General features: G+C 36.8%; 4 protein-coding genes across 6 annotated transcripts; 1 reads left to right on the forward strand and 3 right to left on the reverse strand.

Moving 5' to 3' along the window:
* The first annotated feature begins 27,290 nt into the window (after nt 1-27,290).
* Nucleotides 27,291-31,509, forward strand: LOC127513187 (uncharacterized). 2 transcript variants are annotated; one of them, XM_051894931.1, is made up of 5 exons: nt 27,291-27,574; nt 27,732-29,093; nt 29,182-29,285; nt 30,019-30,122; nt 30,214-31,509. In XM_051894931.1, the coding sequence occupies exons 1-5, from the start codon at nt 27,433-27,435 to the stop codon at nt 30,347-30,349; spliced, it is 1,848 nt and encodes a 615-aa protein (XP_051750891.1). In that variant the 5' UTR covers nt 27,291-27,432; the 3' UTR covers nt 30,350-31,509. The 2 variants fall into 2 exon arrangements, with proteins under 2 accessions (XP_051750891.1, XP_051750814.1); XM_051894854.1 differs by having other exon boundaries at nt 27,292-27,574; nt 27,657-29,093.
* Nucleotides 31,510-34,252: 2,743 nt separating this feature from the next.
* LOC127512341 (complement C3) lies at nt 34,253-54,845 on the reverse strand. The gene is made up of 41 exons (XM_051893185.1): nt 54,660-54,845; nt 53,801-53,993; nt 53,438-53,600; nt 53,258-53,331; nt 53,013-53,101; nt 52,486-52,568; nt 52,284-52,371; nt 52,046-52,151; nt 51,618-51,738; nt 51,392-51,507; nt 50,662-50,808; nt 50,344-50,547; nt 50,069-50,260; nt 49,837-49,992; nt 48,841-48,970; nt 48,654-48,725; nt 46,778-46,978; nt 46,449-46,563; nt 46,276-46,367; nt 45,892-46,031; nt 45,571-45,780; nt 45,228-45,285; nt 44,833-44,919; nt 44,550-44,753; nt 44,374-44,449; nt 44,120-44,279; nt 42,207-42,302; nt 41,932-42,082; nt 41,355-41,518; nt 40,728-40,886; nt 40,412-40,471; nt 40,229-40,319; nt 39,782-39,830; nt 39,365-39,455; nt 37,878-37,967; nt 37,282-37,387; nt 36,732-36,821; nt 36,067-36,147; nt 35,803-35,886; nt 35,372-35,507; nt 34,253-34,631 (listed from the first exon to the last, which is right to left on the reverse strand). The coding sequence occupies exons 1-41, from the start codon at nt 54,728-54,730 to the stop codon at nt 34,493-34,495; spliced, it is 4,935 nt and encodes a 1,644-aa protein (XP_051749145.1). The 5' UTR covers nt 54,731-54,845; the 3' UTR covers nt 34,253-34,492.
* A 2,329-nt stretch (nt 54,846-57,174) lies between these two features.
* On the reverse strand, nt 57,175-90,920 carry LOC127512407 (complement C3). Its single transcript, XM_051893314.1, has 41 exons — nt 90,825-90,920; nt 89,959-90,151; nt 89,601-89,763; nt 89,421-89,494; nt 89,176-89,264; nt 88,702-88,784; nt 88,500-88,587; nt 88,257-88,362; nt 87,824-87,944; nt 87,618-87,733; nt 87,365-87,511; nt 87,057-87,260; nt 86,780-86,971; nt 86,548-86,703; nt 86,312-86,441; nt 86,122-86,193; nt 84,237-84,437; nt 83,907-84,021; nt 83,734-83,825; nt 81,963-82,102; nt 81,623-81,832; nt 79,591-79,648; nt 77,032-77,118; nt 76,708-76,911; nt 76,518-76,593; nt 75,397-75,556; nt 71,720-71,815; nt 71,438-71,588; nt 67,891-68,054; nt 67,607-67,765; nt 67,228-67,287; nt 66,870-66,960; nt 66,495-66,543; nt 66,052-66,142; nt 65,708-65,797; nt 63,434-63,539; nt 60,599-60,688; nt 60,422-60,502; nt 60,149-60,232; nt 59,348-59,483; nt 57,175-58,790 (listed from the first exon to the last, which is right to left on the reverse strand). Exons 1-41 carry the CDS (start codon nt 90,893-90,895, stop codon nt 58,652-58,654), a joined length of 4,935 nt encoding a protein of 1,644 aa, XP_051749274.1. The 5' UTR covers nt 90,896-90,920; the 3' UTR covers nt 57,175-58,651.
* A 617-nt stretch (nt 90,921-91,537) lies between these two features.
* Nucleotides 91,538-116,387, reverse strand: c3a.6 (complement C3a, tandem duplicate 6). 2 transcript variants are annotated; one of them, XM_051893034.1, is made up of 41 exons: nt 116,132-116,343; nt 115,538-115,733; nt 115,225-115,393; nt 115,015-115,088; nt 114,549-114,637; nt 114,329-114,411; nt 113,633-113,720; nt 113,357-113,459; nt 113,160-113,280; nt 112,648-112,763; nt 110,616-110,762; nt 110,164-110,367; nt 109,589-109,780; nt 109,258-109,410; nt 109,053-109,182; nt 108,905-108,976; nt 108,569-108,763; nt 106,897-107,014; nt 106,369-106,460; nt 106,100-106,239; nt 105,508-105,720; nt 105,168-105,228; nt 104,975-105,061; nt 104,693-104,896; nt 103,967-104,042; nt 103,711-103,870; nt 102,925-103,020; nt 102,692-102,848; nt 101,057-101,220; nt 99,142-99,297; nt 98,927-98,986; nt 98,736-98,826; nt 97,286-97,334; nt 97,026-97,116; nt 95,878-95,967; nt 95,424-95,529; nt 94,327-94,416; nt 94,148-94,228; nt 93,976-94,059; nt 92,291-92,426; nt 91,538-92,110 (listed from the first exon to the last, which is right to left on the reverse strand). In XM_051893034.1, exons 1-41 carry the CDS (start codon nt 116,338-116,340, stop codon nt 91,969-91,971), a joined length of 5,085 nt encoding a protein of 1,694 aa, XP_051748994.1. In that variant the 5' UTR covers nt 116,341-116,343; the 3' UTR covers nt 91,538-91,968. The 2 variants fall into 2 exon arrangements, 1 of the variants encoding a protein (XP_051748994.1); XR_007930192.1 differs by lacking the exons at nt 91,538-92,110; nt 92,291-92,426; nt 93,976-94,059; ... (2 more) ...; nt 95,424-95,529; nt 95,878-95,967 and having other exon boundaries at nt 98,927-99,032; nt 116,132-116,387.
* Between the last annotated feature and the right edge of the window lie 1,465 nt (nt 116,388-117,852).

The following is a 117,852-nucleotide window of genomic DNA, read 5'->3' on the forward strand; positions in this document are numbered from 1 at the left end:
ATGCAAAAAAGCGCCAACAAACTGACCTCTCACACTGCATGTAAAATGACTGATCACCTGCTAAATCACGCATGCATTCTAGGTTGCACCAACCAAAAATGCATTTTTCCTCATGTACACTGTTAGACCTTTCCAGGCTTTTTTACAGTACAACACTGTGGCCAGTTATTTACTGTAAACTACAGTATGTTACTGTAACGATACCATGAACTAAATTAAAACTTGTTAACTAATTTAATTTGCAGAAACCGACTGCCTTAAATTGTTCCACTGCCATTTAAATTTATAAACTAATATTTATAATATTTTAATCATGTGAGCATTTCATTGCTGTGAACTTATTCCATTAGAGTCCACAGAAAATATTTTAAACAAAAAGAGATTATCATTGAATCAGCAACTACACAATCATCATCTCTTAAATAAAGCAACACACAGCATATCATCAACATTTCTTGATCTTCTCCTGAACTTAAGCACAGGCTCTACTCTTCAGCACAATGGTGACCCACAAAACTTAATTTTATGGTAAACTTCTGGCAACAGTGTTGCCAGTAAATAACTGTTTTTTTAATGTACAGTTTGTTACTGTTAAAATACATTTTGTGGGTGTTTAACCCTTTAACCCTTTCAACACCACAGGAACATCCTCTAGTATCCACACTACAAAGAGTAAAAGTAACATTGATACTGTGTTTCAGTGAGATAATTAAGTGAATATGTAAGTGATGGTCGAGCATTAATGATGAACACCTGCTGTTAATAAGCAGAATCACTGAAGAGGAACAACGAGAACAGAAAAAAGAGACAAAGAAGCAGAAACACAAGAACTACAACTGACTTCCAGCCATTACACATTATTACACTTATTACTGACCAGTTTCACTTTATTTCTACAGAAGATCTTATTGAGAATTAACAGAAGTTTAGATGTTGATGTTTAATTGAAAATGTTTGGTTTGATGTCACCATTAAGGAGATCAGTGTTTGCTTTAGTTGAGCTTTTGACCTTTGTTTTAACTAGCCATATTTGTTATAGCAGAAACAAATGTGAAAAAAAGTGATCATTGAGTGCTGATAGTTATGTGTTGATGAAGATACACAACCACCACACGGTCTCTTGATTCACTGAACTCATACTGTTTAATATTTTGTGTTACATTATTAATAAAATAAATTTTTATATTAGTTCTAACAACAGTCAGTTATAGTGAAGGATTTTTTTTTAAACACCATGCACAAAAAAGCTACAGTGTTTAGACACACAGATATCAAATAACAGCACATCAATCTCAACAATGGTGGCAATAAAAAAGACCATTCAGCTGCAATGAATGTTGGGAGTTTTGTACTATGCTGGCATCCAGCATGCATTCTGACCTCAAACTTTTAAATGTCACCATTGTTGAGATTCATATGCTGATTGTTGATGTCTGTGTGTGTCTAAAGAATGCAAGATCTTAAATTATTTTTTGCATCATATGATTTTAATATTCTTTCACTGGTCACCATTATGGAGACCAGTGTCTGCTTTAGTTGGGCTCTTAACTCTTTAATGTTAGCTTTCTTTAGCTGCTGTAACTGAGTGTTTATAAAACACGTTTGTTATGGCAGGAAAAAGCTAACATGAAGTTGATCAGGATTTCTGGGTGTTGTGATGATGCAGTAATCATCTTGGACTTGTCTAATTCACTGATTTCTTTGATTTAATGGCAGTTTTATGTGTATTGACTGCACTACATCTATGATTCAACAGTGTAAGAGCCAACAAAGTTCCAGCTAATTAGAAGAATAGTAGTCATATAGTGCATAAAATATTGTGAGATCCTGCATAACTTGGACAGCAGAGACTGTTTTATTTAACAGATGGCAATTGAGTAGTTGATGATGCAGTGAAGATCTCTTTGCTTAAAATGTTTTTAGTGAACTTTAATGAAATAAGTTCATAGTAACAATATGTTCACATTATTAGCATATCATAAATATTAGTTTGTAAATTTAAATGGCCGTGGGACAATTTGAAGTAGTCAGTTTCTGCAAATGAAATGAGTTAACACGAGTTTTAATTTAGTGCATGGCATCTTTACAGTAACATACTGTAGATTACAGTAAATAACTGTACAATCAACAGTAAATTACTGGCAACAGTGTTGCCAGTATTTTACTGTAAAAAAGCCTGGCAAGGTCTAACAGTGTATCTGATCAGAGGAAATGCATGAAGTGAACAGGTGTAAACAGGCCCTTTGTTGCTGCATGGGCAATGTTGTATTTGTCGAACAGCTGTATTTGATTTATGTAGGTTGTGATGATCTATCTTTTAAATTCTATCTTCAAAAAGTGTTTTTGCACTTACCCTTGTTTCTGTGTGAAATATCTACCCATTTCATGTTTGATGCAGTATGATGAAGACCAGCAGAAGAACACAAATGAGCCCGAGACACACTGTCATCAACACCAAACACCTACTTCCTCCTGACATACAGGACAAAAACACACAGATATTAGTGTATACCCTTCATTAGAAATTAAGTTTCACATCAACCTTAGGTAATCTACCTTTGTATTATAGTGTTTTTATATTCTTTATATAAACATTGCTGTATAGCAAAATATCTAAAGATAAACATATTGAAAAAGGTAATTTAAAAATAAAAAAATCCATGTTAACACATTATATAAAAAAGCAGAAATAATTGTACATTGTTATTAAAAAAAATAAATAAATAAATAAAATAGTGACACGATTAACTACACCATCTGACTCATTAGACTCTGAATGAGCTCAGTGATTCAGGCAACTACACGATGATAACGCCATCATCAATTAACAGCCAACATCACCTGACCTCATTTTCTCATGGCTATCCTTGCCATAACAAATGTGCTTTATAAACACAAAGCTACAGCAGCCAGAGAAAATCTAATATCAAAAAGCAAAGAGCCCAACTAAAGCCATTGCTGATAGAAATCCAGACTGGACAATTTTTCATGCCTATGTCTGGGATTGTCACCATATTTACATATAGTTATGGTGATATGAAATGACTTAAACTGTGATATAGGACATATTGTCCATCTCTCATCAAGTCATTCATTCCCTGTGTAACTTGCAAAGGCATGTCATTGCCCTTGCCAAGTTTTGTACTTACTTTGTACATTTTTTGTATATTTATTTATTATAGGTTTTTTTTTTTTTTTTTTTTTTTTTCAACAGCTTTGGCATTCCATACTGCACATTAATTAAGGGAAATTGCTTATCGAACAAAGATCTGTACAAACAGGATTCTGTGTGGGTGGAGTGCATCCGTGTGGGTGGAGTGCATCTGTGTTGTGTGTGAAGGGGTCTATATAAACCCTGATATTTTTACAATAAAGCTGAAGACTTAAATGAACACTTCTCTGTATGATTGTTTTTCTTCCCTTTGGCCAAAGCTGAACTGAGAGAGATTGACTGATAGATTTTATTCATCGTCCATCGATCACCCTAACAGATAACATTATTGTGTCAAGCAGGACGAGGCTGAAGGCCGTGAGACCGCTTTTACTTTTGTTTCGTTTTTACTTTAGGGCTGCCGCTTTTACTTTCATTTTGTGTTTGTTTATTTTATCATTAAATTTGTTGAACATTCACCGTTCCCGCCTAGTTCTTCCCTGAACAACAAACCTTGCTACGTTTATTATAAGCTAGTCGTCTCAAACTCAATTTCTGGAGGGCCACCACTCTTCACAGTTTTGCTCCAACCCTAATCAAACACACCTGATCCAGCTAATCAAGGTCTTTAGGATTACTAGAAAACTTCCAAAGAGGTGTGAGTTCACAGTAAATTCACTGGTGTTAAATCAATACCGGTCAGTGCTCATATGGGAGCCACCAGCAGGGCATTAAAAGTGACACCAAAGCAGTGTTAGAGTTAGTTAGATACTTCAGTGATTAACTGAGTGATGATTGTTTGATTATTGAAGACACCTGATGATAACGAGCAGAATCACTGAAGAAAAGAGAAACACAAGAACTACAACTGACTTCAGCCACAGCCTTAGATGAAATCAACTGAAAAGACATTAAATCTCTCTTATTACTAACCAGACTGACTTTATTTCTGTCATTCATCTACAGTTCTTTTTGAGAATTAACAGGTTTAGATGATGATGTTTTATTAAAAATGTTTTGTCACCATTATGAATGCTGGGAGTCATGAGTTTTATACTATGGTGACTCCCAGCTGCACTGCAGAATGAAACATGTCAACATAATTGTGGTTCATTTGCTGATTCTCAATGTCTGTTTTCTTAAAAAAAAAAAAAAAAAAAAAAGATATATATATAGTTAATTTGGAAACAAAAAATGTAAGAAACGGTGAAACATTCAGACACACAGACATCAAGAATCAGCATATGTTTTTCATCAAACTTATGCTGATTCTTGATGTCTCTGACCGTGTCTATTTTTTTTTTTTTTTTTTTTTTTCTCCACGATGTGTTTAAAACTTCAAAATGTCTGACCTGTGGCATGAAGATACTGTTTGTGAAAATAACTTAATTATATCCAGTCACTTTAACAGTCATTGACAGGCCTGAATAATCAGTTTCTTTCTTGATGGTGAAAACCATATCACCTGACTAACTTTTTTTTTTTTTTTTTTTTTTAATTGACTCTTGTAAACACTGTTACAAAGACCACAAGCTTAACATAAGAACCAAGAGTATCTGCCCAACTACACGAAACACTGATCACAATAACGGTGACCAAACATTTTCAATAACATAATCTAAACCTGTTAATTCTCAAAAATAACTGTGGACAAATGACAGAAATAAAATAATCTGGTTTGTAATAAGAGAGATCCACAGTCCTAGATTAAATCAACTCAAAATAAAAGAAGACATTAAATCTCTCAAGACAACTCCACAAACAACATTACCAGCTTCACTTATTACACTCTTAGAAAGGATGTGTTAAAACTGACTCAGAATGTGTTAAATTCTTCCACATCAATGAGTGAGTTTAGGGACAACGCTTGTTGTGTTAATTCTGACACATTCATTGAGTCAATGATTTTAACACAGTGAATGTGTCAGAAAGGTTAACTAGAGGTGTAGTCAAGACCAGACCCTCCAAGACCGAGACCGAGACCATTCAAGAGGGAAGTTAATGAGATAATTAAGTCATTAATTAAGCACTAGTGATGAACACCTGCTGTTAACAGACAGAATCATTGAAGGAAAGAGGAAAACAATAACAACAACAACAACAAAATAAAACACCTGTGCTGCTTCTGAACATGAAGATCAAATTTGCAATGGTCTCTTTGTCAAGCCCAGTCAAAAAAAGTCTTACACATCAGTGCTTGTGTTTTGGGACAACACTTGTGTTAATTTTGAAATTCACTGTGTCAAACAAAGACATTCAGAATGTGTCAAAAAGCATTTGTTAAAAAACGACTCAAATTGGCTAAATTCTTACACATCAGTGTGTGAGTTTAGAGACAACACTTGTTGTGTTAATTTTGACACATTCTTTGTGTGATGATTTTAACACAGTAAATGTATCAGGAAGGTGATCTGATGTTAACAAGCAGAATCACCAAAGAAAATCACAATTTTTTAAGTCACCATCGTGGAGATCAGGGTTTGCTTTAGTTGAGCTCTTGACCCGTGACTTTTTAATATCATATTTTGTTTGGGCTGTTCTAATTTTAATTATAACAGCTAGACAAACAAAGAGAAAAACAGTTGCCAGCTTCCTAAGCAACATCAATCCATGTAATAAGACAGCTTTCAGACAACAGTTTGGGTACACATACTTATTAATAAGTATTAATACACACAAGTGTTTTTCATTCTTGTATTTGTCACTCTTGTTTTTGTTTTTTTTTTGGTTTTGTTTTTTCTTTCAGTGTTATAGTGTAGTATTCCTGTTGTGGTCTTAATACTTTAATTTGATGTTTTAATTTTTCTCTCCGCAGTGTTTGCAGGTCATCTGGGAGGGGGTCCTCTGACGGGCTGTCATCCAGCATCAGGCATACCTGACTTGAGGTGCTTGAAAGGACATCCAAAGCAGGGGTAGCATACGGAGAACCTATGTTTAGGCTGGCCAGGTCAGGAGAATCCCCTGCGTCTTCATTATAACTGAAAGATAAATGTTGAATATTGTTGTCATTGTTTTAAGTTACCAAAAATTATTTGGGCCGCACCTTTGTGATAGAATTTCGAGCTTCATTGCCACAGGATCCAAGTATGCGCTGCACCACCTCACAAAGGGCGCTCAGTGGTTTGCCTGGGGGGCCTCCAGTTTGAATATCAGTTATAATACCGACTACAAGTAAATCAGGTAGGGCTAATGGCAAAGGACACAGGCACGCAAATGGGAAAGAAATTAACTATACCTGTGCGCAAAATGTTGGATTTGAAGGCGGCTATTTCAGTGCGGCTTTTGCTGAGAATGTTGCATCATGTCTTCACACAGTCAGATGGTGACCGAGTGCATGAGATCTGTGAAGAGTTTAAATGTCTGGAGATGTCCTCCAATGCCTTTTTCTTGTCAGCGCTGGTTAGTGTTGGGCTGAACTTGCCTTTTATAACATGTTTCCGCTGTTCTACTAATTCAGCAAGCAGTAGCGCTTCTTCCTCTTGCCAATTCAGTTTTCTTTTGGAATCCATGTCATTCTGAAGCTTTTGATAGACGCACCACATCTGCTAATTACATCAATCCACATTGCTGCTGAAAGGCTATAACCTGTCTGAGAGTTGCCACAATGGCGAGTGATAAAAATGTATTCCAGTGCTGGAAATTTAAAAATCATTTCATCCAAAATCTGTATTTGTCCTTAGAACGATCTAAAAGTAAAAAGAGTTGCTAAAGTCTGATTTTGTGGTGTGTGTGCTTTAAAATTTAATTATTATAATCTTAATTCAAGTGATGAAGAATTTTGAAAGTCTGACAGTAATCAGTGTTGAGTACTACTGTAAAGTTAACCCTGTCTAGTTTAAATGTTTGAAAAATGATTAACAGTTAAAAACATTTGTTAAAAATTTAGAAAAGTAATCAAAAAGTAATCAAATGTAATCAGTTGCATTACTTTAATAAAGTTGTAAGGAACCCCGCATCGGCCCAAAAACGGAATCTGACGGCCCGGGCGAAGGTTAACGCGTGTATGCCTTTTCAGCACATCTGTGAAGTTCACTTAATTTCACTCGTTTAATCTGACTCCAATTTTAAATGATTATTACTCTTAGGTTGTGTTCCCAATTGGAAATGAATCATTTGTTCATGTATTAATTTAGATTTTTGATTATTCTGGGTATCTCATATTTTCAATTATTCGTTCATTACGGACCCATATCACTTAGAAAAGTCACTTCGGCCGGTGAGTGCCTTTCACGATCACAAATTCGCCAGTTCTGATCTTAGTCAGAGGGTGCAGAGTTTACTAATGCATTTGAGTCGAACCGCCACATGCTTGTTCATACAAAAACACAGTTTTCTTAGTCACGATACTGCAACTTGCTAAGCCAGTTGATAGATAAAATTCAAAAAGTCCCATGATGTGCTCACATGCTCCTTTCATGGGCCTTTAGTTTGAATCTATCCTGACGCAGATTTGCGGAAATATGGACTCCAATATTCTACTGGTCATAATGATTTCAGAAGAATCCAGAATAAATCAAATATAACATTTTATTTGTCAAGTAAAAATGTATCATGTCAATTTCATAGTTGGACAATTAGAAGCCAATTCAGAAATAATAAATGCATAGCATCAATTGAAATGCACATGCACACAGTGGTGGATTAGTGTTTGAAGACACTTGTCCATCACTGTGTGGGAGTCTCTGGCTACAGAAAATCCCCCCTGACTGCTTTGCACTTTACCTTATATACAGACCAGAACAAAAGGGTTGTAAATATTTATTACACCAACACCTGTTTTGGGGGAGAGGAGTGGGTTTTTCAACACCCAAAAGGAGGACAGAATTCTCCTTAGTTTTCAATCTTTTTCATAATACCAGTGACTGCTGTGAAATTGAGACCATTTTACCAATCGCACTGAGACATTTAAAATGACACCAAACATGAAAGGAATAAACAATAGATACACCAGATACATTATACTTCTTGGAGAACTTTCAGTGACTTGAGTCAGGGGGAAAGGAAGGAGGGTGTGTGTGTGTGTGTGTGTTGGGGGGAGGGCTATTGCATCCTGTAGATGTGTGAGGGCAAGGCGTTGTCCTATGCTCTTTCTTTGAGATCTTCTCTCCAGATGAGTTTTATTACTTTATTGAAGGGTGCTTGATCTCAGTTTTTGTCCTAGCAGGAAAATCAAGCCTTACAAAGTAATTGAAATAGTTACACTACTTACTACATTTTCAATAGGGTAACTTGTAATCTGTAACCTATTACATTTCCAAAATAACCTTCCCAACACTTTTTATCAATATAAATTTTATTCACTAAAATTGCAGCTATAAAAAAGGCCCCTTTCAAAGGCTGTGATGATGCGTTTTCACAGTTATCAACATCACAAATCGAGTTTTTTTTTTTTTTTTTTTTTTTTTTTTTTTAATAATATACATTTATAATGCTATATTTTGTGTTATATTACCTTTCCTGAAAATGAAATAAGTAAATAAATAATAAATAACACTGATGCAAGGGTGTTTCTAATCTAGCTGAGGGAGTGACAGCAAATTTGACATCTTTCTCTCTTCTGACTGCTGTTTTCAGTCTCTCTCTATTTTTTCCCCTCTTTTGTAAAGTCATGGAAACACTACCACAAATTTTGTCTTTTGCTATTGGAGCAAATGGAAATACAAAAATTATATTTAATGTCGTCTCATTCACCGCTAGAAGTTTTCCCAACTATGACGACTTCTGCTTCTTAGAACCCAAGAAATGTGAAAGAGTCCATAGCCTGCTGAGACGACTAACTTCTGATAAACCTGCTCTCTGCTGCGCCCTGCTGGACTGAAGGAAATCTCTCCACAGTGCAGCAAAGCAGACACAAGAATGAAACATGAAATAAAAATATGGATTTACAATATTAATAATGTAAAAGTAACCATTTAATTTAAAGGGAACAAATTGAACTGAAAAGCAGTTTCACAGTAATCCAGTATCAGAATAACAGTGTGAATCAGGGAAGCTTTAGACTTCTGTCATTTACTGTGATTGTTTACTAAGAAAAATATGAGGAAACAGAATGTTGTCATTTATTATTCGCAGTTAGAAAAAAATACTTTTCTTTTAACAAATTACATCTTAATAGCTACTCTTTGTTTTGAAAATTATATGAAAAGATTAAAAAATGAAGTCCTAAAGTTAGTTATTTTATTAAATGAACTACTAATGAACTAATGAAGCTGGAAGATATGAGTCAAAGCTATCATGAAGATGAAGGAACAGATGTTAATTTTCACAAACCCATTTTCTTATCACTGAGCATGGGATGTCATTCCAGTTGTTCAGGGCGGGTTTTGCAGGATTTAGTTCAATACAGTCCTCATTTCCACCTGCGTCATTTGGCTCATTTCTTTCCCAAAACCTGGATAACAATCGGATTCAGTTCCTGAAGAGCTCTAAAAGCATTTACTCACTTATGCTATAAAACCAAATGCAAAAAGTATGCAGTAGTTTTCTGTGAGTGTTTTGTCACTTACCCTTGTTTCATTGTTGAAATATCCACCCATTTCATTCTGCCCTCATTCTCAATGTCAGACAAACCAATCCACACTCTCTCCTTGACAAATGAAGATATGCACCTCTGTGTGTGAATAAAACAATTAAAGAGTGAGGATTATCATAACATTTAAGATCTTTATGGTATTATTTGATGGACAGAAAACAGACAATTACCAGCATTAAAAATGAATATTCAAAAGTAAGAGTAAAGCATTTATTTTCCCAGCAGTTTTGAAACACTTTGGTGTGACTGTTTCTTTTAATTACTGTTTGGGTGTTTGTATGTCTGAATTGCTGTAAACTAGATCTATTTGAAACTGAACTCACCTGCTTCTGTTCATTGTTGATAATGACCAGATCAGCTCCTCGATCCCTGCAGTACTTCCTGCTGTCAGACCAGCTCTTCAACTCATTGGATGTGAAAAACCTGCCATTTCCTTTCAATAAACATAAACAATTGTATTTATTAACTGTGTTGTAAAATGCAAATATACATAAATTCATTTGCTCTGACCTTTGCTTTCTAACTCCAGTATCTTCTGATTGAAAGAGTCAACGCTTTTCTGTAACTTGCTTTTTTCAGCAGTGAGATCTTTGATTCTGGTCTCCAGCTCCAGTTTCAAAGAGCTGAAGTTGCTCTTCAGTTGGTCTTTTTCAGTCATTAGATCAGTGTAATTGTCTTGTAATCTGTTGATAGTCTGATTGAGCAGGTCTCTCTCTGCTTTGTTGAAGATGTGCTGCAGTATGATGAAGACCAGCAGAAGAGCACAAATGAGCCCGAGACACACTGTCATCAACACCAAACATCTGCTTCCTCCAGACAAACAGGACAAAAACACACAGATATCAGTGTATACCCTTCATATTATTAGAAATTAGGTTTCAAATCAACCTTTTTGAGTAATCTACCTTTGTCTTTAGATCAGTCCAAACCTGCTTTTGGAGGGCCACTATCCTGAAAAGTTTTGCTCCAACCCTAATTAAACACACATGAACCAGCTAATCAAGGCCTTCAGACTCACTATGCAAAAACCCCAGTGTTACATTAGGCTCGTTTGAGATGAGCAAAATCTGCACAGAATCGATCACCGGTGATCACCGCAAGATGCATGCTGGTTAGAAATGTGTCTGAGGGTGGGCCGCCTTGCTCTGATGTCATGCCAACGTGTGTCAAAAAAGTCTCGCGATGGCCAGGCGGCTTCATCGGATTCTGCAGTCGGGCGCGGTTGCTCTCCACCGACTGCGCTAACCAAAAGCACGAGGGGAAACGACTTTGCTGACAACACAGCTTAATGCTCATTGGTTTAAACAATCGTGATGTATTGATCTCTTTTAAAATGTTTGATTTTAAAACTCTAATATCATGATTTTATGTGTATAAATTATGTGTGAATATTCCCAAACTCTCTGACAGTGCGATCTCTGTGTGGGTTAAGTGATTGTTGTCATATTTATAAAAATATATAAAAACATGTCTGTAATTAAAATAAAAATGACTGATACACACGCCTTTCGAATGGAAATAAATAACAAGTACTTTGGGTGTATTGTTCATTATGTTTATTTTCATATAAAAGCAACAGAACTTAAATGACATCCAGTTTATCAGCAACACAGCGCACGAGTGTGAATCCCGCGATATACGCCTTTGATCTCGTATGTGTCTGATCCACTACAAGAACAGAAAACTGTCCGTCTTGCCTGTGTTTTTCCACTCCTCCCCTCACTGCAGCCGCCTACTCTTGGCTGAATTTCAAGGTGAATCTCAAACAAGCCTATTAACTCTCCTCTCCCAGATAGCAACATTGAGTCGGCCCAGATCTGGCCCACATGCTGCATTTAATCACGGCCTTTGTGTGGCCCACTCCTGTTTGCCAAATCTGAGCCACAAGCAGGCCATAGCAATGCCACATGTCAGCCAAGAGCAAAGAAATAAACCAGAACTGGACCTTCACTTATTACTAACCAGATTGACTTTATTTATGTCAGACGTCTACAGAAGTTCTTATTGAGAATTAACAGAGGTTTAACTCTGTTTCGTTTGAAGTCACCATAGCGGTGGATCTCATACAGTAATGCAGGGTTTGTGACTTAAATATATTAATGATACAACAAAATTGTTAGATTCAAATGACATCATCAGGTTATTTCATGATGATTTTAAAACCATCATCTCCTGATCTTAATTAATTTTAGCTTTCTTGGCTACTGCAAATGTGTTTGACGAACACACTGTCACAGCACGCAAAAAAAGACAAAAGATATAATAAGAGTTAAGAATCCAACTAATGGAAACACTAATCACCATTATGGTGACTTCAAATGAAAAACAGAGTTAAACCTCTGTTAATTCTCAATAAGAACCTCTGTAGATGTCTGACAGAAATAAAGCCAATCTGGTTAGTAATAAGTGAAGAATAACGAACGTGGCGCCAGTTCCGTTTTTTCCGTAAGTTGAATAGGGAAGGCGTAGGACATCTAGCGTAAGCTTTTTGAAGAATACGGAATCCCGTTCTGGTGGAAGCACTTGTGATGCGATCATTTGTGCCTATAAAGCATATACATTTTGATTTTTTTTAGAAAATGACCGATCGTTTCACTAGAGAAGACCCTTATTCCTCGTCTGGTATCGTTTAAAGCCCTTTGAAGCTGCACTGAAACTGTAATTTTGACCTTCAACCGTTTGGAGGCCATTGAAGTCCACTATAAGGTGAATAATCCTGGAATGTTTTCATCAAAAACCTTAATTTCTTTTGGACTGAAGAAAGAAGGACATGGACATCTTGGATGACATGGGGGTGAGTAAATTATCAGGAAATTTTTATTTGAAAGTGAACTATTCCTTTAAGATCTGCTGATCCTATGTCCTGACATAACATTGCATGAGGTGAACTACATTATATTGGGCATTCAGTGTGAACATGATTGATAAAAACAGACGCTGTAAGCAGTACATAAAGTATTGAACGAAAATGTCACTGAAGCATCTGTGTATTAGTCAAATATTGCATTTATTTCACTTCTGCTGTGATAAAGTATGCAAATACAGCGCAAGCGTCACTACTGGAAGCAGAAAGTGTACAACTTCACGTCTCCGTTTTCAGCTCCACCCCGAATGCACGCGGCTACTCTAGCCGATCGGTTGCATCCAGCCACAGCCAATGTCGAACACTGAGATGAGCACTGAGATGTCATTTGAGATGAGCAAAATCGGCGCAGAATCGTTCACCAGTGATCACCGCGAGATGCATGCCGATTAGAAACATGTCCGAGTGTGGTCCGACTTGCTCTGATGTAATGCTGACGTATGCCTATAAACTCTCGCAATAGTGAGACGGCCTCATCTGATTCTGCAGTCAGGCGCAGTTGCTCTCCACAAACTGCACTCATCAAAAGCATGATGGGAAACAGTTCTCATTTCCTTAAAACATCAATGACACCTGTAACAACACCATCTGCTACACCATTTCTACTTTAAAGTAATTTTCTACTTTAAAGTAATTTTCTGCTTACTGCGCTTTTGATCTTTTCCTTCATCCCGGCTGTGATTCAGTGTTTGAGGTCCAGTTGTGGTCTTAATATCTCTGGGTTCATCATTTTCATAAAAGTCCTCTAAATCCATTATTCACTGTGTCAGACAGTATGTCTTCAAAGATTAGTTGTGGTCCTCAGAATAAGTAGTGTTTTATTATTATTATTTTCTTGTAATAGTGCTAACCCTAAACAGGAAGTGGTTTCATTTCCAGTAAACAATTTGAACTCACAGTGATCTCACCATGTGGTCACAATGTGAGCAAAGGAACTTTGTGGAACAATGTGAGTTCAAATTGTTGACTGGAAATTGTCAAACAATCTTAAAGGACTCCAGAAAGAAAATTGTACAGGATTCTAATGAGAATCTATCATATTTTGGAACCATTCCTATAAGATTCCTATAGGACTTGTCTTATAGACATAAATATCATAATTTCTGGAAAGGTGTACAAAGGATTTGGTTCTTATTCTGTTCATTTTCTTTGCAGCATCTTGTTTACTGAGACAATGTTCACTGTTAAAAAAAAAAAAAAAATGTTAAAAAAAAAGGGTGAAATTCATGGCATTAAAGATCATTAAAAAAAAAAAAAAAAAAAAAAAAAAAAAGATAAATGACTGGCATAAGTAGCTACCAAACAACAACTGTAAAATTAAAGTAAAATATCCTAATTTCTAAAAAAAAGTTTAAAGTAAAATTTTCCTAATTTCAAAACACGCTTGTTAGAGCAAAAATTGCAAGAGAAATTCTGATCAGATGAATTTGGTTATTTAATGATGGTGGTTCAATCAGCGTGGAATGTCCTGATTCACTGATCCTCTCCAGAGTCCAAACTCTGAGTGAGTTAACTGTTAGTTTTGCATGATTTGTCTTTTTTATGACAGTCAAATGTTCAGATTTTAAAATCCATTATACAGACAGAGTTTTGAGCAGTGTCTTTTAGACTCACACAGACATTAAGAATGCCATTGAGATAAAGTGTCCCAATCAACCTGAATTCACCCTACTAATAGCTCTTCTGCTTGTCTGTATACTTTATTAATAAGGTGTGAATTAATACATTAATACAGATTGTCTTTCATTCTTAATAATTTGAGTAATGGAGCAAGAATTGCTTTATAAACTTTAATGTTAAATCAGTCATTCATGTTAATGTATGCACCATTATTGATACAGTTAATGAAAGTTACCACATGTGCACCGCAACAAATTACATATATACACATAGGTTTGTTGAAGGACATACACTTGTTAATGCTGATAGTGAGGAATAATGTACCTCAAACTGAGTAGCATATCACTGAGAAACTCATGCTCAAGTCATTCTTGAGATAGAGGTTTGGGTTGAATAACTATTTCTTCTAATGTTTCATCATTGGACTCACGCTCAGATTGATATGGTAAAATCAATGCCATCGTTACTGTCTTTACAGTGTGTACAATCACTGAGCTTTAGGAAGCATATGGAGCTGAATCAGTTATGGTAATGGGCATTTGTTTCCAACTTGCGCTGTACGTGGTAGAAAAAAAAAAAAGTTCTCAAAAAGAACTGTAGATGAATAGACAGAAATAAAGTCAGTCTGGTTTGTAATGAGAGATTTAATGTCTTTTCAGTTGATTTAATCTAAAGCCTGGGATACACTGCACGATTTGTGGTATACATCTTTTTTAATACAATCATGGTATTAATTTTGTATTTTTTTCACTAAAATTGGTGACATAAAAAATGGACCCTTTGGATGCTTGTTTATAGTTATCAACATCGCAAATCTAGTCAAGTTTTTAATATTTCCATTTAAAAAAAATAATAATAATACACATTTATGATGCTATATTTTGTGTTATATTACCTTGGCAGTAAATGACAAAAAAAACTAAACGCTGATGCAAGGGTGTTTCTAATACAGCTGAGGGAGTGACTGCAAATTTGACATCTTTCTCTCTTCTGACTGCTGTTTTCAGTCTCTCTATATTTGGTGTCTCTCTTTTGTAAAGTCATGGAAACGATTTTTGTCTATTGGAGCAAATGGAAATACAAAAATTATATTTCCTGTCGTCTCATTCACCGCTAGAAGTTTTCCTAACTATGATGACTACTGCTTCTAAGAAACCCTAGAAATGTGAAAAGGGTCACTGCTGAGCTCACTGAGACGACTAACCTCTGATAAACCTGCTCTCTGCTGCGCCCTGCTGGACTGAAGGAAATCTCTCCACAGTGCAGCAAAGCAGACACAAGAATGAAATATGAAATAAAAACAATAATGCTGTGGGTTTACAATGCTAATAATGTAAAACTAAAAGTGACCATTTAATTTAAAGGGAACCAATTCAACTGAAAACAGTTTCACAGTCGTTCAGTTTCAGAATAACAGTGTGAATCAGGGAAACTAGACTTCTGTCATTTACTGTGATTGTCTAGTATTTCAGAAAAATATGAGAAACAGAATCTTGTCTTCTAAAAATACATCTTAATAGCTACTCTTTGTTTTCCTATGTGAGGTCATGCGATGATCACAGTAACATCACACCATTCTCATACTGTGACATTCACCGTGTGAGTAATATGTGAGCTCATTGTGAATTCAAAATGTTGAGCAGGTTGAGAGGAGGCGGTTCAAATATCGGTCACCAGGGGGATATTCTACTTCCTGTTTCTCAACACTATCACAGTGATGTCACAGTGGTGTCACGTGGTGAGCTCACAGTATGAGTGCACACCCAGCTAACAGATTTTTGTTATAAGAACGTTCTCCAAACATACACCTGACTTTCAGCCACAGGCTTAGATCAAATCAACTGAAATAAAAGAAGACATTAAATCCCTCAAGAGCAGAGGAGGATTAAACAACTCCACAAACAGCATTACCAGCTTCACTTATTACAGACCAGATTGGCTTTATTTCTGTCACACGTCTATAGAAGCTCTTATTGAGAATTAACAGAGGTTTAGATGTTGATGTTTTATTGTTTTGTTTGACGTTACCATCATGGTGATCAGTGTTTGCTTTAGTTGGGCTCTTGACTTTTTAACGTTAAATTTTCTGTGGCTGCTGTAACTGTGTTTGTAAAACACATTTGTTATGACAAGGAAAGCCAGAAGAGAATGCATCAGGTGATGTTGGTTTGTTATTGATGATAACAACAGAATCATCTACATGATTCAGTATGCAGTCTTTGTGAGGTGTAGTTAATTGTGTATATTTAAAGTAGTTATACAATTTCAGATGCAACAGTATCATAATCATTTATGAAATAATTTAAAAGCATGATAAGACACACAGTTTGAACTATTGTCACTTAGACACAAAGAGACATCAAGAATCAGCGTATGAATATCAACAATGGTGACAATCAAAAGCTTCATGCTGCAGTGCATGCTGGGTACCTAGTCTTTGTCCAGTGAGTGCACATTGTGACCATAGTATGAAGCTGGAAGATATGAGTCAAAACTATCATGAAGATGAAGGAACAGAATTAATTCTCACAAACACATTTTCTCATCGCTAAGCATGGGATGTCATTCCAGTTGCTCAGGACGGGTTTTGCAGGATTCAGTTCAATACAGTTCTCATTTCCACCTGCGTCATTCGGCTCATTTTTTTCCCAAAACCTGAATAACATACAATCAGATTCAGTTCCTGAAGAGCTCTAAAAGTAATTACTCACTAGAACAGAGTATGTGGTTTTCTGTGAGTGTTTTGTCACTTACCCTTGTTTCAGTGGTGAATTATCCACCCATGTCATGTTGCCCTCGTTCTCAACGTCAGACAAACCAATCCACACAAACTCTTTGACTAAAGAAGATATGAACCTCAGTGTGTAAATATAAAAAGAGTGAGAAATATAATTTGCAGTCTTCATCTGGTATTAGTTGACTGTCAGAAGACAAGAACAGTTATATGAAAGATGTTTGTTATACTCTTTGCATTTATTTTCCAAGCAGTGTTAAAACATGAAACTTTGGTGTGATGGTTTCTTTTAATTACTGTTTGGCTGTTTGTAAGTTGTGATTTCATTATGTTCATTCACAACAGAATTGACTTGAAGTGTTTCTATTTGCCACTGAACGCTAAAATTAGTCTCTCTGTTTATCCCGAGGTTTACCGTAGTCAGCCGGATCCGGGCCGTATCCAGGTGAGATTGAGAACCCAGGTGAGATTGACACGACCACAACGCAGCCCTGAAGTGTCAGCAGAGATTGAGTCAACTAGATCATCCACTGTGAAGGCCTCATCGACACAACAGTCAAGTGGCACAGTTCATCAACAAACCGTCCATACCGGTGTGATGAATATGATCCTCAACTGGATGGAACTGGAATAAATACTTTGACTGTTGCGATCCCAATCGGACTTATGATAGCTGCCTGAATCATAATAAAGCACTGTTCGCTGTTGGCCAGAGGAGAACTGGCCCCCCGACTGAGCCTGGTTTCTCCATTTTAACACCTGTTTGCCACCTGATGTCACCTGTTGGAGTTTGGGTTCCTTGACGTTGTCGCCTTTTGGCTTGCTTAGTTAGGGACACTTGACATTTGATATTCAACAATGCGAACTGAACTGAGCTGGATGATGACATCACTGTTTACTCCAGTGCTGATATAGATAAATTAACTAAATTTATAACTATTGATTCTTACAACCGAATTAATCAATACTGAATTTACTTAAGATGGACAATGACACCATTTTCTTTAAGAGCTGCTGTGCAGCCAAAATTATACACCAGTTATCACTGTAAAGCTGCTTTGAAACAATCTGCATAGTAAAAAGCGTTATATAAATAAAGGTGACTTGACTTGAGTTGACTGAACTCACCTGCTTCTCTTCAGTGTTGATAATGACCAGATCAGCTCCTTGATCCCTGCAGTACTGCCTGCTGTCAGACCAGCTCTTCAGCCTCACTGGATATGGAAAACCTGCCTTTGCCTTTTCAATAAACATGAACAATTATATTGTGTGGTAAAGTGCAAATATACATATAAATCCATTTGTACTGACCTTGGTCATATAACTTCCTTAGTTCAGTCACTAACTCCAGTTTCTTCTGACTCAGAGAGTTGAAGTTGTTCTTCAGTTGGTCTTTTTCAGTCATTAGATCAGTATAATTGTGCTGTAATCTGTTGATGGTCTGATTGAACTCTTCAACTGTGTTCTTGTTACTCTTGAACAGAGATTCTCTCTCTGCTGTGATGGAGATGTGCTGCAGTATGATGAAGACCAGCAGAAGAACACAAATGAGCCCGAGACACACGGTCAACATCACCAAACACCTACTTCCTCCTGACAAACAGAGAGAAAACACACAAATATCAATTAAAAAAATTCACTGCATATTTTTTAGAAATAAAGGCTCAAATCCACCTTTATCTTTAGATAATACACAGGCCTTTTTAACAAAATTAATAACGATAGTGGAATTTCTAAAATTAATCTAAATTTCTAAAATCTAAAAATAATTCCATGTTAAAACATATAAAAAGCAGAAACATGGACACAATATTCTTTGAAAAAAGATTGAAATTATGAGTAATATTTTTCATTTCTGCTTCAAATGAAACTTTCTACTTACTGCACTTTTGATCTTTTCCTTCATCCTGGCTGTGATTCTGTGTTCGAGGTTTAGTTGTGTCCTCAATATCATCGTTTTCAGCATTTTCATAAATGTCCTCTAAATCCATTATTCGGTCTTATGCCTGATATCAAGTGTTGACAGATGATCTGTGGTTGAATGATGGGCAAGGTTTCTTTTAAATAGTGCTAACCTTAAACAGGAAGTGTCTTTATTAGTTTAGACAAAGAGCAAAATACTTTCATTCCCACATTGAAACTCTGAAACTCTCTGCATATAGGCTCAAACACTTTTAAACAGGTGTAACTTGGTCTTTATTGATGGAAATTAACTGGAAGGGAACAAATAACATTTTTAAGCTGCGACAGAGAGGATGATGGTACAGTAGGAAAAACAGAAATGTCGATATTTATAGATATAAACACAAGTTGGTGACAACAGGATATTAACATATGCATTTACTCAGTCAGTGTAAGTGTTCTGCCATTTATTCACTAAGATGGTATGAATAAATATAATAGCTTCACCATATGAGAAACTGGATATTGTGCGTTTATGATAGAATAATGTAATTTCTTATATGATGGCTATTTTACATTTCTCTTCTTACAAATTTCATTTGAACATCCACATTTTGTACATTACATACAATTATAAAACAAAATTGATATCATGATGGTGATTTATATACAGTGAAATCAGCTGACAGTGACATGACAGAAACCTCAATCAGGAATGATGTGATTACAACAAAAATGATTCTATAACCCAGATAGCAACTTTGTGTCGGCCCAGATCCGGCCCGCATCTGGCACATGTGGCATGATGATCTGGCCCACATGCTGCAATGAATTACGGTCCTTGTGTGGGCCGCTTCTGTTTGAACATTAAGAGTTGGAGTCTCACAAATCCCTTTTTTCATGTTTGAGCATGGCGGATCGTTCCAGTTGTTCAGGACGGGATTTTCAGGCATCAGTTCAATACAGTCCTCATTTCCACTTTGGTCATTTGGTTCACCTCTGAGCCAAAACCTGAATAATATGCATTAAATTTTCAATTATTAGGATCCCATATTTAAATAACAGCCTCGAAGTTTTATTCAGCAACTAAGCAATAAGAATAATTTACATTTATTAAATTGGCAGAAACTAACAAATGAGAAACATCACAAGCAATATTATGCAAGAGCCAGCAGTACTCACATTACCACAAGAGCAAGTTTCAAGAGTACGCTAAAAGGTACAGAAGTGAGCAGAAGTGAAAGTGCAGAAAAGTGTTATATTTATAGAAGGTGCATTTGTATTTGCAGTTCAAGTTAAGTGGCTGCAGAACAGGTGTGTCTTCAGCTGTGGTGGCCTCACTTTAAAAGAGAGAAAGAGAGAAGCAAAACTCAAAAACAAAGCACAAATAAAATGTTTCAGCATGTACCCTTGATTTATCATTGAATTATCGACCAGTTCTCAATGTCAGGCAAACCAATCCACACTCTATCCTTTATACTTCATTAACTTTAGTGAAGTTACGAACCTCTGTGTGTGAATAAAAACAGAAATAAGTGTGATTGCCCATTTCTTAAACACACAATCAGAAGCAGTGCCTCCTATGATACAATGATGAGAAATGGAAGAAAATGAGAAAATAAAAGTGTGGTGTGACTGTGATGGGGAACAGCGAAATACAAGTAAATAATCACACTGTTAAGTTTATTGTCGTTGCTATTATTCTTCGAAGTTGTAAATAAAACAAAAATTATTGGAGTATGTTTTCAAGAAGATACTATTTCATTTCTTTTACTTCGAAATTTCATTTTTAATTCAGTGTGTTACATGCCATTTTTTTGTAATTGTTTGTAAAATGTTTTAGCAATTTCTAACTTTTTTTTTTTTTTTTTTCATTGTAAAGGGGCACATTTATTGTGATTTGCTGATTTCATTTGGTTAAAACCCTGTTCAGTGTTCAGTCTGAGTGAGTGAATCAGTAAAATCAACTGGTCTAAATATCTCACTCAGTCAGACATCACCCCTTTTATTCAAGTGTATTCAAATATGTTCATTCACAAGAGAATTGCCGTAAACTAGATCTATTTCCCAATGAACTCACCTGCTTCTCTTCAGTGTTTATTATGACTAGATCAACTCCTCAATCCCTGCACTACTACCTGCTGTCAGACCAGCTCACTGGATATGAACAATTTCCTTTCAATAAATACATTTCCTTTCGATAAATACAGTACGAACAATTTTATTTATTATTTGAGTTATAACGTGCAACTATAAATATAAATCTGTTTGAAGAAACCAGATAACTTCCTTATACCAGATAGCAACATTGTGTCGGCCCAGATCCGGCCCACATCTGGCACATGTGGCATGATGATCTGGCCCACATGCTGCAATGAATTACGGTCCTTGTGTGGGCCGCTTCTGTTTGCCAGATCTGAGCCACAAGCAGGCCACAGCAATGGCACATGTCAGCCAAGAGCAAAGAAATAAACCTAAACTGGACCTTATCTGAGCCACAAAATCTGTGTATATTAACTATGGAGTCATCTCAGCCTTAATAAGCCTGTTTAAAAGCAGAATCACTGAAGGAAAGGAGAGAACAGAGAAAGAGACGAGCAGAAACACAAGAACTACAACTGACTTCAGCCACAGCCTTAGATGAAATCAACTAAAGATGAAAGACATTAAATCTCTCAAGATCTCAACAGAGGATGATTAAACAACTCCACAAACAGCATTACCAGCTTCACTTATTACTAACCAGATTGACTTTATTTATGTTAGACATCTACAAAAGTTGTTATTGAGAATTAACAGGGGTTTAACTCTAATGTTTCATTTGAAGTCATCATAATGGTAATTAGTTGTTCCATTAGTTGGGCTCTTAACTCTTATTATGTATTTGTCTTTTCTGGCTGCTGTGACAGTGTGTTTGTTAAACACATTTGCAATAGCAAAGAAAGCTAAAACAAAATTATGTCAAATGGTGATGGAAGCTTCCACACTACACAGCCCGCCAGGGCTTCCACACTACACGGCCCATCTGGGCCTTTACATTTCACAGCCCGTCAGGGCATTCAAACTACATATCAGGGCCATCAGGTAAGACTGACTATTATCTTTTTATGCAATCCGGCCTATCGTGGCCCTCTACATAATTGGCCTATTATGGCCTTTCATTGTTTTATTCACATAATTGGCATATCATGGCCTTTCACATAGCACGGCCTATCGTGGCCCTTCACATAGCACGGCCTATCGTGGCCCTTCACATAGCACGGCCTATCGGGGCCATCAGGTAAGACTGACTATTATCATTTTACGTAACCCAGTCTATCGTGGCCCTTCACATAATTGGCCTATCATGGCCTTTCATCGTTCCATTCATATAATTGGCATATTGTGCCCCTTAGCATAGCACGACCTATCAGGGCCCTTCACATAGCATGGCCTATCGTGGCCCTTTGTATAAAGCGGCCTTTCATGTAACATGACCTGTGTGGTCTCTCTGTGTTAACTGGCTTAGCATAGCCTGTCATGCTCTTAGCTTTTACAGTCATTTATCACACAGCCTATCGGGGCCATCAGGTAAGACTGATTATTGTTGTTTATGTAAACCGGCTTATTGTGGGCTTTCAAGTTACATGACCTACATGGTCTTTCTGTGTTAATCGGCCTAATGTGGCTTCTCATGCCCATAGCTTACACAGTTATTTGTTCATAAATATTTACTGTTTATTCCTTCATTTGTCACAAAATGTAATACTAATTTTTATTGTTCTTTTAGGAATTCCACTTCAGAAAAGCCTCAACTGGTGGGTATCAATTTGAATTTCTTTTTGGGGGTAGGCTCCGCCCCTGCCTTAATCTTCAGGCAGGATCAGCCGAATCTGAATACCCAAGATTTGGACTAAGGACGGGGCCTATGCCAAATAACTTTTCTATACAACTAAACATGAAACATTGTAGCTCACTATCATCTGTTAATACCTTATTGTAATTGAAACTACAGTTTGTCGAAAAGGCAACAAATACATTTCTGTCACGACAACTCTCGGGAGATTGGTATTTTTTGGGTATGAGATTGGCATGGTAATGGATGTGACAATGTTAATGTATTTGGTCTTGGCGGAATAGATCTGCTACGCTGCTGCTGCAGAGCAAGTACCAAGACTTGCTACTGCCAATACATTCACAGACATTGCTGTGAGCATGTAAGACATGCTGCTGCTGCACATGTAACATACATGAATTAACCCCCGTAGCAGATCTACACAGGTGGGGCTGGGGAAGGATGAGGGTTCTAAAAGTGCGCTGCAGACTGCTAACAGCAAACAAAGCCAAGTATTTGAATGTTTGAGCAGCAAGCTCATTGGCCGCTGATACAACAGCAAGCAATCAGCTTTGCTGTGTAGATAATAATGTGAACGCTACCAAATTAGTTAAAGACCTATCAGCCTGCACGTCTAGATTTTCATGGCAGAACTAGGTAATGTTGTAACACAAGTGGATTATATTGTAAGAAGATTGAAAGAAAATATGTAATGTAAAACGTTCTTTAACACTCAGGGGTCAGCTGGTCGCGCCAGCCATACCACCTTGCTTTTTTCAGTATGAAAGAGACTCAAAATACTCCGTCAATTTTACACATACAATTAAGAGTTATACACCATTTTAATCTGTGAAATATCTTCTTTTATTTGTGTACACTCAGAGTAAAAACAAAATGGTGTGCTTTTTGCAAAATAAAGAAAACTAACATGATGCGTGATCTTTCGTCTCCCTCTGAACAAAGTCCAATCTGATAGTTCTCAGAAAATGAACTGTAACTTAGTGAATACTAATGACACAAAAATGAGACTTATGTCTAAAGAAACGTTGAAATGTCAGGTTTTAAATCGTGTAAGTCAAATCAAAAACAAAAATTTTCTGTTTATGTAATCTGAATGAAAAGAGACACATGTCAGACGTCCGTGAGTCAGCTCATTATCCGCTAATTCGGCCACACCCACGGAGAGAGAGCTATTCAGACGCAAATTCTGAGGCAATACATGTATACATCGTCGCAATTGTGTATTTATTATCTTCAAAAGTGTTTATTTGCATGTTATAGCCATGGTTAGCGATCTCTGGAAGCCTCTGTTAGTTCCTGGAATGTCACATGGTATGCCTGTTCTTCACTGAGTCATTTGTGGAATAAATGTGCACAGAGCGCTCTCCGACTGCAAGTATGAATTGAAAACACAGTATCCAGCGCTCATAGTGATGACAATAAATATATTGAATAAATATTACTCCTCTGTATAGAAAATTGACATAAACATATGAGAATTCATCAATATTTCTCCAAATGTGCATGATTTTAAGCTAAAAGCCTTGATGGATATTGTCTTGTCAAAGGTAACGACTAGGTAACGTTTTTCATATTGATAACTCCTGACGCATAGGCTATTAACAAATTACGGTCACTTTAAGAGTAAAACAGAGGTCAAAATGTGAAGCTTGAGTCTTAGATCTTTTAAATGATGTATAGTTTGTCATCTGCACATTAACAAAGTATATTAAAATAGAAAACCATTATTTGGTTAGAGACTTGAGACTTCTTTTAAGAACATTATAATAGGAATGTGTCCATTCTTTTGACTGGTACTGTAATTTAAACTATAATAGGCCTATACAACATTTTCTTCACATGTGCAATAATACGTGCATGCATGAGATCACAAAAATCATGTTTTTTTTTGTTTGTTTTTTTTTTTTTTTTTTCAAGAGTGGACATTAATACTGTTATCAGCATGATCACAGAGGGTTTTTTCACATAGCCCACCTGACTGAAAGGGCTTATTATGCGGGTCATTATGCAGGTCATTATGCAGATCTTTGTCTTCTCAGGTGTGAATCACAGCATTATTCATGAAGATTCACGCCTGCACACATACTGTGTTTCTTGACAAAAAGTGTCTTACAAAATTTATATCAATATATTGTTTTATATGAACAAGTAGGCAGGATAATTTTTACATCATTTTGAAGCAAAAACTCTAGTCTACAACCTCCAATACCCAGAAGTCTTGTGAACACATATATAAAATATTAGTTTTGTGGCCTTATTTCAGTGACTTAAGTTTTTTGTTTTTTCAATAACCACGCATAAATGTTATTCCTTCAAAAATACAAACATGTACATACATGTTGCTCACATATTATGGTAGCCTAGTTTGTGCTGAATACAGTGTAATGACACCATTTCCATTAATACGTTTATGAACAACTGAAAAAAGCACAAATGTCAGGGCATGTCAAAACTTCTCCATGGCCCCAAAAATCCTCAGACCTCAGAGGGTTAACATGCATTTCCTCTGATTCCTCTTCAGAGGTCAGTACACTCTGGGCTAGAGGACGTGGGTCAAGTTTCAGCCCAGCTTGGAGCAGAGCAAGATAAGTGCTGAACTCAAAAAAAAAAGAATGGCACGTTGAGTCTCCAGCAGGATCTGCGATTTGGCTGCGGCTAATCAATCAAAACGGCCCTAGTGTCAGACTACCGGTTTCTTTAAATGTATGTTAAACATTAGTTAATTTTGACTGTTGCTCAGTTTTTTTTATCAGTTATCCTGTTACTCAGTGAATAAATGATATAAACCAGCATGATTCATGCTGGGTACACACTAAAAGATTTTTGAAAACTTATAAGATTTTCAAAATGTGAGAGACCACAAACATGAGGACAAAAAAAATCCTAGATGTAACCGTTTTGCTCCTATAGTGTGTGGTGTGGCGTGATGTGACAAAAAACAGCACACCTCACACGGACAGATTTTCAACCAGATTCTCGACTGTGAACATGGGAAATCTCGCAAAATACTTAGTTTGTTTGTAGTAATTTTGTGACAAATCTGTGAATGCAAGAATTATTACTATTCACCAATATTTAAAGAAAGTTACACATTGAGCTGTGCTGTTTGTCACTTTGCAAGAAAAAAACTGTCTTAAAATCAATTTAACTTTGTACCGCGCCATGACTACGTTTGTTATGCTTCCGTCTTCTGTCAGCTCACTTTCTGATTGGATATAGTTTCGTTTCACATCATAATCTCCAGAGCGTGCGTGCGTTTGTCTTCGAGGTTCCAATTTTCCAATAATTCAAGATCAGCAAGATGTCAAAGTAAAATGAAATGAAGTAAGTTTCTTTAGAGGGAAATGTGAATTTGTGTTTAACACAGCACATCAGACTGAAGTTCATTACCTCATAGTGACACTGAGCACAAATAATACTCAAAAGAAAGTTCAGAATGGACCTTGTGCCGCAAAAAGATCATTTTTAATGCATCTTTTTGTAGTTTTTAAAATAAAAGAGTGTTTAATATAAAAGATTAATAATTTTTAGTTAGTTCTGTTTGTAGTAATTTTGTGAAAAATCTGTGAAGGCAAGAATTATTATACTATTCACCAGTATTTAAAGAAAGTTACACATTGAGCTGTGCTGTTTGTCACTTTGCAAGAAAAAACTGTCTTAAAATCAATTTAACTTTGTGCCGCGCCATGACTACGTTTGTTATGCTTCCGTCTTCTGTCAGCTCACTTTCTGATTGGATATAGTTTCGTTTCACATCATAATCTCCAGAGCGTGCATGCGTTTGTCTTCGAGGTTCCCCCACACATCAGGATTTCTGATCGTAAATATTCAACATGTTGAATATTTAAAATTCGCAATCGGGGTGGCTCCGACGTTCTTCCGAACAGATTCAGTCACTCTTAACACACCTCACACCACAGGAAAATCTGATAAGATAATCTGTGGAACCATCAAGATAATTGGGACTTTACCTAGGATTGTCGGAAGGGAGAAATCGGCCCAAAATCAGCCCGATTATCTTGTGGTGTGTACCCAGCATTACTTACACTCCTATTCTTCACATACATGCTTAAGCATACTTCCATAATAAAAGAAGTCTAGCAAGATCATCTGCTCTGATCATCCCCTTATTCACTGTCCCAAAACTGATTTAATATTGATGCTGAGATGCAAATATTATATTATAATCTTTATCTTAGAGTAACCTTAGGTTTTGTGATGAACCTTGTGTTGTGTAAGTGCAATTTTCCAATAATTCAAGATCAGCAAGATGTCAAAGTAAAATGAAATGAAAGTAAGTTTCTTTAGAGGGAAATGTGAATTTGTGTTTAACACAGCACATCAGACTGAAGTTCATCACCTCATAGTGACACTGAGCACAAATAATACTCAAAAGAAAGTTCAGAATGGACCTTGTGCTGCAACAAGATCATTTTTAATGCATCTTTTTGTAGTTTTTAAAATAAAAGAGTGTATAATATAAAAGATTAATTATTTTTAGTTAGTTCTGTTTGCAGTAATTTTGTGAATTTTGTGAAAAATCTGTGAAGGCAAGAATTATTATACTATTCACCAGTATTTAAAGAAAGTTACACATTGAGCTGTGCTGTTTTTTTTTTTTTTTGTTTGTTTTTTTGGGGGGGGGGGGGGGGTGTTTAGTTATAAAAATGTACAGTGCATCAAATTTAGAATTGGGTGTCAGCGATATGTAAATTCTAGGGGAGGTTCTCTATATTACATCCTGCACTCATCCTCCTAAAGTCCACAGCTCAACTGAAGAGACGCAGAAGTCAAAATGGAACTGGAGGGCATTTATAAACATGTTGCCCGCGAGACCTGCAGCAAGGGCAATGAGCAGGGACTGGGCAGAGATGAAGATATTTATGCTAATAAGGACCAAAAACTCAGCCAGACTGAAGCAAGAGCTCAAAACCAAAGTAAGACATGTGATGTCAGTAATGTTTACACAGTATAGCAGTCATTTTTAGTGTATGTTCTTGATCTTTTCCTGTTTGGCAGGAGGAATTAAGTGTGTTGTGTTGAGCACAGTATGCTTTGGCCTCATGTGTATTCTCCTTGTGGCCGCCATTATAGTACTGCATATCAAGCTCATGGCAGAGAGAGAGACACAAGCTACGCACATGTTACAGACAGGTTCAAGTTACCAAACTGAGAAGGACCAGGTACAAAACAGCAGCTCTTTGAGTCAGAAGAATCTGGAGCTGGAGACCAGAGTCAAAGATCTCACTGCTGAGAAAAGCCAGTTACAGAACAGTTTCAACTCTCTGAGCCAGAAGAAACTGGAGCTGGAGACCAGAGTCAGTGATTTCACTGCTGAGAAAGGTCAGTTACAGAGAAATTTTGACTCTTTGAGTCAGAAGAAACTGGAACTGGAGACCAGAGTCAATGATCTCACTTCTGAGAAAGGCCAGTTACAGAACAGTTTCAAATCTTTGAGTCAGAGGAAACTGGAGCTGGAGAGCAGAGTCAATAATCTCACTGCTGAGAAAGTCCAGTTACAGAGAAATTTTGACTCTTTGAGTAAAAAAAATCTGGAACTGGAGACCACAGTCAGTGATCTCAATGCTGAGAAACGCCAGTTACAGAACAGTTTCAACTCTTTGAGTCAGAAAAAACTGGAGCTGGAGACCAGAGTCAAAGATCTCACTGCCGAGGAAAGACAGTTACAGAGCAGTTTCAACTCTTTGAGTCAGAAGAAACTGGAACTGGAGACCAGAGTCATTGATCTCACTGCTGAGAATGGCCAGTTACAGAACAGTTTCAACTTTTTGAGTCAGAAAAAACTGGAGCTGGAGACCAGAGTCAAAGATCTCACTGCTGAGAAAAGCCAGTTACAGAGCAGTTTCAACTCTTTGAGTCAGAAGAAACTGGAACTGGAGACCAGAGTCAATAGTCTTGCTGCTGAGAAAGGCCAGTTACAGAACAGCTTCAACTCTTTGAGTCAGAAGAAACTGGAACTGGAGAACACAGTCAATGATCTCACTGCTGAGAATGGCCAGTTACAGAACAGTTTCAACTCTTTGAGTCAGAAGAAACTGGAGCTGGATACCAGAGTCAAAGATCTCACTGCTGCGGAAAGCCAGTTACAGAGCAGTTTCAACTCTTTGAGACAAAAGGAACTGGAACTGGAGACCAGAGTCAATGATCTCACTGCTGAGAATGGCCAGTTACAGAACAGTTTCAACTCTTTGAGTCAAACGAAACTGGAGCTTGAGAGCAGAGTGAAAGATCTCTCTGCTGAGAAAAGCCAGTTACAGAACAGTTTCAACTCTTTGAGTCAGAAGAAACTGGAACTGGAGACCAGAGTCAATGATCTCACTGCTGAGAAAAGCCAGTTACAGAGAAGTTTCAACTCTTTGAGTCAGAAGAAACAGGAGTTAGAAAGCAAAGTTGCATCTTTGAAAGATGAACTAATGAAGAAAAATACTAAACAAGGTCAGTATGATTCTGTTTTTATAGGTAGTCTTTATCTTTACTGTACAGTTTTGAAAAGTGTTTATGTATAAAAATCTGTGTGGTTCAGTTTGCTTTTTCCTATCCAATGAGTCAAAGAGCTGGTCTGACAGCAGGCAGTACTGCAGGGATCAAGGAGCTGATCTGCTCATTATCAAGAGTGAAGTGAAGCAGGTGAGTTCAGTGGAAAACAGAACCAATTCAAAGCATTTCTGTTGTAAATGAACATATTTAAATACATGCACTTAGATAAAAGTGGTGATGTCTGACTGAGGCCATTATTTTTGTTTTTACTGGTTCTCCCATTCAGCCTGAACATAGTAGGTGGACTTTAACCTATTGAAATCAACAAATCACATTGAATGTGCCTCTAAACATTAACTTAGAAATTGCTAGTAAATTTCACAACTAATTACAAAAAAAAAAAGATATTGAAATAAACATGAAATTTTAAAGTATAAAAAACTAAATAGTATCTTCTTGAAAACACACTCCAATAATTTTGAAAAATAATGTCTTACAGTATATGTGACTATCCCCCATCACATTTGTAGTAGACTGAGTACAATTCTGGCAGTTCCAGTTGTGGATGCTAGGGGGTGTATATGCTTATGTTAAGTGGGAATTTATCTGTTGAAGAAGAATGTTCTGTCCTATTGGAAAGCCAGGTCATGTTTGTCGATCCTGTAAATAAGAGCAGTTATTAGTAAACTCCTGCATTCCTCATGCTTGTGTTTTTTTTTTTTTTTTTTTTTTTTTTTTTTTTGATGTCAAGTTACCACAACATTAACGACACACTTTTATTTTCTCATTTTCTTTAATTTCTCATCATCTTAGGAGGCACTGCTTCAGAGTGCGTGTTTAAGGAGAGAAAGAGGAATCACAATTTCTGTTTTTATTCACACAGAGGTTCATATCTTCATTTGTCAAGGAGAGAGTGTGGATCGGTCTGTCTGACATTGAGAATGAGGGCAACATGAAATGGGTGGATAATTCACCACTGAATCAAGGGTAAGAGATAAAACACTTTATTTGTTCTTTATGTTTTAGTTTCCCATTTTTCCTATCTAGGATCCTAATAATTGGAAAATTGATTATTCAGGTTTTGGCTCAGAGGTGAACCAAATGACGAAGGTGGAAGTGAGGACTGTATTGAACTGATGCCTGAAAATCCCGTCCTGAACAACTGGAATGATCTGCCATGCTCTGTGAAGAGAAAGGGAATCTGTGAGACTTGAAGTTCCAACCTTAAATGATATTTGATCATTTGTTCACTTTTATGTATTATTTTATGGAATCATTGTTATTGTAATTGCAGAATTTCTGATTGAGGTTTCCGTCATGTCACTGCGAGTTTTGGAATTTGCTTCTTTATATTAACATGAATATTCTTGTCATTTGAGGTCAAACATAATGCTTATGAGTGGTTTACCTACTTGGAGGTGCTCGCCCCAGCGGAAAAACCATAGGCCTACACTGTTGCCAAATCGATTACAGAATAAACCATCTAAACGCAGCTGAGGCCAAACTAATCAACTAAATCAAATTGACCCAGTCAACACATGAGATCATGCGATGATCACAGTGACATCACATCATTCTCATACTGTGATTCTCAAAAAGGTGACCTAACTTCTAAATAAATCATTAACTAGTCTATTTTGCATGTTTATATACTGATCTTTTACAATTTTATTGCTAACACTTGTCATAAACACCTTGCAAAACTTTTAATTGGCTTGATATAATCCCTCAAAATTTGTGTCTTGCATTTCACCATGCTTGAGTCACACCCAGACTTCAACATTCATCATGCAAAACACAATGGTAACAATTGAATTTTATTGAAAGTAAATAATCAAGTAAACTCTATGTTATTTTTTAGTTACTAGAACTCTTGTGTAAGTGAACTATACTAATTAAGCATTTGTCAGTACATCATACTATTCCTATTTCACTTTACTTTACTTTTTTTTTTTTTTTTTTAAGGCAATCGGTTTGCGTGCTTTTTAAGTAAGTCTAACTAATTATATTTCCCAGTGTGTAAGCTCATAGTTTGAGCACACAGTGAGACGCTGTAAGGTTACACGTTTAGCTTGCTGTGACCTCACATTGTGACCACATCATGAGTATCCTGGGAGTTAATGGTGAGATAACTGTGAGATCAAATTGTTGACTGGGAACAAAAATGTAACTATAATTGTATAGGTTACACTTTATTTTACAGTATGTATACTTGCAGTGTAGTTACCCAAGAAAGTACTGTATAGGTAACTACATGGGTTAAGGTTAAGTTCAGGGTTATTAACTAGTTATAACCCAGTTATTATAATTGCTTTAATAAGTACATATATGTACATGTTGGAACAGGACTGTAAAATAAAGTGCTACCACTGTATGTTTTCATGTTTTTCCTTAAACAAAGCAACAAAAAGCATCGCTGCTTTTACTTTCAGATTCAAAATGCAGGAAACAACAGCAAGTGCTCCAAATCAAGTCTTATTTATACTTTCACCTGGCTCCACAGCACGAGCCCCCACTGACTGCGCGCACTCCTCCCCAAATGGATCAGGCATTTATACACTGTAAAAAAAAATCCCCGTAAAATTTACGGTAAAAAAACAGCAGCTGTGGTTTACTTTACAGTAAAAAATACGGTAACAACATTTTAGGTTTTATGGGACAGCTGTCTATTTTACAGTTCAAAACCATATAATTTAAAGGTTTATATTGTAATAATATGGTTCATAACTGTTTATTTTACACACAGTAAAAACATTCTGTTAAATCTATACTGTAAAAATTGTATTTCATTAACTGATATAATGTTAATTTACCAACCTATTGAAGTACTAATATCTGTTTTGTACCTTTGTACTACACTGACAACCACCAAACACAGTGGTGATGGGAGTCACATGATGAATCAAAGTTCATCACAAACAGCTTTTCCACAAGCAGAGAAGAACAACACTAATATATAGAAGGTGCACACAGTGTCATTCACACAAACACTAAACACCATCATGGTAACACACATGAAATTTAAAAAATGCAATAAACATTAATTTAACAACATTAGATGTAACATAAAACCCTAATGTACATAACTGATTAGAAAAAACAGAAACAGAGTTATTACAACAAAATACATAAAATGTGAAGTGTCACGCAGGGAATTATGGGAATGTCAATTTACGGTTTTTCACTGTAAATGATGCATGACTTGTTATTTTTCACTTCCAAAAACTGTAAATTTATTGGTATTTTACCGTAAAATTACATTAAATGTAATGTTAGATCTATTAGTTATTCACTGTATATAGTATGGAAACTTTCTGTAAAGTAATTAACTGTTTTTCACTGTAGCATTTTTACAGTCTTTTAAAGTTAAAATCACGGTCATTTTTAACAGTGTATCTGACGTGCCTCGCCATTGTACTATTCTTTGAAATGACAGGGGGTGACTCGGAGTAATTGCCCTCTATCCATCAGGAAGCAGCAGTGAGTAGTAAGGTACATGTGACAATGTCTGTTTTATTACACTTCACCAAACCCACGCTACGAAAGAACCAAAGAATCATGTAAAATCCAGTAAACATCGAGATTATTAATTGTGACATTAGAACAAAATATATGGATGTGATAAAACTAAATTAAAGTCCCTCTAATTTGAACCCTTAACCCTTTGATGTGTACGACAAGTGTACGTGTACGGTGTGATTAGAATGTTCAGTGTATCATGTGATCATTTGCTAAATTCAAATGTGCTTTTCACGCTGTGGCTGGCACTGAGCCAGAGACGGACACACTCATCGCTTGTCATATGTTTATTTAATGTTTATTTTTAGGTTTCAAAAGTTTAAATCAGGGGCGTGCAAGGGAGGCAGTGTCTCCTCCAAAAAAAAAAAAAACTGGATTAGAAAATAATCGTTATTACAAAAAAAGGGTCATATTAGGTCACCTTTAAAATAGTTAGGCTTTTAAGGAACATGTTCATAATTACAAGATCAAGAAGTGCACTGTTAAAAATCAAGAGCATATGCTGAAAATTACTGCTATTCATTTACATAACTAAAATCACACTTAATGTCTTACTGTGATTTTGAGCTCTTGCTTCACTCTGGCTGAGTGTTCTGTCATTATTAGCATAAATATCTTAATCTCTGTCCAGTCCCCGCTCATTGCCCTTGCTGCAGGTCTCGCGGGCAACATGTTTATAAATGCCCTCCAGTTCCATTTTGACTTCTGCGTCTCTCTGGTGTTGAGCTGTGGACTTTAGGGGTACGAGTGCAGTATTTAAGAGAACATCCCCTAGAATTTATATATCGCTGACACATAAGAATTCAAACTTTGATGCACTGGACATCTTAACAAAAAATGTGACCAATGTCAAACAAATACTTTCCCCCTTAATATCACTGTAACTCCATTTCAGCCAGGGTCCATTAATATTATTTGAATATTAATAAAATTTGTAAAAATGTACCATAAATATGCCTTACATATTCATAAATATTTTCTGCTTCTCTTGAAATTGACTGTATACCTTTTAATATATTTTGTTTCTGTAAAAATTGATTTTATAGCAGTTTTTTTTCCTTGCACAGTGACAAACTGCGCAGCTCATTGTGCAACTTTCTTTAAATACTGGTGAATATTATACAATAATTCTTGCCTTCACAGATTTTTGTGAATTTACTCACAAAATTAGTACAAGCATTAATTAATTAATCTTTTATATAATACACTTTTTTGTTTAAAAAAAAAAGAAAGCATTAAAAACACAAAGAGAAAGCATTAAAAATGAACTTATTATGGCGCAAGGTCCATTCTGAACTTTCTTTTGAGTATTATTTGTGCTCAATGTCACTATGAGGTAATGAACTTCAGACTGATGTGCTGTGTTAAACACAAATACACATTTCCCTCTAAAGAAACTTACATTCATTTAATTTTTTACATCCTGCTGAGCTTGCATTATTGTAAAATTGCACTTACATAACATACTGTAAGGTTCATCACACAACATAAGGTTACTCTTAAGTGAAGATTATAATCATTTAAATTTCAGCATCAATAGTAAATCATCTGAAAGCTTCTTGTTTTGGGACAATGAATAAGGGGACGATCAGAATTGATGATCTTGATAGATTTCTTTTATTATAGGAATTTGCTTAACATATATGCGTCACAACACTGCCTTAAGAATGGCAGTCTAAGTCAAGCTGGTATACATTATTTAATTTGCTGAGAAACAGGATAATTACTAAAAAAAAATTAACTCTTGTTTAACTCATTGAAAGTTGAAAATTAAGCTATCCTGAGTTTTGTAATATTTACTATTTTGTCATCAAAAGCATTAGGGCCGTTTTGACGGATTAGCCGCAGCCGAAGCGCAGATCCTGCTGGAGACTCAACATGCCGTTGTATTTTTCTTTGAGTTCAGCACTTATCTTGCTCTGCTCCAAGCTGGGCCAAAACTCCACCCACGTCCTCTCGCCCAGAGCGTACTGACCTCTGAAGAAGAATCAGAGGAAACGCATGTTAAAGAAGGTCTAACATGACAAACTAAACAAATGAATTAAATCCTTTGTTTTTGTTTATTCTTAAAAATCAAAAAGTTTAACATTTCTTTCACTCTTCTTACAGTAGAATCCACTTGTGTTACAAATAATTTTTGATAAACTGTTTTGATTACAGTCAAAAGCTTGTGTTCTCCCAAACTTGCACATTTTAGATATTCACGTGCATTCAATAACTGCTACGATGAACAATAACAAAGCTACAATGAAATATACAACATCAGTAAGAAATATACAACATCAAATGTCAATTAACAAATTATGATAATAAATATAACTAGAGAAAAAAGTTCAAGACAAACTTTGATATTATCTTGAGAAAGCATGACCAGAAAGTTTGAAGATGTTTTAAAAGTGTTTTAACATGCTGCTATGTTTTAGCACATTGCTAGCATGTTTTAACAAGTTGCTAGCATGATTTAGCATAGTTGTTTGCATTTTTATAACATGATTCTAGCATAAATTAACATACTGTGAAACAAGTACTACAGCAATGCAAACGGTGCTTTAAAAAAATAACAAGCAGGCACAATTAAGTCCCCTAATAATATTTAATTGTAGTTATTGTTGTCAAAAAATGTGAAGTGCTTCATATTTCACACTCTCTCATGAATACAGAGGCATTTTCACAGATCAGGACAAACACACACTGGATCACAGGTCAAGTGTACTTACTTTCTACCTTCCAGTTGGACATCCTCAGACTGGCCCATGATCAGATAGCTCTCACCCTGCTTCAGATCCAAAGCTTCTTTGCAAGAGATTTGTAAAGTGAAAAGGCGCTGTGTCCCCTCAACATCGATTTCCGGCCCTATACAAATACGTAACATTTAAATACTGTACGTAACAATACATTGTATCACACAGACACAAGTATGGTGACATGTTTGAATTTCTCTCCCCTCCTCTGAGGCATTGATTTGTACTGTGGCACAACACAACTAAAAAATCTAGACGTGAGTATCTTATTTCCAGTGGGTTAAACTTAAACAAGATATCAGCAGAACAACTGTATATAACTTTACATCTTACTGCTGAAATAAGTGGGAAAACTTAAATTGACAGAATTTACAAACATAGACAGTAGTTGAAGTGAGGAATTATACCTTTTTTGAGGGCAATTTCAATCCTCATATTGTAATAAATGGTTGAAGCATCCTCAATTTGACTCACCAGAACAGCCTTAAAAACTGTAAAACAATAAGTTTGATGCAACATCTTAGTGATCAACTCATTAACTAATAATTCTACATATAAAAAGTATATGCTGATAACATTCTCATTAGCTGCAGTGCATTATCTCTCTCTACACACACACACACACACACACATGAAAAGCACAAAATATGCAGACACACATAATAAATTACCGTAATTTATTTTCGATTCACATGCTTTCTTATTACGCTGAGCCTCGTGAATTTTCTCCTTCCTTTGAAGACTGCAGTTTTCTGTATCAGCAATAGACAGAGAAATGAGCCTGCTGCAGATACCCAGCTAACAGAATTTTGGGTAACACTTTATTTCGATGGTCCCTTTTGAACATTCTGTTGACTATAAGTAACTTTGCAACTACATGTCAACTAACTGTCATTAGAGTATAATTAGGCTGTCTGCTTAATATCTGCTAACTCTTTATTGTGAATGCCACCCAACAGACATTCTACTGACTAATAAAAAGAAGTAACTTTGTAAGTTCTTCTTCTAACCTTAACCCTACCAGTCTAGTAATACTCTACTAACACTCTAATGAGAGTTAGTAGACATGTAGGTTCAGCGTTACTTATAGTCAACAGAATGTGTTAAAGGGACCGTAACAATAATGTGAAACCAAATTTTGTTATAAGAACGTTATCCAAATATTTAGTGTTGGTTCTGGGAATATAAAAAATGTCCAGTTTTTTTTTTATGTTCCCAGAACCAACACTGAATATTTGGAGAACGTTCTTATAACAAAATGCTGTTAGCTGGGTTAATGGCATAACTTTTTATCTCTTACTTAAACTTTCTTACATGAAAACAAATTGCACATTACCTTCGGCACACTGACAGACATCTTGCTTACAGATTTTTTGAAGAGCTCCTTCCTTTCTGGTCGGATGATAAAACTTCACACATCGATTTTCTAAACATGGAGGAATCATGACATCACATGGGTCACGCAGGTACTGTATACAGTGTTCATTGTGTTGTAGCATCAGAGATATAGCAGTCAGCCATGAAAATAATCTCCAAATAAGTCATAAATAGGTCAAATAATCAATAAACAGATACAACATATTTTACAGTAATCATGATTTGAATGGGGAATCTAACATGCAGAGTTAATCATAATTTAAAGATAGTCATTGCCATTTAGAGGAGGATTACAGTTACAGACAGAGATATTTGATGTATTATGACACATTCATATATTTTGATATATTCATATACATTTTCTTTATATACTGTTGTAATGCAAAGATGTATTGTCCCATTTATGGTTGCGTCTGGTAAACAAGGCTTTGTTTCCTGATATACTGATAAAATCTTTTTGCAATTTATGTCAGGTTAATGGAGTGTTTGCATGCACATCAGTTTCATACCTATAGAGTAGTATTCATATACAGTGACTCCTGCTGGTTGAATAAAGCCTCCATTCATAATTCTGTGCAGCCTGAAGGTGATCCTATCTTTCCTGTTATGAGAAATCTGCAAGTATAAGTGCAAATAGCAGACACTTTAGAGTATCGATGCGGGAGGGACTTTTTAAGTTTATTTTTTAGTTTAAATAAATAATAATAATAATAATAAAAAGTGTGTTTGCGCTACCCAAAATTGTTTTGAAATCATTGTTAGTATTCTGTTTGGAGTATTTAAAATGTATTGTTGTTGTATTGTGTTGTTGTCACAGCATAAGTGTAATCACTTATTAAAATATTTTTAATCTATTCACTCTTATAGTAATTATAGTAGTATTTATTATATAAAATAGTATTTATTAGTAATAGTAATTATTATTTATAGTAGTCGGTCAATTTAGGGAGTAATTTAGGAGTAATTTAGGACTGTGGGTCATATTCAGTTGATGACAGTCTCACTTAGCATTTAGCAATGATGGGATTTTTTTATTTATTTATTTATTTTTTTACATTACAACACCTTTATATCAGTGTTTTTAGAGTAAAACTGACACAGAGACCTTGTCCAGGTAGATGATGAGGGATCCTCGCTCTGAAAGCTGCTTGTCCATCTCAAATTTCTGAATCAGCCTGTCGTGTCCAGTTGACAGCTACAAACAGGGATAGATCATTAGACAGCTTTTCTCCTTATGCTTATTTATGAACTTTAATGCAAATTTCATCCGCATTTAGCCTCAGTGGTCACCACAACTTTCAGTGCAGCACAGTGTATGGAAATTGTGAGAAAATTAGGCATAAACTCTTAGAAAGGATATGTTAAAACCAACTCAAACTCATATAAGCAGAGTCAACACTGTGTTAACACAGTGAATGTGTCAGGAAGGTTATCTGCTGTTAACGAGCAGAATCACTGAAGGAAATATACAACAACAACATAAAAAAGAGAAACACAAGACCCTAACCCTAACTGACTTCAACCACAGCCTTAGATGAAATCAACTGAAGATAAAAGAAGACATTAAATCTCTTAAGATCTCAGCAGAGGATGATTAACAACATTACCCGTTTCTATTATTACTAACCAGTTTGACTTTATATCTGTCATATGTCTACAGAAGCTCTAACTGAGAATTAACAGAGCTTTAGATGTTGATCTTTTATTAGTTAAAAAATTATGCCACCATTATGGTTGTCAGTGTTTGCTTTAGTTGCTTGTTAACAGCAGGTGTTCATCAATAATGCACAATCATCAATCGTTTAATTAATTATCTCATTAACTGTACACTTGAATGGTCTTGTTTTGGTCTTAGAGGGTCTGGTCTTGACCACACCTCTGGTCTTGAATGGTCATGGTCTTGGAGGACTGGTCTTCACTACATCTCTAAGATTAACACATGATGTGTAAATGTGTAATATTAGCACATTATAGGTGTTCTTGGCTACACAGATTGTGTTGGATGCTGTGAACAAATACACAGGTTGTGTTCATTTTAAAACTACACATAACTATGTGTAAAACAACTGAATTCTTCCAACACAGTTTTATTTAATGTTGACACAAAAGTTGTAAACTAGAGTGCTACACATTTTTTTTTTTTTTTTTTTTTTTTAAACATTTCTTCTAAGGGTGTAAAATTAAATCATGGAAATATTCCACAACAGGACAAAGCAATATTGGTAAGATCCACCTTCACATAAGGTATGTTTTAATATAATATACTAAAATACTTACTATTACTTACTATTAAAATGCTTACTATAGTTAATAATATATACACTATTATAATTAGTTGTTATTGAAAGTTATTAGAAATATAACAGAAAGAGTTTGCTACTACCACAGTTTGCTGTGGGACAATGCCATACCGGAAACTCATGCAGCACTGAAATTGTAGCGGAAATATGTAGGCAGCTGACATACGTAGAGTCCATGCATCTTTTTTCGTAGTGGAAAAAAAGTTTGTTGGGACTAACACTATGTGCACATTTAATGTTTATTCACTTTTGGCAATTGCAAATGTGATAATAATGAAAAAGTGATCCATACCGCCTTCAGATCATTCTCATCCACAGCAAATCCTGTCAGTAATGATATGTCCAGTATAGACATGGTGGCATCCCTGTCAGCGGACAGATACCTGTGGAGTCAAAGAAAAAGTGAGCTGTCTATAGCACTAAAATAAGAGGTTCAGACAATTTTCTCCAACTCTCCTCTACATGTGAAGATGGAGCAAGAGAGAATATATTAACATCAAAAAACCTACACACATCAGCTTTATCATAATAGAATAAATGTCATGATAAAGTACTGTAATTATTGCCCAAACCTTGGACTGTCCACGATGTGAGTTAAACTAAACTTAGTAATTCATTTTATCATTGACTGAAATTTGAAAGTTTATAGTTTGATATTCACTTGATTAAAACAGAAACATTGTGATGAAAATGACACAGATTTGCACACCTGGTATTGATAGTGAGTTTGTAACTTTCAGTTGCTCCTTGATATGTTACTAAAAAGAAAGAAACAAAGAAACAAAATGTGATTTTCCTCATTTGTAGGTCACTTTGTATAAAAGTACCTGTCAAATGTAAACGTACACTAGACAGTAATGGGTGAATATCACAAAACGTGGGGCACATTTCACCCAAAATACAAAAGCAAACCTTTGTTTTATTATATTTTATTTTAATCTCATTACATATTACTTTCATGACAATTAAACAGTTTTCTTTAAATAAAATTGTATTTAATTTTGGTTACAATACAAAATATTGTAATTCATTTTTACATAAGCACCAGATGACACCTGTGAGCACGATCATACATTTTTTACATTTGAAATATATCGTATTCATGATCATGTCTCCCTCTGAAATTTGAAGACACAAAATGTTGACAAAATCTAACCTTGATCATCCCTTTCAAAAGTCAAATCAAGCTCAAAGTTCTTGCAGGTGCCACTCCTCTCTTTTGGTGTTGCATAGTACTCAGTCACAACCTGCAGAAGAGAAAACAGACAGTATTCAAGGTCTGATGTATTGGTAAATTTTCAGCTGTTAGCTTTGATTATTGCTTTCTTCAGTCACTTACAGTTACAGAGGCCTCTCCAGAACCTTTGGCACTGATGGTGATCTGCCTGTTAGATGGAAGCTGTTGATGTAAAAAAAATAATAAATAAATACCGTAAATTAACGAATTTTGATAAAAGATATCAAAAGTAGCTGATAGGGTTAGTATAAGACTTACAAGGTTAGAGGTTTCACCTTAAACCAGGTGTGCATCCATGACAGTTGCTTATACGATATACATCATAGGACTTTATTAACATAATTAACTCATCCCTCAAATGACATTAAAATGATACCACACAAAAACCATGTGTTTTTCGCTTTCGGCTTAAACTCACCTTCGTTGTTTGTGCGAGATGAGAGTCGTCTTTGCTGAACTTCCACACAACCGGCTTCTGGCTGCCTTCCACTCGGATCGTCATCTCCAGGTCTAACTGCTTTATGTCTTTCACTTGAATCCTGTATTCAGCAACAGCCTGGAACACCATGATGGTGGCCTGGGAGGGAGGAGACATGTTTGAACTGTATTTCTTGTGTAGGTATCACCCTTTTGGTCTTAAGGTGTATAGTCTGTATCTTACAGTTTTTTTGTTTTGTTTTGTTTTTTTGTTTAACTATCACTAAGACTACTTTCTTAATACTTAGGACACTTTTTCAAAACTATCCAACTGTTTTGTCAGGTCATTGTTTATGAGTGACACTGTGTTTGTTGGGTGAAAAACTTTGCTAGTTTTATGGAAGAATGAATTGATCCGAGATTATTTTGGAAGTTTTAGTGCATTTTTAATGTGAAATTAATTGCTGTGCGAAAGTGAAAGCTGGTAATGAGAACTGTGTGAAGAGTTTTGAAAAATTGAGAAATGTGTATTGAGAAATGTGTCCTAGCTATTGTAAAATAACTGTAAATGTTGCATATTAAACATGCTGTATGGACAGACAAACAATGTTTAATGTACACTACACACCTGAGTTGTGCCATATCCTCCATTGTACTGCCTCTGGCTGTTGAGCCAGTTTACGATGGGAGCTGCGCTCTGAAAGTCTTCAGCTTTTACAAGAGCCAGAAGCGCATAGGCCGAAGCCTCCAAAGTAAAGCTACTGCTTCCAGGGACGGGCCAGTGACTTCCATCTGTATAGGAGTAATTCTGATCAATTTTATTTGTATAGCACTTTTCACCATACAGATTGTTGCAAAGCAGATTTGTTGTTGAAATAGGGTAGATAAAAAATACAAGACACCAAGTACATTTTATACTTCTTGACTTTTAGTTTTATATTGTATCATCATTGTTGTTTTGTTCATGTGAATTTTATGTTTATTTTCATTATCATTATACACTACCGGTCAAAAAGATTTTTGAGAGTTTTTGTCTTCATCGATTTGAACCAATGTTATATGTTGCTCTGCATCTTAATCATTTTGCTTTGATACCTAGGCTGGTAAAACAAGAAATGTTAATACTGATAGGATGAAATGTGAGCAGCGTTGACGCCTGAACATTTCATGCACAAATAAACATACAGAAAAGGCTGTATCTTTACCTGCAGCGGCTTTTCTCAACAGGGCTTGTTTGTCAAGTGCCTTTCCATTGGCTAGAGCATAAGATGTCATAGCCACTGAGTATGGATTCGTCAGACCATATAACTTAGGTCTAAGGTACGCAACGGCTTTATAAATGCTACCGTCCAGACTCTAAAGAGGAATAAAAACAAGAAAATTGCAGAGAATAAATTACACGTGTGACAGATAATAAATTAACATTGCTGATATTTAGTTAAATGAAGCTAGAAACATATTAACTCAAAGCAGGACTCACTGAGATTTGGCCAGCGCAACGGCTTTTCCCCTCCTGCAGGGCAATGAGCACAAATGCCGTCATGGATGCTTCGGTGTCTGTCCCACGTACATTCCCCTATGTCACAGTGATGGCTTAGTGATGTCAAAAATGATACATAAATAAAGGTGTGGTCACATTTACCATTGCTGTGTGAAATTCAGTCATTTAAATGTGAACTGGCGCAATGAAGAAGAAAGAAAAAGAAATTCTCTCAACACAACACAGCATTGTTGAGCTTGGTTTATATTCGGCAGTGACTTCTGTGTGGGCAGAGACTCATAACATAGCAACAAAGCAAAATAAATGAACCACAATGTACAAGCTGCATCTACTCCGCCATTTTTGTACATTAAATATTATGATATAAATATATTATATTGATAAAAGGGAATGTTTTTAAAGAAATTCATTAGGGTTGGTCTGTTTGATAGCTGGTAAAATTATCCTTGGATGTTTATTATGTCATTATTCTTGTATTTCATTCAAGGTATTCTGTCGCATCATGTGCCACTTTCTTTCACCTGCAAAATTTCGCTGAGCGATGGTAACCACACCTTAAAACTGAAGATAAATCAGGTATTTTGGTAGTGAATTAAATGCTTGCAGGTTAACGCTGCTGTTTAATGTTTTCAATGTTAAAATACTTTCTCCATATTCCAGCTTAATCAGCTGAGAAAACACTCGCTCTGTTTGTTTGGAATGCCAAAGGCAGTGTTGGAAAAATCAGTTGTTGTTTTTGCAATTTTTTCCAATTGCATTGTAGACCATATTCGATATATTAAGGTCAAAGTTGCTGCATAATTTGTCAGTTACGTCAGTTAAAGGGTTAGTTCACCCAAAAATGAAAATAATGTCATTTATTACTCACCCTCATGTCGTTCTACACCCGTAAGACTCATTCATCTTCGGAACACAAATTAAGATATGTTTGATGAAATCTGATGGCTCAGTGAGGCCTGCATTCAAAGCAATGACATTTCCTCTCTCAAGATCCATAAAGGTACTAAAAACATATGTAAAACAGTTCATGCGAGTTCAGTAGTTCTACCTTAATATTATAAAGCGACGAGAATACTTTTTGTGTGCCAAAAAAACAAACTAACAACTTTACAACAATATAGTGATGGGCCAATTTCAAAACACTGCTTCGGAGCTTTACGAATCGAATCAGTGACTCGGATCTCCTATCAAACGGCTAAAGTGCTGAAATCATGTGACTTTGGCGCTCCGAGTCACTGATTCGATTTGCAAAGCTCCGAAGCAGTGTTTTAAAATCGGCCCATCAATATATTTTTGAAAAGTCGTTATTTTGTTTTTTTGGCGCACAAAAATATTCTCGTCGCTTTATAATATTAAGGTAGAACTACTGAACTACTTTAGTACCTTTATGGATCTTGAGAGAGGAAATGTCATTGCTGTGAATGCAGGCCTCACTGAGCCATCGGATTTCATCAAACATATCTTAATTTGTGTTCCGAAGATGAATGAAGGGCTTACGGGTGTGGAACGACATGAGGGTGAATAATAAGTGACATTATTTTCATTTTTGGGTGAACTAGCCCTTTAATGTCAGTGACAAACCACAATTGGTTTTGGTGTCTCATATGTGCTACGTTTGAATATGTGGAAGCACAAATGATAAGTTATGGAAGATGACATTTTCAGTAAATAACAACTTGAATTTTGTTCTGTTCCTTAAATCTATTATAAGCTTCATATGGATTACTGTTTGGCACTTTTGGAGTATGACTTGAATTTTTCAGTTTATGAAAGAAATAAAGAAAGCCATACATGCTGGGAACAACATGAAGGTGAGTAAAAGATGAACAAATTTTCATTTTTGGGTGAACTATCCCTTAAGTGTTATAGTGTTTGAAACAGGTCGCACTCACAATCATCTCTCCATGAATTACAGGAGCATCTTCTTTGAAAGCACCATCAGGTAATTGCTTATTCAGTATGAGCCACTTGAGAGCAGAGCAGATCACATTCTGGTCTATGTTTATGATGTTACTGGCCATGGCAAATACTTTAGCAACATATGCTGTCAACCTTTAGGAGAAAGAAAACACTCTTAATCATGGTGAGACGCCTGATTAATAATTCTTACCAAACAAGCAGAACTATTGAGAAATATATCAGGTACCAGGTGCTGCTTGGCCGATTAATCCACGCTGCGTAGGACCCGTCGGATTTACGATACGCCAGCTGTTGATTGTAACCTGAACATCAACACAATAAGATGGACAGGCTCTATACAAGAATGTGAAACAAAAGTTTAGGAGCAGAATAGTTTGCATTCCAGTCTTAAGTTCAGTTTACCTTTTGTAATGTAGAAAACAGCTGTCTGCCTAAGCCCAGCGTTCACAGTGTGCCACTGATTGGTTTGGTCCAGGTAATGCGTTGCAATGACAGGCATCGTTAGGCCAATCATGTTCTGCTCTCCGCAGCCACCAGGCTGGACAACCAGGGAACCCATGGCCTGACCACTAATAGCCGCCTCTATTGTTATGCTGATTGTATCTCCTGTGCACAAAGAGATCAACATACTGGTAAAAACAAGGCATATTTTTGTTTTACTTGCAGCATATGATAGAATAATCACCTATCGCTGATACATATGTGCTCGCAGGTGTGTTAGGTGCCTGGTCCTTCAGTATAAGGCTCCTGACAACCTCCACATGTTCACCACCTGTTTTAGAAAAATGGGAACTGTACAGTCATGCTTCACTCTGATTTGTACATACAGGACAGGAAATTGAATGACTAGTGTGGCCTAGAAATTATCCAGGGCTTAAGACAAAAATCATAAAACATGAATGTGAAGAAAACACTCCCAATAACTCATGAAATACCCATATAAAAGTAAAAAAATACCCTTGACAATCAGTTCCAGAGGCTACAAATTCAGGGATTAGTCCACCCAAAAATTCTGCCATCAAAACATTGAGTGACAAAGGTCTCTTTGAGGGTATTTCTGTTTTGTTGGAATCATCTTACCTTTCTTATAAGGACTGAATTGTAGATTTTCAGTAAGTTTGGTCAAAACGCCTTCAGACTAAGGAAATAATATGAAGAGTGAGTAAGTGAGAGAGAGAACAAATGCTGTGTATAAAAAAAAAGTGCACAAAAAATCAAACAGTACATATTTCCGACTAACATATTTTACAGTCTTTAAAACTTGAGGAAAGCTGTGGGGAATCGATGCCAGTCCATTTCTTTATGTCCCTGTATGAAATCTGTTTCAGCATCTGTTGTGTTCTCTTCACAATTTGTTAAACCTACACTCTGCAATGATATACTGTCTTTTTGTTTTCTGATCAAGATGGTTTCTCTTTCTTACCACCACTAGGAGATCTTTCTTCACGCCATCGCTCCCACGTCCCGAGGCAGATGCCTTCACCTCAATGGCGTGGCGTCCCAAAGCAATTGGGACGATGACAAAAGGTGCTGAATATGATGATTTAGCATCTACTGTCACTACAGTTTGGAATTTCCCTCTATTACTGGCCGGGCTGCAGATGTCCTTGGTTTCCATTAGTTCCACACGCACCTACAACAGGAAATGAAAATAACATACTCCTTAAGAAGAAAGGAAGGCTGGTTATAGCCAAACCATATGAGCATCTGTCCGATAAGATTTGCCATAGTAAATCATTCTGACCTTTACTTTTCTGCTGTACAAGTTGTGGATAATGGCCTTGATTTCAATTTGCTCATTGCGCACAGCTGAATATGGAATCTTTAGGTCAATAAAGAAGTTCTTCATCACTGTCATCTCATGGACATCTGCCACACAGATACCTTTGTAGAGAAAAAAGAGAGCCAGCTGTCACAGAAACCATGAGATGTACTGAAGGCCTAGTTAATTTTCACCCCACTGTGAGATCGAACAGGACATAGAAAACGGAGCGATGCATTGACATTAAAAAGATGTCTGGGGTAATCAACAGCATGCCACAAATGCAATGCATAAAAATGGAAAATTCCCAGAAATATTTCTTTAATAATGATAAGTGGCTTTTGTGTTTACATCAACAGTCTGTACCATGAGTCTTGGACAAGCTGATGGCTGTGATTTCCCAAGTAGTTATGGAGTCTTTCAAACGGAGGCCGTCCCTGGGTACGGTGGTTGTTTGACTAGAAGAGAGATCATCTTTTACTAAAACAGGGACATCACTGGCTGAGCACCGACTGATGGAAACTGCAAGTCACACTCACCACTGGCGGTTATTTGACGGACAGCTGGGCAACACCACTTCCTCCCACAGCCAACTCTCAGGGAAGAGCGTACGTGACACAATGTCATCTGAGTTCACAAACTCTTCGGTTTCACCTGTAAGTGAAAGAGTGTTAGATTTATTTTCACAAAACAGAAGCAACTCTTAAACTAGGTAATTTTCCAATTGCAATTACAGAACCACAACTGGTAACAGCTCTGGGGTTAAAATATCCTGCTCAAAACCCACCTGAAGCAGGATCTGACACCAGGTGAATTCGCTGGAGTGTTTAAATTGAACTATGTATTCTATTATTGAGAATGCTCTTACTGCGGGCTAGAGTCCCTTCGCCTTGTTCATCCGACTCTTTGTTGCGGGTGGTCATCTCACTGCAGCAGTGCAGGAAAGCCCGTCTGCACTCCTCTCCATCCTGGATTAATCCTGCCCGATACTCACAAGTGTATTTCAGTTCAACCATATTCTTCATTCCATCCAGACAGCATTCCTTCTCAAGGCCAGAGTACTTGTTCACTAGAAGTGGATCATGTAAAAGATGAGAAATGGACAGCGACTGATAAAAAATTATGTTGCAAATGCAAGATTTCATAAAATTTGGTTAGACTTTTTGGTTTTGACTTCTCTTTTATATCTACTGATTACAAATGTCTATTCATTTAGGGGCCAGCACCAAGGGTGCGGAAGCACCTCTTGTTTCTGAGTCCATGGACTGTATGCCCTTACGCAAAGAAAATATATTTCTCTATATATAAACGATTGATGTATTAAATGATTTAACGGTATATTTGAAATTATACAGAATAATATATTGTGTAAATATATTACAATATATTGAATAATACATACGGAATTTTCACTTTTCATGTACTGAAAAATATGTGACAATATATATCATAATGTATGTATTTTTATATTCAGTAATACATTTCATAATATATAGATGTATATGTGATCAGATATGGTACTGAATGTGCAATATATTGCAGATATATTTACTCATGCAGTATAAACACACATATATAGTGAAATATACAAATATAATACAACATAAAAAATATACAGTATAACGCAAAATATTTCTTATATTTTATAATTATTTACATTATAAATGTTTCATATTTTCAAGATCGTAAACAAATGCACAAGCATGTACTACAGTATTTATCAAAGAGACTCTCACTGTGCTGAAGAGCACACCGCCATTAGTTTTTAAATAAAGTAAATATAGTCTTAATGTTGTTCGGCCGATCATCAACCTAACCACAGGCTCTACTCTTGACCCCAAAAATTCACACATACCAGAAAACCTTTTAAATTCCAAAATAATAGAAAATTAAACATTAACAGATCTCCCCCTATATTGATATTGAGCAAAGCACATGAAATAACACTTAATTTTAACATGTACTTTCCTTTAACAGTCAGAAGCAAAGCAGGCTGGGAACTAGAAGTCTGTTGTAACTCATTCTGTGAATGTGTGTATATATTAAATGGGAACACATATGTGCAATATATATGAAATTACATGTAATGCTATTTATGTCTTCATTTCTAAATATTTTACATGTATCAATATATAGCCATACATGGTCAATGCATATATTGCAGTATATTGAAAAATATAAGCACTTGTTTTCTATATATGGAAATGTATTATGAAATTTATCACATTATATTTTGCAGTATATTCACATATATTTTTGTTCCGTAAGAGTGAACCCCTAGAACTGTATGGTAAAAAAGTTGTGATAAATGGCACACTAATTGTTGGGAGTTCCAAAGTTTTTCAGGCCAGATTTGAGGTCTCTCTCTTAAATTATCTGGTGCCATCAGTAGCTCAAAGTTGAACTTGAAATTCTACTTATAGTACTTATTTGAACTGTGAGGTCAAGAAATTCCTTTCCCTCTCATTTCTTAGGTCATGCCAAATTTGAATGTCAAATATGTACTTTCTCAAACTCATCCGAAAGCTTTCATTGTACCATCCTAAAATTTGTGTCAAGTACAAATTTCTTAATATAGTGCTGGTCAAATGCTACTCAAATATATACCAAACCATTCAACTATGTTGCATGAACAGCAGTTTATTGGCAATTATATTGACTCAAGTGAAACGTAGTACCTAACCTTGGGATCATTCCCTGAGTGTGAAATTTGAGGTTTGCTATTTGTGATGCAGCTTTCTAACCTAGAGTCTCGATGACATGAAATATGGTTCGTGCTTGTCGTTTCCTTCGAGATGAAGAAAGGCATGCGGCATCTGGAACAGACCAGTTTTAAAAAACAGAATTAGTAAGATTCATTCATTTACTGGTCATAGTAGTGAAGTTTGTACATGGGTCATTTTGAATAGGCCTAAAAAATCATGCAAGTACTTGTTCTGATGCTAGTTCCTCCAGCGGAGCTGGACTCAAACAGCAGGCCGGCATCACTGAAAACTTGCATACTGTCTTTTCCACTTCCTGCTGTGCAGCCAGTGTCATGTGACTCAACAACATCCCAGATCTGTTGGAGGAATTAATGACAAAGAGGATGAAATCAGTATGTTTAGTGTAGTTTAGTGTAAGTTTAGTGTAACTTTATTGTCTGGACAGATTTCCTGAACAGAAATTCATCTTTGACACTAGCATAGAAAATACATCCTAACAGACAATACTATACATTCACATATCACATAACAAAACGCATAGAACACACACACACACACACACAAAAACACAATATATATATATATATATATATATATATATATGTATGCCAACAAATGCATACACAAAGCAGTAGTGAAGGAGTGAAGAGGATGAGTTTGGTCTGAATATACTGTGATCGCCTTTTTTCCATAAAGTGTATTTCTGTTTCTGGCCGGTGATCTTATTTGCTTCATTAATTACTCGTGTTAATTTATTTTTCTGTCTCATTGTTAAATTACCATACCACAATACAATATTTTATTTTAAAATACAATCATCAATCTATAAACAATGGTTAGGACCCTCCCATCTATCCTAAAATTCCTTAGTTTCCTGAGTACCTAAATGCTGTCTTGCTTTCTTGTATATATGGTCCACATTTTCCTGAAATGAGAATTTATCATCAATGGTTGTACCTAAATATTTAAAATTTGAAACTTGCTCTACCTTTACACCTTTTATAATAATTTGTTCATATGAGACACCAGCCGTACCCATCCTATATTTGTTCCCAAAACATAGTTCCTTTGTCTTTTCAATGTTTAATTGTAGGTGACTATCATCAAACCACTGTACAAGACTTTCAATATACTCAAAATAAGTTAAACTATTCGTATCCAATATAAGAAAATGTTGCTTCTTTCCAGTTACAATGGAAAGATTCAGTTCTGATCTACTAACCTTTGTTTGAGTTAGTCTGTTCTTGTTGTTGAGAACATAAACGCCTTTATCAACAGCAACCAATCCAACCTTGGCCCCAGGGTCTCCTGTTACTCTCAGGCCAAACTTTTCACCAGGCTCATAGACATTTACTGGATCGTGAACTTCCACTTTAAGCTGGGAGAGCAAAGAACATAGATCAGAAAACAAATGATGATCGGTCCATAGTGTTGTATGACCAGGGCCAAATTACCGTTCCCATGCACGTGTCCTTCACGTCCACCCAGACTGAATCAGACACCACCTCAGACGAGCCCACATGGTAATAAGCCACGAAGCGGAAGGACGGCACCATGTCTTTGGTTACAGGTAGAGACAGAGTCACTAGAGCTTGTCCCCTCCTCTTAAACCTGTCTGCATGAATGATCTGACCTTTACTCAAGATCTGAAAATGAGACAGATGAAAGGCACTGAATACATTTATGAAAACATTTTTTCTGTTTGAATCATGACATGACTGTCTCTCACCATGTAGGTGAAATCCTGATCTCTGACTCCTGGACTTCTTCCCATGTTCAGATTGACTTTCATTTGATCACCGATCTGAAGCTCTGCAGTATCAATGCCGATGTGCAAGTAGTTGTTGGACCCGCCTTTGGGAACATATGCCTGAGCCGTCATCTTCTTCACTGCCTGCTGTTCATTGCTTAATTGTGGATCTTTGGTCTTTGCCTGGAAAGAATCAATACATTGTTTTCTGATGTGCTGCGTACAATATACTCCATCGATTTTTCAGCATCTGTTAATCTGACTAAGCATCTGTGCAGTTGAGATGGCGGGTCTTACAGTAATCTCCAGTGCAGAAGATCCTCCCGGAGTGTTTATGGTAACCTTCGCAATGCCATTGGCTCTTGTTTGACCTCTGACCCCTCCAGGATTGACCTCCACTTCCACATTTTTAGCAGGCGTCTCGTCAGGATTTGTTACATAGACCTTTACACAAAACCCAGAACAAAAAAAAAAAAAAAAAAAAAAAAAAAAAATCAGGAACACAGTAATATTTGCTTAAAAGGTTAGTTCACCCAAAAATGAAAATTCTGTCATTTATTATTCACCCTCATGTCGTTCTACACCCGTAAGATCTTCGTTGATCTTCGGAACACAAATTAAGATATTTTTGTTGAAATCCGATGGCTCAGTGAGGCCTGCATAGCCAGCAATGACATTTCCTCTCTCAAGATCCATTAATGTACCAAAAACATATTTAAATCAGTTCATATGAGTACAGTGGTTCAATATTAATATTATAAAGCGACGAGAATATGCACATGAACTGATTTAAATATGTTTTTAGTACATTAATGGATCTTGAGAGAGGAAATGTCATTGCTGGCTATGCAGGACTCACTGAGCCATCGGATTTCAACAAAAATATCTTAATTTGTGTTCCGAAGATGAACGAAGGTCTTACAGGTGTGAGGGTGAGTAATTAATGACAGAATTTTCATTTTTTGGGTGAACTAATCCTTTAAACACTGCTCTTAAGGTTTTTTTGCTTCTAGTCTATGCTTTATACCGAAACATCGAAGGGCATCCCAGGTTTAAAGAACTGTGGGGTTCTTTTGAAGTGGATGGTGTACGGTGACGTCACAATCTGAATGCCTTTCTTGTGAGCTTCCACCATTTCACTGCCTGAAACACACACACACACATATATAATAATAAATAAACACATGCACATCACATAATGTTTCTCAGGCCTGAAAATGTCCAAGGTATGCCAGACATTGTGTAGTTCTTACCAGACTCGGTCAGCAGACTCACTGTAATGTACAGTGATTGGCCAACAAGCTGCATGATGTTTGGGAAGGTCCCTAGGATGTGTCTTCTGCTCAGTTCTGCTCTTCCACTTCCATCCCAGATCTGACATTCAACACAGAAACAAGAAAATTTGAATTGATCAGATCTGTGGAATTTCTGGTGTATTACTCAACTTTTTCTCCATATATGGACTCATTATACTTTGTGTGTGTCTGCATATATTTAAGTAAAATTTATGAACACATAAGGCACAAGTTTTTCATTCATGAGGGAGGCCTTTTTAATTTAAAAAGCAACAGAAATGATTCATATATGGAGCAAATAATCCTAAAATCTAAGCTTATACAAATATCTGATGTCAATCTGATATTTTCACAAATATATGCATGTGTGTGTTTGTGTGTAGTACCTTCACTCTCTGTAAGGAGCCTGGTAAACTTATTTTCCCATTATCTTCAGTAATCATACCAAATACAACAAACCCATGGCCATTGACTGTCTCCCCAAACAAATACCTTTAGAATACACAAACACATACTTATATACATTAATAACTACTGTATTCTAAAATATTGCTACTGTATTTATATTTGCCAGCTATTAAAAAAAAATGCACATAATACTCAGTACAAAAAAAAGCACTGTACTTGGCTTCAATATCGACTACTAGACTGTCATCGTTCACATAGAAGAAGGCTTTCTGTGGTCTCAAAGAAACCTCGAAGCTGGGCAGGACTGCAAGAAGAAAAGGAAGAACCTGAGTTGATAACACTGGATTGCAAATATCATGGTTGTATTGTGTAATGTTGTTTCGTAATAGCTCGCAAAGACCCAACCATATTCACCTACCGTATTCCTTGACTTCAAACTCACTGGAGAAGTTCGTCTGTGGGCTGTTCTGGTGCCACGCCATAACTTTCCATATCCCTGGGCTGATTAAAGTTTAAATGTCATTATTTGTCATTTCACAATCTTATTAACTCTAAGGTATCTGGTACTTTCCACAAAAAGGGTACAAAATGTTTTAAAAAAAAAAAAAAAAAGGTCAGTGAAAAGGTGCCTACTCTTCAGAAATTTGTATTATCATATGATATGATATTATATTTATTTATTTTATATTTTAAATGAGGTTTGAAATTTATTTTGTCTACCTTCAAAATAAATATTCAACACACTGTACAGTCTTCATTCTAAAGGACATGAGATTTGTGGCTTTATTGCTTTAAAATGAAAGCAAAAAGATGGGACTCCAATTTGTACAGTACTCTATTTTTTTTTGAAAAGTGCCAACAAATGGACTTGGCAAAATTAGGTTTTAATTTTAAGTATCTACAATAGTTTTAAAGTACTCAAATAGGAGGCTCACACATACTCACCTGGCCGGATCAGTCAGGCTGAATGTTCCTGACACCATTCCTCCATCGGGATAAACAGATTTGCTCTGAAGGCTGATGCCATCAGGTGTCTGTCAACATTGAAGATTAATAATTATTCTCTTGTTGCATCAAAACTGTTACACGAACAAATATAAACATTTGTGTTTAGCAAATTTGAACTCACATGCACAAACAAACGACTATACTTTAAAACACACAAATACACAGATGGTGGGCACATTTACCAAGATCTCCACTCGGACTCCAGTTTCTACAGGCCGTGTCATGCCTGAACTCAGTGAAAACACCCTGTAATAAACTAGAAGGAGAAGACAAGCATCTGTGCCATTGCATCTAAGATCTCAAGTATTAAGAGACAAAACAGGTTCAATAACAATCAAATGTAGAACAGCAAATATTTCCACCTGTGCTGTCTGGAGTGTAGATGGTCTTGTCAGTCTGTAAAACTATGTGCCCAGATTGAAAAATCACCATGACCTGTTTCTCCAGCAGATTCTGTGGAAACTGAGCTTGCAGGATCACATATTGCTGGATTCCCTTCTCAAAGGAATACGCATTACCGGGTACCTACAGGCACAAGATACACTGACAACTGAGAATAAACACGCTGAAAAACAGTGTTCACCCAGAGCCCAAAAGAGAAAACAACCATCCACAGTTTAAATCCACTGTAAAACATCCTCTCTGATATGCATTAACATTTGGACATTTTTGACACATAGACAAAATTTTCTCAAACCACATTTTATGTGAGTGGATCACCTCACCTCTATCTCAACCAGATCCTGGTAGTTCTTGTCAGATGTCAGAGAAACTGATGTACTCGTCACTTCACGCTTATCTTTAGAGTTTCTCACTGAGATTTTAACATTCAGACTGGCTCCAGAATAGTCCTGCGCCTCCACAAACACTTTCTCTGTGGACCCGACTCTCAGCAGGTTCGGGGCCGTGAGAATGTAGCTGAACAATACAGGTTCATTTAGGACGAGCAGGTAGGAATAGTCTCACTTCACACAGCACTTTTACAAAGGATACAGCACTAAATCATTTATTATTTACTTAAAATTAGGGCTGCCAAAGTTATCTTATGAGATTAATTAAATACAGTGCTGTATGTTTAACACCATTTACCAGTTAAATTTACACATTTACCTATCTCATTCTGTTCTGAGTGGTTTGGTTCTGTAGCTGGGCTCTAATTGCTTAAAGGGATAGTTCACCCAAAAAAGAAAATACTGTCATCATTTACTCACCCTCAAGTAGTTCCAAACCTGTATGAGTTTCTTTCTTCTTTTGAATACAAAAGAAGATATTTAATAACAGTTGTGGGGCACCATTGACTTCCATAGTATGGAAAACAAAAATACTCAATGGGGCCCATTAACTGTTTGGTTACCAACATTCTTCAAAATATCTTCTTTTGTGTTCAGCAGAAGAAAGAAATTTATACAGGTTTGGAACAACTTGAGGCTGAGTAAATGATGACAGAATTTTCATTTTTGGGGTTTCAACTATCCCTTTAATGATAGAGAAAGACCGTAACAGCTATTTTTTTTTTTTTTTTTTTTAAATCCAGTTCATTGTTATCACAACTCAGCAAGTATCACTTGTGTGTGTTATACTCACAGGGGGTCGCAGAGGGAGAGGAGCGGTAATGAGACGACTACAGCCGCCAGCCACACAGAGTCCACACGCATCGTGCCTGTCTGTATCCGACTGTCTCTGAACTATCAGATGCTCATTCACAATATATTCAACCTCGCTTGAGTCCCTCCCTCAGTAAAGATAGCATCATCACCATCATCATCATCATCATCCTCGATGTCAGTTATTGGGTAACACGGGTGGAGGGACCTGCACTATGATTCAGCGGTAGACTATATTGTGTAAGTAAGTTGTGACACTTTGCTTTCCTCTCCTCTGGTTCAGACCATCACTGCAGCATCATGCTGTCATGGAATTATGTGCCTTGAAATAGATCAATCAATCAATCAATCAAGTTCATATTATGTAATTTGTGTCCAATATCCTCTAACAAACATCCAGCGCCCAATTTATCTGTTGTTATCTGCCTACATACTGTATGCAAACTCATGATTAAAAATAAAAACCACAATTGCTCAACAGGTCGAGTTACTGTCATGTGTTTGTAACACCGTAGCTCTATGTTTTATCTATATTACGGCTCTAAAGGCCTCATGTGTCTTTCACCATCAACCTGAAGTAAATTATGATTAATACAGAACTGAGTTGTTTGATCACATATCATTATTGTGATGTATTAAATGCTTACAGTTTTGCATTTGAGACAATTGAGATTCCATAGTAGTAGTGCTAGGAATGTTGGGAATTGTTTGGGTGCGAGTTTGGCGGAAGTTAAAAAAAGAAGTAAAGTCGTTGCTAGAAGAAAGATGTGCCATCTCATGTGTATTCTTTTAAATGGATACATTGCAATTATTTTCACATTTTAAGGGTTTGAAAGTTCAGAAGTTGATGCAGACATTCAGTCTAGGTCGGATCTTAGTTTTGTAGAGGAGACTGGGGCAAGTTGTCACTTGGGATTACATCTCAGTAACTGAGGTTTTGAGTCAAATGTGCCATTACACAAATTTGTGTTTAGGGTGTATGTCGAACATCACATGACTAAACCGGAAAACTGGTCTCATCTCATCCACTTGTCGGAGAAAGTGTTAACAGCAGTATGAACTGATGGCGATATCTATGGACTTTTAAGGTAACCAGCTAACCTACCTAGTTCTTTTTGTTGTTGGCATTTTATTCAATATAAATATCTACAAATTAGTGAGAAGATGAAAAATAAAAACTTTTAGATTTCAATCTGCATATGTGAGAGACATCGGTTATGCTCCTTTGAAGGCATATTGAGTAATATGGTTTTATATTTGACAAAGCACATACAAAAGACCTGAACCGACAGCGATGTGATCTGTTTTACAGAATATGGAAGTGAAGTTGCGCATAACCCCCATTGTGTGTTGGTTTCAAACTTAACTGTATTTAATAATTCATCTTAATTCTTTACACTTGCTCTTCTTTTGACGCATATTGTCAAAAAAGGTCAATGAGTTTTAAATTAAGCGTGTTATATGTTTGGCAACGGTTCTTTTAACCCTAAAAGATGGAGTGTGTAGCTTTTCATTTCTTAAACAACCATGTATTAAGATGTTTAATGGCCATATTCCAGGATGACAATGTCAAGATTCATCAGGCTCAAACTGTGAAAGAATTGTTGGGAGGGAGCATGAAGAATCATTTTCACACATGATTTGGCACTGACCTTAACCGCAGTGTAAGTCTTTGGGATGTGCTGGAGGAGACTTTACAGAGTGCTCACCTCTTGCATTGTCAATACAAGATCTTGCCTAAAAAATGATGCACCTCTCGATGGAAATAAATGTTGTGATGTTATTTCCATCAAAAGGTGCATCAATTTTTGGTCAAGATCTTGTATTGACAATGCAAAAGGTGAGCACTCTAAAGTCTACTCCAGCACATCCCAAATACTTTCAATGAAATTAAGGTCTAGACTCAGAGGTGCCAATTCATGTGTGAAAATGATTCTTCATGCTCTCTGAACCATTCTTTCACAATTTTAACCCCGCTGAATCTTGACATTGTCATCCTGGAATATGGCCATGATGTGTCAACATGGTTGTTTAAGAAATGAAAAGCTACACACTCCATCTTTAAGGGTTAAAAGAGCCTTTGCCAAACATATAACATGCTAGAAATATACTAATCACTGTAATAATGATCCATTCATAGATTCTTAAGTATTTGCCTATTAAAATCCAAACAGTGACTTTTTTATTTTTTTGGCTGGGCAGTGTAGAATCTCCCCTGTCTAATGAAAGTATTGTTAAGTTCCAAGTCTAATGAGTTAAAACAGCTCAAACATGCATTTTAGTCTGGGACTAGCTTAAGCTTTGTGAAACCTGGGGTAAGAGTTTTAAGTATATTTTTGTTTGATGTTCATAAGCTTTATGTTACCATTGAGTTAACTGTAAATATAACTGAAATTCAGAAATATATAAAAAAAAAAAATCAACTAGGCCTACTCTAAACATATCAAATCATACGTTTGTTGTTTTTGGGTTACTGAAAATGATCAGAACAGTCCTTTGATCAAGTTAGATTTTTTTATTATGGAAATCTGATTAATCATGTGACATTTATTTTAGAATGACATTGCAATCAAGTAATGCTTATTATAGAGTAACATGATATTTACTGAAAAACTAGGGATGCACCGATACCTTTACCAGTATCGGTATCGGCCGATACCAAACTCATGTACTTGTACTCGAAAAAAAATACCCCAGATACCAAAGACCGATACCTAACGTGACGTAACTGACATAATCTTCCGTGCACAGAGACACCCGTGGCAGCAGCAGAAACAATGTCAGCCTCAGGGGTGTGGAAATACTTCAAAATTAATGATGACAACACACACATTGCGACCTGCATGCTTTCAATCACAATTAGTGATCGATTAGTGAAGGCGGGATAGACGGAATCGCGCTGAATGACACACACCAGAAGCGCTCTCTCTCGCGCGCGCACTCTCTCTATTTCTTTCTTTCTTGCGCGCAATCCCAGTTCTCTCACAGCACGCAATCAGTTCTCCTTGCGCCTGAATGGTCAAATGTATTGTGTGGAGTATCTCACATAATACAGTCGGTTATGGGTTAAAGGATTAGTCCACTTTTAAATAAACTTTTCCTGATAATTTAGTCACCCCCCATGTCATCCAAGATGTTCATGTTTTTCTTTCTTCAGTCGAAAAGAAATGAAGGTTTTTGACGAAAACATTCCAGGATTTTTCTCCTTATAGTGAACTTCAATGGCCTCTAAACGGTTGAAGGTCAAAATGACAGTTTCAGTGCAGCTTCAAAGGGCTTTAAACGATACCAGATGAGGAATAAGGGTCTTATCTAGCGAAACGATCGGTCATTTTCAAAAAAAATGTAAATGTATATGCTTTATATAAACAAATGTTCGCCTTCTAAGTGCTTCCGCCAAAACCGCATTTCCGTATTCTCCAAACATTTAAGCTGTATGTCCTACGTCTTCCCTATTGTCTCATAAAATAAATTTATGAGACAGTTGTTGTTATATTTGATTGGTGACTACAAATATGAAATTTAATTGAAAGCTTGGCAAACAGCTTTGGAGAATTTGATGTTTCCCCATTCAAAGAGATAGGAGTTGCATGCCCGAGAGGCGTTTCAAAGACGGCCGCCGAGTGAAATGACTTGTCTTAAAGGGTCTTTGGTAATAATAAAGAAGCTGTCCTACATTCATTAGTCTCACTGTGTTGTGCTTGGAAAACTGCAACATCACCAAAAATAAAAATAAAAAAAGTATAGGCATCGGTATCGTTATCGGCGTGTACCAGAAAAAAGTATCGGTACTCGTACTTGGTCCTTAAAAATGGTATCGGTGCATCCCTAGAAAAAAGTAACAGTTGCATTTATGCAATTATGTTTAACAGTTATAAGCAAGCTATACTAACTTTTCTGAATTGTGATATATTTAATTATGTCATTGAGCATCTCAAAGCAGTAGTCTGGCATTAGGGCCGTTTTGACTGATTAGCCGCAGCCGAAGCGCAGATCCTGCTGGAGACTCAACATGCCGTTGTATTTTTCTTTGAGTTCAGCACTTATCTTGCTCTGCTCCAAGCTGGGCCAAAACTCCACCCACGTCCTCTCACCCAGAGCGTACTGAATTCTGAAGATTAATCAGAGGATGGACATTTCTAAGTAAGTGTACAAAGTCCTAATAAGAGAAACATTGGCAAATTCTATAAACAGTTGCACCACTTTGAGTGTTACTTCAGTGCAAAACCCTGCATTTTACACACTTCATTTTCGGTGTAAATGTGGCCCAGATCCGGCCCACATCTGGTACATGTGGATTACATGCGGACCAGATGTGGGCCAGATCTGGGCCGACACTATGTTGCTGTCAGGGATAGAATGCAGCATTTTGACAAAAGTCAGTGCTATTTGATTGGTGAAATTATTTTTGCACTAATGCGTTCCACGTAAGAATGCTTTAAACAATTTTATTTAAAAGAGATATTTGAGTAATTTTTCAGTTTGCATACTTCCTTCAGTGAATTAGACACAAAAACAATGCAGACAGTGCAAACAAATAACAGACACTATCAGCAGATACACATACAGTATCTCACACTCTCTCATGAATACAGAGGCATTTTCACAGATCAGGACACACACACAGACATACACACACACTTCGGATCACAGGTCAAGTGCCCTTACTTTGCACCTTCCAGTTGGACATCCCCAGACTGGCCCATGATCAGATAGCTCTCACCCTGCTTCAGATCCAAAGCTTCTTTGCAAGAGATTTGTAAAGTGAAAGTGCGCCGCTTCCCCTCCACATTATCTTCCGGCCCTACACAAATATGCAACATTTAAATACTGTATGTAACACAATACACTGTATCACACTGAACACAAATCACAAACACACAAGTATGGTGACATGTCTGAATGTCTCTCTGAGGTATTGAGTTTGTACTGGCACAACACAACAAAAATAATATTTGTTTCTCCCAAAACACTGTAAAGACCATTAAAGGGATAGTTCACCCAAAAAAGAAAATTCTGTCATCATTTGCTCACCCTCAATTTGTTCCAAACCTGTATGAGTTTCTTTCTTCTGTTGAACTAAAAAGAAGATATTTTGAAGAATGTTGGTAATCAAACAGTTGACGGTAGCCATTGACTTCCATAGTATTTTTTTCCTACAGTGGAAGTCAATTACTACCGTCAACTGTCTGGTTACCCATATTCTTTAAAATATCTTCTTTTTAGTTCAACAGAAGAAAGAAACTCATACAGGTTTGGAACAACTTGAAAGTGAGTAAATGATGACAAATTTTCATTTTTGGGTGAACTATCCCTGTAAGACCAGACGTGGGTAGCTTATTGTTTGTGGGTTAAAATTAAACAAGATATCAGCAGAACATCTGTAATCACTTAGTGCTGAAATAAGTGGGAAACTTAATCTTTCAATTGACAGAATTTATACATGGTGGTTGGAGTGAACAATTATACCTGTTTTGAGGGCACTTTCAATCCTCATATTGTAATAAACTGTTGAAGCGTCGTCATCTTCCCTCATCAGAACAGCCTTATAAACTGTAAAAATTGAAAAGTTTGATGTAGCATCTTACTGATCACCTCATTAATGAATAATTTTACATATATAAATAAAAGTACATGCTGAGGACATTCTCATTAGCTGCAGTGGATTCTCTTTACACACACATGCACACAAAAAAACAAAACAAGATTGCACAAAATATGCAGACACACATGATAATTTACCGTAATTTATTTTTGGTTCACATGCTTTCTTATTACGCTGAGCCTCATGAATTTTCTCCTTCCTTTGAAGACTGCAGTTTTCTATATCAGCAATAGACAGAGAAATGAACCTATTGTAGATTAACAGCATACAACTCTTACTTAAACTTTCTTACATGAAAACAAATTGCACATTACCTTCGGCACACTGACAGACATCTTGCTTACAGATTTTTTGAAGAGCTCCTTCCCTCCTGGTGGGATGATAAAACTTCACACAGCGATTTTCTAAACATGGAGGAATCATGACATCACATGGGTCACGCAGGTACTGTATACAGTGTTCATTGTGTTGTAGCATCAGAGATATAGCAGTCAGCCATTAAAATAATCTCCAAATAAGTCATAAATAGATCAAATATTCAATTAACGTATACAACATCTTTTACAGTAATCATGATGTTTATTTTGAATGACATATATGATGTTGTTATACTATGTTAAGCTCAAAGTTAGCGCAAATCTCAACTAAATTCTTCATTTGTTAGATCTGTGTCAGTGGAACCCTGAGAAATTTATTTTTGAGTATGTAATAAGAATTTAACTTTAAGATAAACTGTATTAATGATGATTCAATAGATATATGTTTAATAGCTTTAATTAGAAGCTCAACACGCTGCAAATGGAAAAAACACCAGCAAATTAAGAAAACATCAAAAGTCCTCTACAACATAGAAGTTAAAAGATATCAATTTCTGAAGGAAGCTGCTGACAGAGAAGTAGGAAAAACGGGTGAACTGAAAAAGCTCATTAAATAACTTATTTGCTCTAGCTTGTTTCCTTCTAATAAACCTGGCATTATATACTAAATATTGTTGGCTCTGTGACAAATTGCTTGTTATGTTCCTAGATTTGTCCATGCTGATGACCAGCAGAGTTGGAGCAGACCTCCTGTCTGAAAACATCTCCAAGGCACTATGAACCATATAGTAAGTAAAATCTCAAGCATACACTACCGTTCAAAAGTTTGGGGTTGATATGATTCTTATGTTCTTGAAAGAAGTCTCTTATGCTCATCAAGACTGCATTTATTTGATTAAAAATACAGTAAAACAGTAATAATTTAAAATAGTTTTTTTTTTCTATGTGAATATATTGTAAAATGTAATTTATTCCTGTGATCAAAGCTGAACTTTCAGCATAATTTCTCCAGTCTTCAGTGTCACATGATCCTTCAGAAATCATTCTATTGATAATAATCATAAATGTTTCTTGAGCATCAAATCAGCATATTAGAATGATTTCTGAAGGATCATGTGACACTAAAGACTCGAGTAATGATGCTGAAAATTCAGCTTTGATCGGTTTAAATTCAGAAATTTTATTTCATGATAATGATATATATCACGATATAGCTATTCTTATTTCATTTTTATTAATAAAAATAAGAACAAAGAAGCAAATTACAAACAATAGAACAATTACAATAGAGCAAAGATACAAATCAAATAAACTTTACATTTGTCAGCTACAATAGGTTTATTTAACATGTAGTAAAAAATACTACAGAAATTGATCAAGTATATAATTAAAACACTGAATAGTCTTCACTGAATGAATCAAATATGAACCGATTCTTATTAAAGATACAAGTGATTAGTCAAGAGCAGTGAGTGATTTTCTGTTTGTCTTTTGTTGTTGATTAACATGAATGAGACAGACAGCATTTTATTAGGATGCTGTCCCTTTAAGACCAAATGCATGGATCCGATATATTGACACACATCTGGTGTGTTTACGTTAATTTAAGACATAACCGACTATGTTTACGTGAATACTCCACATAGCGCGCATTTTGACATGATAGTACGTCTATCTGACCATTCAAGCGCAATAAGATGCGAAAGCGGTCTGAATTTGCGATCGTATGCGGTATCAGAGAGGAAACTTTTTGTGCACGCTTCAGCTATGTGTCAGTCAGTGCGAGCACCAACCGCATGGAGTTATTTTCAACAGCTTATTGCACTTAATAACTTTATTAAACATAATACATGTTCCAAATTAGTGATTGCATGCTGTCTGAGAGAGGTGGCTTTTGTGCGCAAGCTTCAGCTGTTTGTCAGTCGGCCTGGGCACCAACTGCATTGAGCTCTTTTTCACAGCTTACTGCTCTTAATAACTCTCAACGTCCCACTCTTTATTTTCTCATTCATGCATGTTTGTTTTTTTTTTCACTCTTATGTGTATAACTTTAAGTAGTACTGTGCTTCGCGGATAAATTTACATACCGCGAAATAAACAATATTTGTAAAATATCAAACGATAGACACTTTATACCCTGGTCACAATATATACCGCCCAGCCCTAAATCACAGGGAAAAAAAATACATTTTAAAAAATTTATTCACAGTTATTTTAAATTGTAATGTTACAGTTGTAACATTACAATTTACACAATGTTACACAATGTTACTGTTTTACTGTACCGTGGTGAGCATAAGATACTTATTTTAAAGACATTTAAAATCTCACTGACCCCAAACTTTTGAATGGTAGTGTAAATTGCAGTTATGATGACCTATGTTCCTTCCACTTAAATGATACTATATGTCCATTCCATAGAGACTCCGATTAAACTGATTGCGATTAAACCAGATAATAGCAAAATAAGCAAAATATAGTCACAAAACTCTGGACTATTGATATAAATGTTAGTATTTGTCCAAGTATCTGATGCTATGCTTGAAGTATAATAAATAAATAAATAAATAAATAAATAAATGAATGAATGAGTGAAGAATAAAATAACATTGTTTTCTAATGTTCTAAATGAGTGCACTTCACTGAGGCAAGTAGAGTATCTGCAGTAGGCTCCACTTTGTGAAGTCTGTATGACATTAGTCAAAGACAGCTTATTCAGAAGCATTTATGGTTGGGTCTGGTAAACACAGATTTGTTTCCTGATGGACTGATAAAATTGTGTGCAATTTATGTCAGGTTAATGGAGTGTTTGCATGAACATCAGTTTCATACCTATAGAGTAGTATTCATATACAGTGACTCCTGCTGGTTGAATAAAGCCTCCATTCATAATTCTGTGCAGCCTGAAGGTGATCCTATCTTTCCTGTTATGAGAAATCTGCAAGTGTAAGTGCAAATAGCAGACACTTTAGAGTAGGGAATCAAACTGCCTTGTGTAACCCTAACCCCAACCTTAAAACTAATATATATATATATATATATATATATATACACACACACATTATCTCACAGAAGTGAGTACACCCCTCACATTTTTGTAAATATTTTATTATATCTTTCCATGTGACAACACTGAAGAAATGACACTTTGCTACAATGTAAAGTAGTGAGTGTACAGCTTGTATAACAGTGTAAATTTGCTGTCCCTTCAAAATAACTCAACACACAGCCATTAATGTCTAAACCGCTGGCCACAAAAGTGAGTACACCCCTAAGTGAAAATGTCCAAATTGGGCCCAAAGTGTCAATATTTTGTGTGGCCATCATTATTTTCCAGCACTGCCTTAACCCTCTTGGGCATGGAGTTCACCAGAGCTTCACAGGTTGCCACTGGAGTCCTCTTCCACTCCTCCATGACGACATCACGGAGCTGGTGGATGTTAGAGACCTTGCGCTCCTCCACCTTCCGTTTGAGGATGCCCCACAGATGCTCAATAGGGTTTAGGTACCCTCAGCTTCTTTAGCAAGGCAGTGGTCGTCTTGGAGGTGTGTTTGGGTTCGTTATCATGTTGGAATACTGCCCTGCGGCCCAGTCTCCGAAGGGAGAGGATCATGCTCTGCTCATTCATGGTTCCCTCAATGAACTGTAGCTCCCCAGTGCTGGCAGCACTCATGCAGCCCCAGACCATGACACTCCCACCACCATGCTTGACTGTAGGCAAGACACACTTGTCTTTGTACTCCTCACCTGGTTGCCGCCACACACGCTTAACACCATCTGAACCAATTAAGTTTATCATGGTCTTATTAGACCACAGGGCATGGTTCCAGTAATCCATGTCCTTAGTCTGCTTGTCTTCAGCAAACTGTTTGCGGGCTTTCCTGTGCATCATCTTTGAAAGAGGCTTTCTTCTGGGACGACAGCCATGCAGACCAATTTGATGCAGTGTGCGGCGTATGGTCTGAGCACTGACAGGCTGACCCCCCACCCCTTCAATCTCTGCAGCAATGCTGGCAGCACTCATACGTCTATTTCCCAAACACAACCTCTGGATATGACACTGAGCATGTGCACTCAACTTCTTTGGTCGACCATGGCGAGGCCTGTTCTGAGTGGAGCCTGTCCTGTTAAACCGCTGTATGGTCTTGGCCGCCGTGCTGCAGCTCAGTTTCACGGTCTTGGCAATCTTCTTATAGCCTACATCATCTTTATGTAGAGCAACAATTCTTTTTTTCAGGTCCTCTTTGCCATGAGGTGCCATGTTGAACTTCCAGTGACCAGTATGAGAAAGCGAGAGCGATAACACCAAATTTAACACACCTGCTCCCCATTCACACCTGAGACCTTGTAACACTACAGAGTCACATGACACCGGGGAGAGAGAATGGTTAATTGTGTGAATAATTTTCCTCAGCCAAACCCCATTCCACAGCCATACCTGTCACACACCCAGTCTGAGCAGTTTTTTTTCTTCTTGTAATTAGGAGTATAGTGAGTATATGTTTTACCTATGTAAGGCAGTGTATTGTGTTGTCCACAAGATGTAGCTATAACACTGTTGTGTTAAGACAGATTCAAGTACCTTAGAACTGTTTGAGCCTTTTGATGTACCATAGTGTTGATACTTTTCTTCAGTTCATGTTATCAACTCTAGAGGTAAGCCATGTTAACGGTAGTGGAAATTGCAATGTAAAATATCTTTGTTGTTATTGCACTAAAGTTCAGTTTATTGAGATATTTTGTGTTTTAAACCTGCTAAAGACCTAAATGCAGAGTAATATGGAGAGTTAAAATGTTTTGTTCTTTCTTTTAAATGTGATTAATGCGTGGTGGCTAATGAAAAGCTATATGATATTATAAGCAGCGAGAGCTTGCTATTGAATTGCGTGTGCATTGAAATGTACTTTGCTAGTTTAAAACATAAGTTTTCAACTTAAACTTAGTTTTAAACTAAAGTTTAAACCCCCCAGTAATATTTAAGTAATAAAATTAATATTACTGTGCGACTAGTTGACTAATGGCTTAAATGAATGACTACTAGTCGACTAGAAAAAATCTTTAGTTTGGGACAGCCCTAGTTTTCAGAGTAAAATTGACACAGAGACCTTGTCCAGGTAGATGATGAGGGATCCTCGCTCTGAAAGCTGCTTGTTCATCTCAAATTTCTCAATCAGCCTGTCATGTCCAGTTGACAGCTACAAACAGGAACAGAAAGTTATTATTATTTGAGAGTTTGACAGCTTTTCTCCTTATGAACTACTACCACAGTTTGCTGTTGGAGAATACCATACCAGATGCTTGTGTAACACTGAAATTGTAGCGGAAATATGTAGGCAGTTGCCATACATGGATAGAGTCCATATAACTTTTTAATGGTGGAAAAAAACAAAATGATTGGTCGGGACTATATGCACATTTCAATTAAGTCCCTGGAAAAGCTGATACTTACCACTTTCAGATCATTCTCATCCACAACAAATCCTGTCAGTAATGTAATGTCCAGTATAGACATGGTGGCATCCCTGTCAGCGGACAGATACCTGTGGAATCATCAATCCAAAAGTGAGCTTTCTATAGCACTGTCCCTGCATTAAGAGAATTGCAAAAGTGTCTCAAACTCTCCCTCAACACAGCAGCTTTAAGAGAATAGAATAAAGGTCATGATAAAGTACAAAGGTGCAACACTCACTCTTCAAAGTTCAAGTTTTATTAATTAAAACAACATGTGAGTGTTGCACCTTTGTTCAGCTCATATATTTTTTTTTATAATTGTCAAGGATTATTCACTGTACTGAGATACTGTTTAGTAGAACTGAAATTTGAAAGTTCTACTAAATACTTTGATATTTAGAACAGAAACATTGTGAAGAAAAATGGCACTTATTCACACACCTGGTATTGATAGTGAGTCTATAACTCTCGATTGCACCGCGATATGTTACTAAAATGAAAGAAAGAGAAAATAAGCCAGTAATGGGTGAATCTCAAAAAAAAAAAAAAAAAACTGTCAAGAACATGTCTAGGTCACATTTCACCCGAAAACCAAAATAAAACTATTTTACTCAATTTTATTAAGTCTGTTGTTGGACCATTACGTTTTTTACCTTGTGAAATTACAATGACAAATGCAAACAATCTCTCATTATGCAATATATTTTGACATGTCACTCTCCACCATATGACACCATTGAAATTTTACATATCTTGCATTTATGATCATATCTCCCTTTCAGAATATAAGACACAAAACAGTAGACTAAATTTTACCTTGATTGTCCCTCTCAAATGTCAGATCAAGCTCAAAATTCTTGCAGGTGCCACTCCTCTCTTTTGGTTTTGCATAGTACTCAGTCACAACCTGCAGAGGAGAAAATAATTTCTTGAATGCAGACTAAATACAAGAAGGCTGGATTCATGTCTGTTATTCTTTAGGAGTAAGAGCTAGCGTAGATGCTCATTTGCTTTCAGTCGAAATTGTGTCAACTAGTCAACTCAGTGGTGATGTATCTGAGCATTCTCACAGGCAGCATCTAAAGTCTGTGATCTAAGTTCATATGCTAAACTAGATTTTTACAAAGGTTTTGTTAGTTTTCTGTTTTGATTATTGCTTTCTTCAGTTACTCACAGTTACAGAGGCCTCTCCAGCACCCTTGGCACTGACAGTGATCTCCCTATTAGATGGAATCTGTTGATGAAAATAATAATAATAATAAAATGTACATTTTTAATATAAAATACTCATCTTGATAAAATGTATCAATATCAGACTGAGAACTAAATAGTTATTTCATCTTAAGCCAGGTATACATCCACAATTGTTGCTCATACAGTACGACCAGAGTGACTAGCAAATATAGACTGTATGACTTCAGCAGTTATGTATGTCAGACTGTATTTCAGCAATTCAGATTGTTGACTGGGCCATCAGTTGTGTCACTGTATCCTGACTGACACATAACATGGTACCGCACAAACCCATGTTTTCTAAATCAGCACAAACTCACCTTTGCTGTTTGTGCGAGGTGAGCGTTGTCTTTGTTGAACTTCCACACAATCGGCTGCCGGCTGCCTTCCACTCGGATCGTCATCTCCAGGTCTAACTGCTTCATGTCTTTCACTTGAATCCTGTATTCAGCAACAGCCTGGAACACCATGATGGTGGTCTGGGAGGGAGGAGACGAGGATTTAACTGCTTTTCAAAGCCATATTTTGGTTTCCCAGATATTGCATATTTAACACGTGGACAGATATGCAAAGCAGATGTGCATGTTTAATGTTCACTACAAACCTGAGTCGTGCCATATCCTCCTCCGTTCCTCCTCTGGTTGTTGAGCCAGTTCACAATGGGTGCTGCAGCCTGGAAGTCTTTAGCTTTAACAAGGGCCAGGAGTGCATAGGCTGAAGCCTCAATAGTATAGTAATTGCTTTCAGGGACAGGCCAGTGACTTCCATCTGTATGGAATCAGTTCAGTTCAGTTTTATTGGTATTTTATTTTTACCATACAAAGTGTTCCAAAACAGCTTTACAGTGAATTGTTTTGTTTTAAAGTAGTTTACTGAATGAAAAGTAGATATGAAATTCAAAGACAAACATCCACGTGCTATCTCAGGGTTTCTCAAACATTTTTGAACTCCTTTCACAACCCCAGACTTTACATAGATTTTTATACCAATAAAATATAAATAATGCAGGATAGATATTACACGATTTCTGAGGTTGTTAAGTGATAGTATATGCATCATTATAGGGGTGGGTGATATGACCAAAATCTTATTTGATGATATTAGACATTTTATTTCACAATAACGATATATGGGCCATTCTACAGAATTGGTCAGATTTGGAAACGTCTTGAAAAAAAATGTGCCTTTTTCCACAAATTTTGTATGTATGCAAATTGTATAATATCCAAGGTACACATTTCTAGTAATTGTGCAGTTAATTCTCTTGTATTTTCATAAAGTTTTGGAATATTTTTCTTCTCCCCAAATTTGACATTACCGAAACACAATAATAAGTAATTTAATAAGAAGGCTTACATTGACCTATTAACATTTTGTTTATATCTACCTTGTAAATATATTTTTTTGCTATTTTTTTTTTTTTTTTAAATGTTCACAGGTAATTCAATAACAATTACAAATTTTTGGTAGTGACAGTAATGTTTTGGTAGCGACCTCATAACATTACAGAATATTAACTCACATACTAAAACACTAATGATTTGCATAATAAAACATACTAAAATTCTAATGATTTGCATAACTGTATTAAAATTTTGTTTAAAAAATGTTTGTGTTCCCCTTTGTCACTACCAAAATAATGATGTCACTACTGAAACATGTGGTGAAGTTTCAGTTGTGATAATTTTAGATACTTTTGAGCCTAGCTCAAAGATGCTAATCAGCACATGGTTAGCTAGCACACTTCTGAACAGTTGTACACACAAAAACTAAATTTTATCGAATAACTCCCAAAAAACAATGATGTCACAACTGAAACTTCACCCTGTTTCGGTAGTGACTGTTTAGTTAGTGACAATTTTAGATAATTTTGATCATTTTTAATCAGCACATGGTTAGCTAGCACAGTTCTGAATAGTTATACACACATAAAAACTAAAATTTATGGAATAACACCCGAACAAGTTTGCTTAATTGTAGAAAAAGGGTGTTTGGTAGTGACGTTCCTTAAAGTTACACACAGATTTTCAGACTTTTGAACACATTTAACTCAAAATGATGGTAGCCTACCTATCTACTATAAAAGAGAGGCTATAAGAGGGAGCGACACAGGAATATTTCCTGATCAAAAATATAGAAGTGCGGTTAAAATCAGTGTCAGCCAATGTTTTGGCTCAGCTTTATGTTTTTTTTTTTTTTTAACATAAAGTTTCATGATTTAAAAATAAAATATAAAATAAGTATATATTTTTTAACTTCACTTTAAAAAAAAAAAAAAATCAAAAAGATACTTTTAAAAACAAGAATGGCAAAAATGGCAAAAATTATTTCAACATCATTTTCACAAGTTAAGGGGTTTAGGGGTTTGGGTTTGGGACAGTCAGCTCCCAATTGAAAGTACACAATAAATGATGATTTTATATATATATATATATATATATATAGATAGATAGATAGATAGATAGATAACAAAAGGATCTTAGTAAACATCTAAAATTTTAATAATTAAATGCTTTTTAAATGTGTTTTTTGGTTGTGGGACAGCAGTTTGCACCAATTCTGTAGAATGGCCCATACACAATATAGTTATTTTGTGTTATTTTATCTCATTTCTGTTATTAAAAATTACAAACAATAGGACAATATAATAAAATACAATATAACACAGATATGAAACAATTTTTTTTTTTTTCAGATATAATAGGATTGTTTAACATGTAAAAGCGCATGTAAAAATAAAATATTGCATCGTCTTCACTGTGTGAATTAAATATAAATGTATTCTTATTAAAGCTGAAAAAAAAAAGTTCAATCAATTCAGCCAAAGCAGTAAGTTAGATATATTAGGCTGCTGTCACTTTAAGACCAAACGCATGGATCCATTATACTGTTACATTATACCGGACATTATACTGTCTGGTTTATACCCAACTGTTTACCTCCACTTGAGAAATAGCCGGCTGTGTTTACACGAATACTCCACACAATGGGCATTTTGACATAATTGCATGTGTATTCGACCGTTCAAGCACAATAAGATGTGAGGGAGAACTGAATTTGCGATCAAATGCTGAGAGACGCTGCTTTCTGTTTGCACGCTTACATTGTGTGTCAGTCAGCGTGTGCACCGCATTGAGTTCTTTATCACTGTTTAGTGTGCTTAGTACTTTTTAACATCAAGCATGTGTCAAATTCGCAATCGCCCTCTGAGAGAGGCAGCTTTCCGTGGCAGTGTGCCAATCAACACAAGCACTGTATATTTCAGGATATACGGTACTACGCTTATAACTCTTATTAACATCAAGAATATCCCACTCTTCATATTCTCATTGATGCATTTCATCGCTCTGAAGTGTCAATAGTGCTATATATTTACATAACATGATACACACAATATAGCAAAATCCCTAATAATTAACATTTTATATCATGGTAATGATATATATCGTCATATCGCCCAGTCCTACGTCTTTAGAAGGATAAATCTGTATGATTCACGTCATTAAAAAAAATAAATAAATAAAACTGGTCGCCTAATTCACACTACCAGCAATCCTGAAGACAGCTCCACCAATTAAAGTTGCTACTACCATGGAAATAGGGATTGCCCTGACAGTGATCACACACTTTTTATAAACCCTTGCAAATTACATAATGAAATCAGTTTTCTTTTGCACTCATCTGCTTTTTATACATACAAAAACTGGAGGTTTTATGTATATATTTACAAATATATTTAATAATGAACTTAAATCACATTTCATGCTTTTCTTTCTTTCTATATTATGGTTTCATTTTCATTTACTTTATAGTTTTATATGTCGTCATTGTTGATTTGCTTACATTAATGGCTGTTCATTCATTCCATTATAAGTGTGTGTTCATTTACATTTATGCATGTGGCAGTTGCTTTTATCCACTGCATTCAAGTTACGTGTTTGATAAGTGCGTTCCCTAGGAATTGAACCCATGAACTTGGCGTTGCTAGCACCATGCTCTACTGTTTGAGCTACAGGAATACAGCACTGAACATTTAAGAACAAATAAAGAGACAACAATTTCAGTGTTAACAGCCAGAAATGCATGATTTACAGCTGAACAGGTCAAATTAATTATTCTCACAGATTCATCAGAAAAGGCTGTATCTTTACCTGCAGAGGTTTTTCTCAACAGGGCTTGCTTGTCAAGTGCATTTCCATTGGCTAGAGCATAAGATGTCATAGCCACTGAGTATGGATTCGTCAGACCATGTAACCGAGATCTAAGGTACGCGATGGCTCTATATATGCTGCTGTCAAGACTCTAAAGAGGAATAAAAACATGAACACAGTTGATTGAAGTGAGTAATAGAGTGAGAGGAAAGATACTTGTAAACATTGCTGATTTTTAGATCAATGAAGCTAGAAACACATTTACACAGTAGCAGGACTCACTAAGATTTGGCCAGCACAACGGTTTCTCCCCTCCTGAAGGGCAATGAGCACAAATGCTGTCATCGAGGCTTCTGTGTCTGTCCCATGTACGTTCCCCTGTGTCACAGTTATATCAGAATTAATGCACAAATAAGACTGTGAAGATAAAGAATCGTGTTTTGTGTATTTGTGTAGTGAAGTAAATGCTTAGGTTCTCGATTTTGAAGTGGCTTTCTATTCAATACATGCGCAAATTTGATTCTAAACTTTGAATTCTATTATTTTAACTAAAATTAAAATAAAGACAATGGAATGATTAATTGACACACATAAAGGACTATTTCAACCAAATATTAAGAAAATGCGCAGTAGTGTACACGTGTCCTCTACTTGGGTCCTTATTCACAGAAACGAGTGCTTTAAATATAATATGAAGAAAAAATATAATACCCGCTGTTGCTGATTTTCCTCATTTTATTCACAATATTTAGTGATTTAACCTCAAATGTGGGATAGTTTCACTCGCTGTTGCAAGCAGATGTTGTATGTTATCATGCCAACCGCTTGCACATCTGCAGAGAACACGCTTCATATGTATGAAAAGAAACTGTACACATGAGAGGCGACGAGAAAGCTTGTCATGTATTGGTATTATACATTATTTAAAGTTATTCTATTCATTAGAATCTTGATAAAAATGTTTTGAGTTTCAGGGCTGAGATAGAATGTTATATCTGTAACAGATTTTAATCTTTGAATCAGTTAAGTTGTGGTATAACCCTAGGTGTCTTTGCACTCATTGTGTATGGAGAATGTGAAGCTAAAAATGAAATATTCACATTCTTCATGCTATCGTTTGCAGGGAAGAGAAGCTATTTTCCCAGCTAATGGAATGTTCTCATAACTTTGGCCAACATTCTGGCAAGGTTCTCTCAAAGTTATGAACAAACTTTCTTCCAGTAAAAAGGTTCTCAAAAGTTTAGCACAAAACATATTTATACATTGTTTGTAAAAGTTTTTTTTAAATGTCAAAATCCCCTCTGCTCAGTGTTCATCTGTGTCCACACTACAGAGTGTTAAAATAACACAGAAGGAGTGCTGGAGTTAACTAGATAATTAAGTGATGATTGAGCATTAGTGATGACACACTGAAGGAAAGAGGAACAAACATTTGAAGTCACCATTGTGGTGATCAGTGTTTCATGTAGTTGTAGTTAACTTTTTTCTGGCTAGTTTAACAGTGTGTTCAGAAAAAAAACACTTGCAGTACCAGAAGCTGTAATTTAATGTCATCGTCACTGATCACATGTGAAGTCTAATCACTGAAGAGTGTTTTGTTATTAATTTGTGTAAATATTGTGCTACTGACCATGTGATACTGTGGTGACAATCAGATCAGATCAATCAGAAACATTGTGGGCAGTAAGTTAATATCTACAGACATCAGCAATCAGAATATGAAACACAACAATGGTGAAATGCTTCATGCCAGCATACAAAACTCATTCATGGCTCTCAGCATGCACTGCAGCATGATTAAATTATGCAGTTGGATTATTTTTCTATTTATATTTGAATATTTTTTGATTGTAAACATTGTTGAGGTTTGTGTGATGGGTGCTGATGTCCGAAACGCTGCGTCCGAAACCGAAAACTACTCTACTATATAGTATGCGAAAAACAGTATGCGAACAGAGTAGTATGTCTGAATTCATAATATTCGAAAAACAGTAGGCAAAAAGTACCCGGATGACTTTCTACTTCCGGCGAGATTCTGAAGTGCGCATACGATGGACACTTTACTAACCCATGAGGCCATGGGAGAGGATTTGTAAATGGAGTTGAAGGGACGTAACTGACGCTGGTAGATCATGTGACAGTAAAAACATAGCAGATGTAGTAGGTCCGAATTCATTCATACTACACGCATTCATACTATATAGAACATACTTTTTCGACGGTCATGAAGTTTAAATTCAAATGTAGTACCTACTTAACAGTAGGCGATTTCGGACGCAGCCTAAGTATGCCTCAACATTTACACAAGTGTTTGTAGCACTTTTTGGAAGATCTCTTCAGTGTTACAAGTCTATCACAACGGCTAAGTTTATTACTTTTTTTAGTTCATTAATTCTTCAACTTGACAACTATTTAAACCAGTCATGAAACTACAGTAAAAGCAGCCATTTGACTGTCTTTAAAGCAGACATGTTGATCTGCTTTTTCATCTTTTTCTTTCTTGGTCAAAGCACAAACGTTCGCTGAAAACACTTGCAATTGCTGAAAGAGAAATAAGATACCAAAAGTCAAGGGTCAAGAGCCCAACTCTGACCACCAAAATAGTGTTATTTTCATCGAACACCAACATCTAAACCTGTTAATCTCAATAAGAACTTTTGTGCATGTATGAAAGAAATAAAGACAAACTGGACTGTAATAAGTGAAGATGTAATGCTGTGAGTTGTGTAATCATCCTCTGCTTATATCTTGAGAGATTTAGGGCACGTTTGCACGACGACAATGCACTAAAAACGGAAAACGTTTTTCCTTAGTGTTTTTTTTTTTTGCATACAGATGACAACGTTATCAAAAGATTCCCATTTACACGGATCTGTGAAAACGACTAAAAGCGCTGTATTCTGCCACCAGGCTACTACAGTATATGATGTTACTTTGTAAAGAAACACTACGCGCCTATAGACTGAACATGTAATACACGTTACCGTTATTAACAAATTCACATTTTTGTTGTTTACACAGAAACAATAACGTCATTGTTTTCAAAAACTTGCACTTTAAAACCCTTCTGCAAAAGTTTGCATTTCTGGCCCCCAAAATGCCATTGTCGTGTAAATTAACGGCCAAAACACATAAAACGTTTTCCGTCTGTAGTTAAAAACAATGTTGTGTAAACGGCCCCCAAAAGTCATCTTCTTTGTTTGTTTTTTTTTTTTGTTTTTTTGCAGTTGATTTCATCGAATGCTGTGGCTGGAAGTCAGTTGTAGTATCTGTTCTTGCTATTTATCTTTCCTTCAGTGACTCTGCTTGTTAACAGCAGGTGTTTAAGTGTGAAAGAATGTTTCAGGAACATCATACTTACGTTTAAATGATGTTCTGTTAACATTGAGGAAACTGGACATTTTTATGTTTTTTGGATGTTACAAATCAATGTTCCTGTAATGATTTAAAAAATGAAAAGTGACATGACGTGTGGCCAAGTATGGTGTTCCATACTCGTAATTTGTGCTCTAATATGTATCGTTACATATTATATGGTTATAATACAATGTATTATATTTTGTGCAAGGAATTAGCTTATTTTTTTTTTAAATAAAAAAAATCCTGACAATGTCACTGCTAAATATCTATATTTGTGGTGTTCCACCACGTTTCTCACTGACACGTCCCCAACTTGTAAAGATCGGGGCTTAAAGAAAAAGAAAATCCTGAGTTTCCCACACATTTCTATGACTTTGTGGTGGCATTCATGTGCATTCAACTCATAAATACGATCTTTTCAACATGACTTGAATGCACCATTAGCTTCTACATTAAAACAAATCACGCAAGGCTTGACAACATGCATTTTTTGAAAACATACTAAGAACGTAGTGCTGATGAATAAGTGATAATATAATTTTAATTTTTGTGTAAACTAACCCTTTAATGTTACAGTGTTTGAAACAGGTCTCACTCACAGTCATTGATCCAGACATTACAGGAGCATCTTCTTTAAAAACGCCATTAGGTAACTGCTTGTTCAGTATGAGCCACTTGAGAGCAGAGCAGATCACATTCTGGTCTATGTTTATGATGTTACTGGCCATGGCAAATACTTTAGCAACATATGCTGTCAACCTTTAGGAGAAAGAAAACAAAAATTCTTAAAGGGTTAGCTCACCCAAAAATGAAAACTCTGTCATTAATTGCTCATGTCATTCCAAACCCATAAGACCAATTTGTGCTGATACAGTGTTAGAATAATGCTAATGTGTATTCTTGAATGTATTTTGTATGTAGAGTGATTTTGGTAATTTTGTAGTAATCTTTGGGGTTTTATCTTATGGGGTAGGGCTGTCCCTATTGGCCGTTACGTGTGTGTGGGTGAGGGTGTTGCGTCTGTATTTTCACAGATGATTGGCTGATTGTTGCGTGAGTGGAAACACTGACGCGCTGGTTTCCCTCTCTACAAAAACAGCCTTTTCCTCTTGGTGGGGGCCTCTGTTCCTGTGTTGGACTTTGCGACTACTCAGTCTTTGTGTCCATACCTTTTGGCTCAAGTCAAATTTAATATTGATAAATTTTGAGAATGTTTGTCAAATAAAAGTTCGGATGCTTCTGACATATTGCACTCGTCCTCTCCTTATTTGTGGTGATCCTTTGGGATTGCAACATTCACATATAAAGATTGATCAGCGAACAGAAACTGCTTGACATGCGAGAACAAACCTCTTGCAGAAGCTCAAACATGCTGTGTAACACATGAGAATGAACCTCATTTGTTCTTGCAGAAGCTCAAACGTGCTGCGTAACACACGAGAATTAACCTCCTTGGTTCTTGAGGAAGCTCAAATGTGCTGCATAACACACGAGAATGAACCTCATTGGTTCTCGTACATCAAGCAAGCAAGCATGATTGAGCTTCCGTTTACTACAACAAAACTCTTATGGGTTTGGAACGACATGAGGGTGAGTAATTAATTACAAAATGTTTATTTTTTGGTGAACTATCCCTTTAATCTTAAGTCTTCTGGTCAGATGCCTGATGGACTATGGAGAGGCAAAAAAAAACAGAACCATGAAGAAATACATCAGTTACCAGGTGCTGCTTTGCCGACTGATATATGCCGCATATGAGCCATCAGTTTTACGATACGCCAGCTCTTTATTGTAACCTGTTGATTAACATAAAAAAGGTGAGCAGACTCTATACAAGACAAGTCTATGAAACAAAATGCCTGAAGTCTAGGAGCAGAAGAGTGTCATTTCCAGTCTTAAGTTCAGTTTACCTCTCGTGATATAGTAAACAGCTGTCTGCCTAAGGCCAGCGTTCACAGTGTGCCACTGATTGGTTTGGTCCAGGTAATGCGTTGCAATGACAGGCATCGTTAGGCCAGCCATGTTCTGCTCCCCGCAGCCACCAGGCTCGAAAATCAGGGACCCCATGGCCTGACCACTAATAGCCGCCTCTATTGTTATACTAATTGTATCTCCTGTGCACAAAGAGATATATTAGTAAATACTATACTAGTATACTAGTAAAGAGTCATACTATTAAAATAACATCTCACATAGTATTATGTTACAAACTTATATTATGTTAGAAGAGTCACCTATTGCAGATATATACGTGCTGGCTGGTGTGTTGGGTGCCTGGTCCCTCATTATAAGGCTCTTGATCACCTGCACATGTTGACCACCTGTTCCGAAAAGACCGCATCTGTTCAGTCATGCTTTACTTTTCTTTTGTGTGTGTGTGTGTGTGTGTGTGTGTGTGTGTGTGTGTGTGTGTGTGTGTGTGTGTGCGCATGCAGGACAGAAATTTGAATTACTAGTGAAGGTCACAAATTAACAGGACTTAGGACAAAAATCATAAAATAGATTGTGATAGATTTTAAAGATTGTGGATTTTTGTACATTTTTACTAAACCCATCTCAGATGTAGTGTACACAGCAAAATCCCCAGTGTTAAATTAACACCAGTGTTCATATGTGTCTACACTACAGTGTTAAAATAACACTGAAGCAGTGTTGAAGTTAATTAGAAAATTAAGTGATTAATTAAGTGATGATTGAGCATTAGTGATGAGCACCTGCTGTAAACAAGCAGACTGAATGAAAAAGGAACAACAAGCACAGAAAAAGAGAAGAGATGAGCAGAAACACAAGAACTACAACTGACTTCGAGCCAATACACATTATTGGACTTATTACTAACCAGTTTGACTTTATTTCTGTCATACATCTACAAAAGTTCTTATTGACAATTAACAGAGATTTAGATATGGATGTTTTATTGAATGTTTTGTTTAATGTCACCATTATGGTGATCAGTGTCTGCTTTAGTTGGGCTTTTGACCCTTGACTTTTTAACTTTAGCTTTTTCTTTGGCTGCTGCAACTTTGTATTTATAAAACACATTTGTTATGGCAAATGAAACTATGACCTGGTCATGATGGTTAGATTTTGATAATGAAGATTTCAAAGATTTGTAAAGCTCTGATTATATGCTTGATGTGTAATTTTAATTAACCTGTAATTCAACAGTGTTCTAGAGAGATTCTATAGCTTGAGATCCAGCAGCGATAAACTGAACTGTTTCATAAATACATTGTGCATGGAAACTACTGCATTATATAGATACACACAGACATCAAGAATCAGCATATGAATTGCAACAATGTGACAATAAACAAAATATTCTGATAATCTGATCAGCTCTGAACACAAAACAAGCTACTAAATTCGCAACAAAACAACAGCAAAATAAAAGCAAATATTAAGAATTAATGAAAATAATAGAACAATTCAGCTGCATAATTTATTTGTGCCGCAGTGAATGCTGGGAGCCATGGGTAAGTTTTTATTGATAGCTCCCATCATGCATTGCAACATGAAGCACTTTTTTTGGATTGTCACCATTGTTAAAGGGGTGGTTCATTGTGATTCCACCTTTTTAACTTTAGTTTGTGTGTAATTTTGCTGCTTGAGAATAAACAGTATCTGCAAAGTTATAGCACTGAAAGTTCAATGCAAATGGAGATATTGTCTTTTAAAGTTATGGCAGTTTAATGCCTACAAAAATGACTGGTTTGGACTACAACAAGCTTCTTCCCGGGTTGGTGACATCATAAACCCTGCAATTAACATAAACACTGCCCCAGGGAACACGCATAAAAGTGGGCGAGGCCATGTCGCGTCCATACAAGTCTTCTTCCTAGGGAGGGACACTGGACTTCGGGAACAATGTTTAAAATTTATGTTTAATTCTGTTCCTGACAATTATAATGCTAATTTAGCTGTCTGTGCTGCACATTTTACAGAAGACAGCTTCCAGAATCTACACGAGTTCAATGCTTGATTTGCACCAAGGCTATTACTGAAAGATGGAGCAGTTCCCACTTTAAAAGCAGAAGCTGCTGTTTATAGGCCCCAACCTGTAAGTATGTTTTATTGTTTTATAAAGTTATATAGTTTCTGGGATGTAAACAAAGACCAACACGGTTTGGCTTCACTAGCCAGTTAGCTAAATTCTATTGCATACTTCTCAGACAAATGCCAACAAACACCAATAAACTTCTATGTAATCACACCAGCAAACTTCTGTTGGTGTTTGTTGGCGTTTCTTGACTTTCATGCTATAAATTAAACAATACCTTTACAAAAATGCTACCACTCAGTCATGTATTCAGCTACAGTAAAGCTTTAAACACATGCGACGTTTGCCCGTAATGGTAAGGGGCGTGGCATTTCCGGACAACGTGAATCGTAACAACGTATTCTGGACAGCGAATCACAATACACAGGGCCAGCTAACCAATCTCAGTCCATTGCGTATTTCTGAGGGAGGGGCTTCATAGAACCAGGAACTCAACAGTGTTTTTAGGAGAAGGGAAACAGCAGTGTAGAATAAAGGTTAAATATATGAAAAATACGGCTTTAAAAAAAAAACAAAAAAACAAAAAAAAAAACGTGAACCACCCCTTTAAGTTTCAAATGCTGATGATGTTCCGTGTTTAAAAAATTATTCAGATTTATAACAGAACTGCTGTAACATCACAGAACTACTATAATGAAAAATGTATGAGGATGAGATCAATAAATCAGACTACTATACATGATGACTATAACAATTTCTTGTGTCTATGCCTGTTTTGTTGGAATCCTCTTACCTCTTTTAGAAGGACTCAATTGCAGATTTTCATTAAGTTTGTTCAAAACACCTTCAGACTACCAGGTGGAGAAACATGAAAAGAAGAGAGAGAAATCAAAGTTTGTGTTCAGTAAAAACCTGTCAAATTAGTTTAGTTAGTTATTCATTTTTTAAGTAATATTTTCTTTTAAAATGAATGGTTCATATTTGTATGATAAATCCTTCTTGGAAATCTTGCTGTACTCAGTTGATGTTGCTAGAGTTTAAACTTTGAGGAATTCTGTGGAAAATGTATCCCATTTTATTTATATACGTCACTACATAGAAATCTAAATGTTTTGGTATCTGATGAGTTCCCTTTCGAAAGGGAACTCACGCTGCATCCCCTAGGGGTTGCTATGGGGAATTGCCAGTGTCTCATGAGTCTAAACACGACAATGAACTTGACATTGGCAGGCAGCAGCCGATGCCATCATCACCAGTGCGACCGTGAGTATAAAAGCATCTCTTTCTTGTCTTCAGGATACCTGTTTGCTTGAATGTGTGTCTAAACAAGGTGATTTCGGCTAGCACAGGTGCTAAGTCTTTCAGGCAGTGTGTTCCTCCGTGTCAGCGTTATCTGACACCCGATGACACACATGATATATGTGTTTGGTATATATATGTGGGGTGTTGCTAGGTCTCCCCTCAATTTAGAGAGTTGTTACGTTGGGGCCTCCGTTCCTAGAGCTCGGATATGTTTGATAAATAGTTAGGACTGTGAACGTCGGCCATCCTCCTCTTGCTACAGAGAGTTATTTTCTTGAGGCTTCCGCTCTCTTGAGCTCCGTTAGGTTAGTGATTGCGGGCAGTAGGCTGGGTGAGCCTCCTTGCAAGATATCCTGAGCGTGGGGTGTTGTGAGGTCTCCTGTCAATTCAGAGAGTCGTCATACTGAGGCCTCAACTCCCAGAGCTCAGTCAGGTATGCTGAGTATCTAGGCTCACTGTGAGCCTCATTGGCTACTGCAAGCATTGTCAGGCCTCATCTCGCTAGAGAGAGTTATTTTCTTGAGGTTTCTGCTCCTTTGAGCTCTGCTGGGATAGCGATTGTGAGTTGTAGGTTCTCTGTGAGCCTCCTTGAAAGCTGTCCTGAGTGTGGAACTTAGTTAGGTCTCCTCTCGATTTAGAGAGTCATCATATTGAGGCCTCTTCTCCCAGAGCTCGGCTAGGCGGTAAGGTAGTATGCTGGGTTGTTAGGATCTCTGGGAGCCTCCCTAACTATTGAACTTAAGTGTGGAGTGTTGCCAGGCCTCCTCTCATTTTGAGAGTTGTTGTATTGAGGCCTCCGCTCTGTGGAGTTTTGCGACCAGTATATTGAGAAAGCTTAGCTTTTTGAACTTTCTCTGTATTGCCTTGTGTTGCCCAGGCCTCTCTTTTGAGGCCTCCACTTTTCAGGGAGATTTTAACACAAGTTCTGAGTGTTAGGCTCTCTGTGAGCCTCCTTGGATACTGGCCTGAATTTGAACATAGTTAGGCTTCCTCTCTTGATCCTATTGCAGCCTCCATTCTTGAGAAGCTCTGGTCTATGATCATTGCTGGTGCACCTTAGGGATGAGGACTTATCCCTTTAGCATGGCAGCATGGGTATTTCGGTCCCCATAGTGACTCCAAGGGGATGCAGCACGAGTTCTCTTTTGAAAGGGAACACCTTAGTTTACGCATGTAACCATAGTTCCCTGAGAATAGGGAATGAGACCCTTTCGTGCCATGCTTCCAGCATTCCTGCACAAGAAGTGGATGATGTATTTCACAGGCGCCATTTTATACTCATGGTCACACCGGTGATGACGTCATAGGCTGCCGCCTGCCAACATCAAGTTCATTGTCTTGTTTAGACTCATGCTTCAGACACTGGTAATGCCGGAGGCATTCCCCATAGCAACCCCTAGGGGATGTAGCATCTCGCTCCCTATTCTCAGGGAACCATGGTTACATGTGTAACCTGAGACTTTTTTTTTTTTTTTACCATATGTTAAACTTACACTTTGTTTGTCATGGTTTCTTGTTCTTACCACCACTAGGAGATCTTTCTTCACGCCATCGCTCCCACGTCCCGAGGCAGATGCCTTCACCTCAATGGCGTGACGTCCCAAAGCCATTGGGATGATGACAAAAGGTACAGAAAGAGATGATTTAGCATCTACTGTCACTACAGTTTGGAATTTCCTTCTATTACTGGCCGGGCTGCAGATGTCCTTGGTTTCCTTCAGTTCCACGCGCACCTACAACAAGAAATGTAAATCACATACTTCTTATGAAGAAAGGAAAGCTGATAATATCCAAAGCAGATTCTGTCATGCTGAGCGCCTGTCCGATAAGGTTTGCCATAGTAAATCATTCTTCCAATCTAACCTTTACTTTTCTGCTGTAGAAGTTGTGGATAATGGCCTTGATTTCAATTTGCTCATTGCGCACAGCTGAATATGGAATCTTTAGGTCAATAAAGAAGTTCTTCATCACTGTCATCTCATGGACATCTGCCACACAGATACCTTTGTAGAGAAAAAAGAGAGCAAGCTGTCACAAAAAAAACATGAGATGTACTGCAGGCCTACACAGCAAAAACTCTCAGAGTTTATTTAAGTCCACACTCAAGAGTGTTAAAGTGTTAAAATAAGAGTGTTAAATTAACACTGAATAAGTGTTAAAGTTAATGAGATAATTAAGTGATTGAGTGGTGATTGACCATTATTGAAGACACCTGTTAACAAGCAGAATCACCAAAGGAGAAAAGCACAATTTTTAAGTCACCATCATGGATATCAGGATTTGCTTTAGTTGGGCTCTTGTCTCTTGACTTTTTAATATTAGGTTTTGTTTTGCTGTTGTAACTGAGTTATAACAGTCAGACAAGCAAACAGAAAAGATGATTAGGTGGTGTTGGTTATGTTTTCATATAATCATCATTGGACCTGAATCACTGAACTCATTTAGAGCCCAATCTCTGAGTTAGATTTACGTTATTGATTACAGCAGCACTGTGATTCTACAGCAGAAGATCAACTTTTTTATATATAATCCAAAGGATTTCTTAAAAGTTGTTCTGATAATGATGATGATAATAATAATAATAATAATAATAAAAAAGTCTTTTTTTTTAATGTCTTTTAGGCACCCACAGACATTAAGAATCATCGTATGAATCTCAACAACGGAGAAGAGCAACATATTCTGATAAACAGATCAACTCTGAACATTAGAAAACAAGCTTCTAAAAAGTCACATAAAACAGCAAAAAATAAAATAGTGAGAATAAAGGAAATTACTAAGACAATTCAGCTCATAATTTATTCATGCAGCAACGCATGATGGGAGCCATGGATGAATTTTGATTGGTGGCTCCCAGAATGCACTGCAACACGCTTTATTATTCTCACCACTGTTGAGATTCACAGGCTGATTCTTGATGCCTCTGTGAACCTAAAAGAAACTCAGAACCTAACAGAAAATCAGAACAACTTTTAAGAAATCCTTTGGATTATACTGAAAAAGCTGGATCTTCTGCTGTAGAATCACAGTGCTGCTGTAATCAATAATGTAAATCTAACTCAGAGATTGGGTTCTAAATGAGTTCAGTGATTCAGGTCAAATAATGATTATGTGAAAACATAACCAATACCAACTGATCATCTTTTCTCTTTGCTTGTCTGGCAGTTACAACTTACAAACAAAACAGCAGCCAAACAAAATCTAATATTAAAAAGTCAAGGGTCAAAAACTCAACTAAAGCAAACCCTGATCTCCATGATGGTGACAAAATTGTGGTATTCTCCTTTGATGATTCTGCTTCTTAACATCAGGTGTCTTCAATAATGGTCAATCATCACTCAATCACTTAATTATCTCATGAACTTTAACAGTGTTTCAGTGTTCATTTAACACTCATAAGTGTGGAGTCAAATAAACTCCCAGGAGAGTTAATTTAACACTGGAGTTTTTGCTGTGTATAACATTGTCACCCCTCTGTAAGACCGAACAGAACATAGAAAAAGGAGAAATGCTTTGAAATTATTGTCTGTGGTAATCAGCATGCCACAAATGCAATGCATAAGGATGGAAAATTCCCCAGGATATTCCTTTAATATGGATAAGTGACTTGTGTGTTTACATCAACAGTCTGTACCATGAGTCTTGGACAAGCTGATGGCTGTGATTTCCCAGGTAGTTATGGAGTCTTTCAAATGGAAGCCGTCCCTGGGTACGGTGGTTGTTTGACTAGAAGAGAGATCATCTTTTACTAAAACAGGGACATCACTGGCTGAGCACCGACTGATGGAAACTGCAAGTCACACTCACCACTGGCGGTTATTTGACGGACAGTTGGGCAACACCACTTCCTCCCACAGCCAACTCTCAGGGAAGAGCGTACGTGACACAATATCATCTGAGTTCACAAACTCTTCGCTTTCACCTGTGAGTGAAAGAGTGTTTGATTTATTTTCACAAAACAGAAGCAACCCTTAAACTAGGTAATTTTCCCAATTGCAATTACAGAACCACAACTGGTAACAGCTCTGGGGTTAAAATATCCTGCTCAAGACACACCTGAAGCAGGATCTGACACCAGGTGAATTCGCTGGAGTGTTTAAATTGAACTATGTATTCTATTATTGAGAATGCTCTTACTGCGGGCTAGAGTCCCTTCGCCTTGTTCATCCGACTCTTTGTTGCGGGTGGTCATCTCACTGCAGCAGTGCAGGAAAGCCCGTCTGCACTCCTCTCCATCCTGGATTAATCCTGCCCGATACTCACAAGTGTATTTCAGTTCAACCATATTCTTCATTCCATCCAGACAGCATTCCTTCTCAAGGCCAGAGTACTTGTTCACTAGAAGTGGATCATGTAAAAATGAGAAACGGACAGAGACTGATAACAAATTATGTTGCAAACCCAAGATTACATAAAATTTTGTTAGTCTTTTTTTGTTTTGACATCTTTTTCATCTATTGATTACAAATGTCAATTCAATTGGGGGCAAGCACCAAGGGTGCGTAAGCACATATTGTTTCTGTTAGTTTTCTGGCCGTCGTCTTCATTTCTGGCTCGGAGTCCATGCCCTGCAAATAAGCCTGCACTGGCCCTTTACAGGCCCACTTAGGCCTGCCAGCGCAGGGCACCTGAGAATTTCCTCATTGGCAAAACCTTGGCCCCTTAGCGCTGGCTCTGCACTGTTTTATTGAAAATAATAAAGTTTGAAGTCACCATTATGGAGGTAAGCGCTTGCTTTAGTTGGGCTCTTGACCCTTGACTTCGTTACTTTAATGTTTCTCTGGCTGCTGTAATTGTGTATTTCTGAAACACATTTGTTATAGCAAAAATTGCAGAAGAAAAACTGATCTGATGATTCAGTTATCATATAGTGGTCTGATCTATGAGGACATTATTTTGATTTAATAATTTCACTTTGCAGTAGTCTTAGAATACCACTACATGAAAAATTTGTCCTGCTTTAATATTTTGAGTGCTTTTTAAGTCATTACGCAGAAATTATTCAGACAGGAACATGTAGACTCACACAGACATCAAGAGTCAGCGTATGAACCTTAACAATGGTGACAATCAACAAAATATTCAGATGAACTCTGAACATCACAAAACAAGCTACTAAAGTCACACACAAAAAAAAGCTTATTGTTGATTGTCACCATTGTTGAGGTTCATATGCCGACTCTTGATGACTATGTGAGTCTACTTGATCCTGTCTGAATAATTTCTACATAATGACTTAAAAACATTCAAGATATTAAAGCAGGACCATATTTCATGCACTGATATTCTAAGGCTACTATAATGTGAAATTATTAAATCTAAATAATGTGATCAGAGAGTCAGGCCACTACATGATGACTGAATCATCAGATCAGTTTTACTTCTCACAACTTTTGCTATGACAAATGTGTTTCAGAAACACACAGTTATAGCAGCCAGAAAAACATTAAAGTAAAGTAGTCAAGGGTCAAGAGCCCAACTAAAGCAAGTGCTTACCTCCATAGCGCTGACTTCAAACTTTATTATTTTCAATAAAACAGCGCTAAGGCTTCCTGGAGGCTAAGTGAGGGCTGCCTGTGCAAGGCCAGCGCTAAGAGGCCAATGTTTTGCCAAAGAGCAAATTCTCAGGGGCCCTGCACTGGCAGCCCTAAGTGCAGGCTTGTTTGCAGGGTGAACTGTATGAACCCCTAGAACTGTATGGTAAAAAGTTGTCATAAATGGCATACTAATTGTGGGGAGTTCCAAAGATTTTCAGGCCAAATTTGAGGTCTCTGTCTCAAATTCTCTGGTGCCATCAGTAGCTCAAAGTTGAACTTGCAATTATACTTATAATATTTGAACTGTGAAGTTAGAAATTCCTTCCCCTCCGATTCCTTAGGTCATGCCAAAATTGAATGCCAAATATGTAGTTTCTCAAACTCATCCTAGACCATTCTTCGTGCCATCTTCGTCACTAGTGTGAAATTTGAGGTTTGCTTTTTATGCATCAAAATTTGTAAATGGAGGGATGTAGCTTTCTAACCTAAAGTCTCTCTGAAATGTGTTATGGTTACTTCTCGTTTTTTCCTTCGAGATGAAGAAAGGCATGCAGCATCTGGAACAGACCAATTTTAAAAATGGAATTGGTAAGATGCAATCATTGATAGTAGTGAAGTTTGTACATGGGTCATTTTGAATAGGTCAAAAAAAAAAAAAAAAAATCATGCAAGTACTTGTTCTGATGCTAGTTCCTCCAGCGGAGCTGGACTCAAACAGCAGGCCGGCATCACTGAAAACTTGCATACTGTCTTTTCCACTTCCTGCTGTGCAGCCAGTGTCATGTGACTCAACAACATCCCAGATCTATTTGAGGAATCAATGACAAAGTGGATGAAGTCAATATGTTCAGTTAAGAAAAATGTTGCTTCTTTCCAGTTACAATGGAAAGATTCAGTTCTGATCTACCAACCTTTGTTTGAGTTAGTCTGTTCTTGTTGTTGAGAACATAAACGCCTTTATCAACAGCAACCAATCCAACCTTGGCCCCAGGGTCTCCTGTTACTCTCAGGCCAAACTCTTCACCAGGCTCATAGACATTTACTGGATCGTGAACTTCCACTTTAAGCTGGGAGAGAAAAGAACATAGATCAGAAAACAAATGATGATCGGTTCATAGTGTTGTATGACCAGGGCCAAATTACCGTTCCCATGCACGTGTCCTTCACATCAACCCAGACTGAATCAGACACCACCTCAGACGAGCCCACATGGTAATAAGCCACGAAGCGGAAGGACGGCACCATGACTTTGGTTACAGGTAGAGACAGAGTCACTAGAGCTTGTCCCCTCCTCTTAAACCTGTCTGCATGAATGATCTGACCTTTACTCAAGATCTGAAAATGAGACAGATGAAAGACACTGAATACATTTATGAAAAAAAAAAAATTCTGTTTGAATCATGACATGACTGTCTCTCACCATGTAGGTGAAATCCTGATCTCTGACTCCTGGACTTCTTCCCATGTTCAGATTGACTTTCATTTGATCACCGATCTGAAGCTCTGCAGTGTCAATGCCGATGTGCAAGTAGTTCCTGGAGCCACCTTTGGGAACATATGCCTGAGCCGTCATCTTCTTCACTGCCTGCTGTTCATTGCTTAATTGTGGATCTTTGGTCTTTGCCTGAAAAGAAACAATACATTGTTTTCTGATGTGCTGCGTACAATATACTCCATCGATTTTTCAATCTGACTGAACATCAGTGCAGTTGAGATGGCGGGTCTTACAGTGATCTCCAGTGCAGAAGATCCTCCCGGAGTGTTTATGGTAACCTTTGCAATGCCATTGGCTCTTGTTTGACCTCTGACCCCTCCAGGATTGACCTCCACTTCCACATTTTTAGCAGGTGTCTGGTCAGGATTTGTTACATAGACCTTTACAAAAAACCCAGAACAAAAAATAAGGAACAGTAATATTTACTAAAAGATTGCTCTTAAGATTATTAAGTTAGTTTTTTTGCTTCTAGTCTATGCTTTATACCGAGACATCGAAGGGCATCCCAGGTTTGAAGAATTGTGGTGTTTTTTTGAAGTGGATGGTGTACGGTGACGTCACAATCTGAATGCCTTTCTTGTGAGCTTCCACCATTTCACTGCCTGACACACACGTACGATAATAATGGGAAATAAACATATGCACATTACATAATGTTTTTGAGGCCAGAAAATGTCCTTATTGTTTCTTACCAGACTCGGTCAGCAGACTCACTGTAATGTACAGTGATTGGCCAACAAGCTGCATGATGTTTGGGAAGGTCTCTAGGATGTGTCTCCTTCTCAGTTCTGCTCTTCCACTTCCATCCCAGATCTGACATTCAACACAGAAACAAGAGAATTAGAACTTTTCAGATCAGTGTAATTCCTGGTGTATTTGTGAACTTTTTCTCCATATATGGACTCATTATACTTTGTGTGTGTCTGCATATATTTAAGTAAAAATTATGAACACATAAGACGCGTGTTTCTGAGCTTACGACATTCATGAGGAAGGCCTTTTTTATATATAAAAAAACAACAGAAATGATTCATATATGGAGCAAATAATCCTAGAATCTAAGTTTAATACAAATTCAATAGGGTATTTTTAAAACATATGCATGTGTGTGTTTGTGTGTAGTACCTTCACTCTCTGTAAGGAGCCTGGTAAACTTATTTTCCCATTATCTTCAGTAATCACACCAAATACAACAAATCCATGACCATTGACTGTCTCCCCAAACAAATACCTTTAGAATACACAAACACACACTTATATACATTAATAACTACTGTATTCTAAAATATTGCTACTGTATTTATATTTGCTAGCTATTAAATAAAATGCATATGGCCATAATACTCAGTACAAAAAAAAGCACTGTACTTGGCTTCAATATCGACTACTAGACTGTCATCGTTCACATAGAAGAAGGCTTTCTGTGGTCTCAAAGAAACCTCGAAGCTGGGCAGGACTGCAAGAAGAAAAGGAAGAACCTGAGTTGATAACACTGGATTGCAAATATCATGGTTGTATTGTGTAATGTTGTTTCGTAATAGCTCGCAAAGACCCAACCATATTCACCTACCGTATTCCTTGACTTCAAACTCACTGGAGAAGTTCGTCTGTGGGCTGTTCTGGTGCCACGCCATAAGTTTCCATATCCCTGGGCTGATTAAAGTTTAAATGTCATCATTTCACAATCTTATTCACATAAGGTACTTTCCATAAAAAGAGAACAAAAGTTTTCAAAAAGTGGTCAGTGAAAAAGGTGTCTTCAGAAAATTATATTACCATATAATATCATATTATATTTATTTAAATGAGGTTTGCATTTTATTTAGCCTACCTTCAAAATAAATATTCAACATATTGAACAGTCTTCATTCTAAAGGACATGAGATTTGTACCTTTACTGCTTTAAAATAAAGGCACAAAGATGGAACACCAATTTGTACAGTACTCTATTTTTTGAAAAGTGCCAACAAACTGACTCAGGTATTAATCTTAAATATCTTCAATACTTTCGAAGTACTCAAATAGGAGGCTCACAGATACTCACCTGGCCGGATCAGTCAGGCTAAATGTTCCTGACACCATTCCTCCATCGGGATAAACAGATTTGCTCTGAAGGCTGATGCCATCAGGTGTCTGTCAATATTGAAGATTAATAATTATTCTCTTGTTGCATCAAAACTGTTAGATGAACAAATATAAACATTTGTGTGTAGCAAATTTGAACTCACATGCACAAACAAACGACTATACTTTAAAACACACAAATACACAGATGGTGGGCACATTTACCAAGATCTCCACTCGGACTCCAGTTTCTACAGGCCGTGTCATGCCTGAACTCAGTGAAAACACCCTGTAATAAACTAGAAGGAGAAGACAAGCATCTGTGCCATTGCATCTAAGATCTCAAGTATTAAGAGACAAAACTGGTTGAATAACAAACAAATGTAGAACAGCAAATATTTCCACCTGTGCTGTCTGGAGTGTAGATGGTCTTGTCAGTCTGTAAAACTATGTGCCCAGATTGAAAAATCACCATGACCTGTTTCTCCAGAAGATTCTGTGGAAACTGAGCTTGCAGGATCACATATTGCTGGATTCCCTTCTCAAAGGAATACGCATTACTGGGTACCTACAGGCACAAGATACACTGACAACTGAGAATGAACACGCTGAAAAACAGTGTTCACCCAGAGCCCAACAGAGAAAACAACCATCCACAGTTTAAATCCACTGTAAAACATCCTCTCTGATATGCATTAACATTGGACATTTTTGTCACATAGACAACATTCTCTCCACATTTCATCTGAGATTTTCACCTCACCTCTATCTCAACCAGATCCTGGTAGTTCTTGGCAGATGTCAGGGAAACTGATCTACTCGTCACTTCACGCTTATCTTTAGAGTTTCTCACTGAGATTTTAACATTCAGACTGGCTCCAGAATAGTCCTGCGCCTCCACAAACACTTTCTCTGGGGACCCGACTCTCAGCAGGTTCGGGGCCGTGAGAATGTAGCTGAACAATACAGGTTCATTTAGGACGAGCAGGTAGGAATAGTCTCATTTCACACAGCACTTTTACAAAGGATACAGCACTAAATCATTTATTATTTACCGAAAATTAGGGCTGCCAAAGTTATCTTATGAGATTAATTAAATACAGTGCTGTATGTTTAACACCATTTACCAGTTAAATTTAAACATTTACCTACAACTATCTCATTCTGTTCTGAGTGATTTAGTTGGACTAATCAGAACTTCTTTGCAAAAGCAGATAAACAAGAAGCACAGCAATCCTGTAGCTGGGCTCTAATTGCTTAAAGGGAAAGTTCACCCAAAAATGAAAATTCCTCAGGTTCTTCTGCTGAATACAAAAGAAGATATTTTGAAGAATAACAGTTGTGGGTACCACTGACGTCCATAGTATGGAAAACAAAAATACTATGGAAGTCAATGGGGCCCATTAACTGCTTGGTTACCAACATTCTTCTTTTGTGTTCAGCAGAAGAAAGAAATTTATACAGGTTTGGAACAACTTGAGGCTGAGTAAATGATGACAGAATTTTCATTTTTGGGGTTTAACTATCCCTTGAATGATAGAGAAAGATGTAAAAGCTATTTTTTATTTTTTTTAACCAGTTAATTATTATCACAACTCAGCAAGTATCACTTGTGTGTGTTATACTCACAGGGGGTCACAGAGGGAGAGGAGCGGTAATGAGACGACTACAGCCGCCAGCCACACAGAGTCCACACGCATCGTGCCTGTCTGTATCCAACTGTCTCTGAACTATCAGACGCTCATATACACAATATATTCAACCTCGCTTGAGTCCCTCCCTCAGTAAAAACAGCTTCATCACCATCATCATCATCCTATTGGGTAACATGGGTGGAGGGACCTGCACTATGATTCAGCGGAATACTATCAAGTGCGATTAAAGTTATGACACCTTTGATTTCCTCTCCTCTGGTTCAGACCATCACTGCAGCATCATGCTGTCATGGAATGATGTGCCTTTAAATAGACTGATCAATCAATCAATCAAAGTTTATATTATATAAAGAAAGCAGGTTTGTGTCCAGTAGCCTCTATCAAACATCCAGCACCCAGTTTATTGGCTGTTATCAGCCTGCATATGCAAACTCATAGTGAGCATGAAATGAAAACCACAATTGCTCAACAGGTCAAGTTGTGTTTAGTGTTTGTAATGCTGTAGCTTTAAATTGTATCTATATCATATCTCTAAAGGCCTCATGTGTCTTTCAAAGATCTGAAAGTTCAGAAGTCGATGGAGACATTTTTCATCATGCATGTCTGTCTTTCATAGCCACTCCATTTTGCTGTTGCGTGTGTGTAGGTCAAAACATAAGGTCTGGTTTTGCAACCAGAGATGAAAACTGAGAACATATTAATTTTATTTGGCTAATTTGTTCAAAGCTCAATTAACTTCAAAAAGTACAAATGGTACAAGTTGTCACATGAGGAAAGCAGATTAAAACATTAAGACATTTGTCAATACAATAATTCATGTGAATTCAGTGCACATACCCTGCCATTGGAGCATGCTGTCACAAAAGGAAAATGTGTTAAATTAACTTTTTTCTTCAAGGTAAGACTTTTCTAATTGTTTTTTTTTTTTTTTGTAGTCGACTTTCAAGAATTAAACCCACCCTGAGAAATATTCACTGCAGTGAAATCTGTGACAACTGCCTTAGTTTTCCCTATTACAGAAAGGCTGATGTCAGTACATTGACCGTTTCTTTCAGTGAATCTGGAGAAGAAATAAAAGATAAAGCAAAGTTTACAGATTTCACACATGATGAGGATCTTTATGTTGCGCATCCAAAGTTGACCAGCTCATCAGCGAGTGCAGCGATGCCAATGTACTTGTCTTTGTATTTTTCGGTTTGGGCCTCCTTTTGTGTCGGCCAGTATTCAATCCAGGTCTGCTCACCCAGGTTGTACCTCAGTCTAAAAAAACCCACATAAACACGTCAAGATCAATCCATACTGTGTGTGTTAACTCAAAACTCATAGAGGTAGTCTCATAGATGATGTAGTTTGGAGCGTCTGAAACTAAACTCGAGTTCAGACCAAACAACTGTATGTAAGTAAGAGAGATCATTCTGGTAATGTTCATAAAGCTCCTACCTTCCACCAATCCTAGGAAGTGATGTGGTTTGGCCCATGATCAGGTAGGTTTCGCCTTCTTCAAATTCAAGAAACTCTCTACAGTAAGGATGAGCCAAGAAAGACCTGGTCTGCCCTTCCACAGCTGGATCAGTACCTGAAAACCAAACAGTCTTAAATGTGTTGTAGATTTACTTTATAGTAACTTATAGCACATAACAAGCAAATAATGTGTCAGAGTTTAAATATGAGACTGTTTGCTTCCTGCAATGCATTCATTAAGCCTTACATTCAATTACTTTTTCATAAGAGAATCTATGTTAATCCATTGTTATCAACGATCAGTATCATAATGCTATTTCACCTCTGCTACCCTTTTAACCCTTTAAGACCTTCTGCTTCATGAAGATTTCCCACATACAAGCCAGCTGCTTTGAAATCATTGACACTGACATAATTCATTCATCATACCAGCCTACACTATAAAAAATTCAGTGTTAATAAAATTAAATACAATTATAAAATTAATTTGCCACAAATCAATTTTTTTCTAAATTGTTACAATTAAAATTAAGTGTAGATTAAGTGACTCTATGAACATTTCTGAGTTGTGCCATCTTAAAAAAAATAATAATAATAAATTCTGTGCAAACTGTTCCCTTTATGTTTTTACATGCCAAACCATTTTCCATTCTGTTCTATAATTATAAAATTATAGAAGTTGATGGCAACAGTGGCTGAATCAATAAAATTACTAATAAAAATATATGAGAAATATTTAAAGGGAACCTATGCATTACAAGTCTCTGGTGTCCCCAGAATGTGTCTGTGAAGTTTCAGCTCAAAATACCCCACAGATCATTTATTATAGCTTGTCAAATTTGCCCCTATTTGGGTGTGAGCAAAAACACATCGTTTTTGTGCGTGTCCCTTTAAATGCAAATGAGCCGCTGCTCCCGACCCCCTTTCCAGAAGAGGGCGGAGCTTTAACAGCTCACTCTTCGGTTGCTCAACAACAACAAAGCTGGAGAATCTCACGCAGCCAAAATGAGAATTGTCAGTAACGGTGTTCAGCCTTACATTGTTCAACTGGACGTTTCTGAATGGTTAGTGGATAAATTTATGTAGCTGCTGCGGAGTTGATTCAACTCATCGACTAGCATGTGCCGTTAATCTGTAATGACCCTCATTTGTGAAGCAGTCCGGTGTAAAATGACGGCATGGCAACAACACTCTACTACAACAACTCTTCCTCTTCTCTAAAGCAGCCCAACATGGCCTCACCCCCTTTGTTGTGTGCTCTCGGGAAGGGTTTATGTAAATTTTAGGGTTAGTGATGTCACTAACCCGGGAAGAAGCTCATTGTAGTCCCTACCAGCTGTTTGTTGTAGTCCTTAAACAGAGAATTCTTTAAAAGAAAATATCTCCCTTTGCATTGAACTTTGAGCGTCATAACTTTGCAGATGTTGTTTATGCTCAAACAGCAACATTACACACTAACTAAAGTTAAAAAAGTGAAATCATAACCACCCCTTTAAAAAGCTGATGCATTATTTACAAATTCATGCATATTCATTTGTCATATCATACTTTCAGAACTGAAACTGTATTTCCAGTCACCCATAAAGGTTGATTATTTGATATAGCGACTTGTTTTCTGCAGATTACAGTGCACGTTTGGATGGTTGTGCAAGAAGTCATCATACCTTCCTTCAGCACTTGTTCAATGGTCATGTTGTAGATGTCTGCTTGCAGAGAAAGCTCCTTTCCCACCACCCTGGTTTTATAAACTACAAAAGAAGAGAGATACAGCATATAAATTCCAGCTCTTCACACAGATAAACACATTTACAAAAGCAGAAAGCCGTGTGTGCTTACCGTATTCAACTCCATGTGCACAGGCCTTTTCAGCACGCTGAGAATCTTTAATTTGATGCTTCTTTTGGAGACTGCAGTTCTCTGTAAACACAGACAAGTTTATCAAATGTGCCCACAGACACACACACACACCAGCCACACAAAATAACAGTATGCATTCAGTTCATAGATACACGTACCTTCTGCACACTGGCACAGGTCTTCATGGCAGAGTCTGTTCAGCGCTCCGTCTCTCTTATGAGGATGGTAGAACTTCACACACCGATCATCTGTGTGTTAGATTAAAGTCACGATGAAATTGACAATTCTTGTTTTTATATGGATATTGCAGTATTTATTATAATGAAATGAAATTATCTGTACATATTTTTTAAAGGTGACCTATTATGCCCATTTACAAAGCCTTGATTTTGTTTTTGGGCTGAACTAGAATAGATTTTCATGCTTGAATGTTCAAAAAAACATTTTTTTTTTTTCCCATATTCTTCATTGTAGCAGCTCCTCTCTTCCCAGTCTGTCAGTAACGCTCTGTTTAGTTCCTGTCTCTATGAAGCCCCTCCTTCTGAAAAGCATTATGTGCTCTGATTGGTCGACTGGACAAGTGTGTTGTGATTGGTCAAACGCTTCAAGCGTGTTTGGAAAATGTCCCGCCCCTTACCATGACCACCAGTTTCAACACACTACTAACTCAACCAGGCCCGCCTATTTTTGGCTATACATTGGGCGGGAATTACGTAAATGTTTAAATGATAAATTTTAAATTTAAGTTTGTTCCCAGAAGAAAACTCTTACAATTGAGGCATTTCAGGGAGTTCAGATACAGCGACACTGATATAGAGAATAACTCCCACTGGAGGGATTTGTAACTTTGCAGAGCTTTTTCATGCTCAAGCAGCAACATTGCACTCTAAAGAAAATGTAAAAAAGGACGCCTTCAAATCTAGGTGCCTCATAATCTTCACTCAAAATAACTTCCCCTCCCTCTTGCAGCAACATATCTTCTCTTCTCTGATGACGAGGGCGGGACCTGTCACTCACATGAGATTCACCAATAGCAAACCACAACCATCCAATCAATTTCCTATGGACAAAATCAAGCCCCGTCCTACATTTGATCTTGTTTGAGACGCCACTTTGTTCAGATACATGTCACAATAGTGAAGAAAAAGATTTTTTTCTGTTCTTAGCATGAATACATCTTACCTTTTCGACTTTCTTACACTATTTTCACTGTACACTGTGTAATGTGTGTGAGTGTCCATGTGACATCATGCACCTGGAGAGCTGTACTCGTACACAGTGACTCCGGCAGGCTGCAGCATTCCCACTTCATTGATCTTGTGCATTCTGAAGGCAATCCTTTCCCTTTCTTTATGAGAAATCTAATGAGAGACATGCGCTTGTGACACAAATTGCTTTTAAAGTTATGCAATCCAAGTATTTCCAAACATAGGTAATAACTTTTTTTGTCAGCCATCATTTTAAAGAAATTCATGCAGGTCGTACTGTACCTCCATACCGGTAAATGTTATCAAGAAAATCTCACAAAATTGAAGATTGTCTATAAATTCAATGCACATAATTATGTTTATGTCACAGTGTTATGTTATTTATGGAATCATACAGATCATAACATCATATCACATTAAATTAGAAAGCAGTTTTACTAGATGTTCACTTGTTTGGTGGTGTGAGTCTCTTATTGGTGTTAAAGGTTTAGTTATCAGTACCTTATTCAAGAAGATGACTAGCGATCCACGTTCTGAAAGCTCCATGTTCATCTCAAATCTCTCAATGTACTTCTCTTTTCCTTTAGACAACTAATGGAATTAAATCAGAAAGTTCAAACACTGAGTAAATAATTCATTATGGTAACCACATCTATAATATTACCAGTCAAAAACGAGAATTATATATATATATATATATATATATATATATATATATATATATATATTATATATAAAGGTGTGGATGAATGACATTTGTTTGTGGCTCACTGAGTTTCAGGTAGCACACAGCTAACAAAAAGATGTTCTAAGAACATTTTGCTAATGTTCATTAAGGGGGCGTTTACACGACACCGTTTTCAACTAAAAACGGGAAACTTTTTTTGTGTTTTGGCCATTCATTTATACAACATAGGTATTTTGTGGGCCTGAAAACAAAAACTTTTGAAAACAATACTTTTATCCTCTCTGTGTAAACTACAAAAACATGAATTTGTGTAAACGGTGATGTCATACGCATGTGTATCACGGGTTCAGTCTATAGGAGTGTAGTGTTTTTTTATAAAGTGACATCGCCAACTACTGGCCTGGCAGCAGAATGCAGCATTTTTAATCATTTTCGTGGATCCGTGTGAACGGGGATCGTTTTGACGTTTTCGTCTGTACGCGAAAAACACAAAAAGGAAAAACATTTGTTTTTAAAATGTTTTAAAGGGATAGTTCACCCAAAAATAAAAATTCTGTCATGAGGAAGATATTTGGAAAAATGTCAGTAACCAAACAGATCTCGCCCCCCATTTACTACCAGAGTAGGAAAATAAATACTATGGTAGTCAATGGGGGGTGAGATCTGCTTAGTTACAAACATTCTTCCAAATATCTTCTTTTGTGTTCAGCAGAAGAAAGAAATTCATACAGGTTTGGAACAACTTGAGGGTGAGTAAATGATGACAGACAGAACTTACATTTTTTTTTCTTGTTTATACGAACATTAAGGAAACATTCCATTTTATCATTGTACAAACATTCTGAGTTTCTGAGAACTATCCCTGTTAGCTGGACAGATGTATGATTTATTTACTTGCTGTTTTGCAACAGTTATGGAGTTCTTATTATATGGTATTATTCAATTTCTGAATCATTTTTACCTTTGAAAGATCAGTATCATCTACTTTAAATCCTGTTAACAGGCCAACATCCAAAACAGACATGGCAGCATCTCTCTCTGGGTTTTTGAAACTGCACAGATGGATAAAAACAACGCATGTGATGCAGAATGATCCAACATTCCATCAATTCATGCTCACATTCAGCTGAAGATGCAAATCTAAGTCATGTCTTACAGCTGGCATACGGATGGACGGAAATGATCAGCATCTGCTTATACTTTACATTAGCTTTTACTCACTAGGTTTCAATGGTGAGCAGGTAACTTTCAATGGCTCCTGGATGTGACACTGGAAACAGAGCAGATTGAGAAGATAAAACACTGTTAAACGTCACCAGGGCTCAACGCTAAGGATTTTTTCTACTGGCCCGGTCGGGCCAGTGGTTCAAATTTTTACTTGCCCCGCCAAAATTTTCACTTGCCCCACAACAAAAAATTAATAAAGTAAAAGAAAAGAAAATGAGCCTATAAAAAAAGCCTAGTTATTGTTTTTGTTGTTTTTGATACATGTAACCTTAATAAATAGGGTTATGACACCAAAAGCTACTAGATTAACTCACTTAAATTTTAAATATTGTTAGACAAATAAACAATAAGTAATAAAATAATAACAAATAATCAAATTATGAGTAATAGCAAAAATAAATACAACAGAACAAACATATAAATTAAATAAACGGTGCTTTTTTCAAGTTTTTCATGTAGGTTTAAACAGGAGATTTTCAGGTATAGATTGTAAACTAATGTATAGCTAACTATATAACTATAGATTAAATATTAAATAAACATTTATTAAAGTTAATGAGTCAAGAGCAGTTACAGATGCATAAATAATGTTTTGAAATGTTGAAAATATAAAACGTTAAATACTGTTATTTGAAATTATTTTAAAAATGAAAAGACACTTTAAACGTGAGATTAAACCCGCCAGGAGGTGGCAGCAAGTCCCTGTTAATGAGCGAGTCATTGAGATTTAACCGATTCATTCAAACGGCTGATTCATTCAGGAAGTGTTGCTCAGAGACGCAAAACAATTCTGTATGGACTTTGGAACTATTTTCTTAGGCGAAATAGAGCGAAACAGGCGATTTGGTGTCTAAAATGTAAGTCACTTGATATTAAGTTCTTGTTCATTAAACTGTACATTGTATAAAATCATTATCACTTTTGCAATCGTGCCGATATTTGGAGAAAAACGGCGCTCTTTGTTTAATATTGGTCAACTATATTAAATTATATAAATATAAAAGATATACAGGGTCATTTTTGCCCCTTATCTTGAATTCTGATGAATTCTAAATTCATTTTAATAGACTAAATCACGCAGTGAAAGCACACACTCTAAATATGCACGTGCACTAGTCTAACCTAGACTACGTCACGTAGTGCATGCATGCACTCAATGGGTGTGTTTTTATTTGTTTTTTGTAAAGTGAGCGACCTACTCGATAATTTCAGGTCATTAAATCAACAATTACGATATCATAGACGATATATATCGCACACCCTACAGCACTGGCCCAATCGGGCAAGTGACAGTTCCATCTACTGTCCCGAGCGTCGTTCACACTCGCCCTGGGCCATCGGGCAGTCCTTATTGTCGAGCCCTGCGTCACTAATAAGTGAGGTCTTTGAGAACAAATGTATTCACTGAAGACATAAATACAGATGAACGCATGGTGAATCCTACCGTCAAGCTGTTTCTCCATCTTCACACTGAGATCAAACACATTGCAGTCATTTTCTCTCTCTTCAGGCAGAGCATAATACAGAGAATACACCTGAGAGAAGACAGATACAGTCTCTTTAAAGCTGTAATTTGTTTCCATGGTATTGTAAATAACACGTAACTGAAGTCGTGAGCGTTTCACGAATACTCACCGACAGGGTGGCCATCCCGTTCCCATGAGCAGTGATGTTGAATTTCTGTGTCAGTTTGACCTGTTGTGAGAACACAGAAACATTTGGCATAGTTATGTTGTATGATCTGAAATCAGAGAAATGCACAATTAATAAAAATTAAACATATAAAGAGGGCAAAGACGAACTGTGTATGTCTGTTCACTCATATAGTAATTAACTAACAATTAACTCACCTTGTCTGATCGCGTCACGTGCGTGTTGGATCGAGTGAAAGTCCATCTGTTATGCGTTTTTCTTCCCTCCACAGAGAGTTCAATGTTCAGATTCACATCCTGCTTCTTTGCTTCCCTGCGATATTCAGCCACGGCCTGGAAAACGATGATGCTCGCCTAATAGACAAGGCATAAAAATATACAGCATTCCTTTATTTATGAAGCAAATGTTAATAAAGTTAATAAAAAGTTAATAGAGTTAATAAAAATTAACTAATATTAATTTACAATAACAGATTGTTTTAATTTTAATAGTTTATTAATAAATATAATAAATATAGAAATTAACATAATATAAAATTAATAAATGCTTTAAAAGTGTTTTTCATTGTTAGTTAATTTTAACTACTATAGTTACTAACTCTTAACAAATGGATCCTTAGGCCGTGTGTCCACCAAAGCGTTTTTTTTTTCTTTTTTTTTTCCCAGTGGTTAGCATACTTTTCCAATTGTTTTCAATGTTTTTTAAACGCCAGGAGCGTAACGAGGTTGCCTCAAGTTGAAGAATGTTCAAACACTGCGCTTATCACTGTCACTTTTTAGCCTCCAATCACAGTGGAGAAGGGGCGGGACAAATACAACACCGACCAACTGTCACAACATTCTTGCTGTACAACGACATCAACAAGCAGAGAACGTAACAAAATGGATGAGAAATTAATATTGCTGGTCTCCGAACCTACATACCAAGTACTCTACATTGTGTTGTAAATATTTTTCAGATGATATTGCAGGGGCATTTCCTCCGAGGAGGCAAGGGAGGCAGTGCCTCCTCAAAAAAAACTGGATGAGAAAATAATCGATATTACAAAAATAAAACAACGCAAATGTTACAAAATTTGACATTAAAAAGGGTAAAAGTCACTAGTTTTTCTAAAGAAACACTGTCAAACAGCGACACCCGCAGGTGAAGTTACAGCGGGGATTGCGCATCTCTGTGCTTCCCTTCAGCTCATAGAAACAAAGCAGAGCCCCAAAGTGTGCAGTGGGTTTAGTGGGGGGTAATTGAGAATGAATGGGGGAAAGTCACGTGAGAGGAGGCAATGCCTCCATCGCGCTATGATTGGATATGATCGGTTACGATTAGACATGATTGGTTCGTGCGATAAATCCCGCCTCTTGTTTACGTGCGCGTTCTCGTCGAATCGGCCTGAATGAATACAATGATGGCATTAATGGGAAGACTAATTAAAAAGTAAGTAAACAACTGTCACTTACATATCACCACTTTATTTCATGTCAAAATCAAACTCAAAATGGCCTGAAAACATGATGACTGCGGGGGTTTTTAGTGAGCAATCAGCATGGTGAAATTAAAGGTACATCTTCGTGTCTGAGTGAGTGACCAGTGTGTACAAGTTTGATGGCTGCTGAAAATAAATTGACTATTAAAAAGAAAAGCTGAATATTAGTTTATAAATAATATATATTGTTTAAATTGTTACTTTAGTTATTATTTTGGAATACATGTAAAAATGCGTAAAAACACTAACTTGATGAAATTTATACTTGGGTTTAATACATAGAATATTACATAGTGTAAAAATACAAAACAGAGTTGTATTTGGTCTCTCTTTTTATGTAATGTTAACTTAACCAGGACAATTGTGTAATAGGGACATAAATGAGGACATTGCCTCCTCATTTTAAAACACCACCGCACACCACTGTGATATTGTATACATTTTTAACATGTAACACATTAAGGAAAGGGGTTCCTCACAAAGGCAACATCATATTTAAGGATCAGTGGCATCGAAAAGTTTGAAAACCCATGTTTAAGTCCAATGAACCAATGAACTGGCCATTAAAATGGCACACTGTTTATTAAAGCTTGTCAGCAGGGTTTATTTTCACACAGTAATGATTTGTGTACCTGTGTGGTTCCACTGCCTCCATACTGAGCTCTCTGTGCTCTCAGCCAGCGTACGGCCGCTCCGGCTCTCTCGAAATCCTTCGCCTTCACCAGGGCAAGAAGTGCATAACCTGTGGCCTCCAGAGAGTGCTGACGCACTCCAGGAACTTGCCAAAATGTACCGACTGTTTAGAAGACACAAACGGAAAAGCTTGACATGGGTTATTACAGTTGCAAAATTTTTTTTTTTTTTTTTTAGTAATTTGTAATTTTATCAGTTAGTAATTTGATTGTCATTTCAGTTTAGTTTTAGCACGTTTTATTTGTTAAAGGTGCAATATGTAAGATTTTTGCAGTAAAATATCCAAAAACCACTAGGCCAGTGTTATATATTTTGTTCACTTGAGTACTTACAATATCCCAAATAACATCATTTTCAACACACTCAAAAGTATCTAATATGATAAACAGAGCAGTTTTACCTCATACTCATGACCGGAAAAGCGGAAGCGGCGCCGGCGACTGTGGCATAATAAAAGTTCCGCTGCTCGTGAGGCATGTGTTGCGCAATTGCTCCAGCGGCCTCGTTCAGCTCCCACAACACTCGGTCCTGCTCTGCTTCATACTACAGTAACGTTAATAATCACATCCATGAACATGATTTCTTCCTGAGTCCTATCCTGATTGTTTCCACCGGCTGTGATGTGAAGACCACAAGTCTCAAGATTCCGTGCTCAAACTTGGCGTCATCAAGCTATGCCTTTGTTTTGAATAGGCCCCTAGCAACCTCTAGCAGACAGAAATCCTACATATTGCACCTTTAAAGTCACCATGAAATCAAAATTGACATCACTGATTTTTTATGGAATACTACCATATTTATTTTAAATGATTTATCTGTGGACAACATTATTTTTTTCAAAAATTCACATGCCGTTATAATCGTTAATCAAAATAACTTCCCCTTCCCTCTTGCAGCGATAATTCTCTTCTCTGATGACGAGGGCGGGGCAAGCTGTCACTCACATGAGATCCACCACCCTCCAGTCAATTCCCCATGGACAAAATCAAGCTCCGCCCTACATTTGTTCTTGTTTGAGAAGCCATTTCTCTCAGATATACGTCACAATAGTGAAGAAAAGACTAATCACAACTTCCGTTTCATGCCGATTTTAATGATAGTTTTTATTTTGATTGTATCTTTTATCTGATTTTATCTTGTATATTTTTAGTATCGATTTTAGTTTTTCCTCCCTTATAACTCAAACCACAAACTGTTCCATCGGGTTATAACAACACAACTTACACTTCATCAGAAAATGCAGGAAGTGAACAGTGGCTGGTTGTTTTACATGTCAGTCTGACAGCTGATTGGTCCTTTCTGTAATACACTGATAGTCTAAAGGCTTGGGAGGTTAACTGAAAATATAAAAAGTCTTTAACTTAGTAATATTATTAGTTTTTTTTTTGTTTTTTATTTGTAATTTATTGTTTATTCATTAATCCATCCATCCTCCAAACCGCTTGTCCTATGTAGGGTCGTGGCTCGTGGGGTAATTTATTTTCTTAGTTTTCTTAATTTATTTTCAACATTCCTACATTTCATGCTTACAGTTGCTGAAGTTGAGCTGCTGATTTGTCTATAATGTTACTGACCTTCATTCTGGGTGGAATGACTCATCAGGATGTCTTTATTGAGTTTTTCAGCATGGGCCAAAGCGTAAGAAGTCATAGCGACAGCATAACTGCTTGTCAGACTCCGAACTCTCAGCGTCAGGTAATTAATCGCTCTGTTTATACTGTTCTGAAGACTCTAGTATTGAGAGAGAGACTCAGTGAGACCGATGTGATGTATTGTAGCGCTGTTTGTTTCTAAGAATCACACTTACTTGGACAGATCCAGCACAGATCTCACTGCCCTCTTGCATGGCAATCAGGACGAATGCAGTTAGTGAGGCATCGCCGTCTTTTCCCTGTACGTCACCCTGGAATTAACAGGCACTCAAATAAACGAGATCCCAAACAATTGTAAGGAACAACTCGAACATTAGTTTGCCTACTGCAGCATATTGATGACTTCCTTTAGAGCTTTTTTTGATCCAAATTATTTAAAAATTATTATATATTCAAATTAATCTTTTGACACGTCCGGCCTTTTGGACACACTATTCACTTTCTCACTAGTTTATTCAATTTTTATACTAATAATGTCCTGCAATGGACATACAAACATCACAGGAGAAGTAATTTTTGTAATTTTTTTTCTGAAACATCATAAACATTTCAACACAATTTCAAGTGCTGTATTGTGTTTGACAGCATTCTCTGGTGGAAATTACATTAGTAATATTTTTGGGATAAAACGACTTCTTTTTCTAGCATTTTATATATCAAAAAAAAAAAAAATCAAATTAGAAATTATTATAAAATATATTATTATTATTACTGTTTCTTTATTGTTTAATAATAATAATAATAATAATAATAGCAATGAATTAGACATTATACTTTTTTTTTTTTTTTTTTTTTAAATAAATTCAAAATATGTTTTTGAAAATGGCTCCATACTAGTATGGAGGAGATCAAAATTAAACTGAGATAAAACAGTATTATTAATAGCAAAACGTTGTCATTACATAATATACATTTGTTTCCTTAATCAAAAAGTAACTTACAAGCATCTCTTCATGTATAATGGGGGCGTCTTCTTTAAATTTGCCATCTGGCAGCTGTTTTTTTGTGGCCAGCCACTTGAGGGCGCTGCAGATCACATTTTCCTCTATGACGATCAGATCGCTGGACATCGTGAACACTTTCGCCACATATGCTGTCAGCCTGTAATGACCAGAGAAAACAAAACCACAAGCAAGAGGTTAGAAATGACATATTAAGTAATTGAGCAGGTAAATATGGCAGGAATGTTCATCTCACCATGTGCTGCTCGTCGTGCTCAGCATGGCAGCAAAGGACCCGTCTGGTTTCCGGAAAGTTAGCTCTCGTTGATAGCCTTGACAAGAATGGTAGAGTAAATAACTTATGACTTAATAGCTTTTGTCAGCATAATAGAGAATATTCTGTTTCTGAGGGATCTATTAAAGGGATTCAAAATTGAATTTTAGATGGTTTTTGAACATAAATGTGTGTTGGCAGTTTGTTTACACAACCACCCTATAACGCTAAAAATCACACCACAAAAAAAAATCATGCTTTTGTAAATCAAGTTGAAATTACGACAGTCATTATGGCACAAAAAGTCGACATTATGACATACCAAGTCTTAATTATCAACTTTAGTACTAACTATAGTTAAAATTATTACATTGAAAAGGCAAAACTGACGACATTATGACAGAAAGTTTCTCAATTTTGACTTTTTAATGTCATAATTATGACTTAGTATGTAATAAAATTTCAACTTTTTATGTCATAATTTTGGCTTAGTATGTCAGAATTATGACTTTTTGTCATAATTAAGATTAAGCTGCTAATTTACCAAAATTAAGCTGTGTGATTTGTTTTTTTCTGTGGTGGAATTGGGCTTCCATAGGATAAACCTATGCCCTGCCCTTCATTTTCACTCATTAAATATCATGTATCTCTCATAAATGCATCAGATTAAAAGTGATGTGTTTATATAGGTGAGAGTGGTCAGCTGACCTGTGTTGATATGGTGAATGGCTTCACTACGGCGGTTCATGCCAACAGCTTCCCACTGATTGTTGCTGTCCAGATAATGAGTGGCAATGACAGGTAGAGTCATGTAGATCATGGTCTGCTCTCCATCACCACTGGGCTTGACAATAAACTGACCCATGAAGTCTCCACTGATAGCCTGCTCGATCATCTTACTGAACTCCTGACCTTGAGTAACAGACAGCGGTCAGGACGGGACAAGCAGATGGACAAGCAGAATAAACAAGCGTAAAGATTTCTCCTTACTCTTCACTGTGATGTATGTGTTAGCAGGTGTGTTGGGAACCTGAGTGTCTGGTTTGAGACTCCTGACAGATACTTGTTGTACTCCACCTGTCGCACAGGTTCAGTTTGAAAGAAGAAAAAGGCGAACAAGAGGTTTGAGGTCATAGGAGGGGCAATTTTTTGTTATTTTGGAGGAAAGACTCCAATAACTCACCCATCTTAGCAGGATTGAGCTCGACATTTTTCTCCTGTATCATAGTGAGCACACCCTCAGACTGAAACAAAGAGATTTGATCTGTTTAGAGTGTTTGAATCACATTATGAAATCAAACTTCTATAATGACAGTAAATGAATGGTTAAGTTTATTAATTGGTTAAGTTTATTCAACATTCAGAAATAACGCTTTCCATTTTTCAAAGTCCATTTTTTGGGTCTTAAGTATAAATTATAGCAATATAAAGTAGGACTGTTATTGTTGTTTTGAATGTTGGAATTTTGCATAATCACAGGATGCCAAAAAAAGAGCTCTGAACTGTGAATTAACTTTACTCACCACCACCTTCAGGATCTTCCTCACTCCATCACTGTAGACAGAGTCATACACTGCTGCCTTCACATCAATCCAGTGATTGCCCAACTCCAGGGGTATAATCACATACGGGACGGGCCTGGAGGACATGGACTCGACCTCCACTTCTATTTGGTAGGAGCCCTTTTTGCTGGCGGAGCTGCAAATATGTTCAGTCTCCATGAACTCAAGCCGTGCCTGAAGGAGAAGTCAACAGTTGAACAAATGTACCAATTAACTGATGTGTTACTGTGTTGTGTTTGAAAATGTTTTGAATGTGTGCGCTTTGTGTGACATTTACCATTTGTTCAAAAATTAAGAAGGTGCAATAGGCATTTGTGCTTAAAGATACCTTGTTTACTTGTCACTTAAAAAAAAAACTAAAAAAAAAAAAAAAAAAACTAATTTTTTTTTTTTTAATTTAGCACCAATTTCTAGTCCTTGCTGTACTAGCCTGGTTACTTCCAGAGGTAATGCATGATTAAAACAAATCTAATTTGGCGTTGTGACGTTAAAAAAGTATCTGACACCACATTAGGTGATTATCGAGGACCAAAATGTCTGTGTGACCGTTTACCCTAATTTTCTTGTTGGTGTAGTTGTGAAGGATGGCCCTGATTTGTAGTTGTTCATTGCGCACAGCTGAGAACGGCACCTTCAGGTCAATGAAGAACCTCTTATAAACTATCATCTCATATGGATCTGCCACACAGATGCCTTTTGGGGACAAAAAAAAAAAAAAAAACAGTTACAGAGTATTAGCATGATGCTACAGGTCTAAAGCAAGGTGAAAAAAAAAAAGTGTACTATATAAGTGTACTTCATCCTAACATAAAATGTTTTTACCGTGAGTTTTTGACAGGCTGACAGCAAAGATTTGCCAAGTAGTGATAGATTCTTTCAGGTAGATTCTGTTTCTTGTGACTGATGTTGTTTTACTGGGACAGGAGGAAATAGGAAAGGGTTAAAACAGCTAAATACCCACAAAATATATATGTATAAAATCAGTCAATGTTCTACCTGCCACCATGAACAAAAGTTTGAACAGAAAAGCTACACAGGTGCATTCAAACTGAAGGAGCATGTCTATGTCTATATGCAATATAAGTAGAGTTTCCATTTTACCTAAGTAGACCTATGGAGAAATAAAACAAACAAATGCTTTCTTTTAAAAACTAAAACCTGAATGTTTATTGTACTGAAATCCTACTGATATGTCACTTGCATAATAATTTGGAACACAGTGTAACCATTTCTTTTTAACTCAATTCTATGTGCATTTACTTCATAAGGTTGGCAGTGCTAAAAAACATTTCTCATAACTTCTGCTCATTTAAAATCACTCAAACTCTAAAATATTTGTGTCATACTCACCATAACTTGTTATTAGCTGGGCAGAATGGCAGAATCTCCTCTGTCCAAAGCCAGCTCTCTGGGAACTGTGTACGTGATGTGATTTCATCAAAACTCTCATAATAGTCGCTATCCTCACCTGTCCAAGATAACAGAAAAAAAAAAAATTATTGATCTGGTCAGTTAATTATTAAAAATTAACAACAGGTGCACTAGATGGGCAACAATGAGACGACCCCCAAAACAGGAATGGTTTTACAGGTGGAGGCCACTGACAGTTTATTCCCTACTCATATTTTCTGATTGTTTTTCACTAGTTTTGCATTTGGCTAGTGTCAGTGTCACTACTGGTAGCATGAGGCGATACCTAGACCCAGAACCCTACAAAATGACCTCCAGCACTGCTGTGATGTCTCTGACCAAACAATCAGAAACAGACTTCACGAGGGTGGCCTGAGGGCCCGACGTCCTCTAGTGGGCCCTGTATGTCAATTTGCCATTGAACACCAGAATCAGCAGGTCCGCCACTGGCGCCCTGTGCTTTTCAGATGAGAGCAGGGTCTGGAGAAGCCGTGGAGAACGTTATGCTGCCTGTAACATTGTTCAGCATGACCGGTTTGGTGGTGGGTCAGTGATGGTCTAGGGAGACATATCCATGGAGGGACGCACAGACCTCTACAGGCTAGACAATGGCACCCTGACTGCTATTAGATATCAGGATGAAATCCTTGGACCTATTGTCAGACCCTACGCTGGTGTAGTGGGTCCTGGGTTCCTCCTCGTGCACGACAATGCCCGGCCTCATGTGGCGAGAGTATGCAGGCAGCTCCTGGAGGATGAAGGAATTAATACCATTGAATGGCCCCCACGCTCGCCTGACCTAAATCCAATAGAACATCTATATATATATATATATATATATATATATATATATATATATATATATGTGTGTGTTGTGATTTCATCAAAACTCACATAATAGTCACCCTAATATATATATATATATATATATATATATATATATATATATTGTGAGCACCTAGGAATTCACTTCACTCATTTACTCATCCATCATCAATCCTGGTGTTTTTTTCGAAAATCTGTAAGCTCAAATGAACAGTAATTCCAGTCTTACTTCCTGCTGAACCTACAGCCTATGGTCTTCTTTGGCTGCTCGTGAAGAATGTCTACTTTTATCCTCAAACACTGTAGTCTGGAAGACTGGAATTTGATTCGTGTTGTCGACATGTCAAGAGGACGCTATTTTGTGCTTCCAAAGCAAATCCACTTTGATGCACTTCCAAAGGATGAGATAGATATGGTAAAATGGCGGCATCGTTACTGTTTATATCACTGTGTATCAAGTGCTGATGGCTGTTTGGTTTCCGACACATACTGTAAGCGGTCAACCAATCACATTAGCCTGGGCCATCTGACCAATCAGAGAAGAGTAGACCAATCACAACAGACTGGGCCGTCTGACCAATCAGAGCAGAGTAGTCTCCTGGAAAGGAGGGGTTTATAGAGATCGAAGACTTGCAGTGTTTTATTCAAAGTAATTATTTTATTATTAACCATTTTATTGGCATCTTATATCTTATAAAGAAAATGGGGTTGTTAGCCTGTGGAAACATGACACATGGTGATAAGCTCATGAGTATGATAATCAGCAGAACAATATTTAGATACGTACTCCGAGCCAGAATCATCTCCTCCTCTCCAGCTTCCATACTATGAGCCACCACGTCATTGCAGCAGTGCAGGAAGGCCCGGACACACTCCTCTCCATCTACAATGTACGTGGCTCGCCGTTCACATGTGTAGCCGAGTTTAATATCCCTCATGCCGTCCACACAGCACTTCCTCAGATCACCAGAGTACTGACCAGCTGAGAAGACAATATTGGACAATCAGAAGGAGAAGAACTGCTGAAGAACAAGCACTGGAGCTATTCATTCATCCTCTCTCTCCGTATGATTTCCTTTCATCCTTCACTGTCTGTCAAGTAAAAGAAGCTCCAGCTTCTCACCCAGTATAGTGGTGATCCGCTGAACACTCTCAGCTCTTCTTCTTCTCTTTGAAGGGATGGGACACTCTGGCACTAGAGGATGTTTAAATAACAGGCTAAGACACTTCATACAGCTTGAGAAAACTGAAAGAACATTATTTATATATACCAGTTCTGGTGTTTGTTCCTCCTGCAGTGTGTGAGTCAAACATCAGACCTGCATCACTGAAAACCCCCATACTGTCCCTTCCACCTCCTGCCGTACAGCCGGTGTCATGTTTCTCTACGATGTCCCAAATCTAAAGCAACATACAGACCATTTATAAGCCAATTCCAAGTGTTCACTCCCTGTTGAGGTGTTGAAGGACCTTCACCTTCGCCTGAGTGAGTCTGTTCTGGTTCAGTCCATGCACAGCTTTATCCACCGCCACCAGACCAACTTTAGCTCCAGGATCTCCAGTTATCTGCAAGCTGAACTCTTCTCCTGGCTCGTAGATCGGTCGAGGCTCCTTCACCTGAACCTTCAGCTGTGAAACACAAGAAATACTAAGAGGATCTACTGGATCCTAATAGTATCTATTCCTGCTGATCATGCATTAATATAATTGAACTTCTGATGCCACCAATTTCCAAATGAGCCATTTTTGCAGCTTAGTTTCAGTTCTTGATATCTAAAAGATGAATAATAATACATGATTGACCCACCGTTCCCATGCACGTGTCCTTCACGTCCACCCAGACTGAATCAGACACCACCTCAGACGAGCCCACATGGTAATAAGCCACGAAGCGGAAGGACGGCACCATGTCTTTGGTTACAGGTAGAGACAGAGTCACTAGAGATTGTCCTCTCCTCTTAAATCTGTCTACGTGAATGATCTGACCTTTACTCAAGATCTGAAAATAAGAGGGAAATTTGTCATTTAAACTTGACAATCATGCAATAGGTTTTATTCTTCTAGTAAACCAGTATTTATTAATTATTTGATTAATCAACGACTATTGAATGGGCATTACAGAAAGTGATTTTACAAGTCGATGTATTGTTTGTATATTGTAATTCAGTCTGACTTTGGCACCTGTTCAATCTGTGCTATTTTTGGATTGTTGGTATACCGTATATGTACAGTATTTAAATGCTATAGTAACTCACTTTTCCATACGATGGCACTTTTCAGAAAAAAAATCATGCTCTATTTGTTGTGACTGTTTTTTGTGATTTTTTAATGATGCTAGATAATTTCAATTAGGCCACAGACTAAAACATTACTGTCTCTCACCATGTAGGTGAAATCTTGATCTCTGACTCCTGGACTTCTGCCCAGGTTCAGATTGACTTTCATTTGTTCACCGATCTCAAACACTGCAGTATCAATGCCGATGTGCAGGTAGTTGTTGGAGCCGCCTTTGGTCTTGTAGGCCTGAGCCGTCATCTTCTTCACTGCCTGCTGGTCGTCTTCTAATTTCCGATCTTTGGTTTGTACCTGGAAGTAAAGAGCCATTTTAAGCAATTTAGAAATCCAGGCCCTATGTTAAAGACCAGCTTAAAGCAGTCAACACCAGTTTGGCCAAACTATGAGGCAAGCTAGACTATCTTAAACCACTTAAGACTGGCAAGCAATCTTAGGCTGGTTTTGGAAGAGTTTTTTTTTTTTTTTTTTTTTTTTTTTCCAGTAAGCCTGAGACACATCAAACTCAGTAGTTCAGTAGTAAATCCGACAGCAGGTCTTACAGTGATTTCTAGTGAGGAAGATCCTTCGTGAGAATTGACAGTAAGCTTTGCAATGCCATTGGCTCTCGTTTGACCTCTGACCACTCCAGGATTGACCTCTACTTCCACATTTTCAGCAGGCATCTGGTCAGGGTCTGTTATATAAACCTGTGAAAACATCAATTATGTTTTTGCTAGAACTGATTAACTGTTTCTTAATGCCATTTAATGGTGTGTTCAAGTCATGTTGGATAGACAGTATTTATAAGTTGGAAGCACATAAATGGCACCACAAAATCTTAAAGGATTAGTCCACTTTCAAATAAAAATTTCCTGATAATTTACTAACCCCCATGTCATCCAAGATGTCCATGTCCTTCTTTCTTCAGTCGAAAACAATTAAGGTTTTTGATGAAAACATTCCAGGATTATTCTCCTTATAGTGGACTTCAGTTGGCCCAAACGGTTGAAGGTCAAAATTACAGTTTCAGTGCAGCTTCAAAGGGCTTTAAACACTACCAGACGAAGAAAAAGGGTCCAGACGAGGAATAACGATCAGTCATTTTCTAAAAAAAATTAAAAATTATATACGTTTTAACCAAAGACGCTCGTCTTGAACTAGCGGTGCGTTCCAAGTGGGATATATCACCCTCCGAAGGGCACTTCGGAGTGAAAACAATCATGGCCACCATATTGAAGGGTCATTCCAAACCGAAATGCTCAAAACTGGCCACTTCAAAGGGCCCTTCGGAATTAAGGATTTTGAAGGGTACAACTGATGGACACTTCGGGCCCCCATGATCCTTTGCAAAGGGAAGTTGTTTGATGTCACAGAATGGGTACAGGAGGCTCGGAGTTTGATTTTTACCTATAAATGTATGTATAGTATTTTTCTATACTACTGTAATATTTATATGAATTAGATTTGGTACATTATTATGGTCAAAATGACACTTCAACAAAAATACTTTACAGCTCCCTTTATCAGTCCATTCAAATGTTTCAAATACATAGACACAATATATATTATATCTAACGTAAAACACCAGCAGATTATAATGTTACTACAGTAAATGAATGCGCATTAATACAAAGAGTACACCAGGGGGAAAAGACGAAGGTGCCTCCTTGATTGTCACGTTAAGATGACGCAGAAGTGCATTCCAAAAAAAAAAGAGTTTTTTTGACCCCTACACCCTTCATCCCTTCGAAGCTCTCACTCGGGAGGGTAAACCCTTTGAAGGGATTAGGGCATAGGGATGAGCCCTTCCAAATGGAACGCAGGGCATCTCTCTTCTTCTTCTTCTCTATTAGAATTCCGGCAGTGTAGATGCTGGTAAATGTATTACTGCCCTCCACAGGTCAAAGTTTGAACTAAATTGTCATATACAATATGCTAGTGCAAGTATATAACAATTAGTTCAAACTTTGACCTGTGGAGGGCAGTAATACACTTACCAGCGTCTACACTGCCAGAATTCTAATAGAGAAGAAGAAGAAGACACTAGTTCAAGACAAGTGTCTATGGTTAAAACGTATATAATTTTAAATTTTTTTTAGAAAATGACCGATCGTTTCGCTAGATAAGACCCTTATTCCTCATCTGGTATCGTTTAAAGCCCTTTGAAGCTGACCTGAAACTGTAATTTTGACCTTCAACCGTTTAGAGGCCATTGAAGTCCACTATAAGGAGAAAAATCCTGGAATGTTTTCATCAAAAACCTTAATTTCTTTTCGACTGAAGAAAGAAGGACATGGACATCTTGGATGACATGGGTGGGTGAGTAAATTATCAGGAAATTTTCATTTGAAAGTGGACTAATCCTTTAATAACAAGTGGGGAAATTCAGTCAAGATTTTCTTTGAGCCCCGAGTTTCTGAGCTGGAGGTGTGACAATGAAAAAACATGGCAGACAATGGATGCTGTGCATGTAGATGCTTGACCTCATAATTGCGGATTACAGAAACAGCAGGCCAAATAGGGTATTTTCACCAAGTGTTTTATGAATATAGACTGCTTATTTCTTTTTGCAAGAACTGAAATATTTTATACCGAGACACTGAAGGGCATCCCAGGTTTGAAGAATTGTGGAGTTTTTTTGAAGTGGATGGTGTACGGTGACATCACAATCTGAATGCCTTTCCTTTGAGCTTCCACCATTTCACTGCCTGAAACACACACCAAATTGTGACTAAAATTGTATATAATATAATATAATGCAATATTTAAAATTAATATAAAACACAAAATTATATTTTTTTAAAAATGTATATTATTATTTTATTAGATTTTTAAAACATAATAGTTTGTCAGTTGGAGTTGTTTTTCAGCATCTCAAGCCATTAGTGCTGCATTTTTTTAAGACTTTCTTTTTTTTTTCTTTTTTTTTTCTCGGTATAAAATTAAAAATAGTAGCAGTAGTTCTGAAAAATGCATATTGAAATCCTTGCGTTCTGGTGTGCACCATTCAGAAATTTTTTCAGTCACATTTGTTGTGACATGGTTCAGAAGTGCATGACTTACTGTAGTTTGGCACTGCACATTTAATTACAAAAGTCTCTTACCAGTATCTGTTAAAACACTGGCTGAAATGTAGATTGATCGTCCAACCAGTTGGCCGATGTCTGGGAAGGTCTTAAGTATCATCTCCTTTGTCAGCTTGGCAGTACCTTCTCCATCTAATATCTGTGGTTTATGTAAATGCTGACATCAGTCTGCATCATTTCAATACCTCAGGTTTGTTCTCGTCTGTGAAGCTCACCTGAACTCTTTGAAGAGAGGAAGGAATACTCGTTTTCCTCTCAACTTCCATCACACCAAACACCACAAACGCATGTCCATTCACATTGTTTCCATGCAGGTACCTAGAAAAACAGACTTCATCTGTGACTTCAGGATTGAAGTGCTTTGGTAGTCATACAGCTTTATGGTGTAAACACAGCAAATGTGAGAGAATATGAAATGAAACACATATCAATACTTGGAGAGAATAATAAAACATACTGAAGTAGATCAAGTGACAAAACAATTGCCTTACCTGGCTTCAATGCTAACTGTCAAATTAGCATCTTTCACAGAGAAGAACGACTGACTGGGTGATAATGCGACTTCATAAGTGGGAAGCACTATAACAATAAACCCACATAACAATAATGAACACTACATAGACGATCCAACGTATGCTGTCGGTTCCAAAAGTCAAATGTCATACTGCAAAATCTGACATTCGTAAATCATTTACGTAAAAGGAATAAGAAATATCTGGAAACATTCATGTCCGTTCCATTGTTTTTGTTAACTAAAACTATTAAAGCATTTTCGGTAACTGAAATGAAGCTGAAATAAAATAAAAAATTTTGAAGAAAAACTTGAAGTTTAAAACTAAAACTAAAAGAAAAACAAAGCAAAGTAAAACAATGGCAAAAGCACATAACATTACTAAAACTTAACCTACTGTAAAATTAAATATAAAAATAAAAGCTAAAATATTAATAAATACTACAATAGTATATAAATACTTCTAAAATAACACTGATCAGTTCAAGTGCTGCTGTCATTAAAGCAAAAGAGACACTAGTCTTGCCAAAAAGACATTCTCAAATGATCTATTAAATATAAAAAAAAAAAAAAAAAAAACGAAACGCGAAAGAAATGTCTCATATGTACAGTATATATGCAATATGCCATTTGTTCTATACAATAAAGATGTAATAAATATAGATAAAGCTTCTACCATATTCTTTGACTTCGAAGTCAGCAGTGTAATTCTTTTGTGGCGTGTTTGTGAATCTTGTGACCACCTTCCAGATCCCAGGGCTACAAATATAAGCAGATCAAAAACAGACGATCACAACATGAATATCCTTCTCCTCTCAACAGATAAACCAAGTGATAATCCAGTCAATTAACTCATGTCTAGATACGTCAGGTCTCAGTTTTCAACATGAATGCACCTGGCAGGGTGAGGTACGGCATATTTTCCTGATCTAATCCCTTGCTGTGGAAATATGCTTTCTCTCATAGTTGTGATGCCTTGAGGATCCTTCATGGAAGAAAGAAAGAAAGAAAAATTAACTAATTATTAATAATTTTATAGTCAATGATTTTAATTATAATATTTGTTTGTTTAATTATTGTCATATAGCTAATTATCAACACCCAGAAATGAAAAAAAAAAGACTGTACAAAGTAAAAACAAAACAAAAATAGCAGCTGTGGTTGCCAGAACTTTACCGCAAAAAAATACAGTAGCAACAATTTAGGTGAAAGACTGTAAAATGCTATGATAAAAACCTCTTAATATGTTAATACGTTATGTACATTAGAGTTTTATGTTGCATCTTATGTTGTTACGATGACTTTTTACAGTGCATGCAGCATTTTGAGGAAAGTTTTAGTGCAGTTTTCTTTTAAGAGTACCATGATTTCCACTGATATTCCAGCATGTTCAAGTGGTTTCAGACCAGGCGTCAGCGAGAATATCCTGTACTGAACTGCAGAATGGATAAAGGATATTTTATCTTTTTTTTTTTTTTTTTTTACAGAAATTGTTTATTTTGTGCTTTGCATCATGACATTTAAGGAGGCATCTAATGTTGAAGCTTTAAGTCATTGCATACTTTTTCTTACCTGTGCTACCAGGCGTGTAGATGGGCTTGTCTGTCTGTACAAATATATATCCAGACTGGAATGAGACCATGACCACTTTCTCCAGAGTGTTGGATGGAAATTGAGCTTGTAGATACACATACTGCTTCTCCAGAGGATCATCAGAGAAGTAGTCTCTATCGCTGGGAACCTGAACAACAGCAAATAATGATCTACAACATGCATAAAAACAAACTAACTGTAAATGAAGTAGCAGATTGTACAAGTCTGAAGTTTGACCTCTGATTAATGACACACACATGCTTACATAAGGACAAAGTCAGAGTGGCATCACCTTTATATCAGTAAGGATCTGGTAATTGTTGTCTGCAGTCAGTGTTACTGTTTTGGACAGTATTTCCAGGTTCTTCTTTGGGTGGTTCTTTACTACAATCCTTACGTTCAGGTTTCCTCCAGAGTAATCCTGAGCCTCCACAAACACGTTCTCTGAGGAACCCACTCTCAGCAAATTAGGAGCTGACAGAACATATCTGAGGAAATCAAATCAAAAAGCTGTAAATCCTGAACATAGGCTATGTAAAGGATTCTGGGGCTAGTTGTCACTTTTTATTCCAGTGAATATTTTGCATGGTAGGTTTATTTTTGAAAGTCACTCTCTGTGGGGTACCTTAAAATTTCACTGCTATGCAGAAAAAGAAAATACAATGAACACATGTTGATGTTGTGACAACATGCCCCAATAGCATGGCACAGAGCTGTCTCACTATATGGGGCAAGTTGTCACAGCGAAATCTGCCCGCCAAAAAGGATATTTATTCAATATTTAAACAATCGAATGAAATATAGGCACTTTACATTAATGAATCTATAGCCCCGGTCTCACCTAAAAATAAGTAACCTATTTAAAAACAGTGTGTTTAATACTCACAGCGGGTCACACAGTGTGAGGAGGGGTGAGGAGAGAAGAACAACAGTCAGACACAGCAGCTTCACGTCCATCCTGTCTGTCTGTGTCCGTGTGTGTGTCTGTTCATGTATGTGCAGCTCTGGTGTAAAACTCCTCCCATAACAACCCGCGAAAACACTTGGGCGCTCTACATTACAGTGTTTATGAAAGTAATTATTCACGTAATACATGCAACGTACTGTACAGAGCGATTTTTTTCTTTTACTTTAAAACTGTTTTATAGCTCTTTAAAACTTACAGATGGGGCAGATTTAAAAAAAAAAAAAAAAAAAATCTTCAACAAAATGACTCTAAAATCACACTAAGAACGATAACTATAAACACAACCAAAGGTTTCAAACTTCGTGTCATGCCACAGGCAGCTGATAGAAATGGTAAAAACACTGACAGCCAATCAAAATCCTCCCTCCTTTAAAGCGCGCGCCGCTGACGCTGAGGTAACTTTTTGAATCAATATTTATTGTCTTTTGTTGGTGTGGATGCTAATAGAGTAATCGTAAAGTCATGGTTACAGTTTTCGTTTTTGGTGTGAACGAACCTTAAATTAAAACTTGAGCTCGTTGTCAATCTAACGGGTTACTTCAGAAAAGAGATTCTTACGGAGCTTTATGGGGTGAAAACAGAGTTCACTGCAGTGAGATTTCCCGTAAATGACCTACACAAACCTGTTGTGCAAATTCAACCTTTGGTAAGTCTGCTGCTCATCTATTGATCAGTCCGGGTTGGAAAACATCCCAGTATTTACAGTTATAACGTTATTTTGGGGTTTTCAGAAATCAGATGTTTAATTGTCGGTGTTGAAATACATATTAGCAGGTATGCTGTGATTTGCTTTTACAGCCAAGATTCAAAACTAGTAGAAAATACAAAACCAAAACAGATTCTGCTGAAAAAAAACTCTTTTCAGGAAAAGTTACAATTTCTCTAGCAACAGTTCAGCATCTTTTAGTGACAAACAAATGTTCTTTCCATTTTTTTTTTTTTTTTTTTTTTTTTCTCAAAAACTGAAGTATGTGTATGAAGACAACTCCTGAGGAAAATGCTTTTAGACTTCCAAGGTACCATAACACCTAATGATCTAGAATGTGGACTTCTAGAATGATCTAGAAGTCCAAATAAGCTTAAAATAAAACCAGAAAATATTTAGTGACTGTAACTTGAAATAAATGAACAACTGCCTTCAGAAATCAACCAGATGAAAGCAGTAAACAATTTGCTCTCAGATGTGTGTTTGTAGGTTCTCTCAAATGTCACAAGAGGTTTCTGTCCCCTCGCTATTCAGTAGCCCCTCACTGCAGAACACGAGATCCAGGGGGCGAAGACGGGTAGGTTTAGGGATATGTAAAGTGGGAGGAGTTGGATCCAGATCCAGGGGGTGGAGATGGGTAGGTTTAGATCCAGGGGCGGAGACAGGGAGGTTTAAAGATATGTAAAGTGGGAGGATTTTGATCCAGATCCAGGGGGTGGAGATGGGTAGGTTTAGATCCAGGGGGCGGAGATGGGTAGGTTTAGGGATATGTAAAGTGGGAGGAGTTGGATCTGGATCCAACCTCACCCCCTGGATCTCGTGTTCTGCAGTGAAGACCATCTCTCGCTATTGGGTATTTTGTTGCCATTTACTTTGATCCATCTATTCATTATTATAGTGCATCATTAACCTGTTAAAAACATGTAGGCCTACT

Source organism: Ctenopharyngodon idella, chromosome 1 (assembly GCF_019924925.1).
Source record: "Ctenopharyngodon idella isolate HZGC_01 chromosome 1, HZGC01, whole genome shotgun sequence".
NCBI classification, from domain to species: domain Eukaryota; kingdom Metazoa; phylum Chordata; class Actinopteri; order Cypriniformes; family Xenocyprididae; genus Ctenopharyngodon; species Ctenopharyngodon idella.

What these genes read in the sequence shown, in the direction of transcription:
- LOC127512407 (XM_051893314.1), bottom strand. Translation starts at nt 90,895, where the DNA reads ATGCGTGTGGACTCTGTGTGGCTGGCGGCTGTAGTCGTCTCATTACCG. An exon ending in TGTTTACTATATCACGAGAG is followed by an intron (nt 76,594 to 76,707) that starts GTAAACTGAACT and finishes GTTAATCAACAG; the next exon opens with GTTACAATAAAGAGCTGGCG. An exon ending in TGAACCAAAAATAAATTACG is followed by an intron (nt 60,233 to 60,421) that starts GTAAATTATCAT and finishes CAATTTTTACAG; the next exon opens with TTTATAAGGCTGTTCTGATG.
- LOC127513187 (XM_051894854.1), top strand. Translation starts at nt 27,433, where the DNA reads ATGGAACTGGAGGGCATTTATAAACATGTTGCCCGCGAGACCTGCAGC. An exon ending in AGCAAGAGCTCAAAACCAAA is followed by an intron (nt 27,575 to 27,656) that starts GTAAGACATGTG and finishes CCTGTTTGGCAG; the next exon opens with GAGGAATTAAGTGTGTTGTG. An exon ending in AATTCACCACTGAATCAAGG is followed by an intron (nt 30,123 to 30,213) that starts GTAAGAGATAAA and finishes TTGATTATTCAG; the next exon opens with GTTTTGGCTCAGAGGTGAAC.
- c3a.6 (XM_051893034.1), bottom strand. Translation starts at nt 116,340, where the DNA reads ATGTATTACGTGAATAATTACTTTCATAAACACTGTAATGTAGAGCGC. An exon ending in CTTCGAAGTCAAAGAATATG is followed by an intron (nt 113,721 to 114,328) that starts GTAGAAGCTTTA and finishes TTATTGTTATAG; the next exon opens with TGCTTCCCACTTATGAAGTC. An exon ending in ATGATACTGATCTTTCAAAG is followed by an intron (nt 95,968 to 97,025) that starts GTAAAAATGATT and finishes TAATTCCATTAG; the next exon opens with TTGTCTAAAGGAAAAGAGAA.
- LOC127512341 (XM_051893185.1), bottom strand. Translation starts at nt 54,730, where the DNA reads ATGCGTGTGGACTCTGTGTGGCTGGCGGCTGTAGTCGTCTCATTACCG. An exon ending in GAGTCCGAGTGGAGATCTTG is followed by an intron (nt 53,102 to 53,257) that starts GTAAATGTGCCC and finishes CAATGTTGACAG; the next exon opens with ACACCTGATGGCATCAGCCT. An exon ending in TAATTCATGGAGAGATGATT is followed by an intron (nt 42,303 to 44,119) that starts GTGAGTGCGACC and finishes ACTGTGACATAG; the next exon opens with GGGAATGTACGTGGGACAGA.